We start from the raw sequence: 135,191 nt of genomic DNA, 5'->3' as shown, positions 1-135,191 counted from the left end.
CTGACTGAGAGAAGTTTGCCCTGGAACCACAGAAGAACCTGATATGCCAATCTGCATAGAGGGCGCGATCTCAGGCACCCCTGTCGATTTATATGATACCACTGGCATATTGTCTGTTCGCACTAGAACATGATGGCCTCTGAGGTCCGGAAGAAAATGTCTGAGGGCCAGAATTACTGCCAACATCGCCAGGCAATTGATGTGCCATGAGAGATGATGGGCCTTCCATGACCGCACCCCAGCCTGTGAGGGATGCATCCGTGGTCAAAATTTTTCTCTGATACGATGCCCCCAACACAGGACCCTGGGACAGGAACCACGGTTTCTTCCACATGACCAAAGAACGAAGGCATTTGCGTGTTTTTTTGATCGTGCGAAATGGGTTCCCCCTCGAGGAAAACCCTCTGGTCCTGAGCCACCACTGCAGGGCCCTCATATACAGCAGGCCAAAAGGAATAACATTGGATGCTGCTGCCAGGAGACCCAGAACCCTTTGAAGGTGTTTGACAGTGATGCCCTGGCCTAGCTTGATACTCATTACTGTGGTCAAGATCGTGTATATGGAAGTACGCATCTTTTAGATCTATCGTGACAAACCAGTCCTCGGACCTGATCTGACTCACGATAATAGGTGTAGTTAGCATTTTGAACCTGTATCTCCTCAGAGACCGGTTCAATACCCTGAGATCTATTATAGGACGTTACCCCCCATCCTTCTTGGGAACTTTGAAGTACCGGCTGTAGAACCGGCTTCCCTCTCTTGAGGAGGAACCTGCTCTATGGCTTCCTTTACTAAGAGGGACTGAACTTCCTGTTCCATGACCTGACCCTGCTCGGGGCTGACCAGCGTGTGCACAACCCCGCTGAACTTTGGTGGACGATACTCGAACTGAATTCTGTACCCCTTTTCCACTGTGCGCAGGACCCACTGAGATATATTTCAAAGACCTTTCCAGGTGTTTAGATAATCTACTAAGGGGACCAGTCTCGAGAGACTGACCTCTGATTTTATATTTGGGATTTTGGTCCCACCCCGATCAGGAGTTAACTGATTTAATTTTTCTGCAGGCCTCGTGAGAAGAAGCGAACTCGGCAGGGCCGCAAGCTTTTCGGGCTTAAAACCGATGCGTCCCAAAGCGCACTTAGCGGCGGGAAGCAAACATTGATTTCCTGAGGGCTCCGCGAAGGAGCGAACTGTTGGTGCTCGGATCTAGGACGACGGCGGGGATAAGCTGTTTAAATGAGGCTGATTGTCGTTTCGTCTCCTGAAACCTCTGCGTCACCAAAGAGACCAGAGGACGAAACCGGGGCATCGAGGAGGAAGGCCTTGTCCCCAATGCCCGACAAATTCAGCCACAAAAGTCTCTCCGCAGCTACCAAAGCTGCCATGGAGCGGCCGATGGCGTGGGCCATCTCCTTGGTAGCACGAAGAGACAAGTCGACCGCTCAACGCATCTTTTGGATATCGTCGAGGGCGACCTCCCCGCTGTCGTCCACCTCTTTGAGGAGGTCGGGCTGGTATGCCTGCAGAAGCCCCATTGTGTGCAGGCATGCACCAGCCCGACCTGCCGCCATATATGCCTTCCCAACCAAGGCCGATGTTGTATGGCAGGGCTTGGCGAAACGGGCAACCCAGGTGCCAGTAAATGCCCCTGTCATCTCGACAGACGCCACTAATAGGCATGATAATAGATCTATTTTTGCCACGCAGTTGTTCTTACCGGCAACGTGCTGCAAGTTCGTGGTGAACTCTGAAATGTAGGATAGATACCGTTGCTGGCGGGCGGATACCAGCTCAGCCACCTTGGCCATGGCAAAAGTCAGTGGCTTGTGGTCCACAAAACAAGTGAAGTGTCGGCCTTCCAGCAGGGAACGAAAGTGTCTGATGGCGAGGTAGAGACCCAGCAGCTCCCGGTCGAAAGTGCTGTACTTCTGCTCACAGGGGAGCAGCTGACGGCTAAAGAAAGCCAGCGGCTGCCAGGCTCCGCCTACCCACTGCTCGTAGACAGCACCGACAGCATAGTCCGAGGCGTCCGAGGTGATGGCGATGGGGGCTGAAGGAGAAGGATGTGCCAGCATGGTGGCGTTCGCTAGGGCTGCCTTAGTGGCAGCAAAAGCCTTGTCTCTGCTCTCAGTCCAGTCCACAGCGTGCTTGGGTTTACCTTTCAAGGCCTCGAGCAAGGGCCGCATGAGCTGAGCGGCTTGAGGGATGAAGCGGTGGTAAAAATTTACCATGCCGAGGAACTCCTGCAGGGATTTGACAGTGAGCGGGCGTGGAAACTGTGTGACTGCCTCCACCTTTGATGGGAGAGGGACTGCCCCGTCCTTAGTGACTCTATGTCTTAGGAAGTCAATGGTGGAGAGACCGAACTGGCACTTGGCGGGGTTGACAATTAATCCATGTTGGCTAAGCCGCTCAAAAAGGGTTCGAAGGTGTGCCAGGTGCTGAGACTTGGATGTGCTCGCTACCAGGATGTCATCCAAGTACACAAAAAAGAAAGGCAGGTCCCGCAAAACAGAGTCCATGAGGCGCTGAAAAGATTGGGCGGCGTTTTTAAGGCCAAACGGCATGCGCAGGAACTCAAACAGACCAAACGGCGTGATCACTGCCGTTTTGGGAATTTCCAGTGGGTGTACCTGCACCTGATGGTATCCCCGGACGAGGTCCACCTTGGAAAAAATCTCCTTGCCAGCCAGGTGTGCTGAAAAATCCTGTATGTTCGGGACTGGGTATCGGTCAGGTGCCGTTGCCTAATTAAGCCGCCAGTAGTTGCCACACGGGCGCCAGCCGCCACCAGGTTTGGAGACGATGTGGAGGGGTGATGGTAGAAACACAAGCCTGAAAGCTGTTGGGGGCCAGATAACTGCTGCCGACGAGAACTGGTTGCAGCGATGAGTGTCGAGTCTTCCCGCGTCACCGAAGCGATGTGCGCGGGAAAAAGCGGGGCCGCACAATGTCCCTGACTCGCCAGGAAAAATTTATCAGCCTCTTCAGCCAGTCTCCGACAGTCTGTGATTGTGGTGTTGGCTAATGCAGCTCTCACTTGGGAAGGTAGCTGATGCAGGAAAAGCTGCATGAATAGAAAATCGGGTCTGTGCTCGCCCAAAAGATCCAGCATACGCTCCATGAGCTCGGACAGTTTGCTGTCACCCAGTTCTTGAAGTGAGAAAAGCCGGCTGGCTCTCTCAGCGTCCGACAGTTCAAAAGTTTTCAAGAGGTGGGCTTTGAGTGCTGCATACTTCTCAGTTGCCGGATGATTTGTAAGAAGGCTCACCACTCTGGATGCCGTTGAATTTCCGAGAGCCGACACAACGTAGTAGTATTTCGTTGTCTCCGCGGTGATCTCACGCGACGCGAACTGCGCTTCAGTCTGGGCGAACCATGCCTATGCTGACGATTCCCAGAATTCGGGGAGTTTGAGGGTGACAGCGTTCGCGGTCATGGTCGTGTCTATGGATACATCCAGCAGACTAATGTCGGGGTCACCAGTGTGGAAATTGTAGTAGCCTAATTTACAAGAGACAACTTCTCACTTTGAGCACACGAATGCGTGTGTCATTTATTCTTAGAAAGAAAACACAGAAAAACGAATGGCGCTGACAAGCGTCCCGCGTCATCACTCATTCAGAGCATTTAAAGGGACCACGATCCCTGAACAGTCATAAAGAAACAGTTAAGAACAAAGTGCTGCGTTTATAACCAACAGTGTATAGAACTACGCTTAACAACAAAGGTGAATTATGTATGTCACATTCACTACAACGTGACGTTTTTCCCACATAACCTAAATCACCAGGACAATGGATCAAATAAACAACATGAGTGGAAACACAAGTAGGCCTAATCACAGAATTGATTATATATTTTTTACCAGTGCTTGGATGACAAAAAAAAAGAAAAAAGAAGAAGATGTTTTAAATGTATTATTGCTCTGGGCACAATAATTATAATTTTTTTCTGAACTTTGATATTATTCACAATTATGTTTGTAACTGTTTATGATGATGTGGTGTTAATTATGTATTCAGTCATTGAGCTTAATTGGTTACAAATATATCTTTACGTTGATTGGTCATGTGATTATTTTAAATGGGATTGAGTTTGAATAGTTGTATATGTCTGATGAAGGTCGTGAGACCGAAACGTTGCTAATAAAATTTGATACTCATTTGCAAGTAGGCTCCTGATAGTGTGCAGGAGTTCCTTGTTTTTGTAGTTTTCTGACAAGGAAATATCATTTAGGGAATGTTTGATAGGCTATTGATTTGCTTGACCTTACAGCTGAAAACCAGTCAGGGTGCAATAGATTATTCACTTCAATTAAAGTGCACATGACAGAATTGAATGAAATGCATTTTATATCTGTAAAAAAATCAACACTTTGAGTCTGTACATTCCTAGAATTATTCCGAGCAGCAGGCTAATTTGGGGTTAACTTCTCTAATTGTTTGTAATATGTCATTGTAAGACTGGAAAACTGGTTGGAGAAACTGTCTTGACCACATGGTCTATTGAAACAAAGGAACTTGCTGAAAATTAACATTCGACCTCCCCCTCACGCAGTCTCACCTGATTTACATTTCCTCTCTCTCTCAGTCAGTAACACTAAAAAACGCACACAAGTATATACATGGTTTAATGTGAATGATTATTGTGTTTAGTATCATTTTAAAGGTCTCAGGGTGGCTGGTTCAGATGTCTCATTCCAAATAAGTAAAACAAAAGGTAATAAGGTTTTTTAGAAGTTTAGAGAAACTGGCACACAAAGAAAGGTGGACAAATGGCCTTTCTCCCCTACCCCCAAAATAAGGTGTAACCTGAATGCAAATTACCATTGAAAAGAAGTTCTGGCTATTTAATGGGATGCAGCAAGGAATCGTGGCTTTTTCTGTATTTCAGATAGCCCATGAGGTAGCTCATGTAGTTCGTAAATGTTGGGTTTGCATCTATTTCTCTAATCCTAAAACATTTGATGATTTGCATTGATTATCTTTCAATTGATTATGGAATTGTTATAATACATTTACCTGACATAATAAATTGTTATATTTGATTATTCTAACAGACTTTGACTTTATTTTCATTGGAGTTAAAAGGAATAGTCAAACATTAACGTATATTTAAAGATGCACAGATATCATTGAAAAACACTTTCATTTTATGGAGTCAGATGAAACGAGTTAATACATAAGATAGAATGTATTGCATTTAATTAAAAATCCCTTTGCCATTGGAAGAGACGGAACGCGCATGTGACCTTCACCTCTAATCGATACCGCCATTGGATCGAATTAGACGGACTTACATCATTTACATATGCTTAATTCTGCAGATTTAATTTTCTGCATCAGATTTAGTGCATCTTCAATGTGTGATCATCCACTAATAACCCAGGATGTGGCGCACAGAAGGGTCTCCATGGTAATCAGAGGATGCTAACATGTCTTGATTTATAAGGACACGGAAATGCATGATTTAGGCTGACATGGTGTAGATTGCGTTGTCATGTTTTGCCAACAATAATACGTTTGAACAGGTTATTGAAGACAGCTAACAAGACGATTCTATGTAGTTTTAGCAGCAATTAAATTCCGAGGAGCCCAGACTTAAATAGCGATTCAATGACGGTCTCTGTCGGTATTCACTCCACATAGACATCCGGATATCACCAAACTAATTGCTTTAGAGACGACAAATGATAGGGCTAATGAAATTCTGCCAATTATGTTGAATCTTTGCAACTGTTATTTATAGTTAGCTGGTAGTCCAAATAAATACAGCTTGATTTTGCCACATGCATCAAGTTCATTGTCGTATAGTATGTGACTTATGTGTCAGGTGCTTGTTTATTCCTGTTCCTCACCAGAAGTGGGCTCTCAAAACACTCTTAGCCCACTTTTGGCTATTTCTGTCAGGTATAATGTATTGTCCTCTGCGTTTAGCTTTGGCAGTCTGGAATGAAAATAACCCAAATGTGAAGAGCCTTTCACCTCCTGTGCTTTCTATTTTAGCCGGTTGCAGGTATAGGAAAATAACAGCATAATTTATCCTGCACAAACTCTGACACATTTGTAGCCATAACGACATGGCGAATGTGACTTTTATGCACTTTACCATTATAATTCAGCAAGGTTTTGTTTAAGTTTATACGGCAGTTGGCAGTGAGGCAGCTGCCGCTTACTTTCGTTATGTTGATTATGTTTATTTTGTTATTAAAGTTATGCTTGGCGGTTCCTGCCTCATTCTTCCCAGAGTCTTTAACTTTGTTATATAGTATTTTTAGCCAATCAGTTGAATTATAAATGCCATGTAACAAATCACTTTATCCTCACCTAAAAAATCTTGTCAAAAAAAGAAGCTATGTGTGGAAAGTTCATAATAAATTACAGCACATCAATGAAAAAATAATAAAATAACTCTATTAGCCATAATGCAAGTATATGTCAGACAGAATAAACTCATCACCATTCCTACATCAAAAATAAATAAAAAACAATGCATGACACGCACACTCAAATAATCATGCTGTCTAATCAGCATCTCAATATGCCACACCTGTGAGGTGGATGGATTATCTCGGCAAAGGAGAAGTGCTCACTAACAGATTTAGACAGATTTGTGAACAATATTTCAGAGAAATAGGCCTTTTGTGTACATAGAAAAAGTCTTAGATCTTTGAGTTCAGCTCATGAAAAATGGGGGCAAAAACAAAAGTGTTGCATTTATAATTTTGTTCAGTGTAGTTTAATTTCAAGCCAGTCATCTAATATTTTTGTTGTTGTTGTTGTTGAAAGTGTTGTTGTGCCATGAAGCCAAATACACACAGCTTCAGCATATACCCACAACAGTTCATCTTCTTTTGAAGATGGGTTAGAAAAATAATGCAATCACCCTTTCAAATAGAATAGAGTGGGAGCAGACATTACGTTTGCAAATCTTACATTCACAAAACAAGCACATAAACATATACTCCAAAAAGTATTTTAAACGTTTTCTTTTTAATGTTAACTGAACACAAATACATGAGCTTCCTGGAGAAGGAACAAATGGGAGTATTAAGAACCTGATGACAACCGGGTTACCTTCACCTGCCACTTAAAACACAGAGTTCACAGTCTAATGAAGATGGGCATTGTTCGACTATTTTAGAGAGAATGTACTAAGATAATTGGTTTCAGTGATGTAAAAACAGCCACGTTGCTTTGTGGTTTACACTGCAATAAACTGCAATATATTGATCGTTACGCAATCAAAAAGTCTAGTGCATAGTGCACATCCTCTCTCGGGAATGAAAGCGGTAACAGTGTTTGAGGCTGTCCGGTACATGCTAACCCTCGATGTCAGGCTGGAGGATGGTTACGCTCTGAACCAGGACATCAGGGTGGTCACATGTCTCGTGGAGAGACACTGTGGAACAAAACCCTCAATAGAACTTTTTTCATCTGCGTCTTTTTTCTCCAAATTGACTTTTTATACACTAGACCAAAAGCAGGAGCTGCATGTCAAACTGCTTTTTCGGAGCCTTAATGGGAAAAAAAAAACATAGAAGTTACCAGGTCAGATTATTATCCACTAAATTACCTCCTTCTCAAACATCAAATTTCATGATTTGTTTTCCTCTTAAGTTATGAAATATATACCAGATGTTCTAGAAATCCAAGATCATATAGCTTGTAAATCTCAAAATAAAACTCCTTTTATCACTTACAGGCATCAATAGTTGGAATAGATGATGTAATAGCTATTTTTTTGGATGGGGTAGATATCGAATTACGGGCTGTCTCAGGAAGCACGACTGAATCTTCTGAATGATTCAGCACAATGATTTCAGCATCTAATAGAATAGGTTACACATTACAGTAAGGCTGAATGTCATCTAAAACCCACAAAAGACAATTCAAGTTAAATATTGATGCTTAGGTTGAAGGCAGAGTCCATTGTGGTGTCTGTGGACAAAAAGAGAAAATGTGTTCTAGCCTACTATACCATGAATGCCTGTAAATTAGTAATAGAAAAGTAGAGAAGAAATGAAACAATAAAAAAACAACTAAATAAAACAAAAAGCACAAATCTAAACCCTAGGACAAAATAACAATAAAAACCAAACCAAAAACTAAACAAGAAAGAAAACCAAGCAAAACTGCAACAAAGCACAACATAAAACCCTAAAAAAGCACACACACACAAAAAAAAAAACAGAATGCAACAGCAAAACCAATATGTCTTCAGTGTGTGAAAAGAACAGCAAAAAAACTAAACAAAAACAAAACAAGAAAAAAGAAAACCAAACTAAGACCGAAAGTGGCGTCATGCCCATTCAAAGTGAGGGGGCACGTGCCCCCTCAGATTTTTCCTCCCTAGGGTGACCAGAAGTCCCGAAATCTAAGCTGTTGTCCCGAATCCCGAAACCGGCTTTAATTGTCCCGAAAATTATACTAAAGCAAAATCTTGATATAAAATATTAAAAACTGTCCGTGGAAGTTGAGTCGTCCTGCAGCCAGCCCCTTCCAATTGCAGCAGCCGCAGCCGCGAGGACAGTGAATGTGCAGGCAGCCAGTCTAAACTTTAGTTTTTTTACTCGCGTCATTTGCTCTTGACGCGCGAATGGATTCAAAGTGTTCACGCGTAGGCTATAACTAGACGCGGTAGGCGCGAATTTGACGCGCTATTCGCGTCTGGTGTGAACGCAGCATTAAAGGAGTGATTGATTGGTCGCGTCACTGTGTGCAAAAAAAACACTTCGTCCGGGCCTTATAATGTCTGATGTCGGGTTAGGCCTACACAAAGCAAATCATCTACAAAATTATTTAGTTTTCCTATTTAATGACCGACAATTTAGTTGTAATAATAATTTTGCCATAAGGCTTATTAGCGTTAGGCTATAGCCTGAAAGGTCTGATTTAGCCTACACACTGTTACAACAGTAACACATTTTTTTTTCACAATGACATTTGAGTTCATGATTTTAATGGGTTTTTTTTTTTTGGCAGACTAAAGACAGACTTTGATCTTTGAATTAAAAAATATGTTTGGTTCAGGTTTGAAATTCATTATCTTTTAATGTAGTCTAATATCATAGTAGGACTACCCCCCAAATCCCTACAGCATAGTTGTTATACAGATCGCTATATTGCATTTGATTTGATTACTTTTTTACATTTCGGTCAAATATTAACCATTTTCAAATAAACGGGGTAGTGTTAACCTTATTCAGCACTGAAATCTGTCAAACTTCTTTCAAAGTCCTTCATCACATATTAATATTAAAATAACTTAATTTCAGAGCACCACAAAGTCAGACCTCAGCACTTGAATGTAGGCTACCTTTAATGTAAGATCGTTCTTAGGTCACATACCAATTTAAAATCATAACATAAAAACTGCAATGGTACTGTTTTTAAAATCATGTGTAGTAGGCCTAAGTGTACAGTAAGTGTGTGTGTAAACATGCTTTAATGAAGTAGACTTCAAAAGCTTTTGAATTTGAGCTTACAGTTCTTTCATCAACCTGTCTTTTACATAAACTTACAAAATAGATACTTTAACTTAGTCCTCAGAATCAGATAGAGTGTTGCTGCTAGCTCCGTTAAGGTATTTCTGTCCCTCCCAAACTGCATTGAAATGGTATGTTTAGCAGCCAGAATTTAAAAATTTTCAGGGGGAGAAACCCCTGACCCCTCCTCCTAACATGATCCATATCACCCGTCAGAAAACAATCGCAACGTCTCAGATTGTGCCCCCCCCAGAATTTTGGCTTGCATGACGCCCCTGCGCGCACACACACACAAAACGCAAAGACCTAAAGTGGAAAACAAAAGAACACTGAGCCCCCCCAAAAAGGCCTGTTCACATTTATAAGGTCCTTAGGATATGCAAATCCTACAAATTCTAATTGTATATTCTTGCATTGTGAATATTTTCTGCTATTTCAAAAACATTAAGGCAGTAATGATGATTCTGGACATATCAACAGTGCCTTTAACAGGAGCTTGTTTGAGACACTGCTGGATGCTACACGACTTTCCCATGAACAACAGTCAGTTGAAAACTAGTCCCGGGGGGCTCATGGGCTTGACCCTGCAGCTGAAGAATGTTCTGTAGCAGGATATGAATTCTGACAGACTAGCCGCTGCATGTAATAGTTCGTGCAAGAGAACGCTAGTGCTTATTTATGGTTATTTTGCAGAAGGTTTTTGCTTGTTGTCAGGTCCAAACAAGTCCTGTACTTATACTTGTCCAGGAAGTCTTTTGATACTAAACTGCAGTCTGTTTCCAAAGCTCAGGATCATCAAATATAGTGAATAATGAACACTGGTGTTCTACTGTAGTGGGACCGAAATTAACACCCGCCAAGCGCCAAATGCGGTAACGTTAGATTTTCCGTTTGGCGAGTAAATCTCAAAAGGTTATCCGCCCCACTGGCGGGTAAATGTTCATACCAAAATAGTAATGTAACGAGTTAACGTTAACGAGTCCTCTTATCGATGCTGCTCCAAAGCGAATTTTTATCCCGCCATAGTCTTATTTGATGATCTGTGAATGTAGACGACAGTAGTGCGTGTGACAGGGCGCAACTGAAGAACGAGCAGAGAGAGCCCCGGTCGCGCGCGCGCGCGCACTTTTTCTCTTCGGAGCCAGGCGAAAGTATAAAATAAAGGCTTATTGTCTCCTAGCGCTGTCTTGCTCTCTCTCCTTGTCACATATTAATCAAAATAAATCGACACGATGGTAAAAGTACGGAAGACCATAGTTTCATGTGGAGCATTCGGATATATGTTTTCCTGAATTACCGCTGGGTGTGAATTGAGCTAAGCTAAAATACCTTATCTTCTCTGAAAATCGTTCCGCACATTCAGCTGACATCACACTTTAAATAAACGAAAAAACAAAAAAAACAATCCAGTGATTAAATGTTTTCTGTGTTGACACAAAGCTGCCGGGATAATCACACAACGCGAACACATCCGATAATGACACGTCCAATTCGCGAACTAATGACTCCTTTGAACTGGTTCATTTTAATGAATGGTTAAAACAACTGATATTTCCAGCCCTTCAGTTACTGATCGGATCAGTCAGAGTGAATGGAGTAAAAAAAAAATAGGCAGAGTAAAACTAAATATTATTTTGAAATAATTATAATATATCATTATTGCATATATTTTATTAAATATACAATTAATACATTTAATTTGTACAGAACTATTTTCATAGGCACCACCACAAAAATATTATTTTAATGTGTGTAAATTGTGTAATATGTGTGTAAATAAAAGTAAAAATGGAAAATAATAGACCAGAAATATGACAAAAATGTTTAAATATAGCCTATATATAAATTAATGTATATGTGACACAAAAAGGCTGTTTATTATTTTGGCCGGTAAAAAATATGCTTGGCTGGTGGATTTTTTCATCTACCAGTCCCCGTGGCAGGTGAGCCAAAAAGTTAATTTCGGACCCTGAGTGGAACTACTGGTCTTAAAGGCCCTCTAGACTGGAATCATATCTACTATGTGTTTGATTTGCTTCCATAAAAAGGCTGGAGAAAAAAAAAAACCCGAACTAAATTATGTTGCCGTGCTGGGACCAATTTTCATAATGATATGAAAGCCTCTAACGTGTAATTATTAATTTTTAAAGCTAACAAGTTAAATCTACAGTATTAAATCAGATTGAAATAGGCTCTACTTTGTGAGGTTTCAAAATATGATCCCTGCCTTTGAAAAACGTTTGTGGCATCGCATTTCTATAAAAGGAATAGAGTTCAGTTCAGATCAAATGAAATAGCAAGGTGTAAAAACAGGATGGGACATTTTCTAATTAAAGCAACCCAATGACAGGAAAATATAAACATGAATTTGCAGAGAAGATGATTAATAGTAATGGTCATTTTGGTGATAAAACAAGTGATTATCAGCAATATTTGCAAAGAGGAATTACCACGCAAGTATGATAAAGATGCATTCAATCAAAAATGTGCAACAATGCTGGCACGTCGAGAACAATAGATTAAAGAGGGCCCATCAATAATCCAAGCGATAAATTCACACAAATTGAACCTGCCGACCTCTGCAGCACATATCTGGAGCATTAATCTGCTAAAGTGTGTGAATTGTGATTAAAGGACTATTTCCATAGCATGCAAAAGAATGAACGGGATACATTTATTAAAGGGATAGTTCACCCAAAAATGAAAATTCTGTCATTAATTACTCACCCTCATGTCGTAAGACTCGCAAACCCGCAAGACTTTCGTTCATGTTCGGAACACAAATGAAATCTGAGAGCTTTCTGTCCTTCCATTGACATCTACGCAACTGAAACTTTGACGCTTCAAAAAGTTCATGAAGAGATCGTAAAAAGAATCCATATGATTTGAGCAGTTTAGTCCAAATTTAAACAAAAAACATGAAGCTCAATCGAACTTGATTGATGCAAGAGAAGCTCAAACGTGCTGTGTAACATGAGAATGAACCTCATTGGATCTTGTAGAAGCTCAAACGTGCTGCATAAGATGAGAATGAACCTCATTGGATCTTGTAGAAGCTCAAACGTGCTGCGTAAGACGAGAATGAACATCATTGGTTCTCGCACGTCAAGCAAACATGCTTGAGCTTCCATTTAGCTATCTATGGAGTTACAGAAAGCTCTCAGATTTCATCAAAAAGATCTTCATTTGTGTTCTGAAGATGAATGAAGTTTGGAACGACATAAGGGTGAGTAATTAATGACAGAATTTTTTTGCACATTTTTGGGTGAACTATTCCTTTAACAGTGATAGCCACTGAGAATATGTTCACCCGCTGACTTTAAAAGACCTGCAACAATATCCTGAAAACTGTCCCTTGAGAGGGAAAGAAAAAGTTAATTTCACTAGAAACCTGTTGTCTGCACATTTGTCACTTTCAAGGATATAAGTTATTTGAGCTCGGTTTAAACTACTCAGAGTGGCTGACACAATTGAGTGCTGAAGACAAAACACACTCTTTTGCTCAGGGATAATTTACACCAGCGCAAAAGCGATTTGCATACATATTAAAGAATAGGTCAGTCCATCTAAAGCGTTGTGACTCTTGACAGAGTAATTAGTATAATAACACTGAGTTGCTTCCTGCATGTGTGTGTGAATTGATAGAGCTGTACTCACCTTTCAGGCTGGTCAGAAAAAAAGTTCACAACTTCACACGTTTTCACAGTACTGACAGAGCCAAAGTTTAAATGGATATATCAAGCAGGTTTTACAATGGTTTATTTAGTTAGTATACAGCTCGGTATAGGCCCAACAGAATCACATCCACTGAAATAGACTGACTGGACCAAATACCACAATAATACATGTTGTCAAGAGACCTTTTATGGGAGGCCACTGACACAGTTGCGTATTGAATATGTCCTTTACTTGTTTTAAAATACAAATATACTTTTCACACACCATCCAAGAATATAGATATTAGACAAAACCTCTTGATAAGGCTGAAAACAAGTCCATAACAGTATATTGACAATTCAGCAATGTCGTTTCAATGATCACACACACAAAATAATTAAAAAGTCTGCCTATAAAATCTACACATATTACAGGCTCGGTTTAAAACTTTAACTATCAGAGGATCAAAAGGCCACAAGCACAATCTCTGATTAAAAATATATACAACAAATACAAAAATCTCCAAACTAACACTCACACAAGACTTGCATACACGTAATGTACATACATATATAGATACAGATCCACACAGACCAAAACACTCATGCCTACCCATTTTCACACAGTTTCTAGGGCAATATAAAGAATTACAGTTAAATATACAAGAAAATAAAATATTAAATACTTTAGTTGTGAAATTGCAATTTTCAATAGACAGCCCCATTCAAAATACCAAAAAATCAGTAATTGCAATAGGAAAAAATGTGACATTACAAGAACTACTGACTATGGACACCCTCTGGCAGAGTCATGGTGACACCAGCATTATAACGGCCTGATAGTGCCTTTTGTTCAAACACAGTAGTTTATTTACATTTATTTATTGTAACACCAAGGTTTATCCTCAAGTATAGCATCAAATACTAATATAGTATGTTCTTCAACAAGACCATCATACTCAGTGAGATGGATTTACATGTAAACAATATCAATGTCTGTTTGCGCAAGTCGTTGTACCAATAAAACTGATTAATGTGACATCTTGACAACCAAAATCACGTTACAATAAAAATTTAAAATATTAATTTGGCCAGTCCACTACAAAAAATATTTTCGCAATCAGATTTTTAATTTTTGGTTTTCAGTCAAACTATATAAATATTCTTAACAAATATGCTTAAGAAAAAAAAACGTATTCAGAGAATATACACACTACCGTTCAAAAGTTTGGGGTCAGTAAGATATTTGAATGTTTTTGGAAGTCTCTTATGCTCACCAATGCATTTATTTGATAAAAAATACAGTAAAAACTGTAATACTATGAAATATTAACTTAAAAAAAAAAAGTAATTTATTCATGTGATGGCAAAGCTGAATTTTCAGCAGCCATTACTCCAGTCTTCTGTGTCACATGATTTTTATGGAAACAGTGATGTTTTCAGGATTCTTTAATGAAGTGGGGATCATACATTTCTTTCAAAAGTAATAAAAAACCCTTATGAACGGTAGTGTATGTTCTTTAATAAAAAGTATATATTTTTATATATATATAAAATTGGAAGTTTGGAATAAAATTTACCCTATTGGAATTTTCATTCAAATCTAACAATTTTTCTTTTATTTATCTATTCCCAAGATATACTGTCTAAATAAAAAGAATTCTAATGCTTCAAGTAAATTTATCTTGTTTTAAGGATGTTTAAATATTTGTACTGGAAAAACAGACAAAATACTGACTAAGAAAATGCTTTATTGCAGTGTGAGCACTGCTGCAGTCAGCTATTGCCACGCTACCAGAGAGCTGCGAGTTGTGGCGTGACCCGTCAGAGGAGTGGGCGGAGTTCAGCAGCAGTGGCCATCGCTGTCAGACTCTGTTCTGGCTGAGTGGCTGTACAGAGACGGGGCAACAAGAGTTCAGAGCAGGTCGCCACACTGGCACAAAAGGTTAATGTACAGTTTTGCAAGTCCATCTGGCCACAAGCGGGCCGTAGACAGCGACCCAGAGAGCAGACAAATGCCTGCAATATTAAAACAGGGATTATTGCAAGAGTCAGCGCTGCCACCTGTCCGAGCAGCGGGATGCTCGCCCTCCCTTTTCCTCCATATTGCTTAGGCACGAAGAAATTTGATGTTTTCCCTTATCAGATATCCTCTTTCTTCCTGACCGGTGATGAGAGGAATCCTTCAGAGGATGCTAAATAAATCTAGAAGCTCCTGACGTACAACTCCAACGGACGGATGAAACATGGATGAAATTGAATTTCGAAACAAGACTCCTCTGCTCCTGCTGCTGAAACAGAGCATCAGGACTCAAAGTTTGTGTGCCGTTGTGTCAGATCCATTCGGGCGGCACTTCACTGAGGAGTTTTTATCAGCTCAGGAGGGATCTGTCTTATTATATGGTGTGTAATATCTGCAGAAGTAGTAAAGATGCTGTGAAGTTGAGGGAGGAGAGAGATTGTGAATTAAGGAATGCTTCGCACAGCAGTCACGCTCCAATGAGCGCCCATATAAATATCTATTCCATTATGAAAATCATCAGAGAAAATTACAAACGGCCATGGACGGCATCTATCTAATCATTATTTGGCAAAAGGGAAGAGCGCTGGAGTCGGGGCATGTCTAGGAACTCTATTTGCGGATCACCGGTCCCAGCAGAGAAGCCTCCCAGTTGCACATTTGCATTCAGATTTGCGCAGCGTGATGGGATATGAGGCGGTGGGAGACCCAGGCTCTATTAATAATCATTCAGCCTTTTCTACAGTTCTGATTATGAATGAGGTGGAGCTGGAGGAGGGGTACCCTCTGATTTAATGTAGATGTTTGGAAGGATGTCGAGGCACTTGTACTGTCCCTAATCACTTTTTTCCGCTAAATTATTCAAGGAGAAAACCGATACCATGGGGGGTGAGGTCTTACTGGGGTCTGAATACAAAATTTGGGTTATTAATTCAACGATACTGAAATTGAATTTAGGAATATTTTACAGCACAATTGCGATGAGATGAGAATATTAGATTTGTGCTCATTTGAAATTTTAATTTAAATCAAAAATTTTAATATGAACATGCTCCATCTTCAATATAAATCTATATACTCTATAAATCTATAAATTTAAACTGTTTTCTTTTACAAAAACTAGGAGTGGCAATATATTAAAATAATTACAGTAAATAATTATAAATATTTTTAATATTTTTAATTCTGTAAATTCAAGAACTAAATGTTTTTTTATATAGTTTACACTCTTTTATTATCAATGAATTTAAATGACCTTTACATTTTGTGATTACAGGGTTTTTCAATTTAATATTTTTTTCAACCATTATACAATTTTTATACATTTTATTGTCTATTATTTTGTCACTTTTTATTACCAATAATTTTCTTTTCTATTTTGAGATTACAGGATTATTAAAAAAAATCTACTCACAAAAAGCTATTTCTATCCAATAAATGTAAAAAAATATATATATATACATTTTAATGTATATACATTTGTTTGTATATATAAAACGTATCAGTTACCTAGCGTAACCTCGGTTCTCTCTAGAAGAGGGAATGAGTATTGCGTAAGTTAGCTTACGCTACGGGAAAGATTTATCTTTTCGAGATATTGAAGCCAAAAATTATCCTTAATTTTGTATTCATTGTCAACGCAGTGCAGCAGCTAGCAGACCTAGAGCAGGCTGTCTGCAGCAGCCTACCACTGAGCCCGGCGTGATGTCACGTCCAATGAAGGGCGCTCGTGCCCTCATCGCGTCTTAGAATGGCCCGCCAGAATGGGCATGGCTTAGCGTATATAAGCGGGGCTCGGAGGCTGTCTCCCTGGTTTTCATCGACTGAAGCGAAAGTCGCTCATGGCGCGAGCACGGCAGGTTACGCAATACTGATTTCCATTACACGAGAGTAGATGTTAAAACTTCATGATGATTTGTACTCGGCTTTCGCCAAGATAAGCACAAACTAAGACGTAGCTTTACAGTAACCTATGCTTCTCCATCCATTTACGCTTCTTTCCATATGGTGAGGTGAATCTCCTTCTGTCCGGCGTTAACGGCTGCAGTGTACTTGGCGCGTCAGCACACACAACGGCTGCAACTACAGTGTGGTCTCCCCACTGGACCAGCACGACAACCGTCTGGATTGAGCCGAGTAGGGGACATCTCTAGGGTCTTCAAGTTGGCACCTTCCGTCCTCAGTGTTTCGTCGACTAGCCCACGACACCTCAAGAGGGCTCGACAGTGACTCTGGCGTCCCAGAGTCACCCCCCTCCGTCCCCAACTCAACTCAGCCCAGCTTACTGACCTTTATATCCCTCCTGCTGCTGAGGTTGCTCCTTCCTCGTAGTTCACATGTGACCTAACCACAATCTCACAATCTCTGCAACCCAACCATACGCGCCAACCCGTTTGACTAAGGCTGTCGAGCCCCACTGTCTTCGTTAAAGTAGGTTCAGTGGCAACGGTTCCGTATGGCATACTACCTACCGCAAAACACAATATCTGCCCAAACACCAACCCTCATTCACGCAATATACACTGGAACGTAATAACTGTAATTACTATGCAAATTATACAAATAAACCAACAGACTCTTCGAGTTTTTCAAGAATTCTACAAAACCGTAGCGTGGCGGCCTGTACACAGCCAGCCAGAATATTTCTGTCTCAACCACAGCCAGTTGCTGCTCCTTTCTGCTGCTTCAGATAAGTTCTTTACTGTGCGACGCAACTCTTGGCCACTGAATCCGACGTCTCTGAGGAACCGGGTTGTAGAGTGTGCCACAAATCCTCGACAACCCACTTCCACTGGATAAACCTGGACTCTCCATCCTCGCTGTTCTGCTTCAGTGGCCAGATGAGCATACCGCAGTTTCTTTCTCTCATATGCCTCATCTACAGCATCCTCCCATGGCACTGTTAACTCTAGAGAGAACCGAGGTTACGTTAGGTAACCTCAGCGAGTGCAGATGGTGCTGAGACCAAACGAGGAGGCGTTCTGTTATATCGCAGAGGTTCCTGGATCTGACACCGCCTTGACGGTTCACGTAGGACACCAGACATGTTGTCCGAACGGACTAGAACATGGTGGTCCTGTATGAACGGGAGGAAGCGCTCCAGCGCGTTCTCGACCGCTATCATTTCTAGGGGTGGGGGAAAAAATCGATTCTTAGATGCATCGCGATGCGGACGTGGACGATTCTGAATCGATTCACAAATATCAAAAATCGATTTTCAAAAGAATTTTTTAAAAAATGTTTATATATATATTTATAATAACGTAATATTGAAGGAACGCAAAAGACGGAACTCTGAAGCGCGGAAGTGCAGTGGCCGGACCGTCTGTGGCGTGCACATAACAGAGACGCGATGGCTGAGCGCGAAATCCAAACACCCTCCTCGTTAAAAGCTGACGTGTGGAAATATTTTGGCTTCTATGAAGTTGAAGGGGGAAAGGAGCTGGACAACAGTCGCACTATTTGTAAGCTTTGTAGAATAAAACTAAAATATTTCGGAAACACAACAAATATGAGAAGCCATATGACACGTTTCCACCCAGAGGAGGAAAAACACTCGGCTGTAACTTACCGGTCGTTGTTATATTATTAATTTACTACAAGTATGCTGCTAGTTCAGGTACACATTTATTTTCCTGTTGGTTCTTTGCAATGTTAATAAAATTTATTGTACGTTAATTCTTTATGGGTCTTTAAAGTATTTATAGTCACACACACACACACACACACACAAAAGATTCAGATAATCGATAATCGCTTTAGCATCGAATCGCAGCCCTCTGAATCGGAATCGAATCGTGAGGTGCCTAGAGATTCCCACCCCTAATCATTTCCAGATAGTTTATGTGAAGGAGCTTCTCTTGGTCTGACCACAGGCCAAAGACCGGTCTGCCCTCGAAGAGAGCGCCCCAACCTGAGTTGGACGCATTTGTTGAGATGACCTTTTGATACGAGACAGCCCCCATCATCACTCCCCGCTGATACCAGTCGGCCGCTAACCAGGGCTGCAGAGCCGTAATGCAGCTCTGAGTCACTCTGATTTGTTTGCACCCGGAGGCCCAAGCTCGGCGAGATGCTCGAGCGTTCAGCCAGCATTGTAGTGGGCGCACGCGCAGTAATCCCAGCTGGAGCACTGCAGCAGCTGAGGCCATACAGCCCAGCATCCTCTGAAATGTATTCAGAGGAGCGATGCTGCCCTTCTGGAAAGACGCGGCCAGGCGTCGAACACGGCGCGCGCGCTGTGTCGATAAACGAGCCGTCATAGCCACAGAGTCCAGTTCTATTCCTAGAAAGGAAATTGACTGGCTGGGCAGTAATGAGCTCTTGGTCCAGTTGACCGTGAGAGCCAGGCTTTCCAGATGACTGAGGAGCACTGCTCTGTGAGATAAAAGTTCTTATCTCTGACTGTGCCAGAATCAGCCAATCGTCCAGATAGTTCATAATTCGCAAGCCCTGATTTCTCAAGGGGGCGAGAACCGCGTCCATGCACTGCGTGAATTTACGGGGTGCTAAAGACAGGCTGAACGGCAGGACAGTGTATTGATATACCTGACCGTCGAAGGCGAATCTCAAGAATGGCCTGTGACGGGGTATTATCTGAATCTGAAAGATCCAGATCCAGATCGAGAGAGATAAACCAGTCCCTCGGGCGAACGTGCGCGAGGATTTTTCTGGTCGTAAGCATTTTGAACGGTCTTTTCACAAGAACTTTGTTCAAATGTCTCAGATCTAAAATAGGTCTGAGGGCTCCGTCCTTCTTGGGTATGAGAAAATAACGTCTGTAAAAGCCTGACTCGCTCAGAGAAGGCGGTACCAGTTCTATGGCCCCTTTGCACAGCAGCTTCGCTATTTCTGCGTGTAGTAGATGTGCTACTTCCACATTCACTGTCGTCGCGGTCCGTGCTCGAAAGCGCGGGGGACGGCGATCGAACTGTAGCGAATAGCCCTGCCTTATTGTGCTCAGCACCCATTCTGATACCCCTGGAATCGCTTCCCATGCTTTTATATGTGCAGCTAGGGGCAGAATGGCCTCCGGGTTCTGATCGCCGCACTGCGTGGGCTCGAGAAACTGAACCGGAGGTATGGCCGCGCGCGCCTTCGGTGCTTGAACACGGCGGCTCGCTGACAGTGGTGGCAGGCTGTTTCATATGTGACGTCCCGATTGCTATGAATGGGGAGCGTTTTGTGATCACTTTGTGATGCGCGAGCAGCGCCTTGGGCGAAGTGTTTATTAGTAAGCGTGAACGTTCGTGAGCGGGCACGGGACTTACATTCATATGTGACGCCCCGATCGCTTTGGATGGGGAACGTTTTGTGACAACTACGAGACGCGCGAGCGGTGCCTGGGGCGAAGTGTTTGTTAGTAAGCGTGAGCGCTCGTGAGCGGGTTCCAGTTGCCGCAGGGCAGCCAATGAGCACGCTAGACAGCCTGCTCTAGGTCTGCTAGCTGCTGCACTGCGTTGACAATGAATACAAAATTAAGGATAATTTTTGGCTTCAATATCTCGAAAAGATGAATCTTTCCCGTAGCGTAAGCTAACTTACGCAATACGAGAGAGCCTCTCGTAAGAGAACTTCTATTTAGTATTAAAAATATATATGAAATGACTTAAGATTTTATTAATTTCCATGACTTTTCCATCCGGGGAAAGATTTCAGATTACATTTTGTTTTATAGCTTTTTTTAGTTGTTGTTTATTTTAAATCTTTTTTTTGTCTTATTTTAAATAATTTTAAGTGATCTTGTGGCCCCCTTGGAAGTGTTCTGAGGCCCCCTAGTGGGTCCCAATCCCCCTGATTGAGAGCCACTGGTCTAGATCATGTTTACATTAAAATAGAATCACAATGAAATGCTAAAATGTGTTTAGTGTGAATGGCTTACCTAGGCTCTGTCCACCGAGAGATCATTCCCATGTGTCCTTTTTTCATCCCTGCTATGTTTCTCTTGGGTCAGGGAGTGGTGTCACCACGGTGCATGGACCCACGTGCCCACATGGCATTGCCTGGACACCCTCCACCCCCGTGGTCCTTGTCCGACTCGGGTTGGCTCTGTGCTCGTTCTGGCTTAGGGTTGGGTGTCATGGGCGGCTCAGGCTGCTGCACCGACATCGTGCGACGAAGGTGTGTGCGCTTACACAAGAAGTCCGGTTTGGCCGAAAGACCAAATGAGCCCTTTCGAAGCACCATTCGCACTGAAGAGGTCTTCTTGGGCCGGGCTCTGTGACTGAACTGCAGGGAGGAGAGATGTACCGCGTAGCCCTCGCTCAGGAACTGTGATGGACCACAAGACATGAGAAAATATTAGAGAAAACTTGATCATTTTTGACCAGTTATGGTGGAAATTGAATGAAAGACAAGAAAGAATCAAAGTTAACCTGGCACTGATTCTGGTACTTCTTGGAGGGCCGTCCAACTATATATATCTGGTTGGGGCTGAGGTCCAGCATGCTGTAGACGGAAATGTCCTTCATGGAGCCGTAGGCACAGTTGATTTTAATGTGACACTGCCAACATGAGAAAAGGTCAAAGTGTGATAGACGGCCTGAGGATACACTAAGAAAACACCTCAGTTCCTGTATGACTACTCATGCGTGAGACAGGGGAAGTGAGCGTGAGAGAACTAGGCCAAGAGATACAAAAAAAGGAATAAAGAAAAGTGATGTTCATTCCTACTATGTGGTATGGTATACTTTTATGTCCCCATCATATATTTCTAATATACACTGTTGTTCAAAAGTTTGGTGTCTGTAACATTTTTTGCAATAAGTCTCTTATGCTCAGTGTCACATAATCCTTCAGAAATCATTCTAATAGGCTGATTTGATGCTCAAGAAACATTTCTTACTATTTTCAATGTAAAAAAATGTAATTGTGAGTAATTTCTGAATTTTAAATAATGGATGTTTCCAATTCTGCCATTTTCTCAGGTGCTTTTGACATGAAAATCTGTCAATTTAATAAACAATTGAAGTGTTTCTTAATTATTTCTTAAATTACAATATTTAAAATCAATGCATGTTTTCTGAAGAGAAACTGTTTTAATTAGTAATCAATTAAAAAAAATATGTCAACTTCACTTTCTTTCATGTTAGTCTACCAAAAGCAAGTTCCTCAATGACATCATCTTCCAGCAAGTGACATCGTTTTTGGTGGCAAGACAACAGCAAAACACCAATAAGTATTAGCAATGTTTTTGATGAAATCTGTGATGTTTTGACTTGATTAGTTGTATTAGTCGGTTCTTTTTTTTTACTCTTATTTTTGATAAAATCACAAAATCTATATAATATGAAATTGGAAAGATGGTTAATTAAACAATAATAAAATTGACACCCTCATTTTAATCCCTCACTGAGCAATGGTTAAATTCAGCTTTTTATTTCCATCCTGTTTGGCTTCCTGTTCATTTTCCACAGTGTACATAATAAGACGTTATGATTCAAAGCACTAGAACGTCTAGTGTACCCATTTATAGAAACACTTACTTAAACTACAACGTAGCCATATTCATATATAGTTCAAAAAAGTACTGAAGAACAGGAATGACCTATATATGTGTGGACACGGTAGCAGACAGATTTACCTCTTGCACCAGGTTCCTGAGGAAGATGGTTTTCTGGCGAAGTGGGTCGTGCACCAACCCCTCTGAAAAGAAGATCATTCCCTGAGGGAAGTTGTGTTGAGACAGCCAGGACACAACCCTCTGCTTCTGCATGTCTGGACGGCCAGTGATGTAAATGATCAGGTAGCCCAGGTCCTGCCAATGCCTGCAATCAATATACTATCATTTACCCTCTGCACAATCCCATGATTTGGGGACTGATTCCAGGATAGTCATAGTGCCTGGTCCTCCAACAACAGATTGCATTTGACAAAGCAGTAAATTTGCCCAAGGACAGTCTGGGAAACAACCCAAGATTGTCCATTTGTGAATCCCAAACCCCATCTGATATCTGGTATCAGCACTTCCCTATCTGTCTATTAAATGAAATCCAATTGTGTTTCACCGGCAGGCCAGTTCTTTTCAATATTGCTATGGCATGAAATGAAAGCATCGATTCTCTCTCACACACATTTACACACAAAGCCACCCAGTGAATTTGTTACCTGACCACATCCACAGCTCCGGGCCGTACTTTAGGGTCACTGCCCATTATAGAGACGCTAGCGGCAAATGAACCGTCGATGCTAAAGACGACACACTCCATCCCCCGTGGCAACACCGTCAGGAAGGCCTCTGCGCTCGTCTGGTCACCCCTGCGAGGGAAGAGGGACATGAGGTGCGAGGAGAACAACGATCCGGCTCTTGATCAAACCCGAGATCAATTTAACAACGAGGAGTTGTTCTCCTTCAGCCCTCAGGGTGAGAGTTTTACGAGAGCCAATTGAACGCTTCTTAGTATCCTCGCAAATTATCCCCGCTGAGACAACCTTGAGATACAGCACTTTTGGATACATTACAAGTAATCTTCAGAGTCCCATTGACTTACTTAACAACCATTTTAATGGGGTAGACTCCCACGGCCAGCTTTTTGGTTTTGGGAATGGTGTAGGTCACTCTGCCACTGCTGTTGGTCACCTCGGTGTCTAAGTGCACCCAGCGACCAGACTGTGGCTGGGTCATCACGTACACATCAACCTGAGAGACAAAACAACAAAGAAAAAGACAGTGTGAAGGAGTGAATGAGATGGAGGGAGATTATTGAGGCATACTAGGGTTTGTCACGACACCAAAATGTCAATTTTGATACCACTGAAAACACTATTTTGCTATTCAAAGTACTCCTTGTTTGGCAAGTTAAATATTAATATACTCCACCGCTCAAAAGTTTGGGGTCATTAAGATTTCTTTTAGAAGAAATTAATACTTTTATTCAGCAAAGATGCATTAAATTGATTAAAAGTAACAGTAACGACGTTATATTGTTACAAAAGACTTGCTGTTCTTTCAAATAATTAAAGAATTCTGACCTCAAACCTTTGAATAGTAGTGTAAATATTATGTTTATTGAGTGCAAATATTATGTTCATATTAAAATTATATAATATACAGTACCGGTCAAAAGTTTGGAACCATTACTATTTTTAATGTTTTTGAAAGAAGTCTCTTATGCTCATCAAGCCTGCATTTATATGATCAAAAATACAGAGAAAAGAAATATTGTGAAATATTATTACAATTTTAAACAATAGTTTTATATTTTAATATACTTTAAAATATAATTTATTTCTGTGATGCAAAGCTGAATTAATTAATTAATTAATTAATTAATTAATTAAAAATCATTCAGAATTAAATAAATAAAGAGAAGTGGTTTTGTTTTTTCCTTGTTAATATTGCTTTAATTAATATTAACAACATAAATAGATATTTTAACAACAATATGAGATTTTTTCCTGACTCTAAACATTTTGCAGCATGTTTACATTAGAACTTCGCCAAGATGGCTTCAAAATGTAAATAATGAATACCTTTGTATTGATGCATCCCTAATTCTAACTGTTTACCTACGTAGCCACATATTACCATAAGGTGCAAGTGCTCTTCAGAGAGAATAGAGTGGGTATTGATACTGTAAAAGATACTGGTAAGGGAGCATGATTTTATTTTAGTATCAACTTGGGGTGGAAGTACCAATACTTTTGAGTACTGTTGCACTGTAAAAAAAAAAAAAAAAAAAAAAAAAAAAAATACTCAAAACCCCCCCCCAATGACATTTATGCATGCAAATAGCTTATTTAAATGTATATTGACAGATAGTGGACCACTGCTTTCTAACCTTTTCACCGGTCAGGGTTACCATATCCAGAGGACCGTACATGAAACGACCAACCAGGGTCTGGTGCCAGTCCTCGGTCGCAATGACATCATTGACTCTGTGGTTGGCAGTGACATTCTGCAGACAGAAAGTGGAGATATTAGGTTGTCTCTGCTTTTAATTTTTTTTATATAATTTGCCACAATAAGAGTAAATGACACTGATAATACGCCATTACTGCCTTGCACCATTATTGACAAATGGGGGGAAAAGAGAAAGGGGCAGTTTCATTTGTATGCAGTACAAAGTCCTTCCAAAAGAGGGTGTCACACTCTAATCCTTCCCTTCTTCAATAAATTTCATTTTAATGATAACACTGTTCTACACAGAGCCCAGTGAAGATAAATCCTACAGCCCCTGCTGAGTGTGAAATGTGAAATTAAAGCAAGCAAAAGACAGAGCTATGCAAATCCTGAGAATAACTGTCCGCAGTCACCTTCATGCCAGCAGAGGAAGCAGACAAACATAGAGAGAAAGATAAACACAAGAAGCCTTTACTCTGCCGCTTTATAGAGCAAAGGCAAGACTTTGAGACAGCGTCTGAATTCACAAAAGCTTCCCCCATAAGCACGACTTAAATGTCCCACTCACACACTGTACCAGCTATTATAGTAAAACTAATACTCTATGCATGAGACATCGTCATACTGATACTTGAATTAGCAAGCCCAACTAAAAAATATCAGTTTAAGTTAACATGTCATGTAAACATTGACAACCATAAATCGCCAACTGTCATTGAAAATTAATAACTTCAGGTCATTTGGTCATGTTAGTGTGAATGTCACTTTTAAAAAAACTACTTAGCAACATGGTCACTTTAGAATGAGAAGCTAAGTACTGTGACTTTGTTAATATTATGCTATCATCTTAGCATGGCATGAGCCCACACAGAGCTGTACAGCCCTGTAAATAATTAGACCACACAAGCTAATGAGACTGATTGTGCAGATTTGTCATTTAATGAAGCGGTTAAACATTACCCAGCTTGCAGCCATTTGCATATTGATCAAGTCAGTCAATAAATCATCTTGGCATGGGCCTATACATGATTGCCATTTGATGGGCTATCCAAACAGACACGTACTGGTGCGATGTGCACACACTGCCAATAAGCAGCACACCGCCATATGTGCTGGTGACACACCTGAGTGGATCTTCAGACACAAGACTGATCCAACATAGGAGCATGTTGCTATGAAGGAAAAGCATGGATTCAGGTTGGTGTCGACTTTATGCCTTGCAGGTCGTTCACTGAGCCAAAATTACGCTGCGTATATACACACAGGGGCGGACTGGCCATCTGTGTGATCTGGAGAATCACAGAACGGCCGGTACTCCAGGACGGCCGGCGGGCCGGCCCACTAGAGGTGGGCAGATCGATACTAATATCGATAATATCGATACCAACGTTGGTATCGGTATTGATCGATACCAACGTTGGTATCGGTATTGATCGATACCAACGTGAAAATATCGATACTTAAGTTTCAGTTTCTCTCGTTTTGCGACCTGACCGTGTTTGTCAAAATGCTGCTGCTGTCACACAGAGCAGAGCAAGCTCTGTAATCCTTCTCCCAAGAGTGCTCTGCTCTCCTCCCCCTCACCTGTGTTGTACCGTTTTTTTATTTATGATTTTTTTTTCAAATCCTGAAAAGAAGTGCACTAAAGAGGAGAAACGTTATTTTATTCTCATTATATCTTATTACAAGCAGAATTTGTTTTACATTTTTTATATTTATTGTGAAGTAAAACTTTGTGACTGTTTATTTAAGAAAAAAAATCCTGAAAAGAAGTGCGCTAAAGAGGAGAAATGTTATTTTATTCTCATTATATCTTACAAAGAGAATTTGTTTTAAATTTTTTATAATATTTGTTGTGTAGTAAAACTTTGTGACTTTGTTTATTTAAGAAAAAAATCCTGAAAAGAAGTGCACTAAAGAGGGGACACATTTTTTGTTAACATGCTACTTGAAAAGAGAATTTGTTTTTACATTTTTTATTTTGTGAAGTAATAATTTTGTAACTTTGTTTATTTAAATAAAACAGAAGTAACCAAAAGTTAATTGTTTCTGAACAGCTTTTGTACTGATTTTAACTGATTAATAACCCAAAATGCATATCACAAAAACAAATTAAAAGTCATGAAAATTCATTTAGATTTAGGTTGAAGACGCATCCACCTTAATTATTAAAAAGTATCGGTATTGGTATCGGTATCGGCGATACTGGCCCTGTATTTACTTGGTATCGGATCGATACCAAATCTAGCGGTATCGCACACCTCTACGGCCCACCACCCGCAGTCACAGACATCCCAAGTCTCCCGGAAGTTCCGGGAGTCTCCCGCATATTGATAGCGCCTCCCTGATGCCCGCAAATTAGTTAAAATCTCCCGGAATCTAGAGCGAGGAAGAGCGCGCATGTGTAGCGCGCGCACGGCAGAGAGAGGGAGCGAGCTAGAGGCCTTGCGTGTGTGTGCTAGTGTGCGCATGAAAGGACCCAACCAATCAATTGTCAGTGCGGGCGGGCTTTTATCTCTACTACTCCCGAACCGAATTAATCAGAAATTACTTTGCAAGTTACTTGCTAGGGATGATGTTAGGAAGTGATATTCAGCTTGCTACATTTTTAATGATTACAGTAGTTAAAACAGCTAAACTTCAACATTTTAGCTGTAAAATGCCACATGCAGTAGCTAATAAGGAATATGTTGTGCTTTTACTTTTAAACATGTTGGTAACGTTACAACTAATGCTTACAAACTTTGAAGATTTTGAATACAGAAGTTACATTTGTAATGGTGTAGCCTATTTTCATTTAGATGTGGTATTATTATTTGTGCAGTAGCTAAGATTAATTACTCCATAAATTAATTAATATTATTAAGTAAGAAATTAATTTTAAGACAGCATGGAATAGATTGTATAATATACTGTTAGCTATAATTTAGATAGTATAGTATCATGAGCCACAATTAAAGTCTTGTGACACTCATGCCAGGCGGCAGGCGTTATTGTTGTTGTTGTCGAGTTTCCGCGCGCCGATTGCTTTGGGCCGGGCCTAGTCAAAGTCCAGGGCCGTTTTTTAGTCCCAGTCCGTCCCTGTATACACAAATGCACAAGTGGATAAAGACATTCTCACAACAGAATCAGGAGTCTTTCGAAAACAACACGACTGCATAGAAACTCCTTTGAAAGGCTAGCAAGAGCTCGGATCAAACTCTATTGAGGCCATCAGCGCATTGAGAAGGGCTCAGCGGGCGGAAGAAATACATGCAATTTCAGATCAAGGTCCTGAGTGATCAAAACACCATTCCCTGTGAAAAGAAAAGGTAGCCGTGATAACACACATAAGTGTTTCTGTGAGCTATACTTAATTTCAGTGAAGGACTGGGAAGAACTGTTTTTTGTTATGGTGGGCTCTTTTGAACGCGAGCCTAACACATACCCTAGTAAGCCTGCACAGGCACTAGTTTACAACAGCACTATTAGGTAATTGTGTTGATGTGCCTCCGAGCACTAAATCTAGGTCGGCTGTGATGCTTATTTTCGTAAAGCACAGATTTCTGCCCACACACACTGAGCTATTGTACCGCATTTGAGAAAGTCAAAGCATTGGCAGAGAGGGGATATATTTAGTTCTTCTACAATGTCAGGACTCTGCTGCAGTCCACATTTTTACTTGAGTGATATGAGTGTGTGTGTACGTCTGTCTGCAGTGCAGACCAGAGTCTGAAATTAGGGGGGGGGGGGGGGGGGGTGGTGATGCTATTGAAAGGGACATACTGTAAACGCTCTGAATATTTAAATGTAGGGGCCAAAAAATGTCCCCAATCGAAACAGCTATTACACCAAATCTACATTGACAGCAGACGTATACTTTACAATCTGACATTGAGAGCAGCCAATTATTTTAAATTAAGCACTGATATTAAAATTCTGCCGCATATCGATAAGCTGATAAATATTTTTATGTTATGGCCGATAATATTCGAAGAATAAAATTATAAATATAAAAAATGTAAAATATTCCAGAATATTCCTTAAATGAATTAAAAAAATAAAACACTAACAATTCAGATAAATCATTTTAATGTGCCATTTCAAGTTGGCAAGAAATGGAAATTTACCCTTTCTATTTTCTAAATGCATATTGTGAACCATTCATCTATATGTTTCAATTTTAAAAAATTCTGATCTCATCATTTTTTAATCATGAAAACTATTAACGTATGGTATGCCAGACTTTTCCAACCATTTCATCCTTAAATTTCTTAACAATCGTCTGCAAGCTCGCATTCAGATTTGTCTCCATTTTTCTTATTGAATAATCCATTTCACTTGGATGTGTCACAATATGCTAAAAAAATTATCTGCAGCAACTTCTGTTACATTGCAATAAGGATCCAACATTGACAGATACAATAACCTATCAGCCGATAAGCAATATAGTACCAATATCATGCAGTGCAATTTATAAGGCTATAAAAACAATATTCCACATATTAGCTTCTGAAAATCAATTCTAAGGGTAAAATATTACCTCCTAATAAAAATATGACACTGCTGCAAACAGATACTTCAATCCAGTTGATATATAACTGATGGCTAGCCTTACTCAGCAGATTTCATGCACAGAGGTCTACAATTAATCACAACAGACACCTATAATGAAGAAAAAGTCATCGTCATCAGCAGGCCTGGGCTAAAGAACAAAGCTTAATGGTGTTTGGAGATCTTCCAATGCATGTGAGGGTGTGTTTTTGTCAGCATGCCCGTGTTTGTCCTTACCCTAAGTTTGACGTGCGTGCGTCTGCGTAGCCACTTCTCTCTTGGGCTTGAAGGGGAGAAGGGGGCAGAGTCAGAGTTGTCTGTCTCTTGGGCTTTCGCATAGTCACAGTGCATCACCTGTCAATCAATCACAAAGTTATTAGCAACCAACCATTACTGTCATCAAGAGGCTGTTCAACCTCTAAGGGAGATTAAAGGTGAAGTGTGACATTTCTGCGGCACTAGAAACGCCACACAGCAATTGCATTTGTTTTTCAATAGGGAATAAGTTTCCTGCTTGCCCTTGGTTGGACAAACATATAATAATCCCACCCTAAATGTACGCCACTGTTAAGCCAGATGCAGAGATGTTAGACAACAGTAGTACTACACATTATACTTGGATAGAAATAATTCAAAATGGATAATAAAATGTCAAGTCATCTAATTTATATAGTGCTTTATACAATACAGATTGTTTCAAAGCAGCTTCACAGTTATAAGGAAAACAACAGAATCAATGATGCAAACTTCATCAAATATGAATTCAAAGCAGCTCTAAAAGTATAATAGTGTAATTATTCAACTCAAGTCAGTTCAGTGTTGGTTCAGTTCAGTTTAATAACTGTTTAAAATGTGTAGTAATGTGTTAAATCCAACTATGAATCAGCAATATTGTCCTTTTTTCTTAAGGAATGACGAGTCAAGCTGTAATCCTTTTCCATCCAAGCGCAGATAATAAGAAATGCTATTTTCCTCAAGGATAAACAACAAAACATTATTTAAATGCTGCAACTGAGCAGGTCTGATTGAATCAAAGTGCAGGTATAAAAACTTCAAATGAAATACAAGTCTCAAAATGTGTCTTTTTTTTTCCTGTTTCCTGCAGCAACATAACTTGCTACTATGAGAAATACACCAACAATCAAAAGCGTTTTATGACCTCTGGTATTTCACGAAAAAGTTCACCCGGTGGATTTGGGTGTAGATGAAACGTCTTTGTTGCTGCAACATTTGAGCCGTATCAAGGGGATCATGTTCACTAGTCTTTCGTGTTACTCTTAAGGCTTGAGGATTTGCTGAATGTAAGACAAAAGCTGCATTTGAGGACATAAATTATGTCAATCTTTGACTTTGATGAAGTTGTTTATATTGTATGCAGACTGTCAGGGAATGCGCTAACTGAATACAGGTGACAAGGAATCCTAAACCAGATTCATCATAAGACAAGATCCAAGTGATAATTTTTTTCCGTTCAAATGACAGTCACAGCCAATCAGAATATATTTAATTGTTTAATATACAGCTATGTGGAGCAGGTAGTAGGAACAATGAGATTTTAGTGATGCTGCAGAAATAGAAATCACATCACGTCTGTTTAAGACAAACTGCAAGTCTCATGTCAATGTTTTTTTTATTGTTAACTAAATTTAAAACCATTTTTTTTTTCTGAAATGAACCTTAATAAATATTAGATTCAAAACTTAAATTTGGAATTGTTGCCTTGCCAACTAACTGAAAATACGTTTTGTGCTAAAATGATATATATATATATATATATATATATACGAAGTACATATAATTAAATAAATGAATAAATATATATATACCGGTATATATATATATATAAACAAAACAAAAAAAATGTCAAAAGCACATAACATTTTTGGTTAAAAAAAAAATGACCAAAATTAAAATGAAAACCAAAAATCTTTATAATTTGTATTAGTAAAATAACATTGTGCCACGTAGCTTGAAGCGACCATAAATGGATAAAAAAAAAAACTAATTTTTCATACTAAACGACCCATATTCAAATCTCTGAATGACTCGACACACTTCAGGGAGACTCCATCCTTTCACATGACAATGTGAAAACTTATCTAAAAGTATAAGTGGTGTGTAATGACTTGATCATGTCAAAATTGTGTCTACAATAATAGCTTTCTCAGGCCCTGGAACACATAATACGCTAAGGAGAGTTAAGACAAAACAGATTAGACTAAATACATAAAACATGAAACCAAAGCACAAACTTTGCACATAGATAACAAAGCACAAACTTTGCACATAGATAACAACACAATCTGGCGCGTGACACCTAAAACGAACACTGCAGCTGGAACTCTTGTCAGCTCTATCTCTCTTTCATGCAGGCAAAGACAATTATGAAGGGACTGCATTCAGAAAGATAGATTGGTCTATGATTTGCCTAAATTGACTACTTCCTCTCCACCTGTGCCGAGACATCTTCTTAAGAATGAATTTAATAAGAGGTGCCATTTGCATTTGACACTCTGAAGTGAAGCCTGCGTACATCTGCATTACGAAGTACATCGGTGATTTGATCTTCAAAAGTCTCTGAAAGTGAAGGATGTGCCACATTTATTTGTCTCTCAGCCAGAGGTTCGGCTGATATGAATAAAAAAGGTATATTAGAATATGATACAGCCCTTCGGGTGAATCGAAATATCCAGCACAAAAGACCAAGAGGAAGTAAGGGGACAGACAGAAATTCTGAGAACAGGGCGTCTAAAACCTTTCTTCCTTCAGTCTTGTAATGGTGTACTAATTTGATTTCTCTAGCACGAGGAGAGCAATAGTCAGGGAGTTTGAAAAGTTATTTACATTTCTTTGACCTTAAAGATGCACAATAAAACAAAACAAAAAATACAGTTTTACAAAATCTGAGTGGGGCTTGGCTGTGAATTGCTGTGAATGTACCTGTCGCAGAAGAAAGGCGACCACATCGGTTGATTCCCAGTAGGAAGCGTGGAACAGGTGAGGCAGAGCCACTGTGGGAAACGCCGTCAGGACGTCCGGGCAGTACAGAGAATAATCCAACCGCTTAGACCCCCACCATGTGCTGGAGACTATCACACACACACATACATTTACACAGCTTAGTTCAAAAGTTTTGGGGTCAGTAAGGTTTATTTATTGTTTCCCCACTTTTAAGTCTGTTTTTATAAATAATGCTCAACAGGCACACTCGCCTCTATTGTACCGTTATATATTTCTCATAATCGTGAGACAGGTCTTGTCAGTATAAAGCAGTGTAAATAAAACTGCCATGTATTGGACTAATAACTGCCACTATGTCCTTTCTCTGCAGCTGAGATACGATCAACTTAAACAGGGTTAAACACACTGCGGCAGGTCTTTTGGCAGCATAGCGAGCTCTAAACACTGCATTGCTTGGCTGGAGAGCAAAAAGCATCTCTAATTATGAGGTTTGTGCAGTATGGAGTAAAGAGTAGGTCTGACGAAAAGATAAAAGAGCTTTAGATAAACTTAGTGAGAGTTTAATTTTGTGCCCGAAGCTCGCCCACCCACTGCCCACTCACTGTTGGCGATGGTGCCGCTCAGCCTGCTCTCCCAGCAGCCTGATAACTGGCTGTCCATGCTGGTCAAACTGGACCTGCGGACCTCAACGCCCACCCGCCCACCTGTGCCGTGTTCCGTCTGGAGAGAGGAGGATTGCGAAGCGCCCACTGGAACTGCACTACCGGGAAGGAACACGTCAGGGTAGCTGTTGATATCGTTGACTGGAGGGAAAACAGATCATGATAGTGAAAGTTGGAAATGTAGACAGATTAGGGTTGGAACGATATAACCATTTTGGCTTCGGTACAATGTCAGCCTCTGGCACTAATATCAAATCAATACCTTAGGCAGAACAAAGAACAGAACAGTCTTGGGTGACTGATGGAGTGAAACAAAATTAAACTACAAATGAAACAAAGCTGCAATAATACCACAGGTCTCCACATTACTTTTTCATATATACACATACATACACACACACACACACACACACACACACACACACACACATATATATATATATATATATATATATATATATATATATATATATAAATGTTTTGGAAACATTAAAAGATTTGAGAATGATTCATCAGTTGGGCAAACATTTTTAGAGATTTTCTTTGATTTAATGGAAAGACTGTAAATATGAATTCATATGAATGTGTGTTTGAATGTGTGTGTGAGAAAGACAGAAATAAAGAGAACTGGATTGATTATAGACAACACCACATCATGACCCCAGAAGAGCCTGTATAAATTGAATTTATAAAACCCTCAGCCACTGCACAACCAAACAACAAAAGCCTCCCTTTCACTCTCAATATAACTCACCATAACGTCAAACTATGTTTGTGCAAGGGATCTAAATGCTTCCTGACAGAGATCTCTTTTCTCCCTCTTTGAGAATACAGAATGACATACAGGCAGAAATTCTTTAAGTGACCGTCCTGGCTAATCTGTCCTTTTATATGCCTGCTGCCTCATGCACACATGGCCTGTTATTTCTGACAGGGGCAAATTGAATCTGTTTTCATTAGTCCAGCAGCCTGTGCAGAAAACATCCCATTAGGCTGGCCCACATTACTGGCGCAACCACATGCATGTGTGAGCTTGAATATCTGTGTGTGACCTTGGCAGCTGTGTGCCACTGACCACTACAGGTAGTAAAGAGCACCTCTCCTCTGTCATTCTAGCAATTGGCTTCTCTCTCATTTGCCATTGGCTCACAAATGGCCTGGGCTTCAGTTATAATGAAAGTCACTGAAATGTGGGGGGTGGGGATGGTTGGATGTCAGGAGCGTAGGAACAATCCGAAAAGTGAGGGGGAGGACACATTATACATTATATCAGCCTCTTTTCACAAGCATGACTTGGTTTAAATGCCTAGTTGCCACGGACACACTACACTCTTGTCCACCTCTTTGGACAAGACATAGTAAACAGTTGCATAGTAATCTGTTGTGTTTACACGCTGCTCGCGAAATGCCACTGTACCGATTTTCTTTAGCCTTATAACAGGCATTATGAGGTTGACAACGTTTCCTTTTGTCAGTAGCTAAGTTTCCATCCAAAGTTGTGAATTTAACTTGTGCGCAAAATTGGAATATGACATAAAACATTTGCGAATAAAGCACCGTTTCCATCCATTTAGTCGAAGAGAACAAAAACGTCACTTCCTGATGAACTGGAGCTAAATATCACCAAAAAAAAATAGGAGAAGTCACTGTGTATAATAATTGTATATATAATTATATAATAAATAACTTGCGCCTCAGAGCACACAGACGAAACAAAATAAACATGTTTTCTTGCTTTCAGAGGCAGATGCTGCTGTTTGGAAATGCAGTCGTGTAAAGGAGTTCTGGGAGGGAATTATACCGAACCACTTTAATGAGAGACTGCTCAGGCATTTCAGAATGACCAAAATAGCATTTTAGATGCTGTGCAACGAGATCGGTCCGCTGGTTAGTCCAGTTATGCCGTCCCATCTCAAAGTCACGTGATTGTTTTGATGCGCATCGAGGAATTTATTCCGTTAATGCGTTTCCATCGTAGTTTATGCGCTTGTTTTCTCATCGGATAAAAAGTTATCCGACTCAAACAAGCGCATACGTTTTTTATGCGCATTTTAAAAATGTATGCGCATCTCGGCGTTTCCATCCACCAGTTTTTGATGCGATATCCCAAAATGTGCATAAAAATAGGTAAATGGAAACATAGCTCAGCTATTTTTTTATATTTTGAAAAAATGTAAAATTCTAAAATCCATTTCAACATAATCCTATTTAGTTAAAAATCTCTTTAAATAGGATAAAAACTCCACAATTGTAAGCTGTATGAAAATCATATGATTTGATTTGCATCTTCTGATTGGTTCTGTGAACTTAGAGGCTTTTGCTGGCAAAGAGAAGTGGCGTTTAGAGGTTTCTGCCAGCGAACCAGTATTTCGTTTTTTTTGCTTTTTTTTTTGTTGCTTTTTTTGAACATGAACATTAGTCAAAAATTAAGTGTTAACAGTGATGTTTTAGTTTTTTTTTTTTACCCCTTATCCCAGCTTAATGCACCCCCCCCCCAAAAAAAAAAAATATATATATATAATTAAAAATAAATAAAAATACAGAATAGCACAGATAAAAGGGAAAATAAATAACAATTACACAGATCAATTAGGAGTTAGATCTCAGAGTAGACATTTAGCAGCTTTTGCATCTGAAGTAGTATATATAGTATCATGGCACGGCACTAATATTAATTTTTATAACGTTATATGATGCAATATTTACTATGTTATGGTCGATTAAACTGATTTTCTGAAAGGCTGAAAATATTGATATATTAATATATATATATATATTTTTTTTTTCTGCTGGTGGAAATCTTACAAAAAAGGAGATGGGACGAGTTATAATGATTGCAACACCCCTGGTAATAGGGGTCAGGAAAAGGGGAAACAGAGGGCTAGGAGATGAGCAGGACAGAGGGCTGGTGGACAGGGAGCACAATCCTGAGGCTGTGTGTGAATTCTAAACAGGGGCAGCCCTATCAGTGCTGGTCATCAGAACGAGCTCCTACGATTTTATTGCTTTCCAGTCATGCTGACATCTCTGAGAGCTGGGCTAAGGCGTGTTCAGAATGTGCTTATGCCCGCTCCAACCGTAGCCACAAATCTGCAAAGCTCCAGAGAGCCAAGCGCTCTGCTCTCCTATCTGGGTACGTTTTTGTAGAGTTAACCCCCACAGTCTTTCAGCTTGACCTTTTCCAAGGAGTTTTTGCTGGGCGCAGGTTGCATGGCTGCTCTGCTTAATTTCTCATGTCACTAAAGGCCCCAGAGCCAGACGCAGAATACAAATTCACAGGAGCTCTCTCTTCAGAAAGCGTGGACTGGAATCAGACAGCACCATTACACCAATCCTGGATGAATACAGGAAACAAGACTGCTCTTTATGCAGACATGAGGAACGGACAGGGAGACTGATCACATTTACGATACAGAGTTCATTAGCGTTACCAAAGCCATCTATGTATGTGAGCGATGGGCTTTTTACCACAAATCTTACTCAGTCTTACCAAGATGAAGCATGCATATAGCAAACATATTCTGTTGTGATCACGACACTGTTGAAAACATTTAAGTGAGAGATTAGTTTGACAAATGAACAAACACTTGACTTGTGTACAGCAAGAGTACACAGATGCCATGCTAATACATCAAAGAGGATAACCAAAAATATATAATTAAATAGCCACTTCCATGTTCATGAGTCATCCATTCAATTATAATTGACAAGTGAGACATTAACAACAGAGAGAATAAGAGATAGGGGATAAATGAAGGGGACAGAAAGTGAAACCGAGTCTGTGAAAGTGACAGTGCTCCAGAATGTGACCAAAATGGTTGCAAGTGCAAAACAAAATATAAATGCTATTCAAAATTACAGGTACATTTTATTACCATCAATGTAGTGTGATCAGATGTCACTTGGTCATCATTAGAGGGTATGTGCACTACCGTTCAAAACTTTGGAGTGAAAAAGTTTTTTTACAGCCTTTTACAGACTTTTACAGCATTCCAAAAAAAATATATATTTCGAATATATTCTTTAGAACTTTCTACCCAAAGAATCCTGAAATGTATGTTTCTATACAATGTGACACATTTTTACTGATCCATGTTAATGAGGAGGTCTTCTCTATGTGAATTTTTTCATTCTGTTCTATTTGGCTTAATTTAACAAACACAGTGGACCCAAGATATCCGAATTGCAATTTTTTTTTTAATGAATCAATAATCACAGATGATTCTAATAGTTATTGCTTTGATTCAATCTAACGACTCCCCAAATCACTGACTCAGTTGGATCAGTAACGGAGTAAACAATACACAACCATGAATCGTTTCCAGTCAAGTTTGTTTATATGAGCTTACAGAGACCTACATTTACCAACATGTAATTTAAAGATACACAATTGTATTATTTTGAATTAAAATGGTAAGCATATGTTTGGTACATTCTTTTACATCCCTTTCTCACAAAACATGTCAGTGATTGCTGGTTAAACAGCAATACACTATACACCAGATGTGCACAACTCAGCCCTTCCAACTCTGCTCCAACCCACATACAGATAGTTTTCAAATATGCCTGAAGGACTTGATTAGCTAGTGCGTTTAATTAGGGTTTAAACTAAACTCTGCAGGGCTGTGGCTCTCATGAACTGAGTTTTTCACCCCTGGTATACACTTGAAGAACACTAATACACACTATACATTTAATGAACTGCAGTGCGTAAATAGGAATTGTATATGCACTTCAATCAGAGCAAGACAGCGCTTCCGAATATCCATCTATATTGAGTGATTATATAATATTTAAAACACTTTAGGAGCCAGTTTAAGTCAGGTACCCTGGCTGAAGGTCAGAGACATGATGGCAGGGGTGCATCACTCAACCTTTAGGCGGGGGAAAAAATTGAAACATGCACTAGAACGCAATAAGAGAGGTCAATTGAGTGAGAGGTCTTGCTCAAAATACAGGCTTATTGGACTTGAAAGTGATCGGGCGACTCAGAGAAGATTGAAGACTAAGGCACGGCAGGATACAGCATTTACTGTGCTGTAGAATAACACAAGAGAGACCTTTGAGATGAGGCCGAGGTGGTATATGAGCTCTGGGCATGAGGGGCTGAAGGCAATATGGAGAGGAATACAGAGTTCAGTGGAAAGAATCATGCTGCTCTTCAGCGTAATGAGAAAAAGAACTCTGTGATGTTGCTCCACATACGGCTTTAGAATCTCACTCCCCAGTTTTCAACTACTTGAAATGAATGGCTCCGGATTTTCCGGCCGCCAAATGAAATGAATCAATCCAAATGCTCAGGAACAGCATAAACAGGAAAACAGATGGATATCAGATACATTTCTCACATTAAAGGCCCGCTGAGTAAATCTGTAATGATTCATAATGAAAGATCCTTACACATGGGAGGCCGTTCCAGAGATACTCCATTAGGATGGCAATTATTAACTACTGCATTAAAACAGAGCATGTGTGAGTGGTGTGTGAGTGGTGTGTGAGTGCATGCATTAAATTAGACACATCCACGCCTCGGTATCTAACAAATATTCTGACATTCTTCGCCTATGATCAGCAGAGTGAGACTTGATATAATTAAAAGTCAGTGTCACATTTCCTGTGAGACACAGACTCTTTCCTCTCAATGGCTGATGCCTCTCTCTGTTGCATTGTGCTGATGAGGGTTATAATCCTTTTTTTTTCAGGAAGATTGCACAGCTAATACTGTATTTGCTTTCCTGTCAAATGATCTTTAAAACAGCTTATTTACGCAACATATTTGGAGTAGAGTTTTTTTGTTTCTCGAAGTTATCTTCAAGATTTTCAGATGTTTACTTTTCATTATTTCAGTTCATTATGTTAAATCAATGTTTTCATCTTAGTATGTTTATTTTTGTTGATTGTGTTTGTTTCAGTTCAGCCACTGTTATTAGTTTCGCTTCACTTTAGTTCTCCGTTTACTTTGTTACTTCTAGTTCTAGGCCTAGTCTAGAATATAGGATGAGCCTAAATTGGATGACATACACCAATTAAATATGTCTGCAAAGCAGGATAAAATATGCTCTAAATAAATCAGGACCTCATTACAGGGCGAGACACCAGCCTGCAGAACTTGGTAAAGCTCCAGGGAATCTGACACAGAGTAAAATAATGTAAGGCAGAGCATTGCTCAGGTTAGCAGTTATCTGTCACCGAAAAAATCCAGTGAGAAAGACTGTAGTTTCTTCCCAAGAAAACATTGTTAACAACCGAACAAGAATCATTCCTCAAAATAGCACATAATTTGGCAGCCCAAGATAAGCGCATTACTGTGACAAAGCAATTATGAAACATAATAAAAGGAACAAATGAGTGAATATCGTGCTTTATTTGTGCATGTGGTTTAGCGGTGAACAGTTTAATTGATTCTCAACAGGATATCTCACTCACCGATAAGGGTGGAGCGGCCGTCTCCCAGAGGGTAGCGCTGGTAGCGAGGCACAGGGAACGGAGGCAGTTTGTGGAATTCGGAGTGTAGCAAGGGCTCCAGTCTAGAGGCCGACGGGTCAGAGGGGTAAAACAGGTTGAAGATCTGTGAACATGCAGGCCGGAGCTGAGACACTGCAGGACAAAAAGAAAGGATAGAAATGACTAACTTAATTGTAAATATGACTGAGGAGCAGGAAAATCTAATGGGAATGCCTGCCAGTGTATCAAGAGGACAATGTGTTCTGGTCATTAATAGGAGAATTTCCACACCAACCCTGAACGGTGGGAAGCACAGTGCGTCTCATGGCTAGCACCAATCCAAGAGGACAGCCCAGCAGAAAACAATCCGACACCTCAAAGTCAAAGCGACCTGGATTCAACATTATACTGGTGCTGCTGCTCGGTCTCAGGTCTGTTCCATCCTGTATCAAACTGAATACACATACATAGATGAGATTTACTTCAAAAGTTACACCACAGAGTTTTTGCCTTTGGACGACTCTGAACATTCTGGGAGTTGTTTACCTCGCCCAGAATACCCAGACAAAACAAATCTCAATACACAGTTGTGCTCACAGATAGTTTACTTGCTATTAAGGGCTGTTGTCTGTTGTCAAAACCTGGTTCTCGCTTCGGCAAATCCAACAATTATTTCTTAATCAAATTGTCTGAACCAGTTTTCTTTGAAAAATGAAAAGAAAAAGAAATGCGGGTCCTGATATAAAATGTTATCTAACCCCAATGGATTACAGCAAGAATCTTTCTGTTAGACCATCAACAAGTAGTTCCTCACTGCCTTTCAAATCTCCACTCTTTTTGCACATTGTTTGTCTTTATTATCATCACTCTATAATTGATGACAGAAAATCTCTTAAAGACTCTGACTGGCTATCTCACCTCAGACTGAGTGTGAAAAGGATGGGGTGTACAGGGCCCCGGGGACAGATGATTGGGAGTGAAATGTGTAGTAGAGCTGAGGGGTATGGATGAGCTAAGTGATAAGTCTCCCTCAGGTCCAGCGCTATCAGTCCTGGGTGAGACTCAGTGCTTTTGTCCGGCATTTCTCTAAGCGGCCCTATAGTGACTGCACAAAGACCAAGATATAAAAAACTATGGCAAGATAACTTGCAATGCAAGGGCTAGTAGTGAGAAGGTCGGTAGATCAATCATCAATATCAATCACTAGGCCAACCAGCACCATGGTGCCCTAAAGCAAGCATTTTTATTGTAAAAAAACCCCAATTTTTTTTGTTTATTTTTGCATATCAATATGTATTTTCTAGATGGCAAATAAAATGAGTTTGAGCTAACAGCAAATTTATCAAAATATTTAAACATACATATAAATATACAAAAATAGGTTAAACATATATCATGTCACATTTGACAAAAGATTAAGCATGAATTATCAAATGAAGCACTTTTCCCAAAATGACACCTGTGGGGTAAAGTGTGCCAGATGCTTCCGCATAAGTTTTGCAAGTTGCTTAACTAATAGTGATAGAAAGCTTTGCATCCAGGACATATGAAGTAAAAAACATGTTGAAAATATCACTAAAATATCACATAAAATATACTGATTATTACAGTATAATATATACTATTAAATATTGCATTTTGAATATTTAAAAAACTGAAGTTTAATATTACAAATTACAATATATATGCAAAATATGTTGAAAATTGTTTCACAACATTAAAATTTTCACGATAATAGTATAATATCATCATTAATAAATACATAAATACTGTAAATAAATAGTTTTAAAAAATGTTTCACAACTTTTAGAATAAAAATATTGATTATAATTTTATATTATAATATCATACAATATTATATTTTCCTGACTGGCTTATAGGATTCAAGATTTTGGGAAATTGCAAAGAGCTTTTTTAAAATAATGTTTTTATTCTTATTTGTGATTAAATTTTATTTATTCTTAATTTATTCTTCAGTGACTTAATTTACCCCTCGACATGACACAGCTTAACCCTAACTCAAATCTGCACAAGTAGACTACTTTATTTGATATGTAATTGTATGCACAATGACATTACAAGTTGCTAGCTCTAATTGAGGGTAAAAACACGGAATGCTACTGTTTTAGGAACTATTTTAATAAAAGAGCTGTACTGAAGGTTTGTGACAACAACAGTGCTGAGAAATCTCTCTTGACACATCAATACCATAAATAGGATCATTTAGAAGATAAACAGTTGGATGTTTGGACCTTTGCCGCCGTGGCATTGAGCAACTTCTATTGAAAAGGCATCGTTCAGTCTGCGCCTCATTCTCTCATACAGTACTTGAACACTGACTGCAGCTGTGACTATTAATAGCACTGCAGCACACAACATGCCATCGAGCAGCCAATATTGATAAACAGAAATGGGAAAAAGAGTGACACATTTATAGATGGCTTGGCCAGGGGGACACATCTGGGTAATCTTGTTCCGATTTCTTCTTACCAGAAAATAAGTACATTCATTGATAATCCAAAAAATAGAGAATGACTAAGGATGCTGATCTGCCCCCCCAAAAAATTATGCCAGTTTACTTCTCTTCTGCCATTGTTTGAACAAAAACATAGTCCCACCTGAAACTCGCTATTGGTTAGACAGATGTTAACATGTCAGACTACTCCAAAAAACAAGAGCAATGCTGAAAATGCCTCTTCAGGGATTGTCTCTGCATGGAGAAAATATTGTAATAGAAACACTCACTTATAGCCTCATAAAACAGCATTTGGTCTCTGTTCTTGTATGCTGTACCTGCTGAGGAATGAGTGGTGCTGGCTGCCAGAAGAGTCTGCATCATACGAGTCGCTCTGTTTGCGGCTGAGTGGAGTTTTCCTGTTGCGGGTCTCACTGGGGGCAGATAGGTCGATGTTGCTCCTGCTAAGACGTTTGCTGGAGCTCAGGCTCGGACTAACCTCAGGGTTATCCTGAGTGTGTGGAAAAAGTGAGACAGCAGGTTGAATAGAGTCATTGTTTATATAATTGTGAAAATAATATAAGTGAGTGCGTAAGTAGAGTGTCCAATAAAGTCTGCCTGGTGTGACAGATGTTCTGTGCTCCCTGAAGATCACAGAAATGTGATTGAAAACCCCACAGGAATTTGCTCAGAAGTTGCTCCTTCATAGCTCAGAGGACTAAATTGAGCTCTTGGTGATGTTTCATCGACTTTGTCTCAGAGCGCTCAGAGATAGAAATAGACACTAATGAGACAACTGTCGACATTCAGAGTTAAAGCTATAAAATAAATGTGGATAGAATAGCTCAGATTATTTTGCTATGAATTTTAATGAGACATTTTGGATATTGAGATATTAAAAATTCAGGATTTGACATCTTGGCATATCTTAGCAGAGTGTGCAACATTGTTGAGATCTCATCTACAACCTTAAAGAAAAAAGATTTGATACTAACAAGGGGAAAAAAACAGAAGCAGAAGACTTAGACTTGAACAAAAGGGTTAGTTCACCCAAAAATGAAAATTGTGTCAGTAATTACTCACCAAGACTTTTGTTCATCTTCGGAACACAAATGAAGATATTTTTGATTAAATCTGAGTGTTGGCTCACTCCTTCATATGCTGCTAGGTAATTGAAACCTGCCGGCCCAGAAAAGTTAGTAAAGACATTGTTTGTTAAAATAGTCCAAGTGACTACAGTGGCTCAACCTTAGTTTATCAAGCGACGAGAATACTTTTTGTGCGAAAACCCCCCCAAAAATAACAACTTTATTCAACTATTCATTTTCTTCTGTGTGGCCCTCTGACGTGAGTTCACGAGAGCGCTCCGAAGCATGCGCGAGAACTGAGAAGATGACGCTCACGATCATTTGATGGGAAAGTTTGAAAGGTAAGCCATTCATTTTGCAGCATTGGTATGGCACTTTTACGTTTTCTCATTGGTTTCTCAGGAAATGCACACTTTAGAACCATTTTAAACACTACATCGAGACCCATCTGCGTCATCTTCTCAGTTCTCATGCATGCGTCGTGGCGCTCTCATGAACTCACGTCAGATGCCCACACAGAAGAAAATGAATAGTTGAATAAAGTCGTTATTTTAGGGGTTTTTTGCACACAAAAAGTATTCTCATCGCTTGATAAACTAAGGTTGAGCCACTGTAGTCACTTGGACTATTTTAACAATGTCTTTAATAACTTTTCTGGGCTGGCAGATATCAATTACCTAGCAGCCTATGAAGGAGTGAGCCAGCACTCAGATTTCATCAAAAATATCTTAATTTGTGTTCCGAAGATGAACGAAAGTCTTACGGGGTTGGAACAACATGAGGGTGAGTAATTTTCATTTTTTGGTGAACTAACACTTTAAGCAAATGCCTCCATTTATTCTCCAATAACATCTCTTTGCAGTCTAAGAGATCTCAATTTTAGGGATACAAAATATATCAGTAATATATCAGTATATCAGATTTGTAAGTTATCGGTATCAGTCGATACTGGACATTTCATTGAGTGTGACATACTCGAATTCCAGTGGAAATTCACCAGTACCACTGGGATTAAAAACATTATTACAAGCTTACAGTTTTGAATCGAGCTAAGGCAAGCAGATAGTTTTGAACACTGGCTGGTTATGTACTTGCTCAAAAATTTATTTTGGATAATTTTTAACCCAAAAAAGTTACGGATTGGAGCTTTAAGAACATACCTTTAAGCTCTCTGTGCTGTTATGTCGGCTGGTGTGTCGTGGGCTGTTGCTGAAACAGAGAGCGTCGAAACACAGCACACCTCCCACACAGTCACCCAACAAACACACCTGTACAAAACACACACAAATTAATTCAGCCAGAATCAGTGCAGCATTATTGCATGCAATCAACACCGTCAGGCAAATCTCAGGATTGCATAATGACAGCTCAATCTACAGTGCAGCCTGACAGTAAATAACACGTTTAATTAATTGCACAGAAATAACACAGCGGCAACTCTAGCGCTTTCCTATTTGATGTTGATGAGCACAAATAATGTATAGATGCTCCAAAAACAAACAAATCCACAGGTCTAATTATCAGTGTCAGCAACAGACAAGTCTGCGCTACACTGTAAATGAACTACACGGCTATGGCTATGTCAAAAAGCACACCAATATTTCTGCAAAACATGAGGGCTATTATGCTATTTGAATAGTCCGGCTCCCTAGAGAGTCAACACTTGACACACAGCTCATAAACTGCGGTCACCACTTTAGGAAATCATTGTGCCTCCTAAATTGACAGGAGTGTGTTATTGTATTAATCATGCGAGATTATGGAGTAAGATGAGTGGAAAGACCCCCTCCTTTTTGTCTGTTTTGAATGACTCATCACTGATGAGTCACTATCCCTGCCACAGACCCACACACCCTTCCCACTGCTGCTCCAGACAGCATTTGCCTTCCTAATACTGATCTGGGACTGCCTTCATCTGCCTGTTTGGCCCAATCTCAATTGTCATGGAAAAACAGTCAGGGTTGAGATCAGATGCGATCACATTCAGTCACTTTTACCATTGCCTGCCCCCTTTTTTGTGGTGTTGGTTCCAGACGTACTATTTACATTAATTTTTCCTATAGGTTATATTTAACAGGTTTAATGAGGGAAATGATTAATTTAAAGTTGTTGATTATATAAATAGAAACAATACATTTTAAGTTTATAGCAAAATATGCATATACAAACAATTAAGTATTTTGAGAGAGTAGCTGTTAAACTGTTAAACACAATTCTGATAATAAGTTGAAATTGGGAGTTTTGCATGAGGATGGAAAAGTTTTCACTCATGCATGTTTCACTCATGTTCAATTTATCACACAAATTTGCCACATTGACCAACAGAAAGCTGCTTGGTTTGAAAGGGACTTCTGTGTGAGAGATGCTTTATGCATGGACCTTTTGCCCATGGCTAATAAGACCACAACTTAATATTGTTGGGCACTCCTGAACTCACCTGCCCTGTGAACCCCTGTCCCTCTGGAGACTGCAGAAAGCTGTGGTACACCTGGTTGGCCCGGGAAATCACCGTCGCGACGGCATCTTGGTAGTGTGGAGCAGCTATGGCGAGCAGTGGTAAAGCGGCCAGAGGTAGATGGTCTACACTGCTAGACACGCAACTCTCATCGTAGCTATAAGGGTTCAGACTGTGAAAGAGGAAAGCGTGTTAGAGTCCATACTGATGACCCTGTGACAAAGCAACTGACACAAAACATTTTTGTTTTGCTACTTTTCCGAACTTTAAAAGATTTAGTTCTCAAAACACTACATCAGCAAATTTAATGATGGCAAAATTCCATCTTAACATAGTAGCCAGATTCTAGTCGGCCTAAACTAGACATTAGCTAATCCAAGCTGGTCATACGTTGGTACAAGTTGGACATTAGATTAATAACCAGCTACTATGTTACAAAAACCAGCCTGACCACTTTAAGTTATAGTAGTAAGATCAGCTTGTAGCTGGTTTGTTGTTTGTCCAAGATGTATACCAGCTAACAACTAGCTCAGGCGAGCTAATAACCAATTCGGATGAGATATTGACAAGCTCAGACTAGTTGACGACCAGTTTTGACTAGCTAATGACCATCTTAGACAAACTGGAATAGCTCATACTACCTAATTACCAGCTTTGACCAGCTAATGACCAGCTTAGACCCGCTGATGAACAGTTGTACCAGATAATGAGCAGCTTAAACTAGCTAATAACCATTTTAGACCAGCTGAAGAACTGTTTTGACGACCTAATGACCTGCTTAGACCAACTAATGACCTGCTTAGACCAGCTATGACCTACTCAGACCAGCTGATAAACAACTTAGACCAGCTACAAATGGATTACCATGTTCCAATATATTGCTAACCGCAAAGAAGTTGGATTTTTCAGCTGATGATTAAAAGCGTGACTCAGATCAGAGAGATGACGATGATGCAATTCGACAAGAGGAATTACAGAGCTTGTCCAAGTACCACTGAGCAAGCCGAGGTGCTTTATCATGCTGCACTGCATGAGTCTGCATGAGCCCACAGCATAAAAAAGAGAAAAGTGAAAGATCGCCCTGGCCCAACGTTATCACCTTGAACAGCTGTGCTAACCCCAGAGCCATTGATCAAGCACAGCGATTAGTGACCCGAAGGCTCTGACAGAGAGACACAGCAGTGCTGGGGCAAGAACTCCAAAATACCTATACCTGTTTGAGAAGAAACACCAATCAGTGGTCTAAGTGGTCAAAACTTACAAATATGGCTTTATCTGGTTTGACAAACTGCCCTTAGTTAAAAACATTATAGTTAGAATTTTAAATCTTTTAATTCAAATTCGAATTGCAATTCTGGATTCTGTTTGCTACCTCAATTCAAAATCTATTTACATTCAAGTACTGATTTGAAATTTAACATGCATTCTCAATTCTAATCTGAATGGTGCCAAACCCTGGCAACAAAATGGCAGTGATGTGCAGAGCGAATATATGAAACTTCCCAAGTGTGTAGTTGTGATAGGCTGTTGCTTGGCGAAGTGTGGCACAGGCTACTTGTGATAAATGACTGTTGAAGGTGATGCCTCCAAGTGGAAATGAACAAGTCCCAAATGGATCTGTCTGCTCGAGACCTGAAATAGTAGTCAAGCTCATTTTATCATCCTGTTGTCTGGGGGAAACTACTGTATGTAGCTGAAGGAAGACACAGAGGAGTCACTTCTCTGATTATAATGATAACCCATAAGCTCATTGTAATCAGTCTTCGGGTGACATTGCCCAATGTTCCACAAAAGCAGGTCCATTTACAGAGAAAGTCTGCTTCTCCTTTGTCCCTCTCTTATGATCTTCTTGTAGTATTCTTCTGATAACATGCAGAAATTTCCTCCAAACTGTGCTCTGGCCACTGATTTTTACCCTGACTCCTTACAAGGCTAGGCTAATGCGCTATGACCCAGTGTGAACAGTAGTTCCTGTCATGTTTACATGAACTCTCCTAGCTGGAGAAGGACACAGCCATTACAGTAACAAGCCTGCAGACCAGGGGCCAGCCCTATTAGACACGCTCCACAGCAGGAGAGGAGCACCTCCAAACCACTCAGTATGCCCCCTAACCGAATTTATTATTTATTTACACAGTCTTTAATTAATATTTGGCCCATGCTAGCAGCTGGCACTGTTGCTGAGGTGCTGTTTTACCTCACTAATATGAATATGCCAGGCTGGGTAATGAAGTCTAACAACCTGTCATAATTTTTAAGGGTAATGACTGAGCTTTCTGATACTTTTTAGTGTTTACTTTCAATAAGTTGCTCTCAAGTGTAGCTTTGTAGGCTGTCCATCACAAATGGCTGTCACAAATTCAAATGGCTGTAGTAAGACAGAATAACAACAATAAACTGTAAAAACAAACCATGTAACAAAATGTAATATAAAGAAAACACTAGGCCTATGCTAAACTAACATGATACAGCAATATTTTTTCAAATATTTTCTGTGCTGCGAATGTTAGTTATGCAGTTGCTAATGTATTCTGCGCAGTTTCAAAATGCTGATATTGTTGCTAGGGTGTGCTAGGTGGATACTAGTGTTCTAGGTGGTTACTTCAGTCAAAAGAGCCCATTAAGCCCAGGCGAGTCTCAGTTCCCTTCTTCGCTAGGTGAGAATTTAAAGTCAGATTGCTTTGAAAAGTAGTAGCACACGTGATTTGAGGTGTTATTCATGTCCATGGCAAAAACAGCATCTTAAGAACTGTTTTCTGTCAAAAATGTCTTTATCTTAGAGCCACCTACACTCTTTACCTGAGGGACCTAGTAAAAAAAAATTCTCACCAGAAAAAAAAAATGTTAGAAAGAGGGATATAAATTCAGAGAGAACAAGAAAGAGAATAACCATTGAACTTTGCTTTTTTTTCATAAAATATTGATTAGAGGATCTAGTCCCTTTCAAGAGGTCTCTCGTATTGCGTAAGTAGCTTACGCTATGGGAAAACTCCTTTTCTCAACAATTTTGCAGCCAAATTTTTAAAACGCAGTGGAGCTGCACAGCAGACACACAGCTGAGAGCCTAGCACGCTCATTGGCTGTTCTGCGGCAACTGCATGAACCTATGGCGAGGCGACTCAGGCGCACGAACCAATCAGGCCGCGTCGCGCCCAGGCATGTCAGAGCCCACCAGAATGGGTGTGGCTTATAGCTATATAAGCCCCCATTCTCGCCATATAATTCAGATTTAATCTCCTTCAGCAAGTCTCCACTTCGCTGACCTCCGGTTTAAGAAGCCTTCTTCACCGCCGTCGGAAAGCCTTCAGCGGATCAAGCCACCTGCTAAGCAGCTCTGAGGACGCCTTCAACCCGTTGTTCTGCTGTGCCATCCGGTGCGCATATATCCTTTTAGAGCTAGTGTGTTCGCCGCTGCGACTCACTTTCTAAAAGAGCAAACTCTAGGCATTGTTTCAAATGCCTTGGGTCACCTGTGCCTCGTGCAGAGGCCCTCTCTTCGGCAGAGATCGTCATATCCTTTGCGCTTCCTGTTTGGGCCATGACCACGTGGAAGCTGCACTCTCTAAGGGTGGCTGCCCGGAGTGTGATGAGATGGCGCTTTCCACCCTGCGGGCTCGGCTGGCCAGTTTCGCCGACAACAACCCCGCGCCCCCCGTTCCCCCCTTTCCTTTGCTCAGGCCGCGCAAGAAGAAGCACAGTGGATACCAGAGCGGACGAATACGAGCAAGCTCACGCCGGCCCAGTCCCCAAGGTGCCTCGCCCTTACCCAGGGAAACCCCCTCGCCGGTCCTGTTCACACAGGCGGACCAGCACCCCTCTCAGGGAGAGGCCGGTCTCGTCTCTTTTGGGGGATCAGACGAGGAGGACGAAAAGGATGACAGCCTTTCTCTCGCTGCATCCGAATGCGAGGAGTGGACGGGCCCCATGGCCGACGCCGCACCCTCTACACAAGCCAGCAGGAGCGACATGAGAACCAGCCTTAACGCAGAGCTTCTCCGCGTGCTGACTAAGGCCGTTGAAGACCTCGGGCTCGAGTGGTCTTCGCCTCAGCAGAGGCCTGCTCTTTTCTTTCCTGAGGTACACGACGAGCTAACAAAGTGGTGGAAGGCGCCATATTCAGCTCGTCTAAAGCCTTCCAGCTCCTCAACGCTCTCGACTGTCGGCTGACGGCGCTGTGGAGAAAGGATATGAAACAATTCCTCCCCTCGAGGAAGGGGTGGCCGCACACCTCTACCCGCCCACCGCTATGGAATGGAAAGCTAAAGCGACTCACCCGTCCAAACCTTGCCTCCGCTGGCCAAGCTGGTTCGGCGCTTCACACCATGACTGTCCTCCAGGTTTTTCAGGCCAAACTTATTCGCTCGATGGACGAGTCTGGACCTGAACCGGAAGCTTTCAGGGACCTGCGCAGCACCACAGACCTGGCTCTGCGAGCTACCAAGTCAACCACCCAGGCTATTGGTAGGAGCATGGCAAAATTGACGGTGCTTGAACGTCATCTTTGGTTAAACTTAACAGAGATGAAGGACGCAGACAGGGCAGCTTTTCTGGACTCCCCTATCTCCACCACCGGTCTGTTCGGCCCAGCAGTCAAGGGTTTCGCAGAACGTTACACAGAGGCCCAGAAAGCGTTGCAGACTATGCATCACTTCCTCCGTAAAAGCTCCAGCTCTGCTTCTGGCTGCCACAAGAAGGCACCGCTCCCTCAGCCCAGCGCCGCCGGTCTCCCAGCCCCGCCCAGCGGCTGAGGTCTGCCACCACTCTCGTTCAATGAAGCAACAGCAGTTCCCAGAGCGACGGGAACCCCGACCCAAGATTGTGTTGGACCCCGAGCCTCGAAAGCCTTCCTAGCCATGGTGACTGGAAGGAAAATAGAGTGTTTGAGTCCCGCTGCGGCCGGACCAACCTCCAAAAAGCTTTTCACACATCTCCCAGTCCCCTCTTTTCAGGCGGCTGGAAATGTCAATATTGCAGTAAACGAGTCTGTTTTGAAACGCAGTTTTTACGGCGACCCAAATAAAGCACGAAAAGAGCACTTTTCTGTCTGTTCTCCCTCCGGCTCGCGCTGGAGATGTAATAAATGTAGGTTGTGTGCCCACTATAAAGTATGCACCCCAGCACATAAGCACTGTTCCCACAGTATCACAAGCACAGAGCATCTGGGCGGCCGGGTCCCTATCACAAAGCGGACCGTTCCCAGACATCATTCAACCCCTAGCTATGAGGGACCAAGCCCTGGGAGACCATCCCCGGGATATCAGAATGGGTGTTGAACATAATAAAACGAGGCTACTCGCTTCAGTTTGCTCGCAGACCTCCGCGCTTTCTAGCCGTGGCCGAGACAACAGTGAGAAGCGACGTGGCTCACGTCCTTCACACCGAAGTGTCGAAACTGTTAGCAAAAGGGGCTGTAAAGCCAGTCCCGTTATCACTAAGCGAGTCAGTCTTTTACAGTCGCTACTTCCTCGTTCCAAAGAAGGATGGCGGCCTCAGGCCCATCGTAGATCTCAGACACCTGAATAAAGCGCTTATGACGTGCCCGTTCAGAATGCTAACAACCAAACAAATCCTCGCGCAGATTCGCCCAGGGGATTGGTTTTTCTCTGTGGATCTGAAAGATGCTTATTTTCACATTCAAAGAACTCCCCATCACAGGCCATTCTTGAGATTCGCTTTAGAGGGGCAGGCTTATTAGTACACGTTCCTATCGTTCGGTCTATCTCTAGCACCCCGTACATTTACGAATGCATGTTAAGTGCTCCTCTCTCACCCCCCTGAGACAATGGAGAGTGCGAGTGTTGAACTACCTCGACGATTGGCTGGTTATAGCCCAAACGGAGGCGCAGTTAATAACTCACAGACCCTGGCTCCTCAGCCATCTAGAATGCCTAGGTCTCAGGATCAATGCTTCCAAAAGCACACTGTCTCCCAGCCAGAGAATATCCTTCCTGGGAACAGTCATAAACTCTATACAAATGTGAGCGCGGCTTACGTCAGAGAGCGCGCTCACCATTCAACGCCGAACAACATCGTTCAGAGTAGGCATTTGCGCGCCTTTCAGGAGATGTTAGGTCTCATGGCCTCTGCATCTTCAGTACTCCAGCTGGGTCTACTGTACAAGCGTCCACTTCAGCGCTGGTTAACACCCTGTGTACCGGCTCACACCTGGTGGCCGGGCCACTTACGCATCAGAGTGAACCACGGCTGTAGCAGAGGCCTGGCTCCATGGAAAGCAGCCGGCTGACACCAAACCGGCATGAGTATTGGTGGGATTTCAAAGAGGAAAGTTATCTCAACCGACACCTCCAACCTAGGTTGGGGGGCCCTTTACGAGGGGAGGCCCATCTCCGGCCTATGGTCGAGCCCAGAGAGGCGGCTACACATAAACTGTCTAGAGATGAGAGCGGTCGCTCTATCGCTAAAAGCTTTTCTCCCATACCTAAAAGACCACCACGTCTTGGTCCGGACGGACAACATGTCGGTGGTAGTATCCTATATAAATCTCCAAGGTGGACTCAGGTCGAGCAACCTGCATACCATGGCCAAAAACCTCATTATATGGGCTCAGCACCACCTGCGCTCACTGAGAGCGGCGCACGTGCCAGGCATTCTGAACCAGAGACAAAGTTCCCCCAGGGGAATGGTCGCTTCACCCGCGAACGGTTCAGCTGATATGGAGCATCTTCGGCGAGGCAGAGGTCGACCTCTTCGCCTCAGAAGTCAACGCTCGTTGCCAAACATTTTTCTCCAAAGACTAGCCCATGACTGGCCAAGCCGCCTGCTGTATGCATTCCCTCCGGTCACAATACTAACTCAGGTCATCGAATGGATCAGGGAGAGCAAGTGTGCAGTGCTCTTGATAGCCCCTCTCTGGAAGAACCAGCTATGGTTCTCCGTGTTGACTCAGCTGCTGGAAACAGCCCCATGGCCGATTCCGCTGAGGAGAGACCTCCTCACGATCTGGCATCCCCGTCCCGACTTGTGGGCCCTCCATGTATGGCCCCTCAACGGGTATCCGGGTACCTCCCAGAAGGGGTGCTGAAAACCATCACTGAAGCGAGAGCGCCCTCAACCAGGCGTCTTTACGCTCTAAAATGGTCAGTGTTCTCCGGCTGGTGTGCAGCACGGAGCCTGAACCCCTACTCATGCTGAGTGCCAAAGGTGCTCTTCTTTTTACAAGAGCTTTTGAATGCGGGTCGCACCCCTTCCACGCTCAAAGTATATGTAGTGTCCATAGCAGCATCTCACGCTCATGTGGCCGGACAATCACTGGGAAGAAACGACCTGGTCGTCCACTTCCTCAAGGGGGCCAGAAGGCTAATCCCACCTCGACCCCCCTCTGGCCATGAAAGGAGCCCCGTTTGAGCTGCTTCAGTCCGCTGACCTGAAGCATCTTTCACTCAAAACTGCTCTCTTGCTATCACTGGCATCCGTCAAGTGAGTGGCCAATTTGCAAGCGCTTTCAGTGAACGCGTCCTGCCTTGAATTCGGGCCCAACGACTCCAGAGTCGTCCTTAAGCCCAGGCACGAGTATGTTCCTAAAGTGCTCTCCACTCCGTTCAGAGCGCAGGTCATTTCGCTATCAGCTCTTCCCTCGCCAGAGGACGAAAGAGACGTGAATCTACTCTGCCCTGTCAGGGCTCTCAGAGTCTATTTGGAGCGTTCTGCCCCGTTCAGGCAGTTTTAAGCACGTACAGCGTTTTGAAAAGGGTTCCCATAGTGTAAGCTACTTAGGCAACACGAGAACTTGTTACTAACGTAACCTCGGTTCCCTGAGAGTAGGGAACGAGTATTGCGAAACCCGCCGTGCTACTGTACTTCAATCAGGGGATCGCTTCAGTCGATTTAACCTGAATTATATGGTGAGAATGGGGGCTTATAAAGCTATAAGCCACGCCCATTCTGGCGGGCTCTGACACTGATTGGTTTGCGCGCCAGAGTCTCCTCGCCAAAGGTTTGTGCAGTTGCCACAGCACAGCCAATGAGCGTGCTAGGCTCTCAGCTATGTGTCTGCTATGCAGCTGCACTGCTTTTAAAAAAATTGGCTTCAATATTCTCGAGAAAAGGAGTTTTCCCATAGCGTAAGCTACTTACGCAATACTTTTTCTTTTCTTTTTTTTTCTTTTTTTTGTATTGTTTTATATTTCACTCTTTTATTTTTTGTCCTGTACTTTTTGTCTTTGTCCAGCGCTTTGATCAACTCTGGTTGTTGTAAAGCGCTTTATAAATAAAAATTGATTGATTGATTGACTCGTTCCCTACTCTCAGGGAACTGAGGTTACGTTAGTAACCGAGACGTTTCCTCCCTTGAACTGTGTGTGAATACTAAGCTCTTGTACAGAAAAGAACATGTTAGCTTGTTACTAACAATTGTGGATTTAAAAAAGCAAAGGCCTATAGTAATGTACAAAGTGAAAGTAATGTAAAGTAATTGGATAAGGGGTCAGCAAGATTTTTTTTTAAAGAAATTAATACTTTTATTCAACAATGATGCATTAAAGTAATGAAAAGTAACAGTAAAGACATCCACAAAAATATTTAGCAGCACTTTTTTTTTTCAACATTGATAATAAGAAATGTTTCCAAACCAAATCAGCATTTTAGATTTAAGACTGGATTAATGGCTGCTAAAAATTCAGCTGTGCCATCCCAGGAATAAATAAATATACATTTTAAAAAAATATTAAAATAGAAAATATGTTTTTATAAATACAGCTTTGTTGAGCGTAAGAAATTTCTTTCAAAAAGAAAAACAAATAGATCTTACTCCACTCAAATTTTTGAATGGTACTGTAGTTCAACATTTCAAGTCTACCATATAACATCATAGTCATTAACATTTTTAACTATCTGTTATGAATATCAAGCATAAATCAATAACACAAGCATTTATCCATCCATCCATCTAACATCTTACTAATCCTAGCATACAAATCCTACCGCCCTCATTAAAACCTTCCAAGCCTACTCAGAACAAATGAAGACCCCTGTACTCCCTGCTAGCCTGCTCCACAGGCGATGGCTTCTGGGTCTCAAAATAACCCAGCTCCAGCTGAGGAGGGTGAGAGGAAGGAGTTGTGATCAATAACCCACTTTTAGACTGCCAAAAAACCTCTTGCAAATGCACAAGTGGGAGCTGAAATCTAACCAGACATTCACAAACACTGCTGCATGTAAGAAAGCCATCTGAATATCTAATTTGCAAGGGAGTCATAAGTCTCATTTATGTTTATAAAGCATTAGCTCTCATTAATGGGATCTCTCTTCCGACCATTAGGGCCAATAGGGCTCAGATAAAAGATATGCATCTCAAAGCTACGTCTTTCTATCTTTCAAGCAACATAAGATTGTTAGTAAATATTTCCTCTTCCTTTCCATGATGTAAGGGACCTACCAAGATGCATCAGCCACAAACAAATCCATTAGTAAACAAAAATAGCTTTAAATTAGCAAAACACTACCAGTAAACTAAAGTTAATAAGCAATACCAACAACATGCCTGCTTTGTGATACACTAACAGCTTTTATGCAATAAAGTAAATATAGTTACTTACATTTTAGACACATTATTGCACTGTAAAAAACACAAATTGAAAAAAGTTGAAATGACTTATTTTTACTGTGTTGGTTCAGCAAAAAATCCACCACTGTAAAAAACAAAACTTGAAAAAAGTTTAAATGACTGATTTTGTTGTGTTGGTTCAGCAAAAATCCACACTGTTAAAATCTCGTACAACAAAAAAAATCTTGGTACTAATTTTCACTAGCTTTTTCTTGTTGACTCAACTTTTGTAAATAACAGTTATACGAACTGAAAATAAGTTGTCTGTGACACACACACACACACAAAAAAAAAACGTTTAGTTGAATCAACTTGACATTATTTGATTTCTAGAGAGATGCAACTATTCTGTAACAAATCTTTTGTAGTTGAACCAATTCAACATTTTTTTGTCTATTGGAAACAGACGTTCTTATTAAGAATAAACAGGTTCAGATGTAGTTTTTTTTTTTTTTTTATGTTTGGTCACCATTGTGGTGATGAGCGTTTCCTTGAGTTGGTAAGTTTGACTCTTGGCATTTATGTGATTTTGTGGTCTTTGTAACAATGTTTAGCAAAACATATAATTTGTTGCAAAGAAACCAATAAAAAAAGATCAGGTGATCTAGATAACAGCATCAAAAAGGGAATAGGTCACTACTCTTGTTCCTGATCAAAAGATGTTATTTGTGAATAGTATATTAGGTTTACCAACAAAACTTTTATGCAACAGATTAGACATTCTGAATTTTGATGTTTAAATCTATTGTGGAATTTTTTTTTAGACACACACAGACATCAAGAATCAGCATATGAATCTCAATAATGGTGACATGTTTCATGCCACAATGCATGCTGGGAGCCATGATTTTAATACTATGGTGGCTCCCAGCATGCATTGCGACATTAAGCATGTCACCATTGTTGAGATACTTTTTTCCCCATAACGTATTTTAAAATCCGAATCCAGAATGTCTGATCTGCTGCAAGAAAGTTTTGCTGGTAATATATTAATTAAATAAATCACTTATGGTCAGAAATAAGATTAGGGACATATTCTAGTTTATGAGGCTGAAAACTTGATCATCTTGGTTTCTTTCTTATAGCAACAAATCATGTGTTTTTTTTAAACACTGTTACAAAGACCACAAACTTACACAAACAGCCAAACTGACCAACCAAAGGAAACGCTCATCACCAAAATGGTGATGACCAAATGATTTTCAATAAAAAAGAATTTGTCTATTTTTCAGTAAAAAAATAGACAAAAAAGGTTGAATTGGCTCAACTACAAAATATTTGTTAAAGAATAGTTGCACCTCTGACCTCTCCAGAAAACAAATAATGTCAATTTGACTCAACTAAACGTTTTTTGTGTGTGTGTGTGTGTGTGTGTGTGTGTGTGTGTGTGTGTGTGTGTGTGTGTGTGTGTGTGTGTGTGTGTGTGTGTGTGTGTGTGTGTGTGTGTGTGTGTGTGTGTGTGTCACAGACAGTTTATTTTCAGTTCATATAACTGTTATTTAAAAGTTGAGTCAACAAGAAAAAGCTAGAGGAAATTAGTACTAAGATTTTTTGTTGTTGTACCAGCTTACATTTTTTTTGTAGTGTGGCAGTTACTTTGTCTGTTCTTGCTCTGCCAATGAAAATAGTTCCAAACAAATGCACAGCATAAAGTTTTACACGTCTTCGAGCAACACACCGTAACTGAATGAATCTGTGTTTTGGAACGAATTGTTTGAGTGAATAATTTAATAACTTGTTCCTGAATGAATCAGCATTTCTTTTTTTACAAATCGGTTAACTAAATAATTAAATAGTTCACTCAAATGAATCTGTTGAGTGAGTAATGACTCACTCATTCCTGAATGAATCAGTATGTTACAACAAACTGGTTGAGTGAATGATTCAATGATTCACTTGTTGATAAACGAATCAAAGTTTTTGAACTAATCAGTTGAGTGAATAATTCAATGACTAACTCGTGCCTGAATGAATCAGCATCTTTGAATTAATCTGTTGATCACTGACATTCACTTGTCGCCACCTACTGATGCAACCATGTAAAAGCCAATCAAATCTCCACTACTAATGCACAGACCGTTCAAAAATCGAGGACCAGATAATAAAATGGACCTATAATAAAATGTTTAAAGTTGCAAAGATTCACGCCTAAGACTAACGAGGAGTTACAGGTTGTAAACCAAAGCACACGAGGAATACGGAGCAGACCTGCACCATCAACGCTCAGGTGGTGCTGTCCTCGAGAGACGAATCAGTGTACACCTCCCTCCTATCTGAGCTGTGACAGAGCCCCAAATTGTTTTACTCCAGGAATCACGTATTGAATTGACTTGCACACTGTGCTTTGGTGAGAGCAAATCAATGTGGAAGCTTTTTTACCAGAGTTGCTAATTGGAAATCCTGTGTGGAGACGGCAAACACAAAGCTCCATAACATTCCGCCCCTCCTTTGCTAATGCATGTTTGAGTGTTTTCTGTGTGTAAGACGCTGCTTCACAAACACAGACACACACACACTGTAAAGTCATATAAGCACACCTCATTAGGAGAGGGAACTCATTATCAGCCATGATGGCTTGGCAGGACCATTCCCAAAGCTCTTAAACAGAGGAACTGAGAACATACATGCATGGCAGCTCTACTGACAGAAGATGTGTGCACTATAAAAGGGGCTCTAAACATGGCAGTGAGCCGTTAACGTCTGGACTGTCTGTCAATGGGGAGAAAGCAGTGAGCAGTGGGTGATTCTCACAAAAACATGCCAAGGTCATATTTTACCCTAAAACCAAAAAGAAAAAAAATGCATTTTTTAATGTCAATTTATAAAAAAATATTTATAAAATGTCAATTTTTAGGACCATTATGTTTTTCACACCAATTATCACCGAAATGTTTTACTTTAGTGTTCCTGTGCAATTCTCAATATTCTGAATGGTGATTCTCAGTAGATTCTATTGACTATAATACAGGACTTTTTAAAATTCATTACTTATTATAAATTTATCAAATAAATTAAATGGAAAATAACTGCACAAAAATATATAGTATAAATATATGCTATAAAGTTGGAAGTCACAAAGTGGACTGCAGCAAGGAGAAAAAAATTATTAAATAAATATACTTTCATATGGGCAAACCATCGAGCACCGATATGTTTTCAAATATTATTAAAAAAAAGAAGGTTAATAGACAAAACTAGCAGATCAAATAGATTAGATATACATATGTGTGTATGTTTGTAATTCACAAACTGCAAGAATAATGTCAAACTGCAAAAATAAAAAGTAGTTTTCGACAGGTTTCGTTAGATTCACCCCATTGTTTAGTCCTTGCTGCTGCTGTCCAACAGACAAGACCCAGCAGGAGATAAAATCAGCCACATGTCTCTTCCTGGAGCACCAGAGCCTACTGATGTTGTTTTGGCTGATCTAGGGCTAAGTAACAGTGTAAACTGAGCGCCTAATGCCTTCATTAACCATGTGGGAAGGAAAAAGGAAGTCGTGCTGATGAAAAGAAAACCCTTTTGTATGATTCTGAAACGTGTAAATGTGTGTTTATGTGTATTCTGTATCCAGGGAGCACGATTATGACCTGCAACAATTACTACTGTCTCTCTCTGCAGGCTGTTGTTCTATATTATATCACTTTTATTGTATCCCCTGTCTCAGTAATGGACAAATGCAGACAGCATAAAACTGGTCATGCTTTCTGCATCTATCCATTTGTCCTTTGCTCAGGTTGGTTAATACTCCAGCACTGAACCATAAAATCACAAGCAAAAGAGCAAATGCAGTTTGTATGTCACTCATGAACAGGGTTTATCATGTTAATCTCCACGGTACCCCAGTGATTGACATTTTTTTATTAGACTGTGTGCGCCATGGGAGCAGGCAGAGATTGTGATCATGTGATCAAAGATCCTCTTCTGCTCTGTTTGTTCCAACTCTATGGAGCTCCTCCATTTTCATTGCTTTACCCAGGTGATGACAAAGACAGAACAAACTGACATAAAAGGCCTAAAGCTATAGAAGAAATAACTCAGAAGGGCCCTGAGCCACTGAGCCCTTGAAGCGAAGGATCCACTTTCACGGCTTAAAGGGACTCTGTTCGTTTTAAAGGCTGATTCTCACAGAAAGTATTAGCGTTATATGCTGACTTGGGGCTGTCTTCTAATTCTTATTCGCTTCATCCCTTATAAATGAACAGCGGCAGAGAGGGCCGACAAAAAATCCTTATGTGTCCTGTCAAGCAAACAAATCACGCTAAGCCTAAGCTTTGTATCTTATTTGAACTCTTATTCTACCTGCATGAGATGAACAGATGTTGAGCAAAAGGCAATGCAAATTAATATGAATTATTATGAATTCTCCCTAACCTAGCGAAGAGTTTTCAGGACTTTTCAGAGGAAGAATTGAAAGTAAAATATAAACTTTATAATTTAAAATACTGCATTCCCTTCTAGAATTTTCTAGTGAAAATTAACAATTAATAAGAGCAGTGGCCGTAAGGGTGGTGAATTTACCTTGCAATACACTGATCAAATTTTTTTGAAAGATTTATACTTTTATTCAGCAAGGATGCAATAAATTGCAAATTGTGACAGTACAGACTTTTACAATATTTCAAACTAATGCTGTCCTTTTGAATGTTCTATTCATCAAGGAATCCTGGGAAAATTGTTTCACAGTAAACACAAAAATATTAAAGGGGACATTACACAACATAGTTTCTGCCAATCTCATGTTGAAGGACAAGTTCGGTATTTTACACTTAAAGCCCTGTTTTAAGATCGTTTCTGATGAAATAGAACGGTTAAGATTGAAATTTGGACACTTGCTGCTGTCCCGAGAATTTTCGGTTTCTGTGGTAGCACCCCCCCCCCCCCCCCCACCTCCACAATGGTTGCATAGGTGCACTGGAACAATCCTTCATAAAACGCATTAAACTTTAGTTTAGGTTAAACAGGTTTTATCGTAGTTTTTGTCCAACTCCATTGACTTGACTTGGACAAAAACTACGATAAAACCTGTTGGAAAGCATCTTTTGCAGCGATTTTTGTGTGAACATATCACTGAACACCCCAGACCACTCGGTGAGTTTCACGTCTTTGTAAACTAAAGTTTAATGCGTTTTAGGAAGGATTGTTCCAGTGCACCTATGCAACCATTGTGGAGGTGGGGGGGGGTGCAACCACAAAACCGAAAATTCTCGGGCCAGCAGCATGTGTCCAAATTTTAATCTTTACCATTCTATTTCATCAGAAACGATCTTAAAAAAGGGCTTTAAGTGTAAAATACCAGACTTGTCCTTTAATCTTGAGTACCTATAGAGTAGTATTGTATCCTTCATATCTCCGAAGAGTCTTTAGTTTTATCAGATTTATAAAAGACAGATACGCTGTACAGAGTCTTTCTGAAAACAGCCGAGGCTCCTGGAGACGTGCCGTGCAGAATTCGCCTTTGGCTAAGCCCCGCCCCCCTTAGTTACTGTTGCTACGTCCGACAAAAAAACTTCATCTGGGCTCTGGAATCAACATGGCTTATGCTGTGACAGCTCTTCCTGCTAAAATTTTATCAAACTTTTATAAAGCAGCAAATAAAGCGTCCGATAGAAGTAGGCAAAAGGGCTGCAATATACGTTCGAAGGCTATATTCACGTCAAAAAATGAACCACCGCATATCCTACTAATCGAGACGGCGGCTGGGACTAACAATATCAAGGAGCAACACTGTTCATGCAAGCTGGGTGAGTCTCTATTCACTTCTATAATCGTTATTACAAAGCAAACGGACTACGCGAGTATAACGTTGTAACTTATTTATTGGCAGCGTGAGCTACACTTGTCAGGATTTGACTTCGGTTTGGGAAGGGAAAAAAACGGACACCCCCCTCCAACCTCTCTGGGAAACGCGTATCTGTGTTACAAATGCCCCAGGCACAACATTTAACCATATTTTTCATAAAATTACGACGGTAATAACCTGTCGAGACCAAAAATAACAATAAAAATAACAAAAACGCCTGTGTTAAAGTCAATGGAGCGCTGTGAAAAAGTGTCGGACCTCTGTGGGAGCTCGTTCTTGCGCTGCGCTGTGATTGGTCAATCTACATTCTAGGGTGTGGCTTAGCCAAAGGCGAAATGCAAACAGCTTCCGTAACCCGAACTTGCACGTTGATGGGCTCGCTCTTGCTCTCACTCTGGTTGATGTGTGCGCACGCTCTTCCAGGAGAAGTGCCCATTCAAGGAATTCCGCCCTTTGTGACGTCATACAGGGCCATACTCGAAAAAAACTTTCCGCAACTTATATGAATCTTGAAGGAGTGCATTTGGCACAGAAATACTCCGTCATACAGTACGTCCTATTTGTTTTTTTAAACTTTGGCCATGTTTAGCATGAGAATCCAACTCTTTAACAGTGTAAATAAGTCAGAATGCACGAAATAGCTTTAGACATCCCCTTTTTAAGCAGCACTACTATTTTTAACAATGATAATAATAAAGAATGTTTCTTGAGCACCAAATCAGCATTTTAGAATGATTTCTGAGGGATCATGTGACACTGAAGACTGAAGCAGTTATTTTAAATTGTAATTTGCTATATTAACGTTTTCACTGTAAATGCAGCATTGGTAAGCATAAGATACTCCTTTTCAAAACATTAAATCTGTAATGTGGCTGCTGTTAGGCGTTGGATCCAAGTGCAGTAAAAATGTATTGAAACAGGTCAACTGAAATAACTCTAGACAAGCAACAAGATAGGCACGTGAACGTACAACAAACACACACACAATACAACCATGTATAGGCAAGGTTAGACAAAGAACAAGAGAAGCACTGGGGTATAAATAGACAAAGGGTGATGAGCAAACAAGACACACCTGGGAAACAATCAAGACCTAATCAAGGTTACTATGGAAACAAGCAAGGCAGAAGGCAAACAGGAAATGAACACAGAACCAGGGGGGGACAGAAAACACTTCAACATAAAAGTCCTTTAGGAAACAGAGAAACACAGGCTTCTCACAGATTTAGGAATCATGACAAAAACAATGGGTGCTTCTCAATTCTTATTTGTGCATCCTCGTTTCCTTTCCTCGCGTCTCAGCCCCCTGTAGGATGCGAGGGAAGGCTGCAAGGAAAGAAAATGAGGACGGAGGAATCGAATGAAAGTTTTTTTATACATTGGAATACTTGATCACTCGAGCATCACTTCATAGCGTCATCAGCTGCGCTCAAAGGATCTGCCCTTATGTTGTTGAAGTTTGGTTATTTAAGAAATTAGTAATAAATAATAATAAAGCAAGATACCCTGTTGAAATATGTGAGATGTGTGGTTTATATAAACTGCAAAGGTAAAGTATAAATTAAAATGATTTTTACCGATGTGAAGGGGGAAGATAATGTATACGTGCGTCAAGTTTGGTCGATAAAACACTTCCGCAAAGGATACACCTGTGTATCCTCGCTCATAACTCCTCTGGAAGCCTCCTCACTCCTCGATCCTCGCGGTGCAATTAGAGAATTGAGATGTCCTTCAAGATGGCTGAGCTCGATCGGTTTCCGGGTCATAGGATGGAGGACGGAGGAGCGAGGAGACGAGGAGGGATATTGAGAAGCACCCAATATTAACAACTTCAAATGTTTGAACAGTATAGTCATTCTCCACCAGGGGGCCAATGGCAGGCAGTGTTTACTTTCTTTTTATTCATATTCTTCAACAATTTCTTTATTTGTGAAAAATACTGAAATGGGATTAATGTGAATTATGTGAAGTCTGTTTATATTTAATTAATTTTCAAATGATTTATTTCTAATTTATTAAATATTAAGTAAAATAAATATAAATTATATATATATAAACACAGCGAGTTCAGAAAAACAACTGCCACCGAATCTGTCAGCATTTTCCCATAAAATTAGTTTTGTGCATTCAGCCAGTTTCACCTAAGGGTGTTCCCATGACTTCAGAACAAAACATCTATGTATGTGGGATCTCATTTCGTAGTGTATTTGCACAACGGATCAAAACCTTCCATGCCAGAAAAGGAAGCCAGTCAGACCAGTTACAAAACAGCACCGTTGAAAGGAAACCGTGATGGTATTAGATGATAGCCTATATACACAATGGTATTTACTTAAAAGAATACCATGGCACATTTTCAACAAAAAAAACATGGTCATTAAATTGCTTTCAGTAATAGCTACTTACTTGGACACAAGGCAGAAGGCCTCTGCGCATATAGCTGGGCACGGCACCAACTTGATGACGACATGCTGAGCTGCAGCTTGGAAATGAGCTTGAGATACTTTCTCCAACACTGAGGACAGAGTGTTTACATCTGCAGACTTTGCACCTGGCTCTCCGCCCACCGTGTCCAGTATGTTCCCCCCGTGAACCACCAGCACCAGCAGATGTGTTTGACATTTCTTCTGGTGGACAAGGCACACGGAAAAGTCACAGCACAGTATTATAGAAAAGAAAGCAGTAGAATACTGAATATTTAAAAAGGATAATCTTACCTCAGCTTCCTCTCCGTCAATGCTAGTCTGAGGGACACATTTCTGCCTCCTTACACGGTACAGACTCTCTGAGCCCATTAAGGAAAGAACATGAGATGGATAGATGGGGATACATATAAAAAAAAAGAGAAAGAGGGTGATTATAGCCACTTTGCACAGATGCACAGCAAACAAAACCACAAATGATTATCGATCCTTCAAAGCACACTCATCCGCCTCTTATAAACGATTTTACCTTCTATTTATTTTCTTCATAGTACGACACAGAAAAGGTAGTGTTATTATCAAAACACCATACTGGTACCATCATATTTTAAAACAGGTCAATAAGAAACAGACAGAGCTTGGGATTTGTATCAGACAAACTCTTTCATTTTGATGTCAGCTGGTGTCATAAAAAATAACAAATTACACACAAGAGGAAGTGTACAGGACCAAAAAAAAGCTTTTCGGTGCCTCCGGATTTCCAAATATGACTGCTGGCCTTTAGCCAAAGTCATTATACCTCACCTTCACCATTGCATGCTCTATTTTTTTTTCTCCATTTGTAGCTTCCCGCTCCGTTCTGCCATCTCATTCTCACACTCTCATGATCTAGCGCTCCTGATCTGGCTGGCCTCCAGTCATTCTGACAGCATGGAGCTTGTGTGCATGCCATCTCAATGCCTTTTATTAGTCTATGTGCTTTTAGGAGGGAAATGTTGGAAACTCACAATCCACAAGGTGAAACTTCAAGGAATTAAATCCCAAAGCGGTTGTTCAAGGTAACATTACACATATTTACAACATGCCTTCTAAAACTAGTTGGATATTTGTCAATGGCGAACTTAATGAATAATAATAATGTCTGGTTTTCTTTTCCCATATTACTCAGTCCTCCTCTCATTATCGTCAAATTCCAGGTGTTTTTTCAATGATCTAATCTACAACAGTTATTGAAATCCAATCCCATCATTATTTAATGAGAAAGCATAATCTGAAAAACAGAGCCAGTTAAGAGTTATACAAACAAGCACTGGACTGATTCATAATCCAACCTTTCACAGACAAGTGTGGGAAACCGCATGTTTTTTGACCATCAAGATGATGTCATGACAACCCTGAGCTGCTGTAACATCAAACAGACTGAGCCGATGATAGACCAGACTACTCCTCTTAATGGCATATTCATTCACTTCTAAATCACTAGGTCTCCAAGGAGCAATTGTGTTCATTGAAAAGCTGTACCCGCCTGTAGAAAAACCTCCCAATAGTGAGAGCCTGTGCTCATCCCAGCTGCAGGCTTTCATTCACAGTCGCACCATAAGGAAAACAGTCAGGGAGCAGAGCTGTGTTCTCTCCTGTGCTTTACACTGTATGCTGCCAATAAGCCGCAGCATTTTTAGGCTCCGTGCCACTTTCTTAATAGCCTGTCTGACTACATCCCCAGATGCATGTAAGACACAAACAAATTCAGCTTACGTAATGAGTCATATATATGGATAGACAGAGACAGACAGACAGACAGACAGACGGATGGACGGTGAGCTTTGTGTGTTAATGAAATTCCACAGTAGGAATTTAATGCTCGGCCAGAGCGGCAGAGCGGGAAACGCTGAGAACTCCCACAGTTTAGTTTCAATTGGGCTCAAAAGGTGAGGAAGTGATGGCAAAGAGATGGAGAGAAAATAATAACAAGCAATAAGGATAGGAGAACGAAATGACAAAGTGGGGGACAATGGGGACATTTTGTTCTTATTCACTCTGCTCTGGAGTTGCTTTAGCTCATGTCCTATGTTTCCTACAGACACCCAGCTCTACCCCTGCAGATTTATAGCATCCTGTAGAGAAATACAGAATCAATGGACAGGGAGAGAGACCGAGCAATTAGAGAAAGAGAGAGATACAGACAGGGAGGGTATGTGAAGAATGCGATGGAGAAAGGAAGAAGAACGGAAGAAGAAAGAGAAAGGAAGAAAATACTTCCAACAAGTTGGACCAGGGTCAAATGTGTATTGACTGAGCTCGTTCCACCTTTTGATTGCACAATCATATAGTTTAACGAAACGGATCTCTGCCAGGGAAACCTGAGCCAAGATAACACTACAGAGAGGACACATCCCTCCTGCCTGCCAAAACAGACCCAGCCTGAAAAGCACAGTCTGAATCATGGACCAAATCAGTTATTTTGACTAAAAATTAATCAAAAAACATCAGTGTGGTTTTTGTTATCTTTGCAAGCAGCAACATTAAAATGCACATTTGTAAGCTTGAAAACTATGAAACTAAAATCAATCTTTACCTTTCATATAAAAACGTCATATATACAACATAATGTCATTGAAATAAATAATACTGAAATAAAATAATATTCTTATTTTGCACATAAATATTTGGTCTTATTTAGACGAATATTCAAATAAATAAAGGGGACGGGAATTTTTTAATTAAAATTCCGGATGGAAATATTTGTATAGGAAGAAAATATCACTATCTAGTGCTCACCAATGAGAACATTTACAATATTTTTGATCAATTCAGGAAAATTTAGTGTAAAACTTTTCAAACACAAATGACCTCTAATAGACTCTCATTAGGAAAGAGCAAAAGCTTAGATAAAGATAAAGACTCATCATTTGATGGAAGGCAACAGCTGCTAAGGTAGGATTGGTCTATAATGTTTTTAAAGCATGACGCGGTTGTCACAGTCACTAGCTCTGTCACCTCTACGGCACTACACTTCCCAGCATCCCTCATGTTTTCCACCTGCACACTATCGGCCATCACCTGATCACCCATCACAGCTGTTTGTCATTGTCTCGTCACCATCATCTGCTTCACCTGTTTTCTGTTAACCAGTGTTCATCTGTGTTTGTATTTAGTTCCTTTCTGTTCAGTCACTCTCTGTCTGTTCTACTTTGTCTGTTATAGTAAGTGTGTGTCAACCTTCTGCTTGTCTGTACCTTTAGGATTTATATTATAAGTAAAAGTTTGTATTGGAACTGCTGACTCCTCTTCTTCTGCACCACACGTGACAGCGGTAGAATGTCAAGACAGAGAGATATAAAGAGAAAGGGATCAAGGAGAGAGAGAATGACTGAGCAACAAGAGAATAGAAGTGACAAACGAAATAGATCAAGATTGAAAGAGACAGAAAGAGGGCTGTTCAGAGTGCAGATATGCATTTATAATGGAGATAAACATGAACGTGTTGCCAAAAATATCACGAGGTTGACAGTGGCTGCAGGGCAGTGATCGGTTGAGCTCATGCAGAGTCTCAACAGAGAAGTTACGAGTATCTCTCAACTGAAGAGAGCTAGAGATGATCTCAATGAAATGTTGCTCTGATCACATGCTGTAGTGTGGAGAACCAAAAAACAGACATACCAAAACTGAATTGACAACGGTGCGGAACAAGCAGTAAGTGTATCAAAAATACTAGGAAATGCAGAACTTATGCAGATTAGATGCAAAAATACCAATCGCTTAGCTGATAATGCTGGAGTTTATGGTGGATACAGTGCTTAAACCATGTAGGCTACTTAATACATTATTTAATTCAGATTTTAAATGTTATTATTTATTAACATATGCATATTTGCATATAACTGCATATATATGCATATTTATTGAAGAACACACCGATCTTGGCACTTCTGGAATTACAATTTATTAATTGAATATATCAATACTCCGAGTTTCTGTTAATAAAAAAAGTCTGCAAAACGTTTTGTCATAATTACAGGAGAAATATTAGAAATACTGAAAATATTAAAGTGCTTTTATTTTATTTAAAAATGCTACAGTAGCAGGGCTTTTTTTAAATGATATTTTTATGTTGAATTTTGGTTAAAAACTGTGCTTTGAATATTGTGTTGGATAACAGGGGCCTTTGAAAAACATTTTTTTTTAAAACACACCCCAAATCAGTGATGAATGGCATTCTGGCCACTAATAAAGGGTTCCTATTATGCTTTTTCACTTTTCAACTTTAGTTAGTGTGTAATGTTGCTGTTCGAGCATAAAAAAGATCTGCAAGGTTACAAAGCTCAGAGTCCACTCCAAAGGGAGATATTTTATTTTAACAGAGTCTACTTTCCAAGAACCGCAACAAACAACTTGTTTGGCCTACAACGTGTTATTGTGGGCTTTATGAAGTCACAATGTTACTCATTTAAATAATTTCCGCCCATGGAATATGCAAAAAAAGGTGCAAGGCTTGGTTGAGCTGCATTAGAGAAGACAGTGTTGTTGCTATGTCAAAGAGACGCTGTTTTGTCCACCCCGTTTCCAAAACTCCTTGGTTTGACCTGACGAAACTTGAGTGGTTAAAATTGATTATATAGAGACTATATATGACGGCTAGCGTAATCTGTGGTTGAATGCGAATGTGATTGAAAAAGTCCCTTTCGCATTTTAGTAGTGCGTCCCCCAATCGCGCCCTAATGAAGAATCAGCCCCTGCCTCCGCTCCTCTGTGAGAGATACGAGACAGGTATTGTGCCGAATTTCAGAATTGGTTTAAATATTAAATATCCTTAATATTTACACCTGAGCAGATGAAACTCGGGGTTATGGTAAGGTACGTGACATTTCCCGAACACGGGGAGCCAATCACAGGACATTTCGTGATTTCGCAAGGAGGGGCTTCATTGAAACATGAACCAACAACTCATTCAAGACAGATAGGGGAGAGAGGTGCTGTAAAAAAATTTTTTTTTAACAATAAAGCGTGAAATCATATCCTGGTACACCCCAAAAACAAAATTAAGACTTCGTAAAAGTGCATAATAGGACCCCTTTAAATTGATTGCTTCTGCATGGTGTGATTGATGTTTTGTGAAACGGTTACAGACTGTCACTTTACTTTGAGACGTATAACGATGAGTTGTGGCCACAGCCACATGGGAAAAGTTGCGATTTCAGGAAGAGCAGAGAGGACATTTCTGACCATCTGCTTGACAGGGAACACACCTGGCTGTACCAAATCTCAGATGCAGAATGTTAAAAATAACACATTCCAGCTTCTCGTCAAGGACAGCAATATGGTCAGTGGAAATACATTCAACAATCTGACCCCAGCAATAAGAAAATAAGAAAATATGAAGGAAAAATACAAACTCACGCACTTACAAATTTATCGCCACAAATTCACTGTGAGGAGCACATACCGGTAAGCTGAATTCCACCCAAATTCAAGTCTGTGTATGTGAGCATGTGATTGAAGTTACTGCAGCAGAGCATCTGTACTCTCTGCTGTGTGTATGTTTGTATGTGTGTATGCTGTGTGGCATTCTGTGAGTAGACAAGTCTGGGCACCCTCGTTGCACAAGTGACGAGTCCAGGTCTAACACCTGTGTCCACCACCATCACACTACAGAAACACATCAACCTGGGAGGACACATCACAACAGGGGGCTGTTCCATAAATGAAGCTTAGAAAAGCGGGGATTAAACTCCAACACCGGACTTGAATGAGCCTAACAAATAAGTTGGGGCTAAAGTGGTTCCATAAAAGGTAATTGAAGTTCACACAATCTCACTAATTTGATCCAGGTTTATCTAGTCTAGATAATTGCGTGTGCACGCGTTTCTGAAGCAGCCCTAGAGGTCGATCGTGGATCAAATCGATCCATCATCAAACAGCGTAGTTTTTGTGCTGTTTTATGCATTTGTGACATGTTTTTTTCCCCCCTCAGTGCAAAAATTACATTTTACAGTTATATTCTCCATCTGTAAATGTTAGAAAGTCGTGCAAATGTATCCATTTTGCTGCTAATCTTCATATTGAACGAGCGCTGCTGCGCGCATGCGCGCCAAATAGGAGCGCAATAATTCTGATTAAAAAATATACATTTTGCTTGGAAAATTAAAATGCGATATTTTAGAACACTAGAAATATCTTCTAATTATAATAATTTCTCTTTAGGATGTTGGATAAGTTGCAGTGAACTTCTAGCTCATTACACTCATTTTATACTTCTAATAGGCCTAAATAAAAAAAATTGAACAGAATTCGCCTAATTCAGGGAAGATTTTTTTTTAAGAAACTAAATATATAAAGATACAAAATATAGTTTTGGGTATAGGACCTATGCTAATAAAGATATAGGCCTATACTTATTTAGAATGCTGAGAATTGCAGCTTTTAATGCAATGATTTTTTTTTTGAGAAAGCAAGAATCCCCAGTTTTAAATGAGTGGTTAGATTTAGTTTCTAAAGTACATTATGGAGAGGATAACATTAAATTAAGAACAAATGTATACATTTTGAAAAGATATGTGCAACTCTAAAATCAAAGAATATTCCATAAAATAAAGGAATATATATTGGCCTACATTTACTACATTTTTATGTAACCTTCCCTTTTATTTCTAGTTATTTGTAATTTTATTTATCTACTTATTTAATATTGAATATTTGATATTTAAATAATATTACTTGAATAACTATTAGGAATTATGTGTCATTCATTATAAGAGTTTGATATATGTGAATGTTATATTTTTATTAATATTTATTCATTGTTTTATTTATATGTACAGTGGTGTGAATAAGTTATTACCCCCATGCTAAAGTTGCCTAAAAAGAGGAATAAAAAATCATCTTTTGGAAATTGATCTTAATGCCTTAATCAGAAAAATGAGGAAAAATCCAACCTTTAAGGACACCAATTTTCTTTGTGTATGAATAATGTATCATAAATAAATAAATGTTCTTCCTTAAAATACAGGGTGCATAAGTCAGGCCCCCCCTATGTTAAATTCCCATAGAGTCAGGCAGATTTTTATTTTTAAAGGCCAGTTATTTCATGGATCCAGGATAATATGCATCCTGATAAAGTTCCCTTGGCCTTTGGAATTAAAATATCCCACATCATCACATTCCCTTCACCATACCTAGAGATTGGCATGGTGTTATTTCAGTTAGCCTAATAGCTGGTTTGATTTGCATTGAAAGATGATCTTATGGAAAGTACCCCATGCCAATCTCTAGGTATGGTGAAGGGAATGTGATGATGTGGGATATTTTAATTCCAAAGGCCAAGGGAACTTTATCAGGATGCATATTATCCTGGATCCATGAAATAACTGGCCTTTAAAAATAAAAATCTGCCTGACTCTATGGGAATTTAACATAGGGGGGGCCTGACTTATGCACCCTGTATTTTAAGGAAGAACATTTATTTATTTATGATACATTATTCATACACAAAGAAAATTGGTGTCCTTAAAGGTTGGATTTTTCCTCATTTTTCTAATTAAGGCATTAAGATCAATTTCCAAAAGATGATTTTTTATTCCTCTTTTTAGGCAACTTTAGCATGGGGGTAATAACTTATTCACACCACTGTATGTGTTGGTATTATCACAAAAGAAAAAAAAGTAGAAGGAAAAATAAGGAATATTTATTGGGGGAAAATAATGTCTTTAAAGGAACTGTCCATTTGTATAATTGTGTTAAATGTGTTTGAATTGAAAGACATAATAAAGTACATAATATATATATATATATATATATATATATATATATATGAGACAGTGTAGAAAAAAGAATTCTCTGATAACCGAGGCATTCCTTAATTAAAATGTCTTTATTACAAAAATGACATGTCCTAAACGGACAACTTTAAAACGCCTTATATATGTGTCTATATTGTAGCCTTATTTAAGTTGATTTTCTGTATACTGTGTATTTATAAAGTCCAATAATGGTATTAGAGACTGTCAGTGGTAATATCATTGTGTTCTTGTCGGTCAGTGTTGAGGATCTGTGTAACAACTGAGGCTTAGCCTGACAGTTAGCCTGCCCTGGACCAGGCTAGTTTCCCAGCATAAGTTGCCAGGGTAACTGAGTTTGAACTTTTTTAAGTTTGATTTATGAAACCGAATCTACCAAAAATAAGCCTGACTAACCGAAATAAGCCTGGCTTATACTCTAATCTTGGTTTATGGAACAGCCCCCAGGTGTGTATGTTAACACTGAACAAGCCCATTTATTTTGGCTAGATGCATCAACAGCATTCATCTCCCATTGTAGGATAGAAATGTGTCAGCCGCTAGAGATTCTGCTGTAACATTTGCACTGAAGTACATTCACATTTTGATTTAAAAATTTGTCAAAACTACAGTCTATTCGGTCAACTACTCTTCACTTTAAAGTGTAGACAATTTTGTTGATTATAATGGAAGTGAATCAGTTTCAACACCCATCGTCCAGGATGGTACTTCAGGTTTTTAACTTAAAATACAAAATTTAAATAAAAAAATGACTGTAGGTAAAAAAAAAAAAAAAAAAAAAATAACAAAGCATTGTGTTACTGTAGGGTTTTAAAATAAAGTAAAATAAAAATTAAATTAAATTAAAAAAAAGGATGAAATTCCTTTCATTTTAAGTATTATAAAATACTGTATGTATGTGATGAGTGATATAAGACTTTGGTCATACCAAATACTCAAAAAATGTGTTTGATGAAGCAAATCAAATTTATTTAGTAAAAACATGAAAATATGATTTTGTTCAGTATTTTCATTTTGTTGTAATAAATAATCCACTTACTGTGTGTCATCACATGGAGCTCTGAATAAAGAGGAAACTTAAGAGATAAACTTATGATGGGGAAATTTTGTACTAAAGACAAATGCGCTTGAGCCGCGACATATTTTCTTAGGTAGACAGTCATTTGAATCGCAGGCATGACTAACATAAGGGTGGGCCATCATTCTTTGCATTCACTTTAAACCATGTAATGTTGCAGTTGTACTTGCCAAAGACAATATTTACTTGGACTTAGCGCTTGGCAAGTGTTAATTTTGGACCCCGAACACATCATTCTCTGAACAGCAGAATCTGTCACAGTCTGGAATCGGTGTCCTTCAGTGCTGCCAGATACATACGAGTCAATGCAACAATCGTGAGGTCTCCTTCTGTGCCATTACGCTCCATCATCACCTTATTGTGGTTCTTTTCCTCCCTTCTCTCTCATTCTTTTTTTCTCTCTGTGGAGTCATCTTATTGTTCCTAGCTTTGTGTGTCTTCAGTTTTCCCTGCTTGGGGCATTCTGTGGTTAAATGGGCAAAAGAAAAGGAAAGAAAAAGTAATTAAATGGGAATTAGCGAGTTAGGGAGATTGTGCCTACAAGAGGCATATGTTTAAAAAACGACTTGGCAGAGGCTCGCGAGGGGGAGAATACAGATGAGGCATGTTCGAGTGTCTGGCACGGAGGGGCCGTGTCTGCGAGCAAACAGAAGTGATGTGAGCCTGTCAGATAAGCTGAGCAGATAACGTGTGTGATTCGATCAGCCAACAGAGGCTAGGGCTCTTATTTTCTGCATTAATTAGTAATCTTTTCAAATGTATTCAGCCAGAGCTAGAGGTCTAATCAGAACCTGGACTGCACAGATTTTGCTCTTGTCACAATAGCGCCGACTAGGTGATTAACATTTGGAAACTTGAGTAAAATGTTAAAAGGGGAGAGAAACAGACGATACATTTCTGTTATAGTGCCAGACAAACACTCTGGGACCCTGAGATGCTGGCTGAATCAACAGTCAAAAAAGTTGAGATCAATAAGCTCAAGAGCAGATCGGTTCCCCTGGTGGCTATATTGTTGTTGACGGCTGCACAACTTGCCACGGCTTTGGAAGATCTGATGATATATGAGGGGAAAATAATTTAAAACTAGCAAAAAATATTATTTTACATTAACAATAATTAATAATATTATATAATACTTTAACAATCCATTCTCTTTCTGATAAAAAAATACACATTCTAGATGGGAAAGTGCCAGTAAATAAATTGCATTGGTCTAAAATGATCACATGAAACTGCTAACAACAATATTAAATTATCCACTTTTCTTATCTTACTTCAGGATTATTATCGTTAAAGGTGCTGTATGTAATTTTTTTGCCTGTACTAAAACATAACAATACTATATTTCAGTTTTGTTCAATGTTCAATGTTCATATTAGGGATGTCCCGATCCGATCACGCGATCGGAAATCGGGCTCGATCACGTGGTTTCAGACTCGATCAGAATCCGACGTTACCTCCCGATCAGGACTCGGGTAAATTAGGGGTGTAACGGTAGATGTATTCGTAATTATTGAACCGTTTCGGTGCGAGGCTTCCGGTTCGGTACGCATACAAACCGATCGATTCCTAGAACCATTTTTCCTGCAGACAAAATCCGCGCTGGTGCGATCACCACAACGCTGCACAACATCAAATGGCAAACGTAATGAAAGCGGAACGAATCTTCGCTACTCATTATATTGCGCTTAACGGACCATATCAGTTCGGACCAGCAACATCTGTGCAGCGCGAGATCAAGCGACACTGTGCTAAGAGATCCAGTGAAGAAAACATTTGAATTCGTCACTGAAGTAATAACATCGCCTCGAGATCTAGTGAGAAGCATTCACATTTCTCCGTTATTACCGTAGATCTCTATTAGATCAAACAGCGCTGACGTGGACACCAGGAGAAACATTGTGCCGTGAATAAACATGGATTTAATGTTGCACTTCAAAACTCAAATATTATATAAATATATATTTAAATGTTATTTTTAATGTGATTACCAAAACATTATTTGTTCATCCTTCAAAGATTACCCCCATTTATAAACCCAAAAGTTTCAAGATGTAGGAAAACTCAAACTTATTTAAAAATAGTTTTTCTTTTAATAAATAGGAAATTTCTCTGCCATTTCTTTCTTTTTGCTGTATCGTATCGAACCGAACCGCAAATTTTGTGAACTGTTACACCCCTAATGTATATATATATATATATATTCTCATTATTTTTGTATACACTTTTAAAACATTTTTATTTTTTGTTTACATGCCGGTATTTTAAGGTGAGGTGCTATTTGGTTTTTTTATATTAGACTTTTTCTATATTTACTGTTGCACTAAAGTCCAAAAGTGAAGATTTGATGTTATTTATTACTTGATTGTTCAAGCTACCTCACAGAAGTGCTCTGTTTGTTAACAGAGTTGTTGAATGTTAAAATAAGGTGAATTAAATCAAAAATAAGGAACATCCTGGATCTGTTTTTTATCTCTTCTTTATTCTTTTTTTATGTATTATATAAGTATCGGATCGGGACTCGGTATCGGTAGATACTCAAAATCAAATGACTCGGACTCAGACTCGAGGGCAAAAAAACCTGATCGGGACATCCCTAGTTCATATACTGAAGCCGGTTATTCTACTTTGAAATGTGCGTTCCGGGTCGGAATGTCTGTTTTTGTTTTGGTCTGTGTGATCCCGTCCACTGTCAAATTACCCAATAGTATTTCGACACCCTGAGTTGCAAGTTGGCAGAAAACACAGCGTATTGCAACCATGGAAGCCAGCGAACAAACTGGTTTGGTATTTAAAGAAATGGGCTCAGGGCGATCTGTAGTCAGATCAGCCTGTAATGCATTTGTCTGAGGTCAGGTCTTTTACTATTTATTTCAGAGCATTTGACAGGGCTTGACATTAACTTTTTGAGGCACTTGTCCTTCGGACAAGTAAATTTATGTTTCTCTTGTCCATGCACAAAAGTCACTTGTCCGGGTAAAGATTTATAATTTTATCTAGGGCTGCACGATTTGGGGAAAATGTCATATTGCGATTATTGAGTTCAATATTGCGGTTGTGATATGCGATTGCGATATAATAAACAAATGGTTTCATGAGTCAACTTGTTTGGTTCTAAACCAAATGCACACACAGATTAGTGATAATTCTGAAATTAGCAATAACAACTAAATGATTGATAACACCTATAATGATCAATAAGCCATTGATGTCTGGATAAAAATTAACTGTCTAACAGGTAGGACATATATACAGAAATTGAATAACGTTATCAAACAGTCTGGGCTGCATAAATTATAAATTATATATAGACTACTACTTATTGAAGCTACACAAGTTCTTTAGTCAAGAGCAGTGAGTAATTTTCTCTCTTCCCTTTGTTCTTTCAGTAACTTTACTGACAGAACGCTTTATTGGTAGCTGGCCCTTTAAGAGCAGCCTGTGGACAGAGACGCGGATATCACACGCGCCTCATTCTCTCACGAGTCACAACTCTTTATGTCCATCATAAGACTGTTCTTATGTTATGAAGATACTCGACAAATGACATTTTGGCTTAATTGTGTGTGTTGTTGATGTTCGTTCAAGCGCGAAAGAGAACTTCTGGCGCGCGGTCTGTGCATGCGCATTATACTGGCGCGCGTCTTTCTGTGAGTCACATTCAGGACATTCACAGGCAGCGCGAAAAAATGTGTTCGTTTCAAATCGGTAAAATTAAATCTGTAAAATAGACGTAACGACAGGCACATAACGTGACAAAATTGTTGCATTTTAATTTATTCTGACTTACTCTGAAATGATTTACTTCAGTAGTTTACGTTGTATCCATTGTTACAGCAAATCTCCGTCAGGTTAGTAACGGACTAAAGTCCAGTTTTGAGTGGAGCATATAGGGCATGCCAACTGATATTTTAGTTCCGGCTAACACTTGGCACTGATTCAAGTGTACTTAGACTGTAAGGGTAATAAAGGTAATTTCCGTTTAGGACAATGTTGCTCGACCAACTAAAATAGGATGAGCCTTACCTCGTTTATTATAATATTACTGTAGCTAAGGTCACATGGGAAACCATGCCACGATCAAACCATAAGCTACTATCAGAGAAAGTAATGTTGGTCGGCTTATATCTGTAGTAGTGGTAACCTCTGTGACCTCTGACTAGAGATAGTGTTACTTTAATTCAAGTATACAGATCTAATTTAATTGGAATAAAAATACTTTACATACTGAAAAGATGCAGGAAACCTTCACCAGCTCTATTGGAAACCGTATTTTGGGCCGATTGTGGCGGGCCTTACAGATTAAAGATAAAGATTTTTTATGAAATATTTTTTACTCACAATTTTGACCCAATAAAATATATTCATTATAAAAATACCATGCTGTAATAAGATTTTATTCATTTAGAGTTTTCTAGGTTTAATTAATGAATCCTCATTTTTTTCAGGTTTTTCAAGACTGTTGGTTCTTCAAAGAAAAAAAAAACTGTTGTTAAGGGGTCAAATTAAAATAAGAAATATAGATTTTTAATTGTTTTGTCTTATTTTAAATAATTGTAGATGGAAGTTTGGTGAGGTGGGCCCCAGGTGGACCTTGGCCCCTGGTTGAGAGCCACTGTAATAGGCACATCTAAGCTTCAAATTACATAGAAGCAGCATAAATGTGCATACACGGATTTATAATCATGATAAAAGTGCATAAATGAAGAAAAGGTCAATCTTTAAATCAACATCATATGTACAGTGGACAGAAAAGGTACAAAGAGGTACAGGGGGAAAATTGGAGATCCAGAGACCGGAGGTGTCTGGCTTCTGTCTGGTGCTTCTCTTTGAGGCATCATCAGGCTGTTTCAATGGCTCTGCCAATGGGCACCCAAATCTCTTGGCTCCACAGGGATTCTGTGCCAACTTCCATCTGTGCTCACATAAACAATCACTGCCTGCACAACGCCCTCACCTCGCTAATACAGTACACATGTAATCAAGATGATTAGGCAATGCCACTGACTGAAAAGTAATTACTTGAAATAGCAAAAGAGCAAAAACAAAACCACAGCCCAGGCGTACCTGGACGTACCCAAGACGCAAGTTTATAAATTGAGAGAGCGTCACAAAAGTCTCCAAATCCCTAAACTGTCTGGTGTGGCGCCAGCTATCAGTCACGCATGTAATTCCTTAAATAATCAGGTCGTCAATTAGATAGTCAATCAGGTAGCCCTTAGGGAAGGTAATCCAGATCCTCTAGATCAAAGATTGATGAGAATTACCTGTGAGGAACTGCAATTAACTGGAGTGTCTGCTTTAAAAGTCTTAATGAGCCCGCATTAAATTGATTTATAGAATCATTATCATCTTGCTATGAAAAGTAAAAAATGGTAGCATGGATAATGCATAAGTCAGATTTTAAAAAGTACCTATAAAAGCAATCCCTCAACCTCTATGAGTTAAGAACCCAGTCAAGTACAGCAAGGAAACAAAGCTTGACTGATGAAAAGCCAGACTGTATTCAGAAACAAAAAATAAAAGCAACAGGTACTATCAAGAGAGAAAAAAGAAACATGTCTCCTGCTTTTCTAACTAGCAGTATCGCTGATTTTACTAGATTTGACATAAATGGACATGATATAAAGGACAATCAAAATAGCTCTAGCTTACCTTTAATGCAAAGAAAGATAAAATAAATATCCATCATTTAGTCAAAGACATTGAACGCTCTACTCAGACAACGACTTTTCATGCCAAACAAATTGCGCTCCACATGGGAGACATGACACAATTGTTTTAAATTAAATTTGACATTAGAAGTTTGCTAAGCATGTTAAAAAGCATAAAATATGCATAGCACAAATATTTATAGAAAATAAAATAAATAAAAATAAGAAACAAATCAAATTTATATTAATTAATAATCCAATTTTAATTACATTAAACTGCAACAATTAAAATATGAATGAAATACAAGTTTACTTATAATCAACATTTCTCAGACCTCCTTTCACTGTGCTCTTCGCAATGCATTCTGGAATTGTGTTCCCCGTGAAGTAAAATGTAATGCTGTCTAAGAATGTGAAAATTTTCACGAATGGAGCGAATCCATGATGCCTCAAAATGTTGCCTACATAGAAAGGTTAGACAAATGCTCTGACAGGTTATTGTAATATTTGAAGGATGGACGCTACAGGCTGGAACCTACTGCTGTCACTCAAGTGTTTCAGTATTGTACACGGATCAATCAAGAAACCCGCTATTTTACTCCACGACAGGCTCAGACAGCATCACTGAGATCAAGCTGGCTGGAATCTGGACGGGAGGACCCCCCGCTAGCTGCATCTGAAAGTATACAGCACGGTTTTCTAATTAACATCAGTCTTTCGCACACCAGGTAGAAAGCCCCCTATTTGACAGGCTAATTCATCTGAAACCTTAAAGCTACAATATGCAATTTTTTTCGCCGCTACGAGTCGCTAACCTCTTACAATAACAAAGGCGTAGGTTGATGACGCATAAGTGGAATTATGGAACTTGTCGTCATGCTGATGGATCTAATAATGTTTATGGATGAGTGAAAACATTCATGTTTTTAACATGACTGTGGTATGAAGCAGGGCGCGATCGCTAATGAGAGACAGATATCAGTGCCACACGCGAGTCCCGCGGATATAAAGGAATAATACCCAATCATTTCATACCGAACTACCCGCAAGTGCAGAATTACTATTCACACATGTCAGTTTATTAGACGAATGAAACTTGTGAGGTAACGCAGCGCTATATCACTTGGTCTACACTATCACACTAAACTGCATTTGAGTGTGTTGAAAGTTATAATGTTATTCTATGTGTTAGTTTGTTGGCTGTATGAGACTAGCAAGTAAGCTAGATCAACATTAGAATAACATACTGATCATAATCTGTCGAAGTTAGTCGCGGACGTGAAGTTCTCGGCATTTCGAATACACCACGCCGATATTGATCCTCATTTTAGTTCACATTATTTAAAATTGGAATTTCTCTGAAATAAAAAAAACTTTGGGGATATTATAAGTACACAACTGCAGGAAATGTATCACACTGTGCAAGTGATTTTTGGATATTTTATTACAAAAAAAATATATACTTACATATTGTACCTTTAAGTGTCTATAGTTGTCAGGGTACTCCAACACTTAATCCTTTCAATAAAATATCTCAACTGTAGGCAAGGCAAGGCAAGTTTATTCATATAGCACATTTCATACACAATGGTAATTCAAAGTGCTTTACATAGAAGAAATTAAAATAATCAAAAGAAATAAGATTAATTAAAAAAAAAAAAAAAAAAAAAAATACAGTAAAAACACGAACAGTGCACAGTGCTGATTCAGTGTGGCTAAACAGATGTGTTTTGAGTCTGGATTTGAATGTGACTACTGTAGGGGCACAACTGTAATGGACTATAGGGAAATAACTGGGATTCAATATATTTAACATTAAGTTTAGAAACAGAAAATTCCCACTTGATGAAGAGATTCATAAGGCTGAATGTTATAGTTAAATAATGTCAATGTTATTTTGATGGATCAATCTATCTATCTAATATATATATAGAATACCATTCAAAAGTTTGTGGCCAATACGATTTTTTTTTAATAGAATTTAATACTTTTATTCAGCAAGAATGCATTAAAATAAAAAATGACAGTAAAGACAATAATGCTACAAAAGATTTCAATCTATTCAAATAAATACTATTCTTTTGAACTTTCTTCATCAAAAAGTTCTGAAAAATTATCAGTTTCCACAAAAAATGTTTAGCAGTATTACCATTTTAACTGGGATGATAAGAAATGTTTTTTGAACACAGAATCAGTATGAAGTAGTATGAATTTGATGTGAAATATATTATATAATTATAAGTGTGAACCAGATTCAAACAGTCATTAAAGCCAAAAGTAAAAATATAACATTTCAGCTTCCTCTAACTATATTTGTACAATTTCATCATACATTTTAATACAATCTCAATGTTTATATACTTATGTTTATATGTACTATTTTTACTATTTCCCCCACATAAATTTTTACTAAAACATTTTAATAAAAGAAAAAAAAAGATTTAATGGTGGATTTGAGTTATTTTCAAAACTAGTCTAATGACATGATCTTTCAGAAAATGGCCAAATAAAACACATAAAAAAATCATTACAATGTTGCTTAAAGTTGTACTGCCAACAAAACAGTCAAAAATATAGTGAATATTCGAAATTTCACCCAGCTCTAGTATGCATCAGTTTAGTACTAAGGGCAACACAATTCAAAATTCAGATTATACAGGAATAAAGAATATTCAATAGACTGAGCATTAACAAACTTATTCTAATATCCTGAAGGCATGAACCTGCATTTCAAATATATATATTATATTTTTCGGCATAATGAGTGAATTTCTTTTAGAATAAGTCATAGTCATTAATCACAACACATGGTCTTGAGAGGAGAATTTATGCATGGTGAGCAATTTCACTAAAGGGACCGCCTAAAGCTAACATCACTTTCATCTTGCAGGAAGAAGCATTCTGGTACAAGACACTTGAAAACTAAGCTGATAGGGGCTTGGCGGGGTCAACGCCTGCCTCTCACTTAGCTCATTTATCGCTCTGCTGCATCAGCTCAAGTCTCCATCCCCCTGAGAGCCATCCAATAGACCAATCATATTTCACACAGGAGGCAAACAAAAATGTGAGAAAAGGTCACTTGAATTATTGAGGCGAAGAAGGGTGAATTATCTTGATGCACAATCTGAGGTAAAACCGCATTTTGCATAACCGGTGCCAAAAAATATGTGGAATACAGGACAACAAACAGCTCAGAGAACTCAATAATATATGGGAATGTCATGTTTTTTATGGAAATTGGCATCTGGATGTGTGTGAGGGGTTTTTATACGGTGGCTTTACATCACTGGTATCACTCAATATGGGCAAGTAAATCGATATGTAATTGCTGTGTAATTGCATATGCCACAGGCAATAAATCACGAGGGAGAGAAATATTTTATACATAAATTCGATTTAGACGTATCAGCTACTTCACAAGCAATCCCAGCAGAAATGTACACTATCCTCCTTCCACGTTACACTGAACAATGCTAAATGCTAGCAGAGCTTTCAGAAACTAAATATAACACAAGCAAAACTGAATACATCTGAGTGAGCAGAATTAGCGTGAAGCTAAGAGCCTCTAAGTTTCACATATGTATTGACCTTTACACAAACACGAGATATTAGTAAATCAGCTATGAAAATCGAAGCCTGAAAGCAACTTCAAAAAGAGAATTCTGAGAAAGCGAAGTATCCCGATGTTTACTTCGCTAATGACTCATGCTAGCTAACTCTTATTATTACAAGAATAGACCAGATAAGGACAAAGAGTCAGAAAAATCAATGGAGACAGCTGAGACATGATGCTTCTTAATGAAGCCTGACGTCTGTTTCCTCTGTTTTCATGGTGAAATGAAAAATTACAGATTTGTTTGGCAAGCAGCTGTTGAACAATTTTTGTGACATGGGTGGTTAATGTAAAACATAATGAGATGTGTTATAAAATTCCATTTCAGATTACAGTCTCCTTTGTTTTCGAGGAAATGAGCTAGTGATGTGCATTTGGGTCATTTTCATTGCTTGAGGACTCGGGTGAGGTTGATGGGTAGCCGTAGCTGACTATGTTCAAATGTGTCAGACTTTGTCTTTGGTCATTGCATCATGTCTCACTGTATTTTTGTCAATGTCTCACACCATGAACGATGCATTTTCAAATATATCAAGTTCAAAATTGTTTTATATTATTCAGATGTTTATTCGCCCTGCTTTTATTTTCACTGACCCCACCACAAATATGATACAGATACTTTTAGCAAGTATTTTTATTCTAGTATTCTTTCTTTAAAGTGACAGTGCACCCAAAAATGTAAATTCTATCATCATTTACTGACCCCTATGCTGCTCCAAACATGTATAACTACTTTATTTCTTCCACTCATAAGTTGTCTTATTTTTTGTTTTGTTTTTAAGTTTGTTTTTAAGTCACCATATATATTGGGGGCCCTTCGAATGTTGATTTTGACAAGAGGGGGATTTCTTTACCCAAATAAATACCCTAAATACTTCTGCGGGAATCTGTGGTATCCGATGCAAAACATTACTGATTTTATACCACATGAAATTTATACTTGCTATTAGGGTTGGGTGTCCATAGGTTTCCTGAATCAACTTTGATTCACAAGCTTTTGATTCAAATTAATATGAAAGAAATCCTCCCAGCTAATGGTGCAAAAATACAGGGCAGTGTTTCAAAACATACAGTAACTCGTCATTCTGAACAATTTATTGAAAGAACCAACTCACACGATTCATTTGTCATTTGTAGCGTATATTTTTATACTTTTTGTAGCCAAAAAAGGACGGGTTATTAAGAGTCATTTATTCATGAATCTAAATATGCTAGTCAAGTCTAGTTTGTTTTTCTCGCATGCAAGGACACCTCAATAGAATATATATTTGTTTACAGTAGACTGGATTTTTATTGCATCACATTCCATATAATGAACATATTAATTAAAAGTATTAACGCAACTCAAAATGGAGTTGACCGAGTTGTCACGCTTCCACTAAAAATAGAGTAAGGAGTAAAAGAGTATAAACGATCCTGGGATTTTAATCATCATTAACGGAGCTCATTTAAATGATGATTATTCAGAAAATCTGTAGTAACTAGTCATTTCATCTGTGTAAGCCAGCTAGACAATGCTACCTCTGTGCTATATTTAAATCAGCAGATTGTGCAACAACAATCCTAAATCCATCACAGAAACCCAAATGTTTCAGTTTAAAGCACAAAAACACATGCACCAACAAACATAAAATGTAGAAACAACGCAACACTGCAATTTTCATTATTTGGTCCAAAACTCATATTAGATCCATGCCATCAGTCTCAGGCACACGTGCACTCAGCAGTCCATGTAAACAACTTTTTACTATCGCAAAACATTTGTAGTATCTTCACATATCATATTCATACGATTGCTGATTGGAAGCATAACATTTACATTTATGAGCTCTTACCCTGCGTCTGGTCTATGTGGCCCAGGGTTTCTATCTGTTCAACCAGATCATTAGAGTTCCACTGACTCATCCCCAAAAGCATGGCCGTCTTCCCCTCCAGCACCTCTGAAAGACATCACACACAAACATACACTCAGTGAGATTAGAATTTGTTCAGGATGAGACAATAATTTAGCTCATCATCAAGATAATACAGATAATGTTATGTTCATTTCAGCTCAGAAAAATCACATGGAATGCAGCAGTACATCAAAGACTATTAGGATTCATCGAATTATCTTTAAATACAGCTCAAGCCATAAAGTGATGTCCGACTAATGAGCACAGAGTGAGCGATCAGCCACTCCGCTGGTCCTTGTGAGACAGCCCTAGTGTTTGATGGAGGACTCAGCTGCGCGCTTCACAGCGTGTGACAGTGAGCTGCAAGCCCAGTGCCGTGTCGGATCTCGCCGGGCGATATTTCAGTGTGGAGGAGAGGTTGTGACAGGACTTCGTCAGGCCTGCTCGTCTGCATCACCCACTCGAGCCGATCGGTCGCCGTTTGTCGCATGCTATTTGCCAGACTGTCAATTGAACTGTTTTTTGACTTGGTTCACACAAGGGTAGACAAACAAACATGTGCATGCTCACAGAAACAATGCGAGGGAAGCTCAGAGTTGAGAGACGAAGGGTTTTAAATCATAATCCAAATACTGGCAGTTACTGAGTCGTGTCAAATGGAACGGCGCTTGGAGAGAGCAGGAAGAACATAGATCTTCTGAAGTGTGAAATGTGCTTAGCACAAAGAAGAGCAACGACAGCAACTCGGCTCCTGAAGGAGAGACAACCACCTATTTCAGTAAATAAAAGAAACAAACTGCTAACGCACAAGGGTCTGTCGGCAAGGCACACTGCGAAAGAATGACAGCAAAAAGTGGGAGTTAAAAGGAGAAGAAGAGAGAAAATGAACAATGTAAAAATGTTGGAACATGCTCTGAGTGGATGAGCTTAGCAGAAGAATTAATTTGAAAGTATTCAGTGTAAGCTGCACCATAATGAAAAACTCTAATGCAATCTATATTGAATTAGACTGTATATTAGTTCATATGGAAGTCAGGAATGTGCAAAGCTAAAAACATTTTTTTTATGACCGACTAGTCAGTGGATTGCCTAAACAAGGGTTTGCGTACAATTTAAAGGGAAAACGAAGACTTTGCTAAATGTATTTTTAGGGCCATCAAAGTAACATTCACTTAAAGGTGAAGTATGTAATTTCTGCGACACTAGAGGCACTTCGCGGAAAAACACAAATAAAGCAAATGTTTAAACAACCTTGTAAACGCCCCTTTCGTGTGTTGCACCTGCCACAACACAGATCACAAATAGAGTGGTGCAGGAATGACGTCACTTTGTAGGCCAACTGGCAGTTCGCATTGTAAGACTGGAAAAACTGGAAAAACTGGAAGAGAGAGCTACTCTCTGAGGGAACAAAGGAAATTATCATTTGAAATCACTCTTGTGAAGTTAGCATCACCATTTGAGACGAAAAGTCTCACCTCAGAATACATCTCTTTCTCTCTCCCGCCACTCCTTCTCCCTCATGCTGAGATCACCTGAAACTCACCCAAAATCTATATGGTTTTAATGTAAACAATTATCATACAGTTTTATACATGTTTGGCATCATTTGAAATGTCTCAGTGTGACTGGTAAAAATGTCTCATTCCCAAAGAAGTAAACCAAAAGGTAATAAAGTTCTTAAGAGTTTAGGAATATCTTGCACACAGAAGGGTGTGACTTTCAGGAAAATGTTCTTCTGCTCTCAAAAGGTGTAACTTCTGAATGCAAATTTCCATTGTTAGCAAATGTTTCCATGTGAAAGAGGTTTCTGTCTATATAATGAAATGCAGCAACGGGCTCAAGGCAATTCTGTACCTCAGATCCGGCCGTGAATGCTGAGAGTCGCAAAGACTAATGTCGGGTTCGCATCTCTTCTCTTTATTCCAGAGCATATGATGTTTTGTACTGATTATCTTTGAACTGATTATGTAATTACCATGATACATTTACGTGACATAATAAATTGTAAACATCTGATTTTATTCTAATCGACATTATTTTCAGTAAAGGGTTAAAAAGAATTTTGAAACATTCGCTCACATTTAATGATGCACAGATATCATTAAAAACCTTTTTCATTTATGGAGTCAGATGAAGTCTTGAGCTTATGTTCACCATGGACCTTATTTCAGACATTCAACCAAAACCCCATTCAAAAAACCCACTGACTTCGGGACGATGGAACCAGAAGTGCTAAAATGCTAACTCATTTCCACGTTTTGGCCTACAAAGTGATGTCATACCTGCACCACTCTATACAGCTCTTACAGGTGCTTGTAAAGGCATGTCGAAACATGTAAGCTAATTTCAATAAAAGGTCTGACGTATTAGGAATACTTTTAGCTGTGTTGCTGTGTGTCATGAGTACGCGAGTAGGCCAACACTCTGTCCAGAGTGAAGGCAACTGCCTCGTTTATAATAAACCAATCCAACGTATCTGTACTGGGTGTATCAGGATGTTTTATGGTATTTAATCGTCTATTGTAGCCCATTTCATCGCAATGCCACGTTTGCTTTAAAGGTGACCTATAATTCAAAATTGAATTTACCTTGGTATAGTCAAATAACAAGAGTTCAGTGCATGGACATGACATAGAGTGAATCTCAAACTGGACTGTTTTCGCGTTCTCATTTAATTCACGTTTATGAAAAACACCCCTGAAAAACGGTCGGTTCTCCACACAATACCGACTGTGACGCAATAGTCGGGATCATTAATATGTACGCCTCCAAATATTTGCATAATGCCAGCCCTCAATGCCAGGCGGAACTGCGCAGCCGAAGCATGGCAGTTGCTCAGTGTGGATGTACACAAGAACACAAAAGTATTTTTTAGTTCCTTCATCTGAGCCTCTGAAGAAACAATGGGTTAATTTTATTTTCTCTGGAAATTTCACTGACGACTGTTTCCTCAACTTGGGCCAATACAGAGCTGGCCTCGGATCGAGCTACCAAGCAACACTTTCTGATGTGTAATTGTTCAAGTTCAGACAGGTAATCTTTCTCTCAAAATCGTTCAATACTGTTTATGCATCAGTAAGTCAAGCCAGTGACTAAAATATCAGCTTCACATCGTTTCTTTTAGTAGGATGAAAATAATCGTATTTAAATTGTGAACAAATTATATACAGAAAGCGATCAAAGAACAATCTTTCCACACAGCGCGAGTTTATCTGGACACTTGCCAAACTCGTTATGAAATCAATGACGCACGTTACTGCACAACGAAGCTCTTACTGCATTGGTGAAAGCAGAGAGAGTGCAGAAACTGCTTTGCAATGATAAGATCTTCATTCTCGCGATCAACACACTGTCATCTGCTCAATGCTCATCACGGCAACATTTTATGTGATGGGAATAGATCTAAATACTTTAAAAACATCTCACGATTCGTTAATCTCGATAGCTGTTATAGTAAAAACGTATAATAGCAGTAGTAAAAGTATTCGGGAGAGAGTTTCACATGTAATGCGTTGCTATTTCATATGCAAGCATGTCAGCCAATCACAGCAGTGGCCGCGGTTACACTGAATCCCACAGCAGACACGCCCCTTCAAACAGAGTGTTCAAATCAGAGGCTAAAAGCAGGCTAGGAAAAATGCCATTTATTTCTAAATTATGATTATTTTTTATCTAAAAAAACATACTAACATTATAAGGGTAACCCAGGAAACATTATAAAATAATTAAAAAAAACATTCTAGGGCACCTTTAAAGTGTTAATGACCTGTTTAATCTTTGAAGGTCTAAATGCAGCAAAATTTGGCTTGCACTCCTGTACCAATAGGGATGCATCAATCCCATATTCAGTATTGGTGTTGGCTTCAGTAAAGCTATCTCCGAGATGATTCAATATTCCCATTATTATACTCGATCTGTAGACAAAAGTCTGTGGATTTGCAAAAAAAGGCTTTATCTTGCCAGAGTTTATTGCTGTTTCTAAAGGATGTGATATTCGCTACACCAGGTGTCTGTTAGATCACAACACTGGAGTAGAGAGGACCATGAATTGGGATCACGCACACAGTGACTGGAATTCAAAACTGAAGAAATAAGGCTCAATAAACTTTTGAACAAACATACAGTGATACACTATGAGTTGTGCGCACAATATCTCTTCTCTTTGTGCCCTAAACTTTTCAACACAGAGCACTGCGCGCTGTGATGTTGCTTTAAGAATTTCATTCTGCACCCACGCCACGATGCGCATAAGCAATGTATACCGCTCTCGCTCTGTATTGGAGCCTTTCATATTATGATAGTTTTGCGCACTGAAAGATTATAACCTTGTTTTGTCATATCTATCATATCTTGTTGGCCCACTAAAAAGCTGCGCAATTCATTTTAAATTAGCGTCTTCTTATTTTATAGCATTCCTCTACAAATTGTTTTTCATGAATGTATTTTAGTTTTAATACTAAAATTTTAGTTACATATAATTAGTTTTTTATTAACATACTTAGCACTACACTTACATTGACTTTTATTTTTTTCATCACTAAATGTTTTTCGCTAAATGTTTAGATTTTATAAACTTACTTTAGTTTATAATATTTTTGTCAAAGATTATGATTACATTTCTTTTGCACTCATTTGTTGTTTTTCTCTAATGAAGTAGGGTGTATTTAGCAGAGATGTCACTAGAGATTCATGGATAGATGGATAGGGGGTAAGCCTTTATATATAAATTACACATATAAAAAAATCCTGGGGAACTATGATCAGTCACTCCTAAAAGGCTTAGCACCCTATCCATCTAAAGAAATCCACATAAATTAGTTGACCTTACTAATCAAACGTCCTGTCCCATCCCTAATGATAGTGAATGAAAAATTTCCTGAACCTTCAACTCATCTTTACTCTTAAATAGAGAGGGCATACAGACAGAGATTAGTCAAAGGACATGTCCATGTGGGCTGAAAGAATACCTTCAGCATATGAACCAAATTTGCAACACAAACTTACCAAGATCATATTTTCTTTGTCTCTATGCCTAGATTTATGTATACTAGTCAAAGCAAGATCATGTTGTTTCACACCCAACCCATGTGACTTTCTTTCTTCAGTGGAACACACAATAACCACCTCAGTCCCAATTCACTTTCACTGTATGGAAAAAGGTGTAACACTATAGTCAGCTTCATTAAAAGTCAAAGGGAAAACCAGCAGCATTTACTGCACAGACGTCATTTTGCACTTATTTAGACTAATATTTTGTCCATGACCAGAATATGACCATAGATGCCTGTGGCTGTTTAGAGCCAAAGAACATAAGACTGCATTGTCTGTCTGACACAGTTTCAGGAAAAAAGGCTTTTCATGGAAAATCTTCCAAATGAAGGCCCATATTTGGTTATGAAAATCACACGTCTTGACCTTCTTAACACAGAGTTGAAACACTGGGATTTAAAACTTCAACAAGAAGAAATGGATTTGCCTTATGTGATTGGCCGTGACAGTCTTTATTAATGAAAAAAAAAACTTGGGACATGTTTTTGTGTAACAATTTAACATTTAAAAGACAATTAATGTATTATGAATTTAAATTGCCTAAATTAAAATGAAAGACAAGCTCTTAGATGGCTTATGATATTCATACAATCTGTTTAGGCAAATCATGTAACCAGTACTGATGCTAAGATGCCAGTATTTACAAAGTAACAGGGTCTTTATATTAAAAATCTAAGGCAACAAGATTTAAGAGATGCATTTTAATCTGATAGAAGTTATAAATATCCTACTTGTTTTGTCAGTGCAGATAAATCTTGTGTGCGAAGGGCCCAGGGCTACCCGACTGCAGAGAACAATCAATGCAACAGAAAAACACTTCAGCTCAAAAAGCAAAGCCTAATACAAATCAATTAGCATTAAGAGTCACAATGAATGAATGCGAATACATACAGCAATCTGTCTCCAGCTCAAATTTACACAGTTTTAAATGAGGGTCCGATCTTATTTCATGTTGTAAAATTGGGTTCTGTTTAGGCACACTCTGACAAATCTCATTACTCAAATGCCCACACTCACTCCAATAAAAGACCTGAATTAACCTCCTTAGACATTTGCCAACATGTCAGTTAAAAATTATCCTAAATACCCTCATTTATAATCAAGTGCCTTATTCTTAAAGACCCCATGACATCACTTAACAAGCACAGTTTGCTCTGTTGTGTTGACATATTTCCTATTAAAAAATGAAGTTTGGTCAGACCAAAATATAGCGCAGTACAGCTTTGGGCGACCAGAGTTCGAGCCTGGCTCGAGGTCCTTTCCCGATCCTGTTCTCCTCTCTCCTCCCATTGCTTCCTGTCTCCTCTACACTGTTCCATTCAATAAAGACAAAAAAGGCCATATATATATATATATATATATATATATATATATATATTAGGGCTGCACGATTTGGGGAAAATGTCATATTGCGATTAATGAGGTCAATATTGCGATTGCGATATGAGATTGCGATATAATAAACAAATGGTTTCATGAGTCAACTTGCTTGGTTCTAAAGTAAAATGCACACACAGATTAGTTATCATTCTGTGTATTAATGTGTATTTCTCAACTCAAACTAGCAACAACAACTAAATGATTGATAACACCTATAATGATCAATAAGCCATTGATGTAAAAATGACGACACCCCCCACATTTTAAACGTTAATTATAGCCATCCAACATTACAGTGATTCCATCAATATAATTGAAAGCTATCAACTTTTAAAATATGTATTAGGCTTAAAAAAATAACAGCTTTTAAATTAAGTGAACTTCAAACAATCCTCACATAAACCCATAATAAATGCCATATTTACCTGTGCCCTTCCTGTCTTAACAAGTAGGATTGAGGATTTATATACAGATTTATATACAGAAATTGAATAAAGTTATCAAACAGTCTGCGCTGCATGAATTATAAATTATATATAGACTAATCCTTATTAAAGCTACAAAACTGCTTTAGTCAAGAGCAGTGAGTAATTTTCTGTTCCCTTTGTTCTTTGATTAACTTTACTGACGGAACGCTTTATTCGATGCTGGCCCTTGAGAGCAGCCGTTGCTGAGACACGGATCTCACACGCGCCTCATTCTCTCACAAGCACAACTCTTTTCGTCCATCATAAGACTGCTCTTATGTTATGAAGATAATCGACAAAACAACATTTTGGCATAATTGTGTGTGTTATTGTTCGTTCAAGCTCGAAAGAGAACTGTATTCTGGCACGCGGTCTGTGCATGCGCATTATACTGGCGCGCGTGATTCTGTGAGTCACATTCAGGACATTCACAGGCAGCGCGCTCTCTTTTGACTTCTTGTCGTGCAAAATGTTTTTTAAGCATTTGCACGAATAAGAGCGGGATCATGTAACACTAAAGGATGATAAAAAAGAAGAGATGCGGTGTTAATAGCCCTAATTTGTTTATTTCATATAAAATCGCGGCATTTTGCGTTATATAATCGCATAGGTTTGACATCGCGATTACGATTGCGATAGGATTAATCGTGCAGCACTAATATATACACTCACCTAAAGGATTATTAGGAACACCTGTTCAATTTCTCATTAATGCAATTATCTAATCAACCAATCACATGGCAGTTGCTTCAATGCATTTAGGGGTGTGGTCCTGGTCAAGACAATCTCCTGAACTCCAAACTGAATGTCAGAATGGGAAAGAAAGGTGATTTAAGCAATTTTGAGCGTGGTATGGTTGTTGGTGCCAGACGGGCCGGTCTGAGTATTTCACAATCTGCTCAGTTGCTGGGATTTTCACGCACAACCATTTCTAGGGTTTACAAAGCATGGTGTGAAAAGGGAAAAACATTCAGTATGCGGCAGTCCTGTGGGCGAAAATGCCTTGTTGATGCTAGAGGTCAGAGGAGAATGGGCCGACTGATTCAAGCTGATAGAAGAGCAACTTTGACTGAAATACTCGTTACAACCGAGGTATGCAGCAAAGCATTTGTGAAGCCACAACACGCACAACCTTGAGGGGGATGGGCTACAACAGCAGAAGACCCCACCGGGTACCACTCATCTCCACTACAAATAGGAAAAAGAGGCTGCAATTTGCAAGAGCTCACCAAAATTGGACAGTTGAAGACTGGAAAAATGTTGCCTGGTCTGATGAGTCTCGATTTCTGTTGAGACATTCAGATGGTAGAGTCAGAATTTGGCGTAAACAGAATGAGAACATGGATCCATCATGCCTTGTTACCACTGTGCAGGCTGGTGGTGGTGGTGGTGTAATGATGTGGGGGATGTTTTCTTGGCACACTTTAGGCCCCTTAGTGCCAATTGAGCATCGTTTAAATGCCACGGCCTACCTGAGCATTGTTTCTGACCATGTCCATCCCTTTATGGCCACCATGTACCCATCCTCTGATGGCTACTTCCAGCAGGATAATGCACCATGTCACAAAGCTCGAATCATTTCAAATTGGTTTCTTGAACATGACATTGAGTTCACTGTACTAAAATGGCCCCCACAGTCACCAGATCTCAACCCAATAGAGCATCTTTGGGATGTGGTGGAACGGGAGCTTTGTGCCCTGGATGTGCATCCCACAAATCTCAATCAACTGCAAGATGCTATCCTATCAATATGGGCCAACATTTCTAAAGAACGCTTTCAGCACCTTGTTGAATCAATGCCATGTAGAATTAAGGCAGTTCTGAAGGTGAAAGGGTATTAGTATGGTGTTCCTAATAATCCTTTAGGTGAGTGTATATGCGTGTGTATATACACTCACCTAAAGGATTATTAGGAACACCTGTTCAATTTCTCATTAATGCAATTATCTAATCAACCTTCAATGCATTTAGCGGTGTGGTCCGGGTCAAGACAATCTCCTGAACTCCAAACTGAATGTCAGAATGGGAAAGAAAGGTGATTTAAGCAATTTGGAGCGTGGCATGATTGTTGGTGCCAGACGGGCCGGTCTGAGTATTTCACAATCTGCTCAGTTACTGGGATTTTCATGCACAACCATTTCTAGGGTTTACAAAGAATGGTGTGAAAAGGGAAAAACATCCAGTATGAGGCAGTCCTGTGGGCGAAAATGCCTTGTTGATGCTAGAGGTCAGAGGAGAATGGGCCGACTGATTCAAGCTGATAGAAGAGCAACTTTGACTGAAATAAACACTCGTTACAACCGAGGTATGCAGCAAAGCATTTGTGAAGCCACAACACGCACAACCTTGAGGCGGATGGGCTACAACAGCAGAAGACCCCACTGGGTACCACTCATCTCCACTACAAATAGGAAAAAGAGGCTACAATTTGCAAGAGCTCACCAAAATTGGACAGTTGAAGACTGGAAAAATGTTGCCTGGTCTGATGAGTCTCGATTTCTGTTGAGACGTTCAGATGGTAGAGTCAGAATTTGGCGTAAACAGAATGAGAACATGGATCCATCATGCCTTGTTACCACTGTGCAGGCTGGTGGTGGTGGTGTAATGGTGTGGGGGATGTTTTCTTGGCACACTTTAGGCCCCTTAATCATTTCAAATTGGTTTCTTGAACATGACAATGAGTTCACTGTACTAAAATGGCCCCCACAGTCACCAGATCTCGACCCAATAGAGCATCTTTGTGTGTGTATATACAGTATACTGTGTATATATATATAAATGAATGTATATAAACATACGTGTGTGTGTGTGTGTGTGTGTGTGTGTGTGTGTGTGTGTGTGTGTGTGTGTGTGTGTGTGTGTGTGTGTGTGTGTGTGTGTGTGTGTGTGTGTGTGTGTGTATAAAATACTTCAAGTTTGAAAAAAAAACATGAAGTTTAGACAAAACTAAAAATTCAAAACTTTAAAATTCAAATACATTACATTCAAAAATGTATTTGGTCAGTAGGATTTTTTTGATCTAAGATTTTTAGTCTTATGCTAATCAAGGCTGCATTTATTTGATTAAAAATTCAATAAAATCAGTAATCTAGTTGTAACGGTCACCAGCTGGAGTGTCCTTGAGAGCCACCAGAGGGCACTCAACATCAGACTATTGTCATTCCCTCATAAACTACATTTCCCATAACTCACTGCCCGGTCTCATCATCCCTGATTGCATCCACCTGTGTCTCATTACCTTGTCAGTCTCAGCCTATTTAAACCATGTATTCATTCCCTGCAAAGTCTTGTTTAGTGTTTATACTGAATTTCTGAGCATGGTTTCATTGTCTCTTGGTTCTTGGATTTTTGCCTCTGACCCTTGTTTGTTTGTTTGTTTTGACTGCCTTTCTTCGCTTGACCCTTTGCCTGTGTTTGATTACGATTCTGGATTACTCAAACTGCATTTGGATCCTCAACCTTTGTGTCTCAGAGCAGTTTGTGACAATAGTAAAATATTAATACAATTAAAAATAACTTTTTTGTATTTTCTTACTTGTTTTCCTGTGATGACATAAATAAATACGGGATAAATACAGAAAAAAATCCCTGTATCCTATAGAGAGACACTCCATGATGCGGCTTGAAGGAGATCAACCCAGCGGATATGAGAGCCATGAATAGGGCAAGTGAGAGTCTGACATGCGTGAAAGGGGCTCATGTGTCATGGAGGTGAAGGCAGGCTGACAAAGCTGGAACCGTGATGAGCCTCAATTTATCTGCTGCTCACATCATCTGTAGCACACACTGACTGACAGGGGTCAATCTCACAGGTCAGAGAAGAGGAGTCAACAACAGCCAGTCACAGAGAGTATCTACACAGACCCATAGAGACACACGACACAACCTCTGTGTTTTCACAAAGACACCTTTGTGGTGTCACTCACACAAAAAGCAATTAAGTTTGCACTCCAAGTCTGAGCCAAAACACTTGACTGTGGCTCTCCTGACAAGACCGGTTGCTAAACAAACACTCAGCCACAAGAAAACAACATTTAAGTGTGCATATTTCTTTTGTCGTTTCTGAAAGAGTTCTCACAGGTCAAAACAAGTCTGAAAATAACACTCAGTGGAGACAATTATCTGCAATGCTTTGAATCATGAAACTGACTAGTTTAATTCTTTAGAAAACTAAATTTTCTAAGAGTAGAAACCATCTCAGCATTAAAGAAGCACTATAAAACTATAAAACTGCATGCTAAGTTTCATGCTTTGCTTTGGATGGCCTACCCAGAGTGGATTCTCATTGGTCCAACTACACTACTGTTTAAACTACCGGTCGGTAAGATGTTTTTAATGTTTTTGAAAGAAGTCTCTTATGCTTACTAAGGCTGCATTTATGTAATCAAAAATACAGTAAAAACAGGAGTATTGTGAAATATTAATATAATTTAAAATAACCGTTTGCCATTTTATAATACAATTTATTCCTGTGATCATTACTCCAGTCTTCAGTGTCACACGATCCTTCAGAAATCATTCTAATATGCTTATTTGGTGCTCAAGAAACATTTATTATTATGATCCATGTTGAACACTTTTTGGGATTATTTTATAAATAAAAACAAGAAATAAACATATTTTGTACTGTAACAATGTAAAAAATCTTTACTGTCACTTTTGATCAACTTAAAAAAAAAAAGAATTTCTTGCAAAAACAAGTTACTAAAATACTGAGCCAAGTGTAACTTCTAGGCATGTATTTCAAAGTTGAATAAAAATGGACCCATCCATAATACATTTCTTCAAAGTCCCTTTAGGGAAAGTCATATCAGTCAGCAGTCATCTTGGTAATGTACCCAGGCAGTTATTTTTTATGTAGGCAATAATGTCACTACAGTGTTTAGAGTAAACAAACTCTCCCATGATCATTCAAGAGTAATGCTAATGTTTCATGCTAACTCTTTTCTTAAATTGCTATAGTAAGAAAACCGTTAACATCAATCAAGCTCATATATATATATATATATATTACTGTTCAAAAGTTTGGGGTTGGTAAGGTTTTTTATTTAAAAAGGCTGCATTTAGTTGATAAAAAAAAAAAAAAAAAAAAAGTAAAAACAGTAATATTGTAAAATATTATTGTAAAATATTATTTAAAGTACTTTTTTCTATTTTAGGGCCAGATTTACTAACAGATTGCGCCAGTGCAAACCCTATTGCATGCATTTGTAGGAGTTTCCCTTTAAGACGCAAAATTTATGGGAAGAGAGTATTTAAATGAATCACGCAAGGTGATTTAGGTTTAGGTTTACGCTGGTCAATTTACTGGTATTAGCGTCATTATTTACCATCCAAAAAAAGCATGTCTTAAACCAGACGTTAATTTGCGTTGCTCTTGGTAGATTGTGTTGGTATTTTGGAAATGATCCAATCTGCGTTCTTTAATTTGTGCATTGTCAGTAATCACACGCAGAACTTTCCACTCTCATCGACACTTATTAGTATTGCGCTCTTACGCTAATTTGCCCTGTTTGGCCTGTCCTGTGAATCTGAATTTTCAGCATCATTACTCTAGTCTTCAGTGTCACATGATCCTTCAGAAATCATTCTAATATGCTGATTTGGTGCTCAAGAAACATTTCTTATTATTATCAAAAGCCGCTTTTCCACCGCCGGGCCAAACCATTAACTAACCATTCCATTCTGTGCCGACGGGTATTCATTTCCCACTGTGGGACTGATAACACAGCTCTTTGGATTGTAATACATACAGTATCTCACGAAAGTGAGTACACCCCTCATTTCAGCAAACATTTTAGTATATCTTCTCAAGGGACAATACTACAGAAATTAAACTTAGATATATTTTAGAGTAGTCCCTGTGCTGCTTGTATAGCAGTATATATTTACAGTCCTCTGAAAATAACTCAACATACAGCTATTATTGTCAAAATAGCTGGCAACAAAAGTGAGTACACCCTAAGTGAACATGTCAAAACTGTGTCCAAAGTGTCAATATTTTGTGTGAGCACCATTGTTATCTAGCCCTGCCTTAACCCTCCTGGCCATGGAATTCACCAGAGCTGCACAGGTTGTTGCTGGGATCCTCTTCCACTCCTCCATAATGACATCACGGAGCCGCTGGATGTTAGACACATGGAGCCTCCACCTTCCGCTTGAGGACGCCCCACAGGTGCTCAATAGGGTTCAGGTCTGGAGACATACTTGGCCACTCCATCACCTTCACCTTCAGCTTCCTCAGCAAGGCAGTTGTCATCTTTGCCGGTGTGTTTGGGTTCGTCATCATGCTGCTCGGCACAGTTTCTGAAGGGAGGGCATCATGTTCTGCTTCAGAATGTCACAGTACATGTTGGAATCCATTTTTCCTCAATGAAGCTCAGCTCCCCAGTACCAGCAGCACTCGTGCAGCTCAAGACCATGATGCTACCACCACCATGCTTGCCCTGGTGAGGAGTACCAAGAGAATTGTGTCTTGCCAAAAGTCATCGCCACACATGCTGGACACCATCTGAGCCAAACAAGTTAATCTTATTCTCATCAGGCCACAGGACATGGTTCCAGTAATTCATGCTCTTGGACAGGTTGCTTTCAGCACACTGTTTGCAGGCTTTCTTGTGAGCCAGCTTCAGAGGAGGCTTCCTTCTGGGACGACGTCCATGCAAACCGACTTGTTGCAGTGTGCGGTGTATGGTCTGAGCACTGACAAGCTGACCTTCTGCTTCTGCAACCTCTAAAGCAATGCTGGCAGCACTTATGCGTCTGTTTTTTGAAGCCAGCTTCTGCACCTGACGCACAGCACGAGGACTCAACTTCTTTGATTGACCCTTGCGAGGCCTCTTCCGAGTGGAACCCGTCATGGAAAACCTCTGTATGACCCTGGCCACTGTACTGTAACTCGGTTTCAGGGTGTTACCAATCTTCTTATAGCCTAGGTCAACTTTGTTGAGAGCAACAATTCTAATTCTCAAATCCTTAGAGAGTTCTTTGCCATGAGGGGCCATGTTGAACATCCAGTGGTCAGTATGAGAGAATTGTACTCAAAGCACAAATTTTAACTGCTCTTATACAAGATACAACAATTTGTATGGTCCTGTCAAGCAGATAAAAAAAAATTATGAATAGGACATGTGGCTTTGCATGGTTAAACGACGTACAGCTATTATCACGTAGGGTGTACTCACTTTTGTTGCCAGCTATTTTGACAATAATAGCTGTATGTTGATTTTTATTTTCAGAGGACAGTAAATATATACTGTTATACATGCAGCACATTGACTACTCTAAAATATATCCAAGTTTCATTTCTATAGTATTGTCCCTTGAGTATATATACTAAAATGTGTTCTAAAATGTGAGGGGTGTACTCACTTTTGTGAGATACTGTATGTCTCAGTCCTTGCCCAGTCACACAAGAGTTAAACGATTTATGAGATGTAAATAGCGACCATGTTATGGTGAATAATGATCATATATTTCTTTTAATTTTATTATTAACTTGTGTTTACTTCACTCATATAGCGTACAAGTGACCAATCCTGAGTGGCGATGTTACTAGTTAGCCAACCTTGCTGAGAATTCGGAGCTGAGAATGGTTTGTAATCGCGTTGTGCCGAACCAACCTCGAATGGAAATATAACTGGAACCGTTCCTTACAGTTCTTAGAACTGTTCAGCCCGATGGTGGAAAAGCAGTTGAAGTTGAAAACAGTTGTGCTGTTTCATATTCTTTGATGAAAAGAAAAATAACTGCATGTATTTTAAATTTATTTGCTATTAAAAACATGTGTATATCAGTTTGTGGGGTAACTATATGGAATGGAATGGATAATGACATCAAACAGAGCCATAATATCATTTGGTTCAAAAATAGATTAAAGAAATCATTATTGGACCAATATAGATAAGTATAGACTGAAACACAGGACTAAATCTGCAATGTGAAAGTATTGTGGTTAAGGTAGTGTTGTGAGTTATGTAAGATCTGAGAAAAATGTATGCTGTAACTGCGTATTTATTTGCTTTTTAATATTATTATTTTTGTTAAATATGGGCAGGTTTAAATAAGCTAATTGCTTCTGCCTGCTCCTTCTCAAACACATTTTTATTTTTATTATTTTTTTGTTGTTGTTGTTTTGGTTTTATTATTATTATTACTATTATTTATATATATATATTTATTTTTTGATGGTTGTGTTTTAATTTGTGGTTTTAATTATTGTTTTGTTGTTGTGTATCTATGTTGATTGTTTGAGACAAATAATAAAGAAAGAAAGAAAGAAAGAAAGAAAGAAAGAAAGAAAGAAAGAAAGAAAGAAAGAAAGAAAGAAAGAAAGAAAGAAAGAAAGAAAGAAAGAAAGAAAGAAAGAAAGAAAGAAAGAAAGAAAGAAAGAAAGAAATCTTTTGTAACATTAAAATGTTACTGCCACATTTGATCCATTTAATGCATTCTTGCAGAATGAATTTCTATACATAAAAAATTACTGATTCCAAACTTTTGAACAGTAGTGTATAACACAAATGCTGTTTGTCTAAACAAAAATATAATAAAAAAAACAGCCAAAAACATATTAAGGAGCTATTTGGCATGTTCTCCAATCCATGCCACTGTAACATCTGGACTTTAATTGAGGTTCTATGCGGTGTAGCAAAGCGGGGGGCTCATTAAGAATGAATGAGAAATGTGTCTCATGAAAGACAGATGTGGAAACATGCAGGTTACCAATTGCATTATACACTGCTTTAACCCATTCTTTAACTAATTTTTTACTAATGTGTGGGCGACACAACAGCTCATATAGACAATCTGAATGAATTATAGCGCTAAATAAAGCTAATTTCATTTTGAACACCAAAAACAATCAAAGTAACTAATTTGGAGATGCGACTCAAGAGACAATGTGATCTTGTTCGCATCTCTAATGGAGAATCACCCGTTTTATTCACCTTTCTTTACTTATAGATGCCACATTTGACCCCTCCAGTCACGTCAACTGCCAACGTGTCGTCACTCACAGTAAGAATCATTGGTGCCACAACATTGCGCAGTTTCAGAGATTTAAATTCCCAAAGAATTGGGATAATCTGTCACAGGTGAGAATGTGTTGGTTTGTGTTTTTATATGTGTTTGACCATTCCAATATGGCGGATGACATGCGTATCGTGGCCAATAGAATCTATGTAAATACATCTATGTCTTCACTGACCAAATGTAAGTGACTCTTCTAGAACTCGACTGCTACAGATTTGAAAAGCACACAGTATTGTGCAATAAACTAGCAGGAAACTCCCTGTATCTATTCATCTGCTTATTTACATGCTCCATCGATGTTGACCCTATTTATGTGCCTATTACACGTTCCTCAACATAATGAGTTAACTTAACGGTGCATGTTATTCCAAAGAAAAACATCCTGCTATACATTTGTTTTGTTAAACATCCAGTATGGAAATAAGTTACAAAAGGAAAAAAAAAGGGGAGCAATGGGTTGCTTGAGCATGAAACATATCCTCATGTTGCTGTCCCTGGACGGTAAGTTGCTTTGGATATAAGAGTCAGCTAAATGTAAATTTTGGAAAAAGATAATGGAGGTGCAATGCTGACAAAGTCTAATTGAAGCCCAGTCCATTTAGATAGAGGATTTTGTTTAATCATGGCATTTTGCTGAAGACGCAAATCTTTTTTATTGCTATTTATAGCTATTTATTGTATGGGCCTCGACTGGCTCGCTGGTGCAGGGACACTTATGAGCTGACAAGCAGTTTTTCCAGTTTTCATCATTCTGATTATAAAGGCTTGTTATTTGGACCCCATTATAAAAAAAAGTACGCTAATGTTATATCAAGGATTGGTACGTGCTAATTTGGAGGAAACACTACACTGTTCCACCATGTCACATCACAATAACAGAATGCCACAGCTTAGCATTTGTGTTCAGAATGAAAAAGGCCTACAAATCTACTTTATACAAATTTACAGCTGTTTTAGTGCATACTTGAGAAGAATACATCCATAATGTGAGGAGATACCTGTTATATACAGAATATATAATGGACATAAAAAAGAGAAAGAGAGTAGGGCACAGATGCTGAAGAGCTGAAGCCATCAGGTTATTACAAAGGGTAGAAAATAAGTGACACTTACCTCGAGCATCAAAAAACTCATCATCCGAGCTGTCAACAGATTCCTGTGTGATGTTCTGCATGCGCCAGTGAGAAGCGCTGTGCTTGCGCAGGGTCGCTAAGGGGAGAGAACATGAAAAAGATACGATCAAACCAAAGGTCACAAGTTCTGCATGCAATTACTGAGCATTGTCTGACTACATATTAATTAGACATGCATGATGATAGTGTTATTTAATATTACGAAGTGAAGACGTTCAAAGGAACGGAGCGGTCGGGAATTAATTGAAAGGATGACTGGCTAACGTAAAAATCAAAGTGTAAAATTCGAGATGCAGGGAATCTAAATGAGAGTGCAGAACATGCTTAAGACGACTTGTCAAAAGGTTGTTTCTAATTATCTTAAAAACCTCTTTATTTAAAAGTTTATGCTTAAATGCTTGTAAGTAGTAAGACAAATATAAATTGTGTAAATATATACATCAAATTCTATTTTATTTATAGTTTCATATTTTCAACAAATGAATAAACTTATACTTAATACTTTAATTTATTTACAAACATACATATGCACATGTGTGTGTGTGTGTATATAACCACATATATATATATACATTAGATAAAAATATACAATAAAATAAAAATGTATTTGTGTTGAAGAGGACATAGTTTTGATGACTAAAATTTGGCAAAGAGTATTACAATGATTATAGACAAAGAATGATGGGCATTATGCTGTTGAAAGGCACATTGAGGTATATCATCCCTGATCTTCAAAATCTATAGATACAAAAACTCTTTCTAGAAAATTCCTCCATTCGATGGCTGAAGACATACACTAGTACTTGTCAACTCTGTGTTATGTTGGTATGTGATATGACTTATTTTTGTTGCTATTAAGATGACATTACGAAGAAAATGGCAAAGATCTGAATTATATTCTCTCTTAAACACAAGATGATTCTACCAAGCAGTTATGACAGCAACTACATATCCCAACTTTGCACAACTCATTAGTAGAGAGACAGCATAAAAATTCATCTTCAACAAATTATTTCCAACTAATGACATGCTCACAAACCACAGTCACGATAATCCGGGCCTTTTGGAACAACACGTTCTAATAATCATTGGAGCCATGGGCTGTTTAAATCTAAAGTTAATAACTTTCTAATCTAATGACAGATAGCGGCAATAATGCAAATTACAAATCAGTGCAAGTCAAACGAAAGTTATCCTCTCCAAATCATATTAAGTGGGCCATGATTTAATAATTATAGATCTGCGTCATTGTGAGAGAACATATAGCGATGGGGATTTTTGACGCTTTATAGCTCAGCAAATTGCCTCTTTACTCAAAGCATTAAAACATTTTGTATTATAAGTAATTTAAATCCAGTAATTCACCCAGCCAGGCTTAGCAAGATCACGGCTGCATTCATATGGCTTAAAATCAAAGCACACTGAAACAAACACAACAAAGAAAACCAACTGTAATCACTGAGAGAATTTCATTTATATTGATTCTGTTAGCAGATAAGCATTACAAATTAAGAAAAATACAAGCACAAGGGATCAATAATGGAGAGCTATTATCAGCAGGGCAACAGTAAATGATTTTGCCAATTTGGTTGGCATTACTCAAAAAGTGTCACCTAAGCTGTCAAGTTTTCTTCCCCCTGCTGTCTTGTGTCTGGACCTCCTCATGATCCTGCTCAATAATAACGTCTCACCTTCCATTACTGGTGCTCGGTGTAGTGCCAAGGTTTTCATTGTCTTCCTGTGGCTGCTGAACATCACCATGCAGGAATTAATGAGCTTTTCATCTCTCCCACAATGCCAGTAGGTCAAAAGTTGTGCACTATTAACACACACAACGCATTTGACAACAGCATCAACAGCAATCAGCCTTTTCATTCTGGGGCCTTTGTCTGAACCCTACTGAGACCGTATCACCTTCCAAATCCCGCCAGACAATGTCTATAGATAACAAATGGCTTACAATATCAAAACGAGTGGCATCTTTACTTTTTGTAGCATTTACTTATCATTATGAAGCATTATGGTTTTTTTATCATTTAAAACCAAACATTTCAAACAAATATTTTCTTATGCAATAACATTTTAAAATATGATGTCCAAATTAAGTGTCCACATTCTTGATCCAACTACATATATAAGATTTATAATATCTCATTAAGATTTAAGATGAAAGAGATGGTCCTAAAATTAAAAATTAAAAATTGGTCCTAAAATTCCGCTTTGCAATCATACAGTAACCGTTAAATACTCAACTAACTATCTTACATAAGTTATGGTTAATCGTAGAGTGAACAAAGACACATTCAGTATTTTCTTTTAAATACTTTGATGGAGATTAAATGCTTTTTCCATTGGGACGCAGGAGGGCAGGGGGGACTGTTTCATTAATGCAGTCTAAACATTGAGAAATGGCTTTTAAAGCTTGGTAAATAGATTTACAGAGGAGATAAAGAGGTGCAGATTAGTTTGAATGAGGGAGTCCAGTGAGGGCTGTCTTCAAAGACATGAGGGTGGATATAACCTCAGCTCCTGCACTAAAACATCTCTAATTGAGTCTATTCAGCGTTCACATTTCACATTTCTAATCACATTCGTCCATAATTCAACCTGGGATGAAAGGGAAACGTTTACTTTTTTTGGCAAAGGAAAACCGCATTAAAAAACATGAATGTTTTCAACCAGTAACAGAGATGGTCATGGTTTCGCAAGCTATAATCAAAGTAATATTATAAACCACTGCATAGCTGAACCGAGATGAATTTCATTACAAGTGGCATCGTTTGCCTGCATGGCTTCAGTCTAGCAAGTCGTGCAGGTGATGCTTTTGCACTAAAACAGCAACACAATAAATCTGGCTGAGAAGAGGATTTACTTCAGCCATGAAATTGGAATGGTCTCATGAATAATACATTTAAAGAAAACCAAATACAATAACAAATAATTTGGCCAGCTTCCTCAAGGTCAGGATATCATGTGCTGTTTAATTGTGTCATCATACAAGGGAATTAAATGAAATTGAATGCATGCTGAAAAAGCCTTCCTTTAAAAACTTTAAAATTGAGTTTAAACTAAAATTCAACTAAAAGCTCTTAAGGAAAGATGACTTTGTGGTCTGAGGACAATTCATACTTTAACTTTACCTTCAGACATCTGCACTAGTAAACTCATGGGTGTATTGTATATGTATGTATCCTAAGATTTCTTATACAAGGAGTTTCTAATATTTATCAAACTGATACTGGTCCCATACAGGACAGAATTAACAACCTTTAAGCCACTACAACATCTCTCACCATGCGTTGAATTGCACGCAGGCACTGCTGCAAAAGCTTTAGCTTTATGAATGTAAAGATATTTGTCAATCCAATAAAGCCCTCCAAACTGAAAACATAACTGAATCATTCACTCAACCATTTCGTTCACTGTGTGTTGCTTGGAAACTTTCAACAGTTAATTATGCTGTGGCTTCGTTTGAAACTATTTTCACATGTGGAACAAAAACTGTCAATTTTAAATTTACTCAACATTAACTTCTTGTTTATTGAACTGTTGTATAAAACCCATTCAAACTGATTTTTCAGTATGCATGCTCCATAACTAATATAACTATATGTCTAATTTTAGAGTTTGTTATGAGTTCTGGGTTAGGGATCGTGATTAGAGTCGATATCTGGGTTGGAAGACAGCACAGTACAAAAATGGCATTTTCTCCTGAGCACTCATGATACGACTCACTGAGAGCCTCGCTCTTAATCAAAAACATAATAACTGCTAGATAGCAGCTGCTTTCCTCAACCTCCCTTTTGCACTTTTTCCCTCTTTCTCTCCTTCCCCTCTTCAGCCTCACCCTATCACCCGCGCACTCAAAAAGCTCCTCCACCATTTCTACTAATTTGCTCATCTGCCTCATGTTAAAGCCCCCAGCACTAGAGAAATGTGCTGAGGTAAAGGCCATGACATCAGAAGAATTACATAGGCTCACACAGCAGTGGTTTTAAGGTTGTTTGTGTATGTTTTTCTTTTTGTTGTTGTTGTTTAAAGGAACAAGAAAATAAACAAAGGCCATAATGGCAAACTTGTTGGAAAATAACATTATTTTGTGGTTGCAAGGTCTAGATGTTTGATTAGAGGGGCTGGCATGGATCACTCCCTTATGAAAATCAAAAAGCTGTTTTCAAGTGATGGTTAACATCAAACAGCTTTTTTATTTATGTAAAATGAGAAGTCTCAGAGAATGCATGAAATGATAAAAAGTGTACCTTGCAACATCAGTCACCTTGGATAAAAGCATCTGACAAATACATAAATGTGAATCAAATTATTTTAATAATAATTATGTATATTGTGACGACCCTGATTCTATTGGTGCAGATCGTGGGTTTGATTCTATTGGTTTTCCACATGCTAATTGCTAATTAGTTAGAGTATATGAGAGTGCTGTGCCTTATTTGGGACAGGCACTCTCGGGGGAAGCTATCCTCAGGAGTGGCTCTTTCTTATGTTTTCTTACACCTGTAGCATCAAGATTTTGTTATAGTTTTTTGTTATTTCTTTGTTTTCCCTTATCCCTAGACTTCTGTTTAATATTATTATTTTTGGTTGTGGTATATGTTTAATTTAATAAAACTTGTATTGATTCAAACGTTTCTGCCTATTCCCTCTTTTGTGTTGCGGCTTGAAACGAGCTGGTCGTAACAATATATATATATATATATATATATAATACCTGTCAAAAGTTTGCAAACTTGATTTTTTTTAAATATTTTTGAAAGAAGTATCTTATGCTCACCAAGGCTGCATTTATTTAATAATAAAAAAAAAACAGTAATATTGCAAAATATTATAAAACAATTATATTTTCATTATATTATTAAAAATTATAATATTATTAAAAACTGTTTTCAATTTCAACATACTTTAAAATATAATTTGTTCCAGTGACGGCAAAGCTTAATTTTCAGCATCATTATTCCAGTCTTCAGTGTCACATGATCCTTCAGAAATCATTATAATATGCTGATTTGCTGATTATTACTATCAATGTTGAAAAGAGTCTTTGCTGCTTAACATTATATACATACTCACAAATTTTATTTTTTTATAAATTATCCATTATAAATTGATAAAAAATAATACATTTTATATAATTTTACCATCAGTCCAATTTATTTATTTTAAAGAAAATAAATGGGGTCAATTATAAAGGTAAGAGGTAAATTATGCCAGCAGTATTGTCTGGAATTGATGTTATTCTTCTCCGTTGCACACTTGAACACTTAAACCTTAGAGACGTTTATACTTTTAGAGAAACAGCACAAAATAAGTTCTCAATCAGTTGTTGCATTAATTACCCAGAGGAATACTCTCATCTTTAAGCCTGCACTACCAAAGAAAGTGTGCGCTTGCAGCATATGTGCCATGCAGCTTGTAAACACCGTTTGGCAGCTCAAAGCCGCACCGCACATGCTGTGAAACGGCACATATGCCACAAAAAAAAACACTAGTGTGATAAATAACGAACCAGAACTGTGATACTGCAAGCCTAAAAGACCACGAACGCAAAAGCTGATGCTGCCAGATGATGCTTGCAAATACTGACAAAGGAATGTATTTCTTTCCAGGCAGTTCAGGTTAAATCCCACTGCGCGATCTTTTCCGTTCTTTACGATTGCTGCTCGTCACATCTTGGGTAAAAGCCAAGGGAGACTATGCAACATCAATGATCTTAGGACATGATTTACAATGCTGACTGTCCTTAGACGGCAAAATCATGGCCAAAATTGTATCGTGTTCTAGGCTCAGAGAAGACACCTTCAGACTAATTGGAAAGGGTTTGAAATTGGAAATTGGACATGCAGACAACAGCACGCAAAGGTGAGTGTAAAATCTTTGCAGCAGGGGAGATACAGTGGGCAAATCTCATCAGGGTCACAACATCAAGAGGGGATTGTGAGTAAACTGCAGGGAACAGAGCCACTTGACTGGGTTACACGAGAGCCGCCTCCTCCGCCTGCCAAAGCTCAGCTGAAGACTGAAGCTCGCTCTGATGGACGTTAATTGTGCCTTTACATAACCCGGTTATGTATACAAACACAAAATCGAGACACTGTTAACAAGACAGTGCTGTCGTATCGCTTCCAATTTGTGATCAGTTTTTGTCACCTCATTTCTACTGAGGTGAGGCTGTTCAATAAAGCACATCTGCACACAGCGAAATTAAGTGTTTGTTTGACATGGTATTATGTGTAAATGTGCTCTCTGAAATGTTAGGAATAAAGATCAAATTATGAAGACAGTCATCATCTTATTCCTTTTTGATCATGTTGTTGTATTCCATGAATGTACCACCAACAACTCAATGGCATCAATGGCATGCATAAATAAAAAAACATAATTAAGAATGATAATTTGTTTTTGTTAACACCCTCTTTTGAACCACAACAATGGCAATTTTTTACTGTACTGTTGAATGATGAATAAAAAGTTAGATTCTTCAATCATTTTTTCTACTATTTATTAAATATATAATGCTTTCTTCTTGGTTGAAAAATATGTAATAAAGTACTTTTTTAATTATAAAGAGTAATACAACACATCCAAAAATAAATCAATAATTTACAATAGCGCTTTGCAGGAGCAATATCACAGTGGACCCCAAAATAAAAAAATGCCTTTGTTTACTTGAGTCATACTATATGTGGAGAAAAAAAATTCCACTCAAACTTCCTTGTTATTTGTACTGTACATGCATAAGACTTTCATTTTTTTAAATGAAAATGGAAATTTTCTTTCTTATCTTTTCCCATTAAATCCTCCTGTAATAAAAAAACATGCTATTATAATCCGCTCCCAAAAGCAACACTGTTTGATAATGAATTAAATGACAAAGATATTTATTTCTTTAATTTTATTAAAGCTGCAGTCCGGCGTTTTTCCTCTTTGTCGCCATCTCTGTTCGAAATCTGCAATTGCAGTCATTTGCGGAATTATCAACTTTATGTGAGTTGTACTTCAACACCTTCGACACAGCACAGCGCGGATGAACACAATGTTTGAGGAGACTGTGAGGCTGTCAGTCGCCGCGCCGGTGTGGAGACTGTCATTCAGAATCACAGATTATTCTTTTTGGAAGTATGACCAACATAAGAATTTTCACCGGAAAATGTCATCTGAACAAGTAAGAAACATCCACCTTTGTTCTGGTTCTGACATTACAGTAAATCGCGCTGATTAAATCTAACAAACGCTTATAAGTTATCATATCACGCAAAAACGCGCAAATTATACTTTGTTCTCAAATTGTTAATGTTAACAACGTAAGCAAGCATTGCGTGACTACATGTAATGTCCTTCCGATATTATCCTTGTTTTCGCATGGGTCCGGTTGTAGTCTCTTTTTTTCTGTAGCCACTCCGAACGAAGTCTTTTGCATTTTACAACGGGTGAATCTGTTGTCACTGGTGATTGTCGTTTGAACCTTTCTGGATTCGCCATCAAATTGATAAGTTTAATTACATCAAGTGCTGTGAGAAAAGGCTATAAATCTCCACCTCCAGCATCCTCACTCGCAATATAGCCTACTAGCCGAGACTCCTTCTTTATGTGTACAGATGTGACGTAATGACGCAAAGACATGCTCGAATCTCCCACGGAAATCCACCAGTACCACTGGAATTAAAAACATTATTACAAGCTTACCGTTTTGAATCAAGTTAAGGCAAGCAGATAGTTTTGAACACTGGCTGGTTATGTATTTTCTCAAATATGTATTTTGGATCATTTTTAACCCAAAAAAGCTACGGACTGCAGCTTTAAAGCAGATGTTTTAGAAGAACTATCTATCTACTACAACCAAACTCATCTAGTTAAAACATCTATAGTTGAACTATGATGACATAGTTTTATCTCATTTTAAACCTATAGCCCTTGGTTAATGAATCCAATCTATACTGTAAACTAGTCTCACATCTTATAAAATCATTGCATCAATATAACAATGAAAAAATAGAGACCTGAATTGCCAGTAAACACACAAAAGCCAGACTGCAGTAATACAGACGGTCATGAAAGGCTGTCACTCTCTCTTTCTCTCACAGGACCACAGGGTAGCAGTGAGTCTGTCACTGCCTCTCGTGCAAGGCTATTTTTAGTACCGTGCTCAACCTAATCATTGTGCAAGTTCGCTAGAACACAATTATTACTAAGGAAACTTGAATCTGCCCTTGAACTGTTCCGTTAATAATGAGGTATCAGGTCCCTAAGCGTTTTATTAGAAAAATGGGACTGAGACATTTCGTTTTTCTCATTTCAGCAAGGGAAACAATTTTTGCAGATATCAGGCAGGTTTAAGGTTTCTACTTGTTGATACACATGTTCTAGAAGGCCCAGAATCTTTTGACTGACACACCCAAGATAAACCTGCCATCACTTGCCAATGCCACAGTTTCACAACTTCCAATGAAGAGAACATGCACACCATGGCAAAAATCTAACCTTTCACTGAAGGGGGGTGGGGGGTGGGGGTAGGGGGATCACATTATGAAATACATGCTTTTCTCCAAAACATGTTGGTCATAATCGTTGTCACCCGCCAAGATAACAGCTTTGTAGTAGTTGCATCAGCGCTCTGAGACTGTGGCGCAACCCGGATATGTTCAGCCCAGGAGTGCCTTTAGGAATAGTAACGCAACGCACCGTGGCCTCGATGGATGCATCGACCTCAGGCTGGGGAGCAGTGTGCTTGGGCATGCCTGCCTCAGGTCTGTGGTCAGAGTCACAGAGAGAGTGGCACATAAACCGTTTGGAATTAAAGGCCGTGTCCTTAGCCCTGGAAGCTTTTCAGTCGAGGTTGGAGCAGCAGCATGTACTGATTCGAACCGGCAACATGTCTGTGGTTTCGTACATAAATCGCCAGGGCGGCGTGCGCTCCAGAGCTCTTTTCAAACAGGCAGCGAATCTCCTGTTCTGTGCGGATCGACACTTTCTCTCCATCAGAGCGGTACATATCCCCTTTCGAGGAACGGGATTCCTCAAGGAGAGTGGAGGCTTCACCCCGGATCGATGCGAATGATTTGGGATCAATTCGGGAGGGCGGACGTGGATCTGTTTGCCACAAGCGAGAACACACAATGTCAGACATTCTTCTCGCTATCTCCACTGACTGGAGATGTGATCCTCAGTGATCCTCGTGTCCCCGAACTGGCCGAACCAGCCCTGGTTTGCGGACCTGAGAGAGATAGCAAATCCCCCTCAGGAAGGACCTGCTGTATCAGGCGAACACCATGATATGGCACCCCAGCCCCGAGCTGTGGAACCTTCATGTGTGGCCGCTTCAGGGATCTTAAATGAGCGATACACTCTGCATTCAAGAGTGTTGGGCACACTCGTAGAGGCGCGCTTGCCTTCTACTAGGCGCCTTTACGCTCTAAAATGAGGAGTTTTTGCAAAATGGTGCCAGGATATCGTTATCGACCCGGTGATCTGTTTTGTGCTTCCTACAGCACAGACTGGATAGCAGAGTTTGCCATCCACGCTGAAGGTGCATGTGGCTGCTATTGCTTCGTTTCGTTCCCCGGTTGACGGGCAATGGATCGGTAAGCACACTCTTGTGACCAGATTTCTCAGTGGAGCGAGGAGATTGTGTCCTTCACGGCCGCCATCTGTGCCACCGTGGGATCTAGCTCTAGTTTTGAGGACTCTCTCTGGATCAGTGCAGCCTTCGCTTTCATTGCGTTTGGATTTGCAAATTTGGATAGGGTCGGAGCTGATGTCTCATTGGTCTAGTTCCGCCTATCAGATGCGAGCATAGGAAGGAGATGCGAGCATAGGAAGTGGCGCGGCTATTGGCTGACTGTCTGTCTTTTCCGTGGGGCTGGTGTAGCTTGACCCTGTTTCTCAGGGCTTATCTTTACTACTCTCACGGCGGGATTTAATACAGTTCCCTGCAGCGTTGCTATGCAATGCAGAGTTACCTCTCTCGAAAGAGAACGTCTCTAGTTACTATCGTAACCTGGGTTCCCTGATAGGCGGGAACGAGACATTGCATTAGCCGCCGTGTTCACTGTTTGATCAGCTATGCAAGCATTCAGTCGTGATTCTGACGCAATTGTCGTGTCCGTGCATTTTATACTAATCGCGAGCCTGTCAGTATTTTCATACTTCACGAAAATTGGCCAGCTGTTCCAAGCTGGCCTTAGCCCATAAGATTTCAACAAAAGTGGAGAAGGGAGGAGTTCCCGCAGCGTTGCTATGCAATGTCTCGTTCCCGCCTCTCAGGGAACCGAGGTTTCGATAGTAACCGGAGATGTTTTCTTGAAACAAACAACATGTGGTGATAGGGGTTGTTTGATTGTTTTTTTTTATAGTTTTTTTTTTATAGACTTTCTGACCCCAAGACTCAACTAATCTCTGCAAATCTCCATCTGTGATCCTTGGAGAGTCTTTGCAACTTGAACTCTCCTCCTCATCATGCATTAAGACAATAGACACATCCTCTTCCAGGCAGATTCGTAACATCTTTAGTTGATTGGAACTTAACCTTTTCTCATGTAAGTTTATTCTGGCTGAGTTTTTCAAGGCAACCGTTATTTAGAACCGGTCACTTTATTGTTTATGTAATTTTTCCTTTTTTATTCCAAATATTCACAAATGTATTAGCTATCGCATGAAATATCTGATATTCCGATTGTCAAATATGTGCAAGTGGATGCGTTTTGTTGTTTAAACACCTTTATAACGATCGTATTAGTTGAGTTGTATGCGCGATGGGCGCCGCCATTTTAGTTTGTGCCACAGGTCAGAGAATCGGATTTGTTGGATTTACAAAACGTCAATTGATTCCCTTCTACCGAAATACATGAAAGTAAGTGGCTGCACAAGTAAGGGACCAGCCAAAACTGATCACACCGGTTTGATCGTACGCCCCAGGGACCAGCCAAGACTGATCACACTGGTGTGATTGTACACCCCCAGGGATCAGCCAAGACTGATCACACCGGTTTGATCGTACGCCCCAGGGACCAGCCAAGACTGATCACACCGGTGTGATCGTACACCCCCAGGGATCAGCCAAGACCGATCACACCGGTGTGATCATACACCCCCAGGGATCAGCCAAGACTGATCACACCGGTGTGATCGTACGCCCCAGGGACCAGCCAAGACTGATCACACCGGTGTGATCGTACACCCCCAGGGACCAGCCAAGACTGATCACACCGGTGTGATCGTACACCCCCAGGGACCAGCCAAGACTGATCACACCGGTGTGATCGTACACCCCCAGGGATCAGCCAAGACTGATCACACCGGTGTGATCGTACACCCCCAGGGACCAGCCAAGACTGATCACACCGGTGTGATCATAAACCCCCAGGGACCAGCCAAGACTGATCACACCGGTGTGATCGTACACCCCCAGGGATCAGCCAAGACTGATCACACCAGTTTGATCGTACGCCCCCAGGGACCAGCCAAGACTGATCACACCGGTGTGATCGTACGCCCCAGGGACCAGCCAAGACTGATCACACCGGTTTGATCGTACGCCCCCAGGGACCAGCCAAGACTGATCACACCGGTGTGAACGTACGCCCCCCAGGGACAATTAGCATTTTTAATTTTCTTAAAGCCACTTTCTATTTTGTGAAGCTCAACAATCTTTTGCTGCACATCAGAACTATATTCTTTGGTTTTACTCATTGTGATGGATGATTAAGGGGATTTGGCCTTAGTGTTTCCTCATTTGTATACTCCTGTGAAAGAAGTCATATAGAAAATATCATGTTCCTAGTCACCCTGGTGTGCTAAAAAAAGGAAATATTAATGGGAATATATTTAATATATATTTTACTCATAAAAAATTCTAGGGGTGCCAATAATTGTGGCCATTGATGTTTTGGAGGAAAAACATTTATCTAATAATGTGACCCCCCCTCCCCCCCTTCAAGTCTTTTACTTCAATGAAAGGTTCGATTTTTACGTGTTTTTTTTTTTCAAAAGGATAAACGATGCAGATTCATTTTTACAGCCATCTTTGATCATATTGGTAGTTGAATGGTAGTTGTTTGGGATGTCATGAGGTCTCGTGATATTAAAACGTGACGTGATTTCTCGTCAAGGTGAAAATTTTATTTTGAGTAGTTTGTGGCATTTACAGTGCTTGCATTACATTGTTCTGTCTATTACTGCATTTGATGATTCATACTCAGAAAGTAGAAACTAGTTATTCATTAAAAGATGATTAAAATTTTTCCAAATGTACCTGTCCTGCATAGTGCATAGTTTTGTATTTTGTGACTTTCAGTCGATTAAAAGACTACTTTTCCAGTCATATATTTCGTCATTGAAGATTTCTTAAAAATAGTGTTAAAATATTGTCTGTCTCGTCTCATTCTCGTGAACCCAATATCATGCATCGTCTTGTGAGCTAAGTGTATTTTAGTAATTGTAGCACAGTATAGTAAAGCATATAGTAGAATATAGTACAGCATGACAACCCTATATCAGTCCCTTGCAGATCTGAAGGAACCTTTTAAGAGCTGCATCTAAAAAATCTGAACAGTAAAGGAAATAAGAGAGATATAAACTAAATTTTTAATGAAATCGTATCCACTGATCTACAAGATGCTTGATGATCTATTATGCTTTTCACGGTTACATAAATTCACGAGTTTTCATCAAGTATAAACGTCCTTGATGTATTTAACGGGAATAACAGTCATTTCGCACTATACTGCGTGGGCGCAGCAAGTGCTGAATTATTGGGTGTGGATAAAAATAGAATTTCATTTTCTCAGTGACAAAAAACAAGCAAGAAACAAAATAAACGTGAAACCGCAGTACATGCTGTTTGCTGAGAGATAATACTAGATCATCTGAGTCTAGCGGTCTGAAAGCCACAGATATAGAAACTGCTATTGACTGAAATGCCAATACACAGATATAGTGTCACAATGCCTTCAATAAAAAAACCAGTATAAAAACAGTTCAACGGGAAACAAAACTAAACAAAACAGGAAAAACAAAACAAATGGAAGCAAAATGTTTCTCATTTGAATGTACATCACAGGACGCCACAGAAAAACTCAGACTGAGGTGCATGTTAATTGGTTTGGCAAAAACAAACCAACTTTGCAATTCAATCTTGGTGCTGTGAAGAACACAATCAGTATTCCCTGTTTTTATTCTCAACAAAAGTCAAGCCAAATTCATTTTTGAGAACAAACACAGAAATACTACTTGCTTATCTGCCACTAAAAGGTCACTTCCTGAGTGGCCACGATTATATATATACAATATCACTGGAGCACCCACTATGACCCCCATATGTACATATGAAACATGATGCAACAACACATTAAAGAAACATCTACCTGTTATATCTGAAAGTGTATTTCGAGACCAGAATTCCTAGTAGCGATGAGTTCTTAGATCTCTTTTTCCAGAAAGCCGCCTTTTTTTTCCAAGAAAGGCAACATAGATGGATTGTGCACACAATGAAATGAATTTTGTGCAGAGGGAAATCGAACCCTTTTGAAGCTTTGAGATCATGCAGAGCTAGACTTAAAGACAAACATGTCATGATGGTTTGACTCACTGAAACCGCCTTTGATGCATACTGGGGCTCTTTTGCTGAGGGAATATCACTGTGACTTTTAAATAACAGAATAAATGCTATTGCTAATAATTCATTTGGTGGTCTGTATCCTGGCTGATAGTAAAAGAGCATCAACTACAAAATATATAACGGTATGGTACACAATGTTGGAAAAGGTCCAACCTCCAAACGTTCTTCCCAACAAAGGTTTGAACAATCAAAGATGCCAAAATAAAGTACAAAGCTGTTTTAGGAGTTAATGTTGACTATGGACAGTGGGGCCTGGTCCATACGGATCACGGATCAACTGTGAACCGGGCGTCGGAACCATTGTATGTGGGTGGGACAAGACCCACCCACTTTTTAGGACCAATGATATTGGACCCACTCACTTTTACCGTCTCTAATTCAGCCCATATGTCAGGGTTCTGTCACTTCTGTCTGGTTTTAATCTTAGTTGGTGACAGAGCTCTGACATTCCCGGTTTGTCATGTTCTTGTGTTCTAGTCCTGTTTGTTGTGAGCAGTTGGCTTGTCATGTGTTTCTCTGTGCCATGTGCTCTCCTGTCTATTGTCTAGCCCCTCCCATCTTGTTATCTGATAGTTTAATTTGTTCCACCTGCCTTTCTCGTTACACTCTTTTGTTTGTTCCCTATTTAGTCTCCCTGTGTTTGTAGTCCTGTGCTGGTTTGTTATATTATGTTTCCTGTCTTAAGACCTGGGGGCTGTTCCATAAATGAAGCTTAGAAAAGCGGGGATTAAACTCCAAAACCGGACTTGAATGAGCCTAACAAATAAATTGGGGCTAAAGTGGTTCCATAAAAGGTAATTGAAGTTCACGCAATCTCACTATTTTGATCCAGGTTTATCTAGTCTAGATAATTGCGTGTGCACGCGTTTCTGAAGCAGCCCCAGAGATCGATCGTGGATCAAATCGATCCACCATCAAACAGCGTATATTTTGTGCTGTTTTATGTGTTTGTGACATGTTTTTTTCCCCCCTCAGTGCAAAAATTACATTTTACAGTTATATTCTCCATCTGTAAATGTTAGAAAGTCGTTCAAATGTATCCATTTTGCTGCTAATCTTCATATTGAACGAGCGCTGCTGCGCGCATGCGCCAAATAGGAGCGCAATAATTCTGACTAAAATATACATTTTGCTTGGAAAATTAATATGCGATATTTTATAACACTAGAAATATCTTCTAATTATAGTAATTTCTCTTTAGGATGTTGGATAAGTTGCAGTGAACTTCTAGCTCATTACACTCATATATTTTATACTTCTAATAAAAAAAAGAAATTGAACAGAAGTAGCCTAATTCAGGGAAGATTTTTTTTTAAGAAACTAAATATATAAAGATACAAAATATAGTTTTGGGTATAGGACCTATCTATGAAGATGATATATACTTATTTAGAATGCTGAGAATTACAGCTTTTAATGCAATAATTTTTTTGAGAAAGCAAGAATCCCCAGTTTTAAATGAGTGGTTAGATTTAGTTTCTAAAGTACATTATGGAGAGGATAACATTAAATTAAGAACAAATGTATACATTTTGAAAAGATATGTGCAACTCTAAAATAAAAGAATATTCCATAAAATAAAGGAATATATATTGGCCTACATTAACTACATTTTTATGTAACCTTCCCTTTTATTTCTAGTTATTTGTTATTTTATTTATTTACTTATTTAATATTTAATATTTAAATAATATTACTTAAATAACTATTAGGAATTATGTGTCATTCATTAAGAATTTGATATATGTGAATGTTATATTTTTATTAATATTTATTTATTGTTTTATTTATATGTATGTGTTGGTATTATCACAAAAGAAAAAAAAGTAGAAGGAGAAATAAGGAATATTTATTGGGGGAAAATATGATGTCTTTAAAGGAACTGTCCATTTGTATAATTGTGTTAAATGTGTTTGAAATTGAAAGACATAATAAAGTATATATATATATATATATATATATATATATAAAAGAGACAGTGTAGAGAAAGAATTCTCTGATAACCGAGGCATTCCTTAATTAAAATGTCTTTATTACAAAAATGACATGTCCTAAACGGACAACTTTAAAACGCCTTATATATGTGTCTATATTGTAGCCTTATTTAAGTTGATTTTCTGTATACTGTGTATTTATAAAGTCCAATAATGGTATTAGAGACTGTCAGTGGTAATATCATTGTGTTCTTGTCGGTCAGTGTTGAGGATCTGTGTAACAACTGAGGCTTAGCCTGACAGTTAGCCTGCCCTGGACCAGGCTAGTTTCCCAGCATAAGTTGCCAGGGTAACTGAGTTTGAACTTTTTTAAGTTTGATTTATGAAACCGAATCTACCAAAAATAAGCCTGACTAACCGAAATAAGCCTGGCTTATACTCTAATCTTGGTTTATGGAACAGCCCCCAGGTTATCTTGTTGCCTGCTTTTGTTTTGCTTATTATCTGGATTTATTTTTGTAGTTACCTAATAAACATTCTCATTCTCCGCACTTGTATCCTCGCTTCAATTTGGACCCAACCGTGACACCATATGTCTGTTCACTTTTCAGAGTGTCAAGTAAAAGGTCAGTAAAAGGCACCAGAATACAGGAAATCTACTCCAATAAATATTTTCTAGGGGAGGACCAACCAACTTTTTTTTTTTTGCTTCCTATGCTCATGGTTGCGTGATTTTTTTTTTTCCCCCAAACCACTTCAGCGGGAATCCCGCCCTGCAGCCGATTTCATTGGTTTAGGTTACAGTGAGGGGTAGGTTTAGGGATCAGTGTTTGGTGTAGGCAATCAGTACAGTGATTGACATGACCAATGAAAACTTTAGAATCGGCTGCAGGGCGGGATTTCCACTGAAGTGGTTTGGGGGGAAAAATCACGCCTCATGGTTGCACCACAAATAATTAATGAACACACTTATCATCATGATTGCTATCTTACCAAAGATGGAGAAAAATCCTACTCCAGTAAGTAAACGAGTCCCTGTCCCCCAAAATGCCAAAAATGTTGGTACCCAAATTTTTACCAATGCATGCACACCAGTTATGTACACTCCTGTTTATAAGTGAGTCTGATCAATATGAGAAACTAAAGTAAATATCTCTAAAGGTCTCTGCACTGTGTAGCTGTCATGACATTCAGCATGTTTTCTCTCCGCTGTGAATGAGAATAAGCCATCGACAGAACCGAATCACTGTTTCTTAGATTAAGATTACAGTGTATACATTGTGGCATGTTTTTTTTTTGTGGTATATGTTACCATTTTTGTTTGTTTTTACATTTGGATGCTAACTGGTGACTAATTTGTGATCTTTGATCTACAGTATAGTACATAACATATTAACTGATTGATCTGTTAATGAGTTTTGACTTTGGAAAAATATATTAAAAATATTCATATAAAAATCTTGAAGAAAAATTTTTTTATTCTTAAAGGTTTAGTTTACCCAAAAATGAAAATTATGTCATTAATGACTCACCCTCATGTCGTTCCAAGCCCGTAAGACCTCCGTTCATCTTCGGAACATAGTTTAAGATATTTTAGATTTAGTCCAAGAGTTTTCTGTCCCTCCATTGAAAATGTATGTACGGTATACTGTCCTTGTCCAGAAAGGAAATAGAATCATCATCAAAGTAGTCCATGTGACATCAGTGGGTTAGTTCGAATTTTTTGAAGCATCGAAAATACATTATGGTCCAAAAATAACAAAAACTACGACTTTATTCAGCATTGTATTGTCTTCCGGTTCTGTTGTCAATCCGCGTTCAGTGACGCTGCTGACGTGTATCTGGTGCGCCCAAGCTTCGTTTACAGTCTGAGGGAGACGCACGCTGTAAACAAAACAATCTTCGCAAACATGTCTAAGGATTTCGACACAGAGGAAGACTTGCATTTTTTGCCCAGCCATATTTATTTGAACCGAATACACGGACGCACCAGATACACGTCAGCAGCGTCTTACTTCATCAGCGTCACTGCGGACTCGTGAACGCGGATTGACAACAGAACCGGAAGACAATACAATGCTGAATTAATTTGTAGTTTTTGTTATTTTTGGACCAAAATGTATTTTCGATGCTTCAAAAAATTCTAACTAACCCACTGATGTCACACGGACTACTTTGATGTCTCTATTTCCTTTCTGGACAAGGACAGTATACCGTACATACATCTTCAATGGAGGGACAGAAAGCTCTCGGACTAAATCTAAAATATCTTAAACTGTGTTCCGAAGATGAACGGAGGTCTTACGGGCTTGGAACGACATGAGGGTGAGTCATTAATGACATAATTTTCATTTTTTGGTGAACTAACCCATTAAGGCATCCATGAAGAATCCTTGCTATTTATGAAGCCAACCAAATAGTGCCAAGTGTTTGCTGATTGGCTACCAGTTCTGACAAATGTAAAGGAACTAATTTTGCTCCAGTGAGGAATTTCTGCTTGTTCAAATACAGTGAGCACTTTGATGCAATGGCATTGGCAATAAGATGTAGTCGACTTTCCCACCAGCCGTCACACTGCCAACAACACTGATTCAGTAACTAGAATCTTGAAACGTGGTGATAAATTTTGTAACCAAACCAAAGGAGTCTGTAAAATAACATCCAAAACCAAATATACCTTGACTACCTATATGACAGAGAGAGAACTTCTTGGCTGATTTAGAAACATGCCTGAGGAGTAATAAAATGCCTATGGCAGCTTTAGCAGTCTAGTCGTTACCGCTATCCAACTTAAAATGGAAACTCTTCTACTTAAATGAAATACAACATGGATGACAGGCTGTCACATCAATATCCCAGAGAGATTCATAGAGCTTCAAATTCAAAAAACAGATGACACATGCTATGAGCTTCACATCATGCTATGAGCTTATGATCATTAGCTACAAAACATATTGACAGGATAACTCGAGGCTAAGAACTGACGTTCTCTCCACTGGTTTCCTGATCCCTAGATACTGATCAATGATCTACATAATCTTGTTTAAAAAAAATTGCTTCTTTTTATTTTCCCTTGTAAAAGTGATTTTGAATAAAAGCAGAAGTGTGTCATTTTGGACCACCAGCTTCACAATTTTTTTTTTGCAATTTTGTTTTTAAACAGGTTTTCTTGAACACTCCCCTCAACTGCCATTGGTCATAAAACAGATAGTCCCGCCCCAAACATCACACCATTTGTTGATGATACTTATAGTTGTCTCTGCATATTAAAAGTATAGTTCTACCAAAAATAAAAAACTCTGCCATGATTTACTCGCCCTCAAGTCATTCCAATCCAAACCTGTGTACGCCTTACGTTCTTCTGATGAACACAAAAGAATATATTTTTTTCAAAAAATCTTCTTTTATGTTTTCACAGAAGTCATCATAGAAGTCATACAATTTTGGAACAACATGAGGGAGAGTAAATGACAACATTTTTCATTTTTGGGTGATCTTCATCTATCTCTTTAAGCTAGGCTGCTTTGGGGGAAAAATTAGTATTTAAAAAGAATACAATCGTTAGATTCCTCAAAACAAATCTCTGCTTGCATATACCTCAGCAGCCAATGTGAATCACATAATCAATAAATTTATAGAAATGCAAAGCACCACATTACCTGACATTTAGAATAATTTAGAATCATAAAATGCAAAGGGTAAGTTTTCTTCCAGATCAATAATTGCTCTGACATGCTGGACTCAATGTGCTGCCATTGGATGTGTATGTTGAGAAGTTCAGTGCAACAGTGTTTTTATTAAATGACCCTGATTACAGCATATTGGAGTAGGAAAAAGGCTGACCAATGGATCATCACTCTCATCACTCAGCTGGGCTGAGTGAGATTAATCAAATGTACAGTTATATTCTACCAACGTCTGGAAGAAACAAACATTCAGATGAGATTTATAGATAGAATTATTAACCACACCATATTGTCAAGAAACCTGAAGAAAAAAATTGTGATAAAACAAACAAACACATTTTTTTTTTTTAAATGTCTGGAGACACATTTCCTTGTAAGCCTATTTTTGTTCATTACACTATTTTACTATTTTACGACACTATTCATAAAAACCCAAATATATTATTTGCTAGATCTACTGGGGATCCATAAAGTTACTGTAGGGGTCTGTAAACTGAAATACAAAACAAAGAAACTTTAAACTTGATGTTTGTTAAAGCATAGACCCCGCCCTGAGTGAGCTGTACACAGTCCGCCATGTTTATCTCCTCGCCAGAGCATTTAACAGCATCATTCAAGTAAGAAATGTATTCAGCTACTAAAGTTGTTCAATTAAGAGCAGTGAGTGATTTTCTGTTTTTCTTTTGTTGTTTGAATCATATTAACAGCATATAGCACTAGGTAGGTAGGTACACACGCTGCTTTTACTTTAATACACAGATCTCATATACACATGGGATTTCTTTACTTGCTGTTTACGTTCACAGACCTAACCGACTGTGTTTATGAGTTCTTCGTGTGTTTTTGACATAACCTTCAGTGTATTTGAAAGTTTAAGCGCAATAAGATGTGAAAGAGAACTTAGTTTAATACTCTAGAACGCACCGTATGCTTCGGATGTGTGCGTTTATAAAACCATATATCAGAAATTTAGACTTATATGGCTTTAAAATGCATGCAGATAAAAAACTTTCATGAAGATGGAGAACTGCAATGTCACGTGAGCGTGCCGGTCGTGACCGCAATAGATATGATAATCAAAACCAAACAGATGTTTTAGTTTTTGGCAGAGTATCCGTACAGGCTCCGTCCTCTTCTGGAAAGTGGGGTGGGAGCAGCACCTCATTTGCATTTAAAGATACATGCACAAAAACAGCATGTTTTTCCTTCCACTCAAAAATGAATTCACAGACACATTCTGGGAACACCTGAGACTTATATTACATCTTGTAAAAAGGGGCATAAAGCGTAACAGGTCTACTGATAAATCAGTGTGTCTCTTTAGGCCCCAACATAATATAACACCTCTGTGCCTTTAACATGAAACAGTGTTGTTCACAGGTAAATAACTTTTGCTTGAATGAAATGTTCATTTCAAAGCTATTCATTTTCAAGTCAGAAAACCCCCCCAGCATTTTCAGCTTAACTTAATTCTTTATCAATATAATGATAACTCTATTATTGTTAATAATAATAATAATAATACAATAATAATAATAATAATAATAATATGTAAATGAATGTTATTTAATAATTTATGGTGTTATTATTAAGTAAAAGAGCAACCAAAACCTAATTAGAACAGTGATATTAGTAGGCTTATATCAGTCATGAAAATATAAATCGGTTTCTAAAAGTTATTATTCAGTGTTACCAATACAACCTAGAATCTATATCGTATTAGGGCTCCCTGGATTGCCTGAAAGTCTGGGTAAGGGTCCCTGGCTTAGATATGGATGGCAACTCCTGCCCTAGATCCTAAAAACATTCTACATTTCAGAAAAAGGCAAATTTGTTGAGAGAACATGCCAAGATGAAAATAAGAAAAAGCCAACGTTTGGACTGGTTCTCAAAACCATAAGCAGTGAAATGAGCCCATGACGCCCAAAAAACGCTGTCTAGGTAGGCAGCAGCTCACTAGATTTTGAGACACAGCCCTAGATCATCTCACACATTCCAACAGATTGACGCGGAAAGTGAAGAGAGCAAACTGACTGTCCACTCTTTCTGCTGTAATACCGCAGCTGCACGTCAATCCCGGAGATGTCACATCACATACATGCATCACACAGACATCTCTCACCTTTCCCTCTGGTCTCCTTAGCCATCCTGCGTCTTTGCAGTTAGTTTGGACAGTACGCACGTCTCTTCCCTCTGTCCTTGTCTGCGCGCGGAACAAGCGATTTAAAGTCTATGCGCGTTTCATGTTTTAAGATGCAGTGGAAATGACATGTGAAGGTGAGAGTATCCATTAACGCTGAGAGAAATCCTTGTGTTGAAGTAAGCGCGGACTTGGGGCTGTTTGCATGTGTGCAGACTTTGCTGTTGTCCTCCTCTCCTCCTGTTGAGCTCGAGGTGTGATGTTCGACTGCCTCCGGTGGCTCTGCGCGAACTGCAGTCCACTTGGAAACCGCCAAGCGCATTAATGCAGGCTTCAGACCACCCTCCTTCATTAGATAGTTATTTATTCATGTACGTATTTAGATAAAAAAAATATTAGTCTAGCGCATCCTTAAGGATGTGTCACAGTTAGCCATATATAAATACAGGTCAAACGTTTGGAAACATCAGGCCAATGTTTTTGAAAAAAAAAAGTGTCATACTCATCAAGCCTGCATTTATTTGATAAAAAAATACAGAAAAAACAGTAATAACAGTAATGTTATTGCAATTTAAAATAATGTTTTTTTCTATTTGAATAAACTTTAAAATATAAATCAAATAAATGCAGGCTTGATGAGCATAAGAGACTAGAATAGTAGTTTCTAAACTTTTGACTTATAGTACTGTAAATGCCATTAAATAAACACTGATAAATAATAAATTAATTGAGCTTTGTAACTTAAAATAAATGTTAATGCTGAAATGCATATATGTATCCCTATAAAACGGTATAATAAAAATGTAATGAAAACTGATTTACAGCTTAAATGGGCCATCAAAAGATAGCTTTAATATTTTTAGCCATTTTTTAAACTTTAAATATAGGCAAGGCAAGTTTATTTATATAGCACATTTCATAAACGATGGCAATTCAAAGTGCTTTACATAGAAGAAATTAAAATAATCAAAACAAAAAATAATTAAAACAGTTTAGAATAAAAAATAAAATAAAGTACAGTACAGTAAAAACAGTGGGACGAACAGTGGCATAGTGCTCATTCAGTAAATGCACAGCTAATCAGAAGTGTTTTGAGTCTGGATTTGAATGTGACTACTGTAGCAGCACATCTGATCTCCTCTGGAAGCTGGTTCCAGCTGCGGCTGGCATAGTAGCTAAAAGTGGACTCACCATGCTTAGAGTGAACCCTTGGTATTTCTAGCTGATGTGATCCTAATGATCTGAGTGATCTGTTAGGTTTATATTCAGTGAGCATATCTGCAATATATTGAGGTCCTAGGCCATTGAACGATTTATACCAGTAATAATACTTTAAAATCAATCCTAAATGTAACTGGGAGCCAGTGTAAAGACCTGAGGACTGGTGTGATATGGTCATATTTTCTGGTTCTGCTCAGGATCCTGGCAGCTGTGTTCTGTATGAGCTGCAACTGTCTTATGGTCTTTTTAGGAAGGCCAGTGAGGAGTCCATTACAATAATCCACCCTGCTGGTGATAAAAGCATGCACAAGTTTCTCTAAGTCTTGACTGGAAACAAAGCATCTAATTCTTGCAATATTTTTCAGATGATAGTATGCTGATTTAGTTATTGTTTTGACATGACTACTGAAACTAAGGTCTGACTCTAGAGACACACCAAGATTCCTGACTTGATTTTTAGTTGTTAGACCCCTTAAGCGTCAAGGTATGCGTTCACCTTGAGAACTTCATCTTTGTTTCCAAACGCAATGACTTCAGTTTTGTCTTTGTTTAACTGAAGAAAGTTTTGGCACATCCAACTGTTGACTTCATCAATGCATTGGCACAGGGAGTCAATGGGGCTGTAGTCCTTAGGCGATAGGGCTAAGTAGAGCTGTGTGTCGTCTGCATAGCTGTGGTAAGCAATTTGGTTCTTTCTCATTATTTGGCTCATTGGGAGCATACAGGTTGAACAGGAGTGGCGCAAGAATTGAGCCTTGAAGGACTCCGCAAGTCATGGATGTCCACTCAGACTTATGGTCTACTATACTCACATAATAACCTCTCCCTTCTAAGTATGACCTGAACCATTTTAGGACTATCCCAGAAAGCCCTACCCAGTTTTCCAGCCTGTCAAGAAGTATGTCGTGATCGACAGTGTCAAATGCAGCACTGTGGTCGAGTAGTACCAGTACTGATAATTTGCCTATATCAGTATTTAAGCGAATATCGCTTAAATATAATATTTTCTGTAATTGTATCCAACAGAGTGTATTTTTTAAAGTCAGACAAGCCAACTAATACCACAAAACATCACAAAAATAAACTAGTCTAAATTAACTACTGATCTGTTTATTTCAAGCAATGAGCCATATTGTAATAAAAACGAGGCTGACGTTCAGGCCGACTCATTATTCCATTTATGTTCGTCAAATGTCTGTAAAATTTGTTCAGTTTATATTCGGTTTATGTTTCTATATTTACACGTTAAAAAAATACTGGGAAAAAAGCTTTTTTTGCTGAGTATACAGTTTATTACACTTAGTTATGCATGTTAAAAATATATGGTTAGCAGTTGTGTATGTTGCAGGTTGTTGTTTTTAGCATCTGAAAGTGAGTGACATGACAGAATCTGTCACTACAATTGAATGACTCAAAACTCCTCTGAGATCATTGTTAAAACTGTTGCAAAAACGAAACCACAGGGAAACTTTCAACAAGGGCCTTGCAACATTGACAGACAGTTACCTTAAAAATCCCCTAGGTGCTTCAAAATTTGGCCTACAGTATAACTTTCACTCAGCCGATACAAACAGTTGCATAGCTGAGGGACCACAGGTGCTGTCCATGCCTGCTGGCAAACTGAGTAAATGCATTGTGAAATCAGAAGTGCAAAAGGGAGTGTGCAGTAGAAAACTGAAGTAAATATCTTCAGCCTGCCAATGGCACTATATCTCTGTTGTCCTATAGTAAGATGACTGTGCAAAATGTTAGCTTGTTCATAAATCATGATGTTGCGATTCCTCCTCAGGCCTTTAAATAACCAACTCGGTCACAGTACATTAACATCAGTTCGGCTGATTAATGTTGGGGTGTAATGACTATAAAATATGAGTCTTGTGCTAGCTGTCAAACAGTAATTGAAAGAAAAAGTGGCAAAACCAAGGCCAAGTGTGGTGCATTTTCCATAAACATGTTTAACAGCTCATTGTCTGTATGAAAAGAGTGTTTTGTGTTGCCATGTATATAAAATAACCCCAGCTCATCCTAGTCTAATGTAAGGCATTGCTGCATATCAGGGATCCTACATTAACTGTTCTGGAGTAGCTCTAAATGACTATTGATAGAGGTGAAGTCTGGGGTTTTTCAATTCCAGGCCAAACTTCCCATGTTGCATTAGCACACTCCTTAAAGGACTTGGCCTATTTGCAGCAGGCAGGAAAACCCAATGACAAAATACTTTGACTCCAAACATTGCTTTGAGTTTCTCTGGTAAAAGCAGCAGAAGAGAAACAGCCTGCAGGCCCGACAAGCAGAAAGACAGATAACACTGATTACGCCGACTAAAATTATAATTTAATTAATTTCAACTTTTTCTTTTAAAAGCAGTTTCATCCAGGGTACAAGGCCAGGGAGATGCTTAAAAGAAACCTTTATTTCCATTATAAATTAAATCGTGATTATAAATACAATACAATTCAACAGTTGTCTTTCACAAGCAATACAAACACAAGAACAAGTTCATGCCAAACTGGTGACTATTTCCCTGTAGAGTCACAGCATCATAATAATTCATGGCACAAAGCCTAGAATTTACTGGCAAATGCAGTTATGTTGTGCTATTAGTTTGCTTTTGGCACTTTTCACAAATAAGTAGGTTGCTGAACAGAAATGGAAGAAACCTGTGACTCACATCTGGGGGGTTTAAACTGCAGCTTGACAGGTTAAGAAACGTCCCCTAAAATCAGCTCACTACATTAGAATTAAACAGTAAAAGGACAACCGATACTTTTAAAATCACACAAAGACGCAGACCCTCATTTTAGATGACGAAACTACACACTTTCTGATTTTTATAGCCTTGGTTATATAAGAGCTGTAGGCGTGTAGAATTTCTGCACACGGCCCCTATGGACAAAATGTTTGTAACTATGTGTCCTGTCCGGTGACATTCCCAGTATACTGTACCTGCCCAACATCTAGACTCAACTGGAGGCCATTCTCCCCTCAGGCCTTGACACATAAACTATACACATTCTCTAAATACCTCACCTATCCAGTCACACTAGGGATCACAGCCAACATATGGAGAGCTTAGTGAATTAAAAGACAATTAGCATAGAGGAACATAACATATGCTTTAGAGTGTGTGAAATCAGTCCACAAAGCAACAAGTTTGTGTTCTGATGCGGATCGCATTAATGCCTCTAATAATGCTTATTCAAGAGGAAGTGAGTGATCCTCTAGTGTGAGGTATTTATGGATAACAGTGTAAATCTTATCATTCCCAATGCATTAATAATGTAGAAGGTTTTTTAAAGCTTTTCTCTATGCTGAATAGCCACTAACTACAGCATTGACTAATGCACAAAGGTTGCATGCATTATGACACATTGATGTGACATTTGTTAGCCGTGTGCTATAAAGCATCTGTTTGCATTTAGAAGTCAGACCGCCCACTAAGGTTTCGCATTACAGCAAAAATGCCGGTCTGAGTAAATACTGAGCTCTAACCGGTAAGTTCTATATTTAAAGCATGGAAACGTAATTCATGGAAAAAAACATACAAATATATAAACCTGGATATTACCATTTTCAATTCCAAAAACATATCAAAATGTCATTGCTTGTAAGTTGTTTATGAGGAGCTTCTATGACACTGATGTAGTGGGAGACTGCACAGGCTGGAGGAACTCTGACGTGAAAACAGCTTCCGCATACTCTTCACAAACATCCTGGAACTCTGCCGCCACATCAGCCAGTGCCTCGGCCATTAGCTCATCCGCCAGACTGAGGGAAACAAGGGAAAAGAGAGTTACAATCTCACAGCGCTTGCTGCTCAGTTTACTTTAAATGGATAGGTCACCCAAATTTTGTAGTTTCTGCGACACTAGTAGCACCTAGCCGAATCACAAAAATACAGTTTATTTTGCAAACGGCCCTTTCCCGCGCCGTGCCTCCCCAACCCAAACATCACAAACACAGCTCTTACGGGTGCTACGTGAAGGCATGTCTCAATGGGTAAAACTAGGCTACTTTCAATGAAAGGTCCCAGATATTAAGAATATTTTTAGCTGTATTGCTATGTGTCATAAGCAAGCAGCTGAGTGGGTTAACACTCTGTTTGAGGCTGTTGCATCACAATACCTAGTTTGCTTTGGCGTGTTCATGACCTGTTTAGTCTTTAAAGATCTAAATGCAGTGAATTTTGGCTTGTTCTTCTGTAACCGAAGCTGAATGTCTTTTCTTAAGTCATGGGTATCAGTCACGGTCCCACATTGGCTGAACACCCTCTGGCTCCGCCTGATACAGTAGCCACTCCCCTTTTCAGCACTGAGCTTGTTATATTCTGTCTTCCTGTTTGTATTTCCACAGCATGAAGGTAAGATCTTACAGATTTATCAAATCTTCCAGGTCAACCTACAATTGTTATGACATCTGCTTCTAACATTACAATGCTCATGACAACTTTTGTTAACTCTACAATAAGTAAATCCACATCACCAGCTAATTACTCTTTGACAGCAATGCCATAGAAATATACAGAGCAACCACAAAAACGGAAGTTCAAACACAAAATTCTAAAAAAGGCTTCATGCTTGTTTCTCTGCCACATAGGTCTATACAGTAGGTTGAGCTGCAAAGAGATTGAAAGATCTGAGCAGACCGCTCTCAATGTTTTAATGGTGCCTCTGGACTCAGTGTTTATACTCTCGGGGGATATAAACCAATTAATGTGATACTAATAGTAGTCAATGAACAATAAACTACGGTAGGTTAAGATAATGTATTTTAACATAACAAATAGTACGTACTTCCCCTTTAATCTTAGTTATTATAATTGCCTCATTTAGTCAGTGTTGTTAATGATCTACTATTGAATAAATGTGTGTTATAAATGGCTTCATTTATTAAATGGTTTGACCTCATAATGTTTAATCAAAATGACTAAACTGGACCTTCGGGTATAAAACAACTTGTCTCGGATGAGGTATCCAAACTTCTCCAATCATTTAATTCACCATATCTCAAAATCCAATCAACAACTGAAGCATAGATCCAAGTCCCTGACCTACAATTTTAATTTTTGAAAATCTGCTTCAATCAGAAGTACATCACAATACATAGGAATTAGGAAAAGATGTGTCACTACTTCGGTTTTATCGCGACTTTTAAGATATAGAAATATTATAATTTAATTAAATAATTAAATATTAATAATAATAATAATAATAATAAACATGACAAAAGCACATAAAATTACAAAACCTTAAACAAAAGAAAATCTAAAAATAAAAGGTATTAAAATTCTAAATATTAATAAATACAATACTAGTATAGAAATAATAAAATAAAACTTTTCTGTGATCTCCCAACGTTAAGAAAATAACGGTTACTTCTTTCTATACTTTTAGAAAAGAGTCCAAGGCACTTCTTCCAGTACAAAAAGAGTTAAAAAGCTTTTATTCACATAATGCCTAGTCACAGTTTTTTTTTTTTAACTGCATATTGATGCATTTCGGCCTTCAACCTTCCTTAGAGTGTGTCAGGAACAAAAAAAGAAAATACTTCTGTCTATGTCTTTAGGACAGTGATAAGATCATCTAAATTCCTCCTTTGAGGCAAATATTCCTCGGCGTAAAGAGCAGAGCTAACCAGAGAGTCCAGTCAGTCTGTGCTCACTCAAGGCCTTGCCTGCCTTCAAGGCTCTTATTACCCACAATGCACTGCAGACTGACAAGTGCCCGCACCCATTCCCAGCAGCAGCACTAATTGCCGTGACATTTCACATCTTCTCTATTTCTCTAGAATAATAACCATTCAGAGTCTCTACGGTGCAACACTGACCTCTGCAAAACAAAAATAAACCCTCAATTTTATTTTGTATCCGTGCAATAACTCAGCTTTTTTTCAAGCCGCAGCACACAGGTAAATATTTTCACTTTTCGATTCCTCACTTTCTTGCTTCCGTAAATTATTTTTTGCAACAATTCTTCTCGCCACCCACACAGCCCATGGCTGACAAATGAGACCTCAGCTCTAGGATCAGATTCTGGTTTTTGTGTTCCTCTTCCCACCGCTGTTAAAAGTGTGCTCTCTGTGGACTAGAAGGACTTGATAAATATCCACCGCATTGCACCAACTTAAAAATTCTGTTAAGTATGCTAATGGTGAGGTGGGCGTGCAGGAGCACTAGTGGAACAACAAAGAAGCTCATTTGCACAGGAGCACGCTCTACATTAGCACCCATCAAAAAACAGAGCTAATATTTACATTTAAAATAGCATCGTGTGCGAGGATCATTATAGCCGAGAGGCTGTAAACAATCTCAACTCCTACTAGCGGTGTCACTGTGGGAAACACGCTGAGGCTTATGATTAATCTGCTGTTGCTCTGAGTGCAAATAGAAGAGCTGAGCTTTTACTGTTTATACATCCAGGAACATGTCTTAAGCACAAACAAAATATGTCAGGAAATTGCAGATATCAGTGCTGAATGATTAAGAGCTAATTTAGGTTATATGTCTATGGGACACATGCACACTTCAGCTTCCATACACACATTTGTTCAGTTGTTTACTGAAGTCACGGCATTAAAATTCAGATAATGGCAAATGCAAGATTCCTTTCCAACCCAGGCTCATTGAAAAACCTGCCTGTGGTGTAATTTCTGAAAAATATTACATTTCTTGCAGATTTCACAACACTAAAAAATGAAATGTCCAGTAATCAGTATTCCATAGAGTTAACAAAAGCAAACGTGAGATGAAAATTCATTTTCTGAAGTAACCATACCATTTTAGCTTGCTTCTAGCTCTTTTATTGCAGCTAAGTGCAATAATGTACCAGGCGTGCTACCGAGCAAGTTTACTATGTCGGGAAAGCCATAAATATGTCAAATTGTATTTGTTTAGAAACCATGCACTATGGCAAAAAGTGTTTTGAGGTTATAAAATAGTACCGTGCTATGCAACTAATTATTAATCAATAATCTGCCCCTGTAATGTGTGAAAAAGAAAAGAAATGGTCAGTGTTTTACTTCCACAGTGCATATACATGTTCTCCAGTCACTAATGTTACTAATATCCTTAACGAATCATGCATTTTCATTTGAGTTCTTTCCACATTTTACTGTTAATTGATATGTGTTATTAATAAAGAAATGATTAGATTCAAACCTGTCTGCTATTGCCCAGGGATTGAAGCTCCCCAGAGCCTCATGTGAGACCAGGCATAGGAAGGCATCATGGTTCTCCCTGTATTTCTGGATACTCCTCTGCATGCTGGGCGGCACAGTAAGGTACGTCCCTCGTGTGCTTTCCCCTCCAGCTGAGACTGGATTCCTGGGGTCATTTAGAGTTAAACACTCCTCATCTAGCATCGACGTGTCTGATGCAGCCCTGTAAACAGAAGAAGAAATCCTCATGCATTTTGCTCACTCTTTCATAAAGGTCATATCATTTCAAATGTGTGCATCTAAAGGCCATAGAAATTATTTTCAGGTTTACTTGTTCTTGTCTTTTATATGCATAGCTAAAGGCTACAGCAAAGTTTGTCATTTTTATTCTGTATTAAACAATCCGATTACAGTACTCGACAGAATATATATATATATATATATATATTATTTTATGCTCACCAAGGCTGCATTTTTGATCAAAAATACAGTAAAAACAGTATTATTGTAAAATATTGTTACAATTATAAATATCGATTTTCCATTTTAATATATTGTAAAATATAATGCATTACTGTGATGGCATTTCACTTTCACATGATCCTTCAGAAATTATACTAATATGCTGATAAGGGACATTAAAAAAATCTTAATTATTCGAAATGTGGTTAAACAGAAACATTTCCAATCAAATCATCATGTCTAAATAGAAACATAAGTAAGATCTATTCATGCTTCAGACCATCATACTGTTAAGGGAATTAAAGAGCGATACAAACACAATCACAACAAATTAATACTCTAAATGAATATTCAATTTTGATTTAAGTGGTGCTAAATCTAGAATCAAAAGCACTCGTGTAAACATCTCTACCCCTCCCTCAGATCACTTCCATGTGAGCTCAGCGCACCAGCCGTCTCATCTGGACCACACTGGGTACACTTAGTGTTAATCAGACCCTCTGAAGCACACTTTCCACCTTCATATTTAGCAGCAGAAGTAAGAAACAACTCCTATTCCAGGTTGCCTTTAATAAAAATATTGGACGCAAGCTCAGTCTAGACACTTAAATCGCAAGGCCTCCAAAAGCTCACAAGGGCCATTTATTTTCAAATGGAATATTATGGGGGCCGGCGCTGCTATTGTACAATCACTTCCCCTTTACCGTTCCCACAAGGCGCCTCTTTGTGCGGCTAATAGAATACCGCTCTGGCTAACAGCTACCTCAAACGTTTCGAGCGTGCTGTGGTACTCTAGAAAAGTGAGGAATTCACTGCGGCTGGGAGAATAATGGCAAACTTTGAGCAGTTGCACAGTGCGAACAAAAACGGGTGAAAGGATGGTCAAGGTAAGCGCTTAATTTAGGGATTCAAATTAGAAGGCGTCCCTTGTGTTAATTTGGCTCTGAAGTTATGCAAGCAAGAAAGGTCATACGAGGTTCTGAACGCACATGCAGTTCTGTAAGATGTAAAAACAAGCATGCACATGCACAGTGAAACGGGCAAAGGCTTTCCAGGCTTCTTCTGTCAAAACAAGCCTGGCAAGGCACGGTGGAGAGCCAAAAATAATGACCAAAATTTCTCCCTTTCCTCTGTTCAACACATGCTTCAGCAGTCAAAATCAGAAGAAAAAACACTGTCAGAGCTCCACATGTGATTTATACGAGCAGACACAATGCTGGGCTGACTTGTGAACACGTTCCAGTGTGTTTGGCCGATAGCACGAGGCAAGGGAGATGTTAGGAGAACTTTTTCTTAGGGAAGCTTAATAAACAATGAGGAAGCCAATAACAAATTGGTAGAAGTTAACACCTATAAAACAATAACTATAGTGAATTTTACACTTCTCCAGAGTGCCACAGCATGCCTTAAGGCCAATTAGCAGGTTAACCCTCTGGGGTCCTTCATTTCAGAGTCACATTCAGGACCTTCAGGTCCAAATGGGCCGGAAGGGTGGGATTAATATTTATTTTTTAAAAATCATCTTTTTCTTTTTTTTTTACTTTTTTTTTAGAATATTTTTTCTTTTCTTTTTTGGTGTTTTGAGATAATTTCAAAAATAAAAATGATTTATAATTAATATTAATGCTATAATTATGACCCTTTTTTTTTTTTTAAAGCTATATTTAATTTTAGAGTCAAGCCTAGGCCTCATGAAAGCAATTTTTGAAATGAGATGGATGCCATCTGGTGGACAAACTGAGCATTTTAAAAATTCAAAACCCATATGTAATCTGAATTTATTAGTGTGTATGTGTATAAAAGTGTGTGTGTGTGTGTGTGTGTGTGGGTGGATGTGTCTGTTTTGCACTCTTGATGTTTTATAGATTCACCCCTTCACTGTTGTATGCTTTTTTCTGGATCGTGGCTGATTTGTAGATTGTACGCACAAAAAAACTCTGTATTTTCACATTTTTGCCAATTTCCCATTCATTTCCTATGCGGGTCCATTTGGTTCTGAGTGTGACTATTTTTTTTACAACCACTTAGACTATTCAAATTCTGTCCCCAATTTGTTTGGGTGTTCATATACCAAGTACCAACAAAGTCACCAAATTTCGGACCATTCCGATAAAGCTATGATTTAAAAAAAAAAATTATTTAAATGCTTCGGGTCCATTTGGGCCGAACAACCCCAGAGGGTTAAAAGGTGGGTGAAGCACCATCTAGTGAACCTCTTCACAGAGATTGTGAATAAAAACACATTTAGAGCAATGTATATTTTCTATTTCTATTCTATAAGAGTGCAACCAGTGTAAATTGCTTCACAAGTAAATGACTTTTGTGATCCAGTTCTTTCAATGAAAAATTCACCACTTTTGACAAACGAAATCACAGAATCAAAATAAATACAGAATAGTTGTTCATATGCAAATGTGTAGTTAAGGAAACACATTTGTGTAATAAATTATTCTAAATAAATAAATACCTCATACATAAATAAATGTTAATAATAAATTATATTTTTATATTATATAACATTTATATAGTATATATACATTTTACATACATAACATTGCAGGTGTGTCGTTCTGTGCTTTTAAATGGCCGACAAAGGTTTCAAGATCGAAACATAGTTTTGAAGTTCTTGTAAGGAATACAGAATGGACCAGAAAAGCAGCAGACCATAGACGAACAGCGTTTTGACCTGAACAGACGGGAGTGATATAATGGTGAAAGGCAGCTGTAATAAGGTTGTGCAAACAGAAATAAGACTTGTAAAAGTCAGTGGATGAGATTCTGGACGACCAATGCTCTATCAATATTCAGAAGCCAGAGATCAAAACCAATAAAGCTAAAGGGCTCCAGTTTTTCGGTTTTCATCCAGTGAGAGGGCCATAACCAAAAGCAAGGTTACCGTCAAGGAGCCGGAGAGGGAGATTAGCCAGACAAGGTTAGATGGAGAAAGAGATGGAGGAAAAGAAAGAGAGATGGCGGTATGAATTAAAAGGTTAGAGAACAGAGAATGAAGATCAAACCGAAAGAGGCAGCCTCACCATGAGCTCTGCATTGATCTCTTTGAGCTTTGAATGAGAAGTGGGGGATCAGACACTCTCTTAGATGTGTTGGTCACTCTATTGTTGAGACCTCCAACACCCATAACTTATTTAAGCGGATGCAGACACAGGACATTATAAGATATCACCACTTATATCACTCCTTTATGACTCTGTTCCTGACACTTCTGCATTAGAAAACCTCATTCAGTGAGAGTCTGTTGCAGAGTGTAAGATTTAATAGCACTCTACTGCAAAACAAACAAGATCAATTAAAACAAGACAAATGTACTTGAGCAGCAAAATTGTTTAAGATTATAAGACTTGTTTTCAAAGAACTGATCCTGAATTACGCTTGTAGAACTATTTTCTATTTCAATATATTTTAAATTGTAATTTATTCCTGTGCTGGCAAAGCTGAATTTTCAGCATCATCACTGCAGTCTTCAGTGTCACATGATCCTTCAGAAATCATTCCGATTTGGTGCTCAAGAAACATTTATTATTATTGTTGAAAACAGTTGTGCTGCTTTATATTTTTGTGGAAAACCTGATGCAGTTTTTTCATGGTTCTTTGATGAATAAAGTTTAAAAGAACAGCATTTATTTGAAATAGAAATATTTTGTAACATACATGTATTTATTGCCACTTTTGAACAATTTAATGCATCCTTACTGTCTGAATAAAAGTATAAAATAATAAAAGCCATTTTAGTAATTTAATAAAAGTAATTTTCCAAAATGTAGTAACTCGCTACATCTCTGATATTCTCCTCTCCTCTACAACCACCTGTAACACTTGTATGTGCCGCCCACTTTTACTCATGGATAAGATAAAATCAAATCCAGAGCAAAATGTTTCAAATGCCATTTTGTCAAATTGAAATATCAACCTAGCCATTCAGAAAAAATGGAGCAGAAAGAGAATCCACATTGGAGACTTCCTCTCTGTCTGTGTATTGTGAGAAATATTGACGTTGAAAAAGCGCACTAAACTAGAATGGAAGAGGAGTGGCTGGTGATTTCAGTGCACAGATTGGTCTGTTTGATGCTTTTACTGCTACATCAAATGACACTTGACTCTACAATCCACTGAGAGAAAAATCCAAACAAATCACAGAGGGAGAAAAAAACGAGACGCAAACACGTTTTTTGAGTTTCATTATAAATCGGGCACGATGATTGATTATGCTCTAGCAGAGCTTTTTAGCTTCTCCCCTGGGTCCCCTAACATTCCTTTTCTCAAGCCAAAGTGGTTCTCTGAATAATCATAATAATAAAAACTAAAGCTAAAAAGCAAAGCCACACTGACAGCTCTCTATAAGGACACACATTGCTTCTTTGCAACCAGTCTAGCAGTGACAAATGAATCGTGTGCAGCCTTCTGAATCCGAGTATAAATCCCCAATCAGTTTGTGTGTGCCATTTACAAACTTTACAGT

The 135,191-nt window shown here is 38.9% G+C and overlaps 2 protein-coding genes across 4 annotated transcripts in view; both read right to left on the bottom strand.

Annotated features, from left to right (window-relative positions):
- Positions 1-21,119: 21,119 nt before the first annotated feature.
- pitpnm3 (PITPNM family member 3) lies at positions 21,120-122,107 on the bottom strand. 2 transcript variants are annotated; one of them, XM_056271070.1, is made up of 19 exons: positions 121,859-122,107; positions 100,470-100,565; positions 83,371-83,475; positions 63,692-63,759; positions 63,381-63,601; positions 45,592-45,781; positions 44,315-44,422; positions 42,405-42,577; positions 39,907-40,064; positions 39,594-39,764; positions 33,108-33,308; positions 32,485-32,633; positions 29,782-29,898; positions 24,950-25,066; positions 23,660-23,808; positions 23,277-23,426; positions 22,753-22,936; positions 21,545-21,673; positions 21,120-21,440 (listed from the first exon to the last, which is right to left on the bottom strand). In XM_056271070.1, the coding sequence occupies exons 1-19, from the start codon at positions 121,881-121,883 to the stop codon at positions 21,120-21,122; spliced, it is 2,832 nt and encodes a 943-aa protein (XP_056127045.1). In that variant the 5' UTR covers positions 121,884-122,107. The 2 variants fall into 2 exon arrangements, with proteins under 2 accessions (XP_056127045.1, XP_056127046.1); XM_056271071.1 differs by having other exon boundaries at positions 63,381-63,598.
- Positions 122,108-126,186: 4,079 nt separating this feature from the next.
- Positions 126,187-135,191, bottom strand: part of kiaa0753 (KIAA0753 ortholog) — a 21,660-nt gene continuing 12,655 nt past the window's right edge. For both annotated transcript variants that reach the window (XM_056271072.1, XM_056271073.1), the window contains exons 16-17: positions 130,254-130,475; positions 126,187-126,865 (exon numbers count right to left, since the gene is read on the bottom strand). In XM_056271072.1, the coding sequence (XP_056127047.1) occupies positions 126,727-126,865; positions 130,254-130,475 (361 nt within the window). In that variant the 3' untranslated portion in view covers positions 126,187-126,726. The remainder of the gene's footprint in view (positions 126,866-130,253; positions 130,476-135,191) is intronic.

This window comes from Rhinichthys klamathensis, unplaced genomic scaffold (genome assembly GCF_029890125.1).
Source record: "Rhinichthys klamathensis goyatoka isolate OS25496 unplaced genomic scaffold, OSU_Roscu_1.1 h1tg000311l_1, whole genome shotgun sequence".
NCBI lineage: Eukaryota > Metazoa > Chordata > Actinopteri > Cypriniformes > Leuciscidae > Rhinichthys > Rhinichthys klamathensis.
This window is presented reverse-complemented; position numbering and strand designations above follow the sequence as displayed.

Bases quoted from the DNA above. Each gene is read 5' to 3' on its own strand.
- pitpnm3 (XM_056271070.1), bottom strand. From the start codon at position 121,883: ATGGCTAAGGAGACCAGAGGGAAAG. The intron at 40,065-42,404 runs GTACAGCATACA...ATGTGTATTCAG, and splicing joins CACCACTCATTCCTCAGCAG to TTTGATACAGGATGGAACAG. The intron at 39,765-39,906 runs GTTGGTGTGGAA...TTTGTCCTGCAG, and splicing joins TGTGCTTCCCACCGTTCAGG to TGTCTCAGCTCCGGCCTGCA.